The sequence below is a fragment of the Monodelphis domestica genome, chromosome 5, assembly GCF_027887165.1.
Source record: "Monodelphis domestica isolate mMonDom1 chromosome 5, mMonDom1.pri, whole genome shotgun sequence".
In the NCBI taxonomy this organism is placed as follows: Eukaryota; Metazoa; Chordata; class Mammalia; order Didelphimorphia; family Didelphidae; genus Monodelphis; species Monodelphis domestica.
The window spans coordinates 117585501-117694939 of NC_077231.1; the positions used below are offsets into that span (position 1 = coordinate 117585501).

At 38.4% G+C, this 109439-nt stretch overlaps 1 protein-coding gene across 3 annotated transcripts; it reads left to right on the forward strand.

The window, feature by feature from the left end:
- Positions 1–9304: 9304 nt before the first annotated feature.
- Positions 9305–100660, forward strand: BORCS5 (BLOC-1 related complex subunit 5). Of its 3 annotated transcripts, none has more exons than XM_007503712.3 (4): positions 9305–9795; positions 20430–20570; positions 58726–58883; positions 99937–100660. In XM_007503712.3, the coding sequence occupies exons 1-4, from the start codon at positions 9738–9740 to the stop codon at positions 100165–100167; spliced, it is 588 nt and encodes a 195-aa protein (XP_007503774.1). In that variant the 5' UTR covers positions 9305–9737; the 3' UTR covers positions 100168–100660. The 3 variants fall into 3 exon arrangements, with proteins under 3 accessions (XP_007503774.1, XP_007503775.1, XP_007503776.1); XM_007503713.3 differs by lacking the exon at positions 9305–9795 and adding an exon at positions 10430–10497; XM_007503714.3 differs by lacking the exon at positions 9305–9795 and adding an exon at positions 14286–14597.
- Positions 100661–109439: the final 8779 nt, after the last annotated feature.

A 109439-nucleotide genomic window follows, 5' to 3' on the forward strand; every position in this document is an offset into this window, starting at 1 on the left:
AGGGTAAGTTAGTTTTGTTTATTACTCTATGCCTTGTGCCTTTCAGAATTTTGTATCCCAAGATCTATAGTTAAAGTTGCTAGGTCTTGGGCAATTCAGACTGAAATTCCTTAGAACTTGACCTCTTTCTTTCTGCCTGACTATATTTTTACATATTCTTTGACCTGGAAGATCTGGGTTTTTTTGGTTATCATATCTTGAGACTTTTCTTTTGAAGAATTCTTTCAGGAAATAATCAGTGGATTTTTCTTGTTTTCTTTTCTCTTCTATTAAAAAAAAATTATTGATGTTTTTTGTTTACATACCAGATTTTTAACCTGTATACCTATTCTACTCACACAAAAAAAGAAAAAGAGGAACAAAATAAAAAAAATTCTAGAAATCTTACCAATACATAAAAAATTGATGTTAAATGCAACATTCCATGTTATCCCTTCTTTTAGAAAAGAGAAGAAAAGTCTTCTGATTTTGTCATTTCAAAACATTCATTTCTAAGCACTTTTGTGTTGTTCTTTCCATTTAAATTGCTATAGGCTTTGGATATATTGTGTTCCTTGCTTGGCCTACTCTACTTTGCATGAATTAATGTAATCATTCCAGGCTTCACTGTATTCATTATGTTTATTGTAGTAATATTCCATTAAATAAATATATAATAAAAATCATAGTAACAATCATGATATCTAAAATTTATATAGCCTTTACTATGAGCCAGGCACTATGTTAAATGTTTTACAATGATCATTTCAGTGGATCCTTCCAACAACCCTGGGAGATAGGTGCTATTATTACCTACATTTTACCAATGAAGAAACTGAAGCAAACAGAGGTTAAACAACTTTCCCAGGATCACACAGCTAGTAAATGAAGTTGGATTTGAATTCAGGTCTTCTTGACTACATGCTCAGCACTCTATGTATTGTGCCACCTAGCTGCCCAACATCACACATAAAGTTCAATCAATCACCATCTACTTGTTCTTTGCCACCACAAAAAGTGCTGTAACAATTATTTGAGTATATATGGAGTCTCCTTGGATATTTGCCTAGCAATGGAATCTCTGGGCCAAAAAATATGGCTGTTTTAACCACTCTATTTGTGTAATTCCAATTTACTTTCCAGAATACTTATATTATGCCAATTTCCCCATTACCCCTCCATTGTCAACTTTTCCCATCTTTTGTCACCTTAGTCAATTTGCTGGGATAAAACCTCAGAATTTTTTAAAAATGTGTTTCTCTCATTGTTAGTGACAGATGATTTTTAGGATTCCTATTTTGAGAATTGTTTGTTTTTTATCTTCTGAGCATTTATGTACTAGCAAATGAAATTTAGTATTTTATGTTAGTTATCTATGTATCTTGGATATTAGACCCTGGTTAGAGATATTTGATAGAAAAAATATTTTTTTCTGTGATTTTTAATATTCAGATCATATAACCACTTTGAATTTATTGTGAAATATGTACAAAATGTTGGTCTAAACCCAATTTCTTCCACACTATTTTCCAGTTTTCCCCTAATAGTTCTTATCAAATGGAGAGTTCTTTCATAAGAAACTCATGCTTTGATGTTTACCTAGTACTCAATCACTGAGATCCTTTATCTCCAAGTCTCCCTTCTCTAGTCTTTTACATTGATTTATTTTTTCTTCTTTTAAATAGGATGAAATGATTTAGACAATTTCCCCTTTATTTGATTATAGAGTATGGAAAGTTCCCCCTCCATTCCTAATTTTTTTTATTACTTCCACTGATATGCTAGGTTTTAAAAATCATATTAAAGAACCAAAGAAAGCATCATTTGGGATAGAAATATGGTAGAACAGGGGTTCTTTACTTTTTGTGTGTCATGGAAGCCTTTGAAAGCCTACAGAAGTCTCTGAACCCCTTCTCAGAATAATATTTGTTGTCTATATTCAGACTTGAAGGAAATGTTGTATTGCAGTTAGAGATTAGTAAATGTAAAGATGCAATTTTGTTTTCCCATCCAAGTTCCCAGAGTATTCCTGAAATGTATATACCTTAAGTTAACAAGCTCAGCATTAGAATCTTTTCCAAGTTTACCCACTTTCTTTGTTATTATTTGATTTAGATGCAGAAATAATAGCAATCACAATAAGACAAGAGAGTATTTAAAATCAAAAACATTGGTAAAGTGGAGATAAAACTCTCCCCATTTGCTGATGACACTATGGTTGACTTAGAAAATCTTAGGGAATCAGAAAAGATTCTAAATGAGACAATTGCATCCCCCAAATTGCAAGCTACAAAACAAAGCCACAAAAATCAATATCCATGCCCATTCAAAAGAATCCTTTGGGAAAAAAAAGGAGAAGAGAGTCTTTGTTTACCCTTTCCTGCCCTCCCATCTTTGACCAGGGGATGACCTTTCTTTAAAAATTTGGAAGATTTTGAACTCTCCGTGGAGAACCTAGTGGAGTCCCCAGAACCACACAAGTTGAAAACAGTGCCTATTTCAGGAGCTGAGGACAAATTAGAAACAGTGAAGGAATTTGGCTTCAGGATCATATAATGAACCTAGCAGAACCTCATGAGCACTCTATTAAGGAGAGAAGAAGTCTTCTGGCAAAGGGACTTCTACTCTTGTCAGCTCCAGATAGAGACTTATAGGTTACAGGTGTCTGTGGCCTGCCCTTGGACATGTGGGGAGATTTTTTTCATCTTGTTCACCTATCCTGGCATTGGCTTTTCTTTCTGATCCCCTTTGTTATTATCTATGGGCTTCTGGTTGACTGTTTCTGAAGTTGTAGGATGATAAAGTCACTCATTGTAGTTTCTCTTTGGATTTCTTGATTATCATTAGGTCTGGTGCTATTTTTTGTTTGTGGCTGGAATAGGTGTATGGGAATGTAGGTACTGCCTCTGGTTAATCAGCCACCTTGGTTAAACATTTAACACAAACATTCTCCCAGGGCTGCTCTATGCCTCTGTACCGTGTATCATTAGGATGTCAGAAGAATTAAAATTAATCCAAAAGGTAATAGGAAAAATATGACAGTGAGTTTAAATATGTTGTAATATGTCACCAATAATAACGTGCATGGGAAATGGGCTGAAAGACATCATTAAGAACACATATGACTGGAGAAAAAGAAGGACTGGCCATATAGTAAGAATGAGAGACAAAAGATGAGTAGGGTGGAGTGATACACTCACACAATGAAAGAAAAGGAGGAGGGCACACTGCTCTGAATGGAAAATGTGGAGAAAAATACATAGGATAAGGCATTGAAGGATTGTGATTTATACTGGTAGAGAGAATAAAATCACAGATTCATCAAAATAATTAGAAATATCCTCCTGAGTAAAGTAAAGAGTTTGGAAGTTAAATATTGATTGCTTTAGCAAAACCTCAAATAAAATTCTATAGGAATTACTTACTGAAAGGAATAATTATGGTTTTTGTATTGACTAAGGACAGATAGACTGGGTTCACCTTCAGAGCCATTAATAATATTTATGCCAGATAGCTCATATTTTACCAGATAAATTTGGTAACATCTAGATCTGGATCATTTCTAGAGTATTCACACCAACTCACCTGTAAGCAACCAAAGCTCCTATTCAGCATTTAAACAGGCAATATTTATGCATATAACTCAAGCGCATTTGCTTGCCCATTTATCTCATTGAATTACTATTTTCCTTTGGGTCCAAGGAAATGATTCAAAGAGAGGGAGAGCCTGGAAGAGCAATTTTTGATATCCAAATCTGTAAAAAGGATTTCCCATATTCCCATATGAAATTATGATAATCATGCTCTCTCTCTCTCATAGGTAGCACAATAGGAAAATAAGGTCTTTACTTTGAATTCTATTTATCTCCTCTCTTTCTTCCTTTCTCTTTCTCTCTTTCTCTCTTTCTCTCTCTCTCTCTCTCTCTCTCTCTCTTTCTTTCTTTCTTTTTCTTTCTTTCTTTCTTTCTTTCTTTCTTTCTTTCTTTATTTCTTTCTTTCTTTCTTTCTTTCTTTCTTTCTTTCTTTCTTTCTTTCTTTCTTTCTTTCTTTCTTTCTTTCTTTCTTTCTTTCTTTCTTTCTTTCTTTCTTTCTTTCTCCCTTCTCATGAGATGGCTGTGCTGTTATACCTGGCTAGCATAAGCAGGATTTTGGAATGGGCTGAAATGGGCATTGAGATCCAGAGCCATGACTAGCAGCCTCCCAGATTGGGGGTAACCAAGGAGATTCAGTAATTCCCATTCCTTTTGTTTACCTTCAGTCTGGTGAATTTAGGGAAATATCACCTTCTGTCTGTCTCTTTGGGTGCACTATCTGCCTGATCATTTCCTTTATCCTTAACCAGATCTAGCCCCTTTGCCTTGAGAAATTCTTCAAACATGTTCTTAACAAGTCTCTAAGTTTGTATCCACTACCATTATCTGTGCTGTCTTTCTAGGAATCACAAATCTGTAAATGTTCTTAAGATAGGTCAGTGTCTGTATTGCAGCCATGGAAATGATGTAGATCTGTGTCAAAATTTGCCAGAGAATGGTTTCTTTTTGAAATGGCATCTGTAGAATGAACACAGTAGTATTGCTAATGTATTCCACTGAATCTACTATCATATTAGTCATGTTGCTATATAAGATAGTATAAACCTAATAGCCTGTAATGGCTGCCAAAATACCCCACAGATCACTAGCTTGAACCTCTTTGCTGTTGTTTTAGAGATTGGGAAGTTCAGTCAGTCTGGGTGCCGAATTGTAGTAAATAATAATGAGACTATATTTGATTGGTAATTGATAATTAACAGATCAAGCAGTTATCTTCTTTCTTTTGTCTTCCCTCTCTTCTTCCCTGTTTCCTCCCTCTCTTCAGCCTCCCTTTTCCTCCCTTCCCCCCTTCCTTCTTCTTCTTCTAAATCACTCAGGGTGAGTTTATGATGTTTCATATGAAATACTCTTTCTCTTCTTTATCTTAAGTAAGGGGTTTATTTGGGGAAGACAGGAAAGGATAGAGAATGGAAGTAAGAAGGTTGAGGATTTCCCTAATATTACAGCAAGCCTTAGGTTGGAGGATATTGGGATAGAGTTCAAATTGAGAGGAATGGTTGATAGGTCTGGAAGTTCAGTCACTGTCATCAACAGAGCAAGTCTGAGAGCTATCTGGACTATTGTCCTTCTTTCTTCTGCCTTCAAAGTCACCAGGCCACCTCCAGCTTGAGTCTCCGAAGTCCAAGAGAGAAAACTCCTTCCTTCCCTGATACAAGGCAACAGGGTAACCAGGATCCAGCCAGCAGCTGGCTTTGCCTCCAGCTTTCTCCCGGTAACATTCCAAATGGCACCTCTTGTTTGCCTGACCAACCATTCAGTCACTGCTTCTGCCTCTTTGCATGCTTCCCAATTCCTCTCTTCCACACTTCTCAGAGGAGTTTTGGGTGAATTTGATTAGGAGTGTTCCCATTTCTACTGAAGACTGGGAGGATATAGAGGAGAACGTATGTATATTTCTTTTGCATTTTATTTTATTATTAAAAACGATTTGTTGGCAATTTGCTAATTTCTGAGTATCATTGAAAGTGCCCGGTGAGAATGGGCTACCCCTAGGGCTGAGGGCTCTGAGGAATAAGCAGGAGAGTTCATATTTAAGCATTTCCTTAGTATTTCTTTTCATGTCCTTTAAATTGGTAGCCGGTAGGCAAGGGCTGTGCCCAAGCCAAACAAGACGAAATATTGTTTGACAAGTTGGGGGCAGGGACCAATCAGGCTTGTTCGGGGTCGGGGCATTCCAAAGTCAGGGCACGTTAGGGGCGGGACTAAAAGAAAAGCTCCTGCAGCTTGCCACCTGGTGGCTAAGCCAGACATTGCACCCAAAGCTCATTTAAACTCCCTAGGGTAGGACGATTAACCCAGGGTCAGTGGAGAGTCGTCTCCCTATGGACACAGGGCATCAAAATATCGCATTCAGAACAGTCCTGCCCACGAAAAGGGCTCATCTCTCCCTAAGTCAATGCAGCTGGGAAATGGGGATCGGGGTTCTTCCTGTAGCCCTTTCCCTCCAGCACCAGCAGAATGGCCTATCCATCTCTTTTCCAGTAGGATTCTGACTCAGTTGCTACAGAAGTTTCGACACCAATTAGGAAAGACTGAGCAAGAAGCCTCAAAGTTTGTGGATGTGGCTTCTCTGGTTCTAGGACAAGCGGAGGTCTGGATCCATCCGTTCCCTATTATTCGGGCTTTTTGTCAGCTTGATTAAGGGGTTTCTGCTCTATTATGTTCTAAATTGTATTACATTGTAGTGTAATGCAAAGAATTAGAAGGTCTAGGGTTAGGTCCTAGCTCTGACACTTAATCTTTCTGAGTCTCAGTTTCTTCATCTGTACAATGGGTATAAGAATAGTCTCACTATAGAACAGTAAGGAAAGCACTTGAAAGGATTATCCAAAAACAAAACAAAACAAAACCTACTGATTTAACCAATGACTCATGTACAGGGTGTCCCAAAAGTTTTATGGGAGCTTTAAGCATTAATAGCTTGGAGACTTTTGAAACACCCTGTATCTTTAGTTCTTGTCTCTCTAAGTAGGAGGTTAGGTAAAGGCAAACATTTTTACTTCTTTTATAGATGTAGGGTGCTACTGGACACAGAGAGTTCCAAGATAGTAGCATTAAGAGATGGATAGGACCTGAGAGAACATCTAAGCCAACTTCCTCTTTTTACAGAGAAAGAAATGAAGCTCAGAGCTTGTGACTTACCCAAAGCCATAATTGTAGAGTGACAGGCATTCAAATTCTCAAGATCCAATACTCTCTCCATTATAGTGGACCAACAGTCTTGTATTAGACTAAATATAGCATTGTGCCTCTGGATAAAAGTTACAAGTAATCTGGTTTCATTGATATATGACTTTGGGTGAATACCTTCATATCTCTGTTCTTTTAGTGTCCTCTAGGATTCTTTAGATGGATGGAGTGTTCAGGAAAGACCTCTGGGTTTGCCAAATCCTTCTCGGGGCGTCTTTTGTCCTTTGGTGTCCACCTGTCACCCAGCTCTCACAAATGGCTCTAAGATGCTGTATTATGTGCCACTAGTGACTGATCACACCCTGGAAAACAATCTTGACAGGTGGGCTAAATCAGGTTGAGAGTAACTGAAAACTTTTTAGGGAGGATGTCTACCCCAAGCATGTAAATATTTTTTCCAGCAGAATAAGCAGATGAGAAAAATTTGTTCTCATATCCATGAAGGTGGTGAAAGCAAGCCCTGTGGATGACTTAGAGCTTGGTCAGACGTCAAATACACCAAGGTCGTCTATTGCATTCCAGGACATTGACAGTTGTCTTGACTTTTGTCTTGCCACTGGACTTTGATAATCTGGGAGAAAGAGTGAGATTGATGATTTTGTTTAGTTCTGCCTCACTTAAATCCAACTCATAGACAAGTCAAAACATGATGTCCCTGATCCTCTTTGAAAACACAGGTCAAACCACAAGTGTTCCCTTTTGTAAAAATGAGAGGTTTAGATTGAATGGGCTCTGATGCAGATGTGTTTTGGTTAATGTTTAACAACTGACTCTCTGGGGGAAATAATGAATATAGGGCACATTTTTAAGTTTAATCTGCATTTCCTCCTTCACTCCCTTAAGGTGAGACAATCAACAAAACAATAAATCAAGCCCTCCTCTGTAGTGTTTCCCAGTTTCTGAGGTATAAATGCTCACCCTAAAAATTTAAGTCTCCTCTCTCATGTCTGTTCTGGGTGGCTCTAGCATGTCCCTGATCTAAGGGTGGTTTCCAGCTCTAAAATTCTGTGAATCTGTGAAATGAAATAGTTTGGAAGGGAATTGCTAAAAGAAGGGAAATGAAGTGAGTTATGGATGAGATGGTACCAAAATTATATTCTGCTTCTTAACTTTACCTAGGTTGTAACTGATTAGGGTTATATGTATAGGGTACAGACAGACATAAAGGATAAGTATATATCCTATATTTACCATGGAGTAACATTTAAAGGTATGTGAAAAAATGTTTTAGAAATTATGAAGTGTTATATGAATACAAGTTGGTTTTATTACTACTATTAATCTTTTTCTGAGCTCTGTATTGTGCTATTTTTTTTAAATGGCATGTTACAGGAGAGTTGTGAAAAGATATGTGAGACTGTACACAGTAATAGAAATATTGTTCGATGATCAATTGTGAAGCACTAAACTTATTAGCAAAGCAAGGTCCCAAGATAATCCCAAGGGACTCATGAAGAAAAATGCTGTCCACAGCCAGAGTCTGAATGTCAAAGCATGCCACTTTCCGCTTTATTTCAGGAGTAGTTTTACTGTGTGTGATATGTGTTTTCTTTCACAGCCTGAGGAATATGGAAATACGAATCCATGACAGCACCAGTATCACCTGTATCAGACTATTCAACGCCTCTAGGATGGAGGGAGAGAATCTGAATCGAAAAATGTCAGATGACAATTGTTAAAAATTGTTTCTACATGTAATTTTTTTAAAAAGCAAGAAAAAAGATATGTGAGTTGAAATATAAAACCAAAATTGTGCCTGAAGATCTAATGTGGATTAAATAACCAGCAGATATAAATCAGATGTAGATTGAGCTGTTTTACTCTCTCCCATTTCCATCCCCTTCCTTCCATAATATACCCAACTGGATCTATATTATCCCCTATTATATTGTCCTTTTAAAAAACTAACAAATGAAAATCTGGTGCATGTATCAAAATAATACATCGTTAAACTAAAAGCCATCCAAAGACCTTAAAAGCCCAACAATGATACTTTTGGATTTTTATAGCAAATATGTAGAAAGTGAAAAGAGGCAAAATGAGGCAAGAAGGGAATAGGCTGCCTCAGGACCTAATGAGTTTCCTCTAAATAGCGGCTTTCTAGCAATGGCTGGACCACCGCAGTCCAGGAACTTTGCAGAGAGGATACTTTTTTCATATTGGAGTTGTAAAACGTGGTTCCCAAGATGCTTCTAACCCAAAGTTCCATGATTTCTTCTCTCGGATACCCACTTTCAACTTCCTACACTTTTTACTCATTCGGCTTTTCCCGAGAGAGTTTTCCTTTGAGCCCTCCTGCTCAATCTCGAATGCTTTCTTGCTCCTGCAGTCAGCAGACTGAGAATTCACAGAAGCCTCCAGCATTTAAGATGGCTTTCAATAGTTGGATCCTTTAATGTGGCCCTTGCCCTTGGAGGCGGCGCTGAGCTTTTAAAGCAGTTCAGGTTCTTTAAGGCAGTCCTTGTCCTTCTAAGAGGCTCTGGTCCTTTAAGACCTCTCGGGTCCTTAAAGGCGGTGCTGGTCTTTTAAGGTGGCTTCGGCCTTGCCGGGCTTTTTACTTCCAGTCGGCCGCAGTTCTTCCTTAAACCGCCGGAACTGACCCGTTCCTAAAGCCGGTGCTGCTGCCTCTCAACCCGGAAGGAGCGAGAGAGAGCTGGAGCGAAATCGGGCGCATGCCCCTGCCTAGCCTGCCTTGTGGGGGTGTTCCCGCGCCCGCCTCCGCCCCCTCTGTTAGCTTCGGCTGCTGCTGCACTTTACAGAGGGTTTGGGGGACGCGCTGTTGCCGTATCTGATCCTAACTTCTGAGTGGCGCGGGGGCTCCGGTTGGAGCCTCGGTTTTGGAAGCCGTGGCCTTTCTTTCCCGCCGCCCCCGCCCAGTTTGAGGGCGGGCCCGGCTCCCGGTCCAACCCCGGGGAGCTAGGGCCCGGCCGCCCCCGCACGTGCCGATTGCCTATTCTCCCGGCGTCCGAGGCCGCCATGGGAAATGAACAGAGCACGGAAGCCGAGAGCCGACCCCATGACCTGAGCGCCTCAGGTCGGTGTCCTCGCGCTTGTCAACGCTTTCTCCCCATTCCCATCTCCTCGGGCGGGGGCGGAGAGGGGGTTGCTAGGTAACCCTATGGTGCATCCCTTCATCTGCCTTAGTAGGGTTTTAGGAGGTTCGCGAACCAGTTTTGTTCCAGGGACTTGTCAGGTGCAATCGAGCGCCCCTGGCAGAAGGGCCAATAAATCCTAGGAGGAGTACTGGGAATGGACTGATTATCCAGCCCAATCCTTTTTTTTATACAGAAGCTCCTGCAGAGAGAGGACTAGCGAATTGCTTTCTTGGGGAGACAGTGGCAGAGCTTGAGACTTGAATCAATGCTCTTTGACTTCAAATCCTGTAGTTTTCCCACGACACCACGGATTCCTGGTGCTGTGGCTCCTAGCTAAACTTTCCCCCCCCTTTCCCCTAATATCTTGATTTCTTTTCCATGGCCAAATCTATCCTTTATACTACCAGTTTCATGGCTGATGGGTATCAATCAGATCAACCAGATTTGGCAATCTGGTGAAGCCTGTATATCCTTCTCAGAATCCCCCTTTTAAGTTCATATTTATAGAAAATGGTAAATTTAAGTTAGAGATTAATGAAAACAAAGATTTTTATTTTTGTTCACCTTAAGGGATCTCTTGAATTTATTCCTGGGACCAGGTTAAGAACCCCAGTTCTAGATGTTTCAGAGGAGAGATCAGTGTAAGTATTGGTTAGAGAAGTGGCTTTGGAGGAACCTACCAGTTCAGAAAGAGCACTGGAGATTCCAGCGATCACTTGATGATTGCCAATTTTTTGCTTTTCTCTTTCATAGAAATGCAGTGTGTCCCTTACAGCCAAATTTTCATAGGTACTTGTAGTAATAATAGTGATTTACATTGATGGAGAATTTTTTTGGGGGGAATTTTCTTTGATGCAGTGAGGAAATACCCTATTCCAGTGTCATTGGGTAATTTTACACTTAGAATCAAAATCTTGGAGAGTTGCCTGGGTTTCTGACTGGCAGAGGTAACAAATCAGTATTTGCCAGAAGTGAGACTTGAACTAAAGTCTTTTCTTAGAAAAATTAGCTATCTACTACACCAGACATTTCAAATATTTGACCTATGACATGGCCAGAACCAGGTTAAAATGTAATTGGTAATTTTTTAACAATAAAAATACACAAGAATATATGTAATATTACATTTAAAAACTAAGTCAAATATATAACCTGAAGGAATTCTAATGGCTCCCATTTCTATTTGTTTGACATCACTGTTCTGTACCATAGTGCTTCTCAGTAGTTTTCAATTTACAAAATACTTTGCTCATAACAACTCTGTGAAGTAAGTAATGTGGTTTATCCTACTTAATAACTGAGCCTCATCCAGATTATGTAACTAGGGTCACCTAGCTCAGACTTGAACTTGGGCCTCTTGAATGCTAGTCCAATTCTTTTGGCATTATATCTTGCTTTTTCATTCTGTAGGTTCCTAATGAATAGCCTAACCATGGTACTCTCTTATGTTCCTTATGTCTGGATTATTTTCTCTGGGTGCTTGTGATGGAGAAGGGGAGGTATTATTTATTCTTGGGGTCTAGAAGGTGTTACCTATAATTGATGCTGAATGAGGGCTAATCATTTGTCATTTTTTATCCTGTGGAGACTGAGGCATTCTTGCTAAGCCTGAAGGTTTGGGATATACTTTGGAATAGGGCTAGGGGCATAAAAAATATCCAGTCCTGAAATTGTCCTATTCTGCTAAGTCTGTTATGACCAAGGGTGGCTTATAAATCTTTTTTTAAAATTACATTTGTAAGGCATTTTGAAGTTTGCAAAAGTGCTTTCATTACAACCCAGTACAACAGGAAGTCTATTAAGGTGCCTATTTTAAAGATGAAACTGAGGCTTTGAGAGATTGATTGAGCTTACCCATAGGATCACGGCTAGTAAGTTGTTATAATTTGTAACCCAAACTTAGGTCTTATATAACCAGTCTACAACTTTCCACCATATCAAACAAATTCTGTCGCCAAGATCAATCTGGAGCTTCTCTGGACTAAAGTGGGTCACTGTACCTTGATTGCTGTCCTGGAATCTGATTGAATGACTAAGATATGGGCAAACCTTATTACATTTTCTTAGGAATAGCTACTGCCAAAGATTAGGGCCTTCTACTACAGATGCAAAAATAATTCCTTAGGATTATTTCCTGTCTGATCCAGTTATAACACATGTAATAGCTATTTTCCATTTACAATGAGGTAGGAACAAAAGAGAAACAGACTTGAACAGCAATATAAAAATTTAGCTAAGATATGAAATATTTGCTGGTATAGTGTGTTGAACTTTGAATGAATTATCTCTCCCATTTATTCAATTAATATTTATTGTGTTACTGTGTTCAAGGCTCTATGCCTTTATTTAAGTTTTTCAGATTAACTAGTCATGTTCTTCACAATAACTTACCCAGGCAGTACAGACTAATAAGTCTGTGTGACTCATAGCTCTGAGCCCTGTACATTTTTATTACCTCCCACTATCTTTCCATGCTTCCTGTTGAAAAGCTTAAAAAAAACCTGTTATCTTGACCTGAAATGGAGAATGATCCCAAGGGACCATGTACTTTGACCTTGGTCAATCCTTTGGCCTCTGCAATTCCTTTGGATTATGGTTCAAAATAAGGATACGCTTGGGAGACCCTCTGTAGTCTGGAATTCTCCTTAAATCCCTGGTTAGAAGATTTGGGAGTAGTTGACTACTGATTACAGTTTTTTAAGCATGTATTAAATCCCCTGTACTATTCTTTGTGCCCAAGGGATGCAAAGACAAAAAAAGAGTGTAAGGAATTAAATTTTAAGGGTTGAATCAAATATAAGAGAATGTGGTCACCGATTTTAAAAATTAATACAGCTTAAGTCAAAATGACTTTTTATTAGCTTTATTTACAAAACAAGGGAAAGAATGAAAGTGGAGAAATGTAAAAGGAGGGTAAAGAAGATATCTAACCTAAAACACTATTTGCTCCTATGCCTGGCTCCACTCTGGCAGGGCTAGTTAACCCCTCTGCTGGAAGACTCTGCAGGTAATTAAGCAAGGGTTTCACCCATGAGACTCCTCTGAGAGGGAGACCTCTCTGGTGCTAATCTTTCCAGAAGCCAGGAAAGGAGGGTCAGCTTTTTTCACTCACCCAATCCATAGCTCAAAGCTGCAGTCTGTAATGGTAAAAGGATAGAGATAGGACAAGATTTAAGAGAAATGGAAGGCTGTCTTTAAGGCACATACTAGGAATTTAAGGGAAAGGATTTTAGCAGGCAGAAGGCAGACGAGGAACAGTTTGGAAGTGACAACTGCTAAAGTAGTGACTTCCTATAAGAGGTTGGGCTCTTAGGGTGGAGGAAAGGGGAGCTTGTTAGAGCTCATCTACCTCAGCCTGACTGTGGAGAAGGAGTAAACCCCTAAAACATCTTTGGGGGTATTCTGTTTGACTGGGAAATATTTAGAAAAGGATCTGACTATACCTGCTGTGCTTTCCAGAAGGTTTTTATCTAAAAATCCTGTCAGGTCAGCTTTGAGATTTTACTTCAAGAGTCAGACCCTCTGGAGTGAACTTAACTGTTTGAGATCAATCATAATGGATTTTGGAGACAGCTTTTGAAATAAATCTTACCAACTACTGAGGACCATAGATAGGTAGCTTAGTCAGCTTTTGGGGAACACCTAGATTAAAACAGGGAACTCGTAAATTAGCCTGAAGACCAGAAGGCTCCCTCTTGGGAGGGACATAAAGGATTGTGGGGGACTAGCTAGATCCCTTAGAGTTAAAGACCCCTGGTTCTGATCCTAAGTTTATATCCCCTCTTATAATAAAAGAGATACTGTTTTTTATGTATCAATTGTCTCCAAGGCATTTGCACAACTGGCCCACTGAGAGAAAGTGATTCAGTTTTACTCTCACTAACAGGAGGTTAGAATACCCAGAGATCATAGCTGGGTATTCAGGGGAATCCCTAAGTGGAAAAGTATTTTATCCACTCTGGGTCTGGGTCTCCTCTTTATATCTTTTTTTTTTTTTTAAGTCCCAGTCCAAAGGGGAAGATCCAAAATCACTGTCTTACCAGAAAAGTGTAAGTCACCAGCCCCAGGTCCTTCAAGCTAAAGATTTCGGCTGAAGACCAAAGACCCTCAAAAGACTTCCTGACAGGAAGTTTAGGACCTTTAATGGATTTTTCTTTATGTCCCTTCCTATCCCTTCCTCTACTTTACAGGGAACAGTTGCAGTCTTTAAATTTGCTCAGCATTACCCAGAGAGCAATGAGGTGTTACTTTAGTAAGTGGTTTGGTAAACCTCCCCTACTTGTTGTTAAGTAGGGGTGTCTTCCCTTTTGGTTGATTAAGTTTAAAGAGAGGAATATGCTAGGGGAAGAAGACAAACAGATCCATCATACTGGGGACCAATTTGAGTGGGGGAAGGGCAGGAAGGAGAGAGAGTTCTAAAGGAAGAACAGAGGAAGTGGGAGAATCTGGACAGTTGGAGAGGTCTTCTCTGTGGGAAGCTCACCAGAAAGGTTGACCTGAGTAGATCTCTGAGCCGGCACCATCCACCTGTGACTTCTGGCCCAGAATTCAATGAAGCAAGCAGAGTGAATAGGACTTTGCTAAAAGCCATTCACCATAAGATCTCCTCTCAATTCCCTGAAAGTCCTTGAACTTGTTATAATAGCTAGGGCAGCTAGAAAGTCAGGACATCTTCACAACTGATCTCAGAGGGTCAGGCAGGCAAAGCCTGACCCTGCCAGACTTGGGGAGAAGGGTTCAGGTATTTCTAGGGACCTCCCACTCCCTCTTTCCCAATACCTCATTCCTCAATTCAATTGCCCTACCCTTCATTTGTTCCCTTAGAATAAATAGCAGCAGTTCATAAGATCAAGTGCCTGCTTCTTAGTATCCAAGTAGGGAGACTTGAAGTTTGGGGGGAGGGAAGTTGCATTTCTCTCCTCAGAGAGGGAGAAGCTGTATTATACTTTGTTTCAGCAAGTCTCTGAGGGAATAGAAGAGTGGGGTTTGCCAGGGAGAGGAGAGAGGGAAAACCAATCTATCCCCTTTCTCTCTACCCTTGACTTCATTTTCATCTTCATCTCACTCTGGTCCTGACTCAGTAGGGAAGATTCCATTCTCTCTCCTCCCTCTATATTACAGTAGGTAAGGGGAGAGTCAATTCCATCTTCACAAGAGAAAAGAAATAACTTGTCTGCCAGGAGTTTACATTCTTTTGGAGGGAGGTTGGCTTGCATACAGATAAATATATTTTGTAAACATATTACAAAAAATGCATTGCAAATAAATACAAAATGTTGAGATAGAGACTAGACCTACATTTTCACTGGTGTGGGGAACTCCTAGGTCAGGACCTACTGAAGCAGATTGGCATGTTTCTTACAACTTACCATCTTGGAGAGCTTTCTACAATATGGAGCTGCTCAGAGTCACAAAGCCAGGAGGTGCCAGAGGTGCTACTTGATCAAAAGGTTTTCTGAAACATATGATGGATCATGTGGTTTGATGGAAATACGATTGGGGTTTTGGCATTAAAAGATCACTCTATTGCTAATATGAATAATATGGAAATAGGTTTTGAACAATGATACATGTATGGTGGAATTACTTGTCAGCTCCAGAAGGGGGGAGGGGAAAATAATCATGTAACCATGGAAAAATATTCTAAATAAATAAATTAATTTTTTAAAAAGTTTTTCTGGCTATAGGGCCATCTCTTTTTACTAGGCCATGCTATATTTTAAATACAAAGCATAGACATGGTAAATCAAAGTAATTTTGGGATAAAGATGTACTAAAAACTTGGAAGATCATTAAAGGCCTCATGTAGGAGGTGGCTCTTATGCTGTTCTTTGAGTAGACATAAGAATCCTAAAAGGTAGAATGAGGAGGGGTGAATTCCAGGCACAGGGAACAGCTGCATAAAACTATAGAGATGAGAATCATGGGGTCATGGATAGGGAGTGGCAAGTGCACCACAGTTTGATTAGAGTATATTGTGTGAGGGAAATAATGTGAAATACACAATTAATTCTGGTGCCTTCCCTTTGCCAATTAGTTCTAATTTATCCTGTATATAGCTTGTTTTTACATAATTGGAAGCAGTTAAGTGGCACAGGAGAAAGTAGAACTCTGCACCTGGAGTTTAGAAGGCCTGAGTTAAAATCTGCCTCAGATACTACCTATTGTAATAGATGATATTGGAGGGTATATTTGATGGATATTAGATAACTAATGGATCAGGTAGCTATCTTTCTTTTGCCTACCCTCTTCCTTTTTATACCTCCTTTCCTCCCCTCTTCCAATCTCTCTTCCTTCCCTCTTCTTCCCTTCAGTTTCCCCTTCCCCCTTCTTCTTCAGCCTCCTTCTAAGTCATTCAGGTGAGCTATGATGTTTCAGAGGAAATACTCTTTTCTTTATCTCAAGTAAGGGTTTATTGAGAGAAAACAGGAAAGATAGAGGATAAGGTAAGAGGGTTGGAGGTTTCCCTATTATCTACAGTGAGGCTTAGGTTGGAGGAGATTGAGAGAAATGGCATGAAACAGAGCAAGTCAGAGAGAGATATATGGATTATTGTCCTTCTCCCTTCAAATCAGCCAGGCCACTTCCAGCTTGATTATTCCAAGTCCCAGAGATAAACTCAGCTTCTTTCTTCAAAGTTACCACCATCAGCCCAAAGTCCAGAAATCCAGTCAGCCAAGTCCAGAAAAACAGTCACCTTATTGGCTCTTGCCTTCAACTGTTTCCTAGTCATTTGCCTCAGTTTCTACATCTGTCAGATGAGCTGGAGAAAGAAATGACAAATGACAAATGACTCCAGTATCTTTGCTAGGAAAACCCCAAATGTAAGTCACAAAAAGTTGGATGTGACTGAATAACAAAAATTTATGTTTCTTGAAATTAAGTTGATTTTCCCTTATGAACTTTTAGATTATGGTATTTGGAGTATATCAGCTTAATACTGATATTGGTTTGTTGTCTATGGATCTTTTCAGCATGATGCAGTTTTCTTCTTTATCTTTGTTTATATTGTGACTTTGAGTTTATCTTTGATAAATAGCATGATTGCAACTCCTGATTTTGGATTCCCTGATACATAGTAAATTTTTTCCTTCTCATATTTACTTTCTGTATGCTTTTGCTTTTAATATGTGTTTTTGTAAGCAAAAGATTATATAATTTTGTTTTTTATTCAAGCTTTCACTCTTATTTTGTCAGGTTATTTAATCTGCTTACATTTCAGGTTATAAATTAGATTTATATTTTCCATAATTGGTGACTCCTTACCCAGAGCTGCTGTATCTTAAGGAGCTCTACCCATAGGGCTCACTTCATTTCCAGCTCATTCTCATCTGTTCAACTTCCTCCCATCAGCTTTCTTGTTCCTTTTTTAAAGAGAATATGTTGTCCCTATGATTAATTTCCTTAATCCACTTTTAACAAATTCCATTCCCACAGGCCCTCTTGCCTTCACAACCCCTCTCACCACCCCTCTGTGCCAACTCTCCCTAGTTTTGCCCCAGTCAACTTATCAATTCCTTTCTTAAAAAAAATTTTGTTTATCTAATTCTTCCACATTGTTTTTTTGCCTGGTTATTAAAATGATTCATTCAAACTACCCACATCTTCCCTTCAGTTTCTTTTTCTGTACTCTTATCTAAAAGATTCCTTTACCTTGGCATGTTTATTAATTTCCTTCCCTTTTTGTATATTCTTTCATTTATTGTATTTCTTCTTTAATCTTTGTGTTCCATGTGGATTTTGAGCTTCTACAGTACCAAGTCTGAAGCCTCTCTTCTAATCATTTTCCATGTTATTGCCTTATAGATCTTAACCCTTTACACACACACACCTCCCTCTGCGCCCCCCCCCCCCCCATTTTTATCCATTGTGGCTCATTCTTAGAAGTATCAATTCCTGAAGGAGGAAATAAGCATTGGCCCATTCGAGAAACTTCCCTATGCCCAAATCATTGGATCTAATTCTATTCCTTGCCCTTTCCATAATCATTTTGTTTTCTATTTGCCATGCAGTCTCCTCTCTGGGTCCATGACACTCCCTTCTCCCCCCCCCCCCCCCAATCATTCTGGAAGCTAGTTACTCCCTGGAACATGAATCTCTTTTCCTCTAAGGTAGGATGTTATCCATGGAGATAGAACATTCTGTCAGAGGAAGTGATTTCCCCATGCACCAAATCCCTACAGATTAGATCCATTGTAAAGTCCCCATATCTGGTTAGAGAATATGCATCTCTCCTCATGCAAATGTTCTTCAGTGGGACTTCTCCCCCACAGAGTCAAGATCTCCCTCTTTTTTCCCATTTCTTTTGTTCCCTTTGTTACCTCACTTATTCTTCTGGACCCCCTTTTCTTGCTGAGAGTTATCTTCTCCTATGATGATCATGGATTAGATCAAGTATATCACAAATAGTCTTCTTATTCTTTACCTTTCTTCTCTTTTTATGCACCCTCTTCTTCAGTTTAGCCCCACAAAATACATTCATTGGGTCTGTAGTGAGGATTGTAGGGTTTGGGCCATGGTACTTCTCCGCCATCACATTTCTTTCTTTAAATTCTGTTCCTATTTTTACCACTTTGTGAACTGTTTGAAAGAAACCTGTATATTTTTCCTCTGTTATTATTTTTAACCCCGTGGGTGTTTTTCCCTTTCTAGTCTTTTCTTTTAATAAACTATAGAGATGAGATACTGTATTTACTCATTTGTACTTTCCATGAGAATGGTTTCCTTACCATATTTGTATTTCTATTGTTTGGGGTGTTTTCAAGTCAGATAAACTGATCATATCTTTTTTTTTCCTTCAAAAATGCTTAAAACCACTCACTTTTACTCAATGTGCCTCTTTTTTTTCATTGATGATTAGGCACCAGCCCATAGAGAATGTCATTTTGGGTTCTATCTTGAGTTCCTTTGCTTTTTTGGAATATATTATTCCATCCCTTCTGTGGCTTATGGTGGATGCAGATGGCTTATGCTATTCGAATTTCCTTCTCTTTTATATATGGTCTTTCTTTTGGTTACTTACAGAATTTGTTGTCAAAATTATTAATTTTAACTACTACATGTCTTGGAATTTGAAGCATATGAGATTTTATTCTTAATTGGAAAAAATTTTCAATTACAAGTAAAAACAATTTTTGACAGTTATTTTCTGACATTTCACAATTCAGATTTTCTCCCTCCCTCCCCGTTGTTAGGTAAATCAGTTGGTATAGTTTATACTAGTGCTTTCATGCAATATATATTTCCATGTTGCTCATGTTGTGACAGAAGACACATATCACACATGCAATAAAAAAACTCATGACAAAAATAAAGTGGAAGATGACATGCTTTGATCTTCAGTCAGTCTCCTATAGTTCCTTTTTTGGCTGTGAATAGCATTTTTCATCATGAGTCCCATATGGATATCTTAGAAACTTGCTTTGCTGATAATAGTTTAATTCTTTACAGTTGATCATTGTACAATATCTCTGTTACTATATATACTATTCTCCTGATTCTGCTCACTTCACTTAAATCATTCTAGGTTTTTTTTGAGCTCATCCTATTTATCATTTCTTATGGCACTATAGTATTCCATTATAACCATATGCCACAATTTGTTCAGCCTTTCTCCAGTTGATGAGCATCCTCTCAGATTCCAGTTTTGCTGCTACAAAAAAAGCGGATAAAAATATTTTGATACAGATAGGTCTTTTCCCCTTATTTCTGATCTCTGGGATATATTGCTAGGTCAAAGGGTATATATAGTTTTGTGGCCTATTGAGCCTGGTTCCATATTGTTCTCCAGAATGGTTGTATCAGTTCACAGTTCTGCCAACAGTGTATTGGTGTTTCAATTTTCCCATATCCTCTCCCACATTTACCATTTTCCTTTTTGGTCAGATTAGACAATTTGATAGGTATGAGGTTTTATCTCAGACTTGTTTTAATTTGAATTTCTCTAATCAGTAGTGATTTGGAGCATTTCACATGATTATAGATAGTTTTAACCATTTATCAATTGAGGAATGCTTTGTATTCTTGTAAGTTTGACTCAGTTCTCTATTATACTTGAAAAATGAGGCCTTTATAAATATATAAATAAACAAATCTACTTGCCATAAGAACATAAAGAGAAAATAAAGAACAGAACATGTTGCTTTGAGCTGTAAATAAGATTTTCACTATTACTAAGCTGAGGGTGGTAGTGAGTAATATGAAAGTGTCTAATCTTGGAAGTCAGGAGACTTGGATGTGAGTCCTATCTACCATCATCTTGGCCTTGAGCTTATGGATCCCTTAGTCCCTTTGGACCTTAATATACTCTACTCATAACAATGCAGGGAGGAAGAATGCTTTGTGGATTAAAAAAAGACTCAAAAATTAAGCAACTTGATGACTTTCATCCATGAAAGTAGGGTGTTAGAATTAGGACTCAACCTCAAATCTTCTAACTTCAAAACCTGTTCTTTTTCTGTAAACCCATCTGTTTCTAGCATCCTTCCCATGTCTAGAAGTCTGCAAATATATCTTTAGTACCACAGAGGTGACTTGTCTGCAGCAACTTAGCAATTTATCTTTGTTTTTTCAGTGACTCCTCCCACCAAGCAGAAAGCCAAGATGGATGATATTGTTGTGGTTGCCCAAGGAACTCAGGCTTCAAGGAGTATCAGCAGTGATCCAGATGTCATCAAATTACAAGAGATTCCAACCTTTCAGCCCCTTTTGAAAGGTAAGAATTTTTGTTTCCTCTTGTGTTCCTGAAGGAGAAGTGTAGTGTAAGGGATAGAATTCAGCCTTGGAGTCAGGAGGACCTGAGTTTGAATCTTACCAGCTCTGTGATTTTGTTCAAGGCACTTAGTCTCTCTTTGACTCATTCTGGTTATAGATCTATAATCCCAGATTTCTCCTGGGAGAACCTAAGAATTCCAAGGTGGGAAGGGCTCTCAGAGGCCATCTCATCCAATTTGTATCTGAGAATTCCCTCTATAATACATGTGCATGTAAGTTTATTGGCATTTGAATAACTCTAATGGAAGGAAACTCACTACCTGTTTGAGGCAGCTTATTCCACTTTTGGACCAGTCTAATTGTTAGGAAGTTCAACTTTAAATCAAGTTGAAATTTGGTTCTTTGCAACTTCCAGTTATTGCTCCCAGTTCTGCCTTATGGGTCTATATAGACCAACATAATATGGGAGAAAGAGAAATAATCTAACCCTAATCCCAACTCTGGTATCCTATGACCTGACCTTGAATCTTGCCTTTGACACTATGTAACTTTGGACACATTACTTATAATAATAATAACAATAATAATCTTTTGTTGTTGCTGAGTTATTTCAGTTGTACTTGACTCTTTCTGAGTCTTATTTTGAGGTTTTATTAGTACAGATACTGGAGTAGTTTGTCATTCCTTCTCCAGCTTATTTTTACAGATGAAGAACTGAGGCAAAGGGTTAAGTGTCTTACCCAGGGTCACACAGCTAATAAGTGTCTGAGATTGGATTTGAACTCATGAAAATGAGTTGTCTTTATCTACTGTGCAACGTGGCTACCTCTAATTAGCATTTATATAGTGTTTTAAGTTTATATAGTGTTTTAAGTTTACAAGTTGTTTTATTATGATATCTCATTTGATCCTCTCAGCAACCCTGGGAGGTAGGTGTTATTATTATACTTGTTTTACAAATGAGGAAACTGAGGCAGTGATTTGCCCAGGGCCACACAACTAGTGAGTATCTGAAATAAGAGTTTAATCAAATCTTAGAGAATACAAATCCTATGCTCTATTCACTGCATCCTGTAGCTACCTCTTAAACTCTGTTGGGCCATAGTTTCTTTAAAATGTGGGGTGAGATTAGAAGCCTTCTTAGATTCCTTCCAAATCTAGATCTATGATCCTATTATCTTCTTCTGTAAGCTAGCACTTCACATGTCCTGGAAGTCAGTTATCATTTTCCTTGTCTTCCCTCCTACCATCATCCTCCCTTCCCCCTTTTCTCTAAGGTAACCTCCTTAGTTTCTCAACATGACCTTTGTATGGTATGATCAGAGGCTCCTGACTGTCTTCTGATTCATTCTAAATTTATCTAATAATGAAATAAAAGAATTGATTGAGTGCCTTGACTCGAAAAATAATCATTAATGTCTCAACATTTCTTTGAAATGAAGTCTCTAGTAAAGTGTCTGCAGGGATCTTTCCTTGGCCCGGTACTGTTCAACTTTTTTTTTTTCTCAATGACTAGGATAAAGGCAAAGATGGTATGTTTATCAAATCTTCATACAGCACAAAGCTGGGAAGGACTTTGACTCCCTGGGTGCAGGAGTCAGAATACTGTGCTACCTAGCTGCCCATGGGACTTCTTTTTCTTGCCACATTGGCCTCTTGTGAAGGTTTTGGTACCCTCTGCTGACAGATTAGACTAGACTAGATGGCAGCTGGCAGGAAATTGATGTGACTCTTTAAGGCAGGATTGTGATGTAGATGTGACCTTGGCTTCTGAAAGTCTAGTGCTCTGATGGATCTCAGTAAACTGGAAAGTGCAGGCCTCATTATCTGAGCATTATCTCTATTATCCAAGGACTAGCTTAGAGAAGTTTATTATTCAGCTGGCCTCAGGGCTATACTTTTTTTTTTTTCCATTCACCTCGGTTTACCAGCCTTGTCTTTTATAGTAGGGAGGGAGATGACCTTGGAATTTTGGTTTTTGAAGTATGAAGGTAAATAACTTCTGGCTAGTTGAGTTCCCATATTTGCCTCTACCCCTTTTTGTGAGTAAATCCATTTATCCAAGTAGAATAATAAATATAATTCAGAGAAGTTATACCCTGAAATTCTGTGCCTCTTCCAAGAAATAACTGAGGTCATATATAGGTCTAGAACTAGACGGGACTTTGTAGGCCATCTCTTCTAACTCCCTCATTTCACAGATAAGGAATCTGAGTTAAAGAGAGGTTAAGTGCCGTGCCCCCCAAAATACAGCTAGTAAGTCTTAAAGGTGGTATCTGAACTCAAGTCCTCCTAATTCCAAATCAGCATTCTATCCCCTATACCTTGTTTCCTTTCCAAAAAGACCAAAAAAAACCCCCCAATGGATATGAATGTACTATAATATTATACAATAAGAAAGTAGGAGTATAAGGAATTCAGAGAAAAAGATTTATATGAACTAATATAGATTGTAATAAGCCAAATCGATATATACAATGATTGTAACAATGTAAATGAAAGTTGAAAAGAAAGTTGAAAGCTCTGAAGAAAGTTGAGCTCTGAATAACTTCATGGAGAACAATGAAAATGCCTCCACTTAAAAGCTCCCCCCCATCCCCCCAAGTAGGAAATGACTTTTGTATTCAACCACTTAGGAGATGTTTTGGCTTTATAGTTTTTCTTTGTCATTCGGGAGGATTCACTGTAGAGAGAAGGGTGGGGAATGTAAAGATGGCACTATAAAGATAAAAAATATCAATAAAGTGTTTAAAAAAAAATTCATGTCATTTTACTTTAATTGCATCCCTTTTCCCCTTGAAAACTGTTACTTCTTTCTCATTCTCCTCAGCTGCTCTTCCAAATCTCAAATCCTCAATGTTTTTTCTTCTCCCTTCTCTCTTAGAGCATGTGATCTAGCCTTGTTTCTGAGAAAACTGAAGGTGCCTGTTGTATGCTTAATCTTCTTCACCATTCCATACCCTAAAATTCCTCTGTATCTTTACCTGTCCTTTCCTTCTTCATCATCTTTTCTTGGCACTTACTCCATTCTTTCTCCCTCCCCATCGCAATCAGTTGACTCTTTTCTCACAGCCCACTAACATGATCATCTTTAAAAAAAAATCCTCACCAGATCCTGCTCCCAGGCTCTCCTTCCTCCAGTCTGTCTTTCAAAAATCACCACAATCATTGTTCTAAATTAAAATCTAACTTTGTTTTTGCCTTTCTCAAAAACCCTTAGTAACTCTATATGATAAAATATAGTTTCCTTTAGCCTGACCTTTTAAGTCCTCCCTAATTTGGCTCTTATTTCACATCATTCACACCATGGCTAAATTGGAGTGTTTCCTGAGCCCAATAAGATAATTCCTTGTGCATGCATTTGTACAAGCTATTCCCCATCCTAATATAAAGTACTTTTAAAGTACTACTCTTTCCTATGGAGCAGTTATGTGGTAGGAAAAGTACTTCTTGTACAGAAAGAATTTGGTAAAGAATTGTTTGTATAAGGCATTGTCTTTTCCATAAAGGACTGGTTTGGTGTTCACTTTACCCAACATACTGAGTGCATCAGTGGGAGATTGACATGTTTATAAATGGATTGTGTTGTATTTTTCTTGCCTTTAATACTTAAGTAGCTATGATACTATTATTCTTTGTTCTTTCATGGTTTTGGTAAAGATGTGAGTGTCTGTATTATGGTTAGCTGATTTCTCTAAATGGAAGTGTACCAGTGAAGACTCAAGAGACAATCTGAGGTGGAGTTTCTTCTATGAAAACTGTGAGAGCAAGTTGAAATGATGGAGCCAACACAGAGAGTTGGTAGATGTGAGGCCTACTCACGAACGTGTTACACTCTGAATGCATGCCTGCATTCTCATGGAATATTTAACTTCCTTTGAGATTCAGCTTTAGGCACCATATTCTCTGTAAAGATTTTCATGATCTTCAGGTTGTCAGTCCTCTTTTCTGCCTCAGTTTTCTTTGTATTTTCTTTGTGCACATTTATTTTTACCTACTAAAATGTAAACTCCTAAAAGAAGGGAGTATTTCGTATTTATCTTTGTTTTCCCAAGCCCTGCCACAGGCCTTGCATAGATGAATTGAATCAATTGATACAGATGATCTTGGTGCAAAACTTCTGATATCAGTTGACAAAAGAGATGCATAAATTCAGTGTTTCAAAAAGGCATATTTTTTAAAACATTCAAATAATATCTCTTAATGCCATTAAGACATCCACTGTGAGAATTAAAATCAATATACAATAACTCAAGTATTATATTTATAAGATTTATTAATAATAATAAAAAAAACTAGAGTGAAAACTGCCTAACCTGAATGCAAAGAAGAAGAGAAAGAGGGAGGAGTCACAGCAACCTTAACTACAATCACACAAATGTGAGGACACAGGAAAAGGGAAAAGGATTCTAGGTAATACAGAAAGGAATTTGGGGTAATATAGTTTTTAGGAGTTCAAGAACTTCTAAATATACATCCTCTCATGATCCAATTGGGAGACCAGTCTCCCCAAAAGGATCATGGAAACATAACTAACTTATAAATTGCAATAATTTGTGGATAAAAGGAAAAGAGAACAAAACCAATGATTACTGGGTTGACAAAAAGCTAATTTGGGGTCAGTTCCCTTTGGCATAAGAGTATACATTCAAAACAAAAGCATTTCAACCCTCCAAAGTTCAATTCACATCCCAAAGTTCACTCTGGATCTTCTGTTGCCATGTGATATCTGCAGGCATCTTCATAGAGCTTTCTGGATTCTGGGAGGCAGCAAGTTTCTTATCCTAAAATTGCTCAAATTTAAATCAAAGTTCACAACAATAACATAGTCCCCTCTGAGGTGGATAATAACAAACAAAGGGATCATTCAGGGATGCGTGGCTGAGTTATGAGGTATATGAATCAATTGGGAAAAGAAAATTAAAAACATCAAAAAATCCAAACAAAAAAGAAAAAATAACTTGTGCATAAAATATAAAAGTCTTATGTCTAGAAAATTCTAAGTAAAGGAAAAATAAACCTATAACAGGTCCTTGAATCAGGGCCCAATTAAAATGATTTAAGCAATTATGCACTTACCCAATCAGTAGTGAGGACTACAGGAAATTTGCCACACTCTGAAAGACAGGAAAGGGACTAGACTATAGGGAGCCAGGTAGGAGCCAAAGTGAGATACTTGGTATAAGTCTTGCCTCTGACATATGTCAAAACAGCTTCAATCTTGAATCCCAAATAAGTTCAAGTCCTCTTATCTTGGGTCAAAATTACATCAATCCTATTGGGATTTGGTCTCTTTGACCTTGTGCTCGATAGGTCTTATGGAGGTAGTTTTGTGCTTCTTTGGCACTGTGCAGTGGCTCTTTTTGTATTCCTTCTCTTCTGGGATCAGATAGAATCATTAAGCAAAGTCCCATAAATTTTTTTTAAACAATCAATGGCATCAGTTTATAGTTGAAAGCTTTTCGGGTATGCATTGACATTAGGGTAAATGTATTTTAAACTTGTATTACTGCAAAATCAAAAAAGTTAAAATCTCAATACTGGTGACATGTGCTTCAAATACAAAAAGGAGAGAAAAAATAAAACTCAAATATTATATTGCATATGCAAGGAAAAACAATAATAAAAAATAAAAAAAACATATATATAGCTTACAATCAATGACACACTGTGTCAGCCAAGGAGAGGTAGAATATAAAGGTTTCTCATCCCCAAAATGAGATCCAGTTCCTTTTAAACTTGGCCATGAACCACTGTGTGAATACTAATGATTTTCAGACTAAAACAGTAATCCAGTAGTATAGTAGATAATATAGATTCAAAGAAGTACCAAAAATCCTCCAAATTCACAATAGCCCAGTTAATGATAATAGCAAACAAACCCACTGTTATAGTTCACATGAGTTTATATATAGCCACTTGCTGTGTGATATTTTTAAAAAATTATGAACTGATGAATATTCATCACAATTTTTGCAGATATAGCCATTCTTTTAACCTTGGCAAAGGTATTTTTAACTGTTGATGAAATCCTTTTTGGGGTCTGAAACATCACCAAGAAATCTAGATTGTTCTGGTGGAAATAAATTAAACTGATGAGTATACATACAGGAACTCCCTTTGGCTTCCTGTTTTATATAAAGTAATTTTTTCCCTCTGGCAAGAACTTCTATTTGGTTTAATACAACAATTAATATTTAGTTATATATATATATACATATATATATACATATATATGTATAAATATATATCCATCCATTCAGAAACCATTAGTTATCTAAAATTATTTCTGAAGACCCCTTAAAATTGCAATTTAAATTTAAATTCTTAGCTCATTAAATTCTCCAAAAGTTGTATACATTTTTAACCAGTTTTGATGAAACCCATTCATCATCATCTATGTGACAATTAACAAAGGCAAAAAGGCAGAAAAGACTTTTAAGGCAACATGTGATCTTCGATGGATCTAGTGACAAGGGTTTGGGCAAGATGTTCATGGGCTTATACAATTATATTTTGTTCTTCAGCAAAGGTACACAATAAAGAATCATGTAATAAAATAGTAATGATTAGATTAATAATATATGAACTTAAAAAGACTAAATCTTAAAACAATCAGTAAATACAATAATATAAGCAAATGACAAGGTACAGGCAGTCAGTGCAATCAAAATCCTTTTCACCAATTCAATAGACTTGTGTACTATTAAGGAAGGGAATAGACTGAAGATGGTGAGCAAAAAAACAATGGAAAAGGTTTAAAATTCACCTCCAAATCTCAGTAAGGTTCTTCACCTCCCCCATATTTATTATCCATTTAGATTTCTTTTGTTGTCCCTCTTAAGTTTCTCATATATACATTGGGCAGAATGTGAAGAAATCCCATATGGGATGTGGTGCAGAAAACTGGCAGGCCAAAATAACAATGGGATATAGGGAGATGCATCTCCCCCTTGAATCTTAAGATTAGTCAAGCTCTCAACTTCAAGGTATCCAATGAGCACAAAAACCTCCAGGAGCAGAAGTAAGAAAACACACCCTAAATCCATAAACTACATGAGCTCTATAAGGCTCTGTGGAAATGGAAGCTGTTGGAGGTGGGCAAGAAACTGAGCTATGCTTTTTAACAGTATTGTTCCTCAAAAAAAAAAAGACACTGAATGGGATCTGTCTACAGAGTAAACAAGTTAGGAGGCAAAACTTTGAGGGAAAACAATAGCACATTTGCATATGAAGGAATGGCATTTTGGTTTGGTGTTTTGAGTGGAGAGAGAAGGAAAAAGCAGGTTTATTCCCCCAAACTGACCTTAAATCTACTGATTTGGACTAATTTGTCCTCCCAGTGAAAAACCTTTAGTAACAGCCTTCTAAACTAGGAGTACAGAGTTAGCTTAAAAAATTAAAGTAACGGGGTTTCACTTCTCCACGCTGAAAAATGGCCAGGGCAGGCTGGAAAATCCACGTGGATTGGGATTGGGATGGAAAGATTTTTATATGTCACCCTCTGCACAGAGACTTGACTCAGAGATAGCAGTGGGAGGCAGCAGCAGAGCAGCACACTGGAGGGGTGTGTATGGCGGGGGGTAGGGGGTAGGGGGTAGGTGGCAGGAGTAGCAGGGCTGGGAGGCAGGAAGCAGGAAAACAGTGGCAGCTGTGGTAACAGCAGGCAGAGGGTAGAGCAGCAGTGGCTGTGATGGAGAGAAGGCAGGTGGGTGGGCAGGAGCACAGGCTTGAAAAAATGTATCTATTCTATCTTTAAAAATATTTGAGAATTCTTCATGGTAAGCCATAATGTGAGAATTAAAATTAATATACAATAACTCAAGTTTTATATTAATAAGATTTATTAATAATAAAAAAAAACTAGAGTGAAACCTGCCTTACTTGACCATGAGGAAGGAGAGAGAGGGAGGAGTCATCCCAAGCTTAAACACAATCACGCAGCCCTGAGGACTCAGGAAAAGGGAAAAGGATTCTAGGTAATACAGAAAGGAATTTGGGGTAATGAAGTTTTTAGACATTCAAGAACTTCCAACTATACTCCACCCTTGAATAGATTCTATTGCCTCTGCTGGGACTAATGTCACCAAATAGACAATAAATCTCATAGAAGGTTGTAGCATTCCAAGCATATTCACATCTAAGAAATATAATTGATGTATGGATATTGTGTCTTCAGACACAAGGTTTGAACTCTGATATTTGTGGGCGGACTCTTGACCTAGTCAAGCTGCCTTTGTTCAAGGCAAACTCATTAACATTTGGTGCGGAATCAAATTCCTTTGTAAAAGCCTGGGTTGAAGTCAACACACCCAAAAGGTGTCAGCATTACCATCCCATCCAATCTGAATTAACTATGCTTTGTTACTTGGTCATTGATCCTGGCAATCCTCAATAAAGCCTGGGGTGAAGGTGTGACTCCTCCTCTTGTTCCTGCAACCTTGAAGTTCTCACTACTGTCTTTCTCTTTATCTTTCCTAAGGCCTCTCTTGGCCACCTGCTTTCTATCTCGGAATCCTTACTTCCACGTGTCTGCAAACTTCTCACATTTTCCTTTAACTCTTCTTCCAAGGAAAATGTCATAGGGATTCACACCTTCCCTATCAAAATTACTGACTTGTCTGTGTCTCTCATTCTTCACCCATTTTCTCAGACTCCTTGCTTCTTCTTGAGCCCCGACCCACAAAGGAAAATTCTTTTTATAATAGCCGCTGGCCAGCAGGTTATAAAGGTCCATAACCTATTATGCATTAAAGGTATTTTTCGTTTTTACTTAAACGGTATTCCTTTCCTCTTAGCCCATTTTAAAATTTAGTTTAAAAAGTATTTAGCTATTCAAGAAGCTTTAATGGTTTCTTATTTCCTCTAGGTTAGAATAAGTTTTCCTGACCATGTTACCTCTCCATCCTCCCAATTCAATCAATTCCAACTCCCTATTACCTCCAGAATCAAATATACAATCCTCTGTTTTTTTTTTAAAGCCCTTTATGACCTGGTCCCTACCTTTCCTGTCTTTTTTTCACCTTATTCCCCTCCATGTACTCTTTGATCCAGTGACACTGGTTATGACTGTAAAGGTAATTTTAGGGTGGTGACTTAATCTAAGTTAATTTGGTTGCCAGAGAAAATCCCCAATAAAATCCCAAGTCAGTTGGAAATTTATGGTTATTTTAATTAATATAGAGGGAAGGAATTAAGGAGAAGAGAAAGAGAGAGAGGGTATAGGATTTCTCCCACCTGGCCTTTGCCAGGGGGAGTTCAAAGACCTCCACCACGAGGTCTTTGAAGAAGATTAGAGGCTTTCCCAAGAGAATAGTGTTTGGAATGTAAAGCAGAAAAGAATCAGGCTAAATTCCAAGAGAGCTCAGTGAAGATGCCTCACCTGAACTAGGCTACTAAGCTTATCCCAGTATAGTATCAAGGAAAACTGACTGCCAAAACCGGACAATAGCTGCCACCACACCAAGATGCTGAAACACTCATTAAGCTGCTGCCAGAGCCACCTCTCCATGGAAAGAGGCTGGAGAAAGGAAGTGACGTGAAATATATAGATGGTTTTTACATCACTTTCCTGCGTCTCACATGTACCAATGGTAACTTAAGCTTGACTTAGGACAACCCAGGGGTCTGTCAGTTGTTTCTGATTAGTCATTTGCTAGCACATGTCTGTCATAGGCCCTCCTCCTAAATTCTTAATCCTGTTTTTGTTAGGCTAAGTAGGGTGAAGTAATCTAAAATTCACATTCCTCATTCATGACTCCATCTCCCAACCACTGGACATTTTCACTGGCTGACCTCTATGCCTAGAACAGTCTCCCTTCTCATCTCTGCCTCCTGACTTCTGTGGTTTTTTCAGGTTCTGGCTCAACTTCTGTCTTCTATAAGAAGCCTTGTCCAATCCTCCTTAATTTTAGTGACTTCCCTCTGAGATGATCTCTAATTTTTCTTTGCATAGAACATCTTTGAACATAGTTTGCATGATAGTGTTTCCCCCCAGTTAGACTGTGAGCTTCTTCAGAACAGGAACTATTTTTTCCCACTTTTCTTTGTGTCTCCAGCTCTTAGCATAGTTCCAGGAATACAGGAGAATTAATACTTGCTGACTTGCCTTGACTCTATTTAAAACCTTTCATAATCTCTCCAGTCTTTCTTTCCTTACTGATGTCATTATTTTAGTACGCTAGATTGTACAGCCTAATTGCAATTCCCCATAAATGAATTTTCATCACCCACCTCAGTGCCCATGCACAGGCTTGTTCCCCATGGCTGGAACATTCTTCATTTTCACCAGTCTTGGAATCTATAGCTTGTTATTGTTATAGCTTATTTCAAGGCTCAATTAAAATGCCACTTCTTTCTAGAGACCTTTCTTGATTCTTTCAGTGGTTAGTGCTGCTTGCCCCAAATGATTTGTGTTTATTTTATATGTGTTTTATGTCTTTGCGTGTTATACCTTACCCCTTAACTCCTGGCTCCCCCAAAGAACATGAGCTCCTTTGAGGTGGGAGCTGTTTTAATTTCTATCTTTTTATTCTCAGTGCCTAGCCCTTAGTAGGCATTTTGTAATTGCTTTTTAATTGGATTGAACTGATTTTGAATTGTAATGTGATTCTATGTCCATATTAATATTCTGATAGCAATTTTCTAGATTCCAGTGTATCCTGAAGTAGCATAATAAAGGGCCTTCCAACAACAGGTCCCCCCAAACCCCTATCCCGCTTAGGTAGTTCTTTTTTCCTTCTTCAGTTAGTCTTACATATGTCTCATTTCCCATCCAGCCTCTTCTTATATAAACAAATTTACAAAGTTCAAAGTCTTAGCTGTCCATTTCAGCATTTTCTCTTTGTTTCTTCTTTCTAGCAGCTTTTCTTGATGCTTTTCCTCTGGGCTGCTTTAAAATCTTTTCCTCTGGGATGCTTTTCCTCTGTGCTGGAAAGTTGTCTTCTCCCTGTGGCATGCTTGACTGATGGGATCTTGTTGTCTCGAACATTATGTGTCACTATTATTTCTTTGTGGTGTACTTTTTTGATGTTAATCAGTTTTTGTTTTCATTTCTGAGCACTATCTTTTGTCTAATTATCTTCTATGTCTGTTACAGTGATGTTGAATTTTTCTGGTTTTACGTGGGAACAGTGGAACCATGACTCTTTCCCTGCAATTTTTATAGCTGTTGGAGTAGTAAGCAGTACCTCATGTGGTCCAGTCCTTTTTATGTCTGTAGCCAATTTTCTATTGAAATTTTTTAAGTATATGATGTTTCCTGGTTTGATGTTGTGCAAATTGTAATCTAGGGGTACTATTTGTTGTATCAAGCCCATTTCATGCAACTCTGCTATTTGTGTTTGTAAAGCTTGTTTATATTTTGTTAATTGACAATCTAGTTTGTGAGAAGTTCTAAGTCAGAGAAAGGAAGGTGTGATAGGATCATTATATTGTTTGCTGCTTCTTCTGTTTTTTTTTTTAAATCAGGTATATAATTTTGTTCTACTTCTAATTCAGTGTCTTCTTCCTCATACTCATACTTTCCATAGAGTTCTTGATAATTCTTGACTCCCAATGCTGCCAGCTTTTCTCTAATGAGTTTGTGTATTCTATGTCCTGAACTAACTCTTCAGACAGTATCGTTTGTTTTTTATTTGAGTTGTTAATGTAATCATCTGTCTCCCACTCTTGTAAAGCTTTATGATCTTGATTGTACTGTTTGATATATTCATAAGGTTCTTGGTCTTCCTCACTTTCTGAGTCAAATATCATTGTATATAGTGCTTCTGTGTGATTTGTATCTTGCACTGACTCTTGCTTGGTGATTTCTATATTCCCCAAGTCTTTTGCAAGCTCTTGCCTCATAGTATGCTGTAACTCTGGGTTATGTGTTGATAAATTTGGTTCTTGTGTGTTTGTTCCTTCCTATGGATCTGCTATCTTATCCCAGTTTTGTTCTTCAGCTGCAGACATCTCTTATTGCTTTGAACATTCATTTTACAATTCATCATTAGTTTTCAATGGAATTGCATTATCATGGAGACTTAAGGATAGTGTAATAATATTTGTGTTTGCTTTTTCTTGTGCAGTTACTATTGGTTGGAATTCTTTGGCATAAGAATTTAAGTTTGACTTTTCTATTATGTCATTGGTATGTTCTTTTGTAATCTCATCCCTGCTTTCAGTGTCATTGTCTCCAGGAGGTCTGCTAATTTGAATGTTCTCTGTTATTGCATTTTCCTTCCCATTGGACCATTCTGTTGTTTGCTCGTGTGCTTTAGTTAATTCATTTGCAGTTTGTTTAGAATCTTTAGACCCATCTACTATTTGTATCTCATATGGTTCTGTTTTTGGTTTTGCTATTCCATACTTTCTGTTTCTAAAGTATATTCTTTTATTTCTGTAAAGTTACTTTTGTCTTGTGCCGAGATATGTTGCAATTCACTATTGCTTGGATCTAATCTTTCATGTTCTTTGCTTTAAAAGTTATAATGTAATAAGTTTAAGGTTTGTGTATTACAGACTTGCCAGTTCTGTTCCTTTCCCATTCTTTGTAGCTTGTTCCACTGTTTCAAATATTTCTCTTTAATCTCTATTACACATTATCTAATTGGATTTTTTCTTCTATCTGCTCTTTAGTTTTATTTTGTGCTTTTGGACCCCCAAGTTCTTTTTGCATTCAGTCTCCTTCCTTTTCATTTTTCCCCTTTTCTTTTCCCATTTTTCCTTTTTGATGTTACCCCATGCACCTGGCTTCATATCTGGCTTTGTTTGGCAGCACTTGACATTTCTTGCGAATAACGTGGTTTCACTCCTTGTTGGATGTATCTCTCCATGGTTTCCAAATTTGGTGCTTGCAATGAATTCTTGCAATTACAATTACAACATTATGTATTTGTGTATTGTTGCTGCTATATTTTATGTTGCTTTTCCAGGACCTCTTTTTGTTGTTAGCTTGGACTAATTGTGCCTTTAAATAACAGTCTTGAAACATGTGACCCATTTTTCCACATAGGAAACATTTGGGTACATTTCTCCTTTGATTGTACTTTCTTGTGGGTTTGTATGATTGCAGAGTGGCTAGATTTTTTATTTCTTCAGTTTCTTTACATTTAATTGTGCTATTTGCCTCCTTGAGCTTGGTTTTAAGTTCTTTTATTATTTCATTCTTTTCCTCTAGGATTTCTTTATGACCTGTGAATATGTAAGTTGCAGTTTTTCTTAAATCTTCCAGACTTAGTGTTTCCCAGTCTGGGCATTGAAGTTTAAAATATGATCTTATAGGTATGTAACTGCCTTTCACAAATTGTCTGGAGATTTTTGTTCAGTTAAAATTTTAAATCCAAGCACATCCTCTGCTACTTCAATCAGTCTATCGAGGAACTTTGATGGATGTTCCCCACTTTCCTACCTCAATTTCTCAAATTGTTCTCAAGTATCTGGTCTTTTTGAAAAACTTTTCATTGTCTCTAATAGATCTTCTCTGGCATTTTTTAGATAATGTAGATTTTCATTATTAGATAACTCTAAGTCTGTTCCTTCCTCTGGCCATGATGTTAAATTTGGATTGTTTCTAGTTTCATCAATGAATTGTTGTTTTTCCATTTTTGAAAGTAATTCTGAGAGAAGAATTTCAGTGTCCTGGAAATTTGGATCATAAAGCCTAATTGCTCTTTTAAATTCTTTCAAACATCTCGTAGGCTCTGAAAACCAGGAAGGCATCCATTTTTTTTCAGACTTTCAAGGTCTGCTGCTGTAAATGACTTATGCGTTTTAATATGAATTATGCTGTCTGGTTGTAGGCTTGTTTGATTTCTTAGTGGCAATATTGGTATTCCACCTTCAGCCCCATCTGTTTTTCCTTGCTTAGTTATATTGTCATTTTTAGGTATGTCTTGTTGTATGTTAATATATTTGCCACTTTGTTTCTCTTCAGTCAGTTGCTTAATCATTTGCTTTAGTTGTGTCATCTCCTCCCTCATGGCTAAAATCATCACAGCCATTTCATTGTCTTTTGCTTTTTTCCCCCATAAATTATATGCACACCTTTTTTTAGGGCATAGTATAATTGGATTAAGAAGAATAATGCTCCAGCATATGTGGGAATGAATGAAATCAAGTGATTTACGCTTATATTCAGCCATTGAAAACTTTCATGGATGGTAAGCAGAAAATAAATATAATCTGGAATCTTGACAAAAAATAAGCTGTAAAACATATAAAAGAAATGTCCAGTCAAGGCTAGATAACCCGTGGCAAGTAATAGTTTCTTTTCCATCTTGTATTTTGAAAAGCCTTTTGCAATGGAAAAAATGTTTTTTAAATCTGCCCCTTTAAGAGTTGCCTCCTCCCTTCAGAAGGATGAATTTCTTTTGGCTGTGGTGTTACTAGGCAGATTAGTTGCACTCAACACTGCTCTCAAAATAGCTGCTTTCCACAGTCACACAGGCTTTTTTTTTTTTTTAATAATAACCCTTACTTTCCATCTTGGAGTCAATACAAGACAGAAGAGTGATAAGGGCTAGGCCATGGGGGTTAAGTGACTTGCCCAGGGTCACACAGCTGGGAAGTGTTTGAGGCCAAATTTGAACCTAGGACCTCCTGTCTCTAGGCCTGACTCTTAATCCATTGAGCCACCCCGCTCCCCCCTCACACAGGCTTTTGAAATGTATGTAGGCCCAATCTCTCTGAAACTTCTCTGACATCTCCAACTGCCTTCTTTTCCCCAAATTCTTGGTAAAATAGGCTGGAAAACCTAGCTGGCTCTGCCAAAGGAGACTTTAGCATTCATAAATATTCTAATCATTCAGTTCATTAGCCTTCTTACCTCCCATGATCTACCCTTCCAGCCTACCACAGTAACACAAAAATGGGTATGGTGAGGTTAGGGGGTGGGAATGAACCCACACATACAAATAAACTCCAACTGTGTGAGTTTTCCAGTTAATGTATTGACTAGCAGTTAGGAAAACAACAACAGGACTAAAACAGTCTGACTTTTAGAACATAAATTTTTTTTTTAATTTCCTTTTTCCCCCACCTAATAAATTAGCAAGTATTCTTTTGTTCTCCCTCTCTCTGCCCCTTCCACTCACTTTTAAGAAAATAAAAGGAAACAAAATTTATAACCAAATATTCAAAACAAATTCCTACTTTTGCTTATTTCCAAAAATAACATTTTAGTCTACATATTGAGTACATTTATAGTAGGTCTTTGGGCAAGTCTTAATCTTTTAAAACTTCCTTTGTTGTATTATGAAGAATTGGATTGGTTGGTCCCCAGATCTTTTTTTAAATACATTTTGGTGATCACATTATAATTTGAAGAGATGATATTTGAAAAACAACATGTTAAGATTGTTTTATTAATGTGTTAAAATTGCTTTCAATTGGGATTGAGAATTCTAACATCTCTTAATGAAAATTTTGTATTTCTGAGGAATGAATCTCAAAGTTATGGCATGAAGGCAAATGCTATTTTTCCCCTTCAAGAATACTTTATTTTTCCCCCAATTACATGTAAAAACAGTTTTTGGCATTCTTTTTTTAACATTTGAGTTTTACATTCTCTCCCTTCTTCCCTCCCCTCCCTCTTCCCTGAGATAGTAAGTGATTTGCTATTGGTTACCCACATGCTATCATACAAACTAGCTCTATGATATTTAGGAAAAATAAGTTGGCTTTAAAAAACCTGCCTGTAAACTAATATAGTGACACCTCACTGTGGGGTGGGGGTGGCCTTTGGGTCTCACAGCTTTGCAGCACAAAAATAGAAAATTCTGTGAAGTTGGAAAGACTTTGAATACAAATATAATAATATATTGTGCTTTCCATCCAAGGACCAGACTAGCAAAGTGACCCATTTATTTAAATTTGTATTGCTATTGTGTTTATAAAGTTGTACCACTAGATGTCATTAGACTAAAAAAGTTAGTAGGCTGGCTGGTCTCTTAAATATAAATTTTATTTTCACTTTGTTGATAAATGAATATTCAGATTTGGTAAAAAGTATTAGAAAATAAAAACAGAAAAAGTATCAATCAATAAGCATTTAGTAAATACTCTGTATGCTAGCCACTGTGCTAAATAGTAGGAATATAAAAGAAGAAAAGATATAAGTATTACTAAACCCTACTATGTGCCAAGCATTGTGCGTAATGCTTTAGGAATAATATCTCATTGGATCCTTATAACTGCCCTGTGTGTAGACAGAATCCACTCCCCTCCCCCCAATGCATTCCCACCTTGCTGCATGGCTGGATGTCACGTGAATGCTCCAAACAGAGGTCACATGTGAAAAACCCTAAGAATGTAACCCAGAACTGAAGGTTATGGGTCCAGGTTCAAGAGAAAGGATAAAGGTATGGGGCGAAACAGATCTGCTCTCTATTCCCTTGGAGGCGGTTGGGTGGGACCATGGCTGAGAGCCAGGTGGTGGGCAGTTAGGTTAGATTAGGCTTTATACTTCTATCCTTTTTTATTTTCTTCCACTTCAAGTGATTATTAGTAAACTTTATTAAAACAAATAATACTTGGAGTTATTGTTATTAGATTTAAATTTTACACCTGTGAGAAAAGAGTTATTATCTCTATCTAATAGTTGATAAAACTGAGGCCGACAGAGATTAAGTGACTTGCCCAGGGTCACTAGCTGGTAAATGTCTGAAATTGGATTTGAACTCTGTCTTCTTGACTTCAGACTCAAGGTTCACTCTACCATGCCATTTACTTGCCTTTAAAATGAAAGACAAAAAACAGTACCTGCTCTCTATGAGCTCCTCTTCTAATGGAGGAGACAATATGTAAATGTCTATGCACATATACAACATACACACAAGGCATAAATTGGAAGTAATCTCAGAAGGAAAGCCCCAGCAATAGGATAGATAAAGAAAAGCCTCTGGTAGAAGGTGAGGCTATAGCCATATATTGAAAGATTTTAGCCAAGACATCATATGCAAGGAACAGCAAGGGGATCAGTGTCATTTGTCAGTTGGGTTTTAGAAAGGGTTCTTGTTCAGATATTTGTTGAAATAGATGATCTTTGAGAAGACAGCATTGAGATTCTGTGATGACTAATTTTTAAGTCCCTTTTTCTCTATTAGAAACATTTCGATGCTTCCCCTTAGTCCCTCAAGGATTTAATATATACTCATCTCTGAGATAGGTTGAGAATTTATCCCACAATGGCCTTAAAATTACTTTATCTCCAGAAGTGATGACTGATCTCTGTGTACTGGGATTAGTCTAGTTGGCTCTTTTCATTTTTGTTTAGTGCTGTTTATACTTTTTCATATAGCACATCAGGGCCTATGATGATACTGGAGGCTAGATATAGTGGCTGCACAATAACTGATGGAGAAAAGTTTATTTCAAACAGAAATCTTTATAGACCTTTCAAATTTTTTGGATTTTTTTTTGTCCTTCCTCTTAGTACTTATATGTTCTTAAGGTGATATTGGCTAGTGGTATCTCACACCAAACATTCTGTGAATTCTTTTTTCCCTCTGCTGCTTCTTTCTATGTATGGGGTGTTCACAAGGGGTAGCACCTTGTTATGGAGGGCTTGTCGTGCCCTCCTAGGGCAGCTGTCCAGCCTCTGTCCCTCACCTGACACCCAGCTCTCACTTGTGGCTCCCAGGAGCTGCTAGCATGCGGCAGCGGCCACACCCCAGGCAACGGCTTCGACAGACCGGCTAAACCTTGTGAGGGTCGCCATCGGGCCGTCGTGGACCCCTGGTGAACCAGGGCTTTGCTCACCCAGCATGTGAAGACTGCTTTGGCCGAACAGACGGAAGAAACCAATAAGAAGGTTCAATGGCTGAGAGGGCGACGCAGCAAAGCACTGTGGAGTGCTTAGGGTGTGTTGGAGCACAAAAGACAACATGGCCATCCAATGCAGCTGAGGAAGTCTCCAGGTGTAACGACTTTTCGTGCCACTGGACCCAGGCTTCCAACGCCGAGAGAGTGGGACTGTCTCTGTGCCTCGACTTTTCCACTTAAATCTACTTCACGCATAAGTGTCTTTGTGCACACTCATCTACATCACAGATGAAAGCGCACAAAGACAATTTAATCCTTGGATACCGAGAGACTACTACTACTAAAGGATCATTATCTCCCTTCATCCTTTGTGGAGAGCTGTCATACCCTTACTGTCTGACAGAGTCAGTCTGGGAAATGAAGGCTACGGAGTAGTCTTCAGAAAAGATAAGGCACCTTCTCCACTAACTTCCCTTACTAATGGAATTCTTGTGATTATTGTTCTCTCCCCAATATAGGAGAAATAATATAAGAGCAAATACTTATAGGGTTAACACACATATGTCCCACTTTAATCCTCCCAGATTATTACCCCAAAATCATATTCACAGAATTAAAACCTAAAGATCATTACCCACTACCCCTCCCTTTTCTCTCTTAGCAGAGGTACATTCAGAGATCCTGTTAGCCAAACATCCAAACACCACATCAATCACTCCTCTAAAGCACAAGCTACTGACACACTCCACTGAATCTGTGGACAATAACCAGGCAACATTGTCAAGGTGCTTTGATACAACACAAGAAAAACGTAACTTGGAAATTGAGGAAAATTCCCAATTCTGGTCTGCCTTAAGTTACCCTTTAACCCTGTACCTAGCTATGGAATGTTTTGTTACCCATCTCCTAAGTAATTGTGATTGGTTGTGATTCTCCTAGTTGGTCATCCCACAGGTTAGGGGGAACTAACCTCCAGATCACCCTATGTTATTCATCTCTATCATGAATATCTCTGTTGTAGCAACATGGTAAATGATCACAGAATGTTGATTAAGCAATTTGTTAATGTGTGACACATCCAATTACCTGCTAGAAATCATGTATGTTGAAAAGTGATTGTGTGCCAAGAAACATGTAACCACTGAAGCTATTTAATAAACATCAACGCTGTGCAAGGTGGAACAACTCAGTGATGCTTAAGCACACCGCATTATTCATCCATCCCATCTAGACAGAAAAGAACCCTCAGCTTTGAGAGACTGCTGGTCAGGCTTTTGAAAACCCTTTACTGTGTGATTTTTGCAAACAAATTATGTTCTTTTGCCAAGGTTTCCTTTGGCTATTACATTTCTCTTCTTGGGAAGAAGGTGAGGTGTTTGGCTAACCCAGCTTCTAGGCTCTTTTGGCTTTGTTGTGGTGGTGATTGATTATGTTAGTGGAACCTTTCTCAGAAGTGGTGATGATTACTGTTTATTTTCTTAATCCATTTCCCACTTTTTGACATTAATTGTTGAAATAGATCACTTTGGAGCTGATTTAACTACATTCAATTATTTATCCCCCCCAACACCCCCAAACTTGGTATTGATTTTGTTGGAACTGCCTGCAGTTCCTAGTTAATTTCCTCATGGATGGTGGACACCTGAGAAGGAAAATGGAGACTGAGGGAAAATAGATGAAGAGGTAATAGAGATAGAGAGAGAGACAAAGGAATAAAGACTCAGACAAAAAGTTAAAACACGAGGGATGTAGCAAGCTCCCGTGATGCTTCTCAAGAGAAAGAGAGCGGCTTGCACGTGTCCCCGAACTTTTATTGGAGAGTTTAGGAATGTGGAGTGGGAGGTAACTAATGAACATATGACATGACATAGGTTTTAACATTGGTTGAATTGACAATCATGTAATCAAAGAGGAGGAGGCTAATCAAACATGTGACTTGGAAAGGAATGTGGTCTATCAAGGTGTGAGCTAGGACCCTGTGGCAAATAATGTTCTGCTCAGGAATTCTTTTGTCCCTTGGACTGAAGATTTGGAAATGCAATAATCAGTAAGTAACATGACCGTGAGTCTGGCATATGAACACATAAGATACAATATCAGTACATCAATAATACTTCCAAGATGCTAATATACCTGGTATGCTACAGATTTTCATTGTTCTAACTAGTTGAAGGTATGTATATAGGTGATTTATAAATAATTACCACATTGGTAACTAGAGTTATTTTTTTCATGATTAATAGATTAAAAAAATTTTTAATAACAAATTTCCACATAAGTTCTCTGAAGTTATATAATCTATATTGTCTCCCTCCCTTTTTCCCTTCCCATTCCTGGAGCTGAAAAACAATTCAATCTGGGTTAGATGTATATCATCATGAAATACATATTTTCATATTATTCATTTCTTTATAAAACCAAAACTCCAAAACATATATCTAAACAAGTGATAGATCATGTTTTCATCTGTATTTCTACTCCAACAATTCTTTCTCTGGAAGTGGATAACATTCTTTTTCATAAGTCCCTCAGAATTGTCATGTATTGCTATTAGTAGCAAAGTCTATTACATAATGATCATTACACAATATTGCCATTACTGTGTACAATGTTCTCCTGGTTCTGCTTATTTCACTCGGCATCAGTATGTGCAGGTCTTTTAAGCTCTTTCTGAAATCATCCTATTCATCTTTCTTTATAGCACAATAGTATTGCATCACCATCATATGCCACAATTTGTTTAGCCATTTCCCATGGAGGGACATCTCTTTAGTTTCCAATTCTTTGCCACCACAAAAAGTGCAGCTATAAATATTTTTGTACAAACAGGTCATTTCCTATTTCTAAAAATCTCTTTCTGATACAGACCTAGTGCTAGTACCAGTAATTTATTCTTCATTAGGAGAGAATTCATTTTATTTTTCAGTGATGCTATATGGTGTTCAATATGTTCAGTGCTTCCTGATCTTCTTCATGGCATACCTATGATACATCTTTTCAAGGCTACATACTTTTTAGATTTTTATTCTGAAGCCCTATTTTCCACCATTTTGTTGGCCTAGGCAGCATACTTTTGCACTGAAGCCACTGAATTTCAAAGCCTATGCTAATTTAATTTAGAGGGCTCTGTCAGAAGCTCCTCATAGAATTCCCCCCTTACCTCATTCTCTGGAGTGCCTGTAGGTGAACATATGTGAATTATCTTCATGGTGATTTTTCTTTTGTTTGTTAGGTGAGATGACTGAGTGGCTTCAGAAATGGAGATTCAGGTTTCCTTTGGCTCCATAATAAACTCCTCCCCCACTTTTTATTTTCCTTTCCTAGAACTTGTGAGCTATTCTGTTTTGCTGCAACTTCTTTTTGACAGTTTTTGAACCAGGTCTGAATTTTTAAAAAATTGTGGACTGCTACTCTTTTCTCTTTCACTGCAGGAGCCAAAGAGGGATGAAAAAAATTGAGAGTGATTTTGTATTTTTCTTTGTTTCATAGCTAAAGAATGCCTTACCTACTCATCAGCCTTTTGGTGGTGAGCCTTTTTATAGTTAGACAAGCTGTCTTTGGAAAGCAGCACAAACTATCATTGGGATTGTACTCAAAACCTTTGGAACATGGTACATCCCATTAGAGATTTAGGCTTCACTCACTTTCCTGAGCATTAAGAGAGTCCCTTCCACATCCTGGCAATGGAGTTGGACTTTGTGTTGGCAGCATGGAAATAAGAACTCTCAGTGCCACTGTTATTTAAATGTTAATGATAAAAAAAATCAGATTATCCTTTCAGAACTAAAGATTTCTTTAAATGAGAAGAAACCTTTCCAATACGAATATTTAGCATGCATAAAATACTAACCTCATTTAAAAATTCATTCTTTTCTATGCTATAGACCAATAACAAACAACAAAAAAATGGGATTGTCTTTCTTAAGGAAACAGAGACTGTGCTGAACAGTTGCAGTTTATTCCTGAATACCTAACCAGAAGGGCACTTATCACATACTCTAGGAAATTACAGGCATGTGGGTGGGATGAAGTCACCTGAATAATTTACTGTAATTACATGTTTCCGGAGTTTTCCCTTTCCTTATTCACTGCTAATTTTGTACTTTTCAAATTCCCTTTGGTACAAGCCTGTGATGCTTCTATTCAGAACTGCTCCTTCCTGAAGTGTGGAGATAATTATAAGTACCTTTTTGCTCTCTTCTTGTGATGGTATGTTAAATTAGTAATGAATCATGGTAAATATCACAAAATACTTCCATGGTATTTTGAAACAGGCCATACTCTTTGTGTTTATTTTTCTCCCTTCATTTTTATTCTTTCTAAGGACTTCTTAGAACTCTTAAAAATACAAAATCTTATCACCACAAATGTACTTCTTGAGATAAGAGAAGAATCTATAAAATATATTAAGCAAATAGTTCTCTCTAGAGTGAGTGGTTAAAAGCCTGTTCTCCCTTTCACTTCTCCACCAAGTCCCTTCAAATCCTATAGGTATTGGAGAAGAAAAAATACAATGTATCGAATCACATTGGTGGCACAATAATTTTCTACTGTTGAAAGGAAAACTGAATCAAGCTCTGGATTTTCTGCCACTGAGGTGGAGCAGATAGCAGTTGGAATGTTAGAGTGAAGATTGATAGATAACGATGACAGTTGATGTGGGGGAGAGGCAACTAGGAGAGTGACAGTTGCTCTTGAGGACACTCTTTCCTGGCCCTCAGACAGGAAGGAGCTCTTTTTCTCTGTCTCTGAATAGAAGTACCTCTATTCTTGGACTTTTCCCAACTGTGTGCTCTACCTGAATTTCTGTGATCGTGTCATCAAACAAAAGGATTTTAGGGGAGCAGTTTGAACAGTAAGGCCGGTCTTTAAGGCGCTAGTCCAAAGAGACAGGCCTAACCAGCTCTGAAGGTCAGAACCTTTTCTTCCTCTTGCTGTCTACTGCTAAAGATTTTGAACTTAAGAAAGCTAGCATAGATTGGCATAGACAGGAATAAAAGAAATCCTCTGCCAGCCTGCGAGGCCTGGCCTCAGCTCAAAAGCTGAGAGAGACTCAAACCCAATCTGTGGCAAAGTATAGGGAACCCCTTTTCCCTCTACCCTGATACCTTCCTGATCCAAACTTGTTATTAAATTCATCTTGAGTTAAATAACCCACAATCAGATAAGAGGACTATTATTTCAGGGGGCCATAGAGGGAGCAGAACCTAAGGTAAGCCATTCAACCATAAACAGTCCTTATAGGACCCCTGCCAGGTGACCGGGGGACGGGGGGAATGGGACTTTTCCCTCAGGGGGGTCCTGCTTACCTGCCCCAGCATATCTTTAACATCAGTCAATAGAGAAGACCTCCCCTCAGGCTGTCAGAGTTGGTCCATTTCTTGGGAACCCCATTTTTCAAAGACAGCCTCTCAGCAGGTCTCTCTCCCTTTACCTCACCAACATTCATATTCCTTCTCTCCCTTCAACTCTTCCCTTCCCTATTATAAAACCTTCCTTATCCCCTGTACCTCTGCAATCCTCTACAATTCCTTTAATTATTACACTACTCATACAGAGATGCCATTGTCTTGAACAAAGTAAAGCCAACATGGGCTTGGGGCCTGCTCATGTAATACCCAGAATTCTTGAGCCTTCCCTAGAGTTACAGTTTTGAACAAAGTCAGACTCAGAGGATTGGTCTTTGCCTGTGCCTGCTCCTAAAGATTATTGTTAGTTCCAGTCTACACACAGTCTTAGGGAATCCATGGGAAGGTAGGTCAATTTTTGGCCCTTCTCATAGTTCACTCTATCACACTGCCATTTGGTACCTCTAGAGTAGAGCTGCTTCAGGCTTCTCTGAGCCTAGTGTGAGCTTCTTAGTCTGTTTCTGCACTAGAATAATCTCTGAGCTCTTGATCTGGATCTGAATCATGCTCTTAGAGTGATTCTGGAGACCCTACAACTACCCTGGAAGCCTAGATTACCAGCTCATGCTGAGTACAGTGCCTGGCACATAGTAGGTATTAATACTGATTAACTGCTTGTGGACTGATCAATAGATATGTCTGTTTTGAGTAATCATATATATAAATACAAAAAAGGATGCACGTTAATGTGTATGTACATATACATTATATGGATAAAAGGCCTAGATCAATGATTTCCTTGGAATATGTAATTTCTGAGGGAGGAAACTCCCCCTATTAATGCAGGTTGGCACTTTCTCTGCAATTTTAGCCTTAGAGAGTCACCTAGAGCATTAAGAAGTCAGAAGACTTTTCCTGGGTACATAGCCTATAGAGACCAGATTTGAACCCATCTATCCTCCTGTGTCTTTTTGTCTCTGTCTCCTTTCCTTTATCCCTCCTTCCTTCTTTGTGTGTATGTACATACACATGCATATATGCAAACATATATATACACCCATATACACATGTGTATGTACATACACATATCTGTACATAGTATGTGACTTTATGTTTCTGACAGTTAAATCAGACTTATTGCTAATATACTTCCTCAAAGAAAACAAGGGAGTTTGGTTATGTCACTTTGTACCCTTTTGTTGACAGAAAATGAAATTAAAGAGTTTCTGAAGAGTCTTGCTAATCAAGAGTTGTACCTGACATAATCCTCCCTTTGAAAACTATTTTTCATATTCTTTGTCCATTCATAATTGGGTTATCAATAGCCATATTAAAAATGCTCCAAATGACTAATAATTAGAGATATGCAAATTAAAGCAACTCTGAGGTTCCACTTTACACTCATCAGTTTGGCAAAGTTGAAAAAAAAGAAAGTGACTAATGTTAGAAGGATGTAAGAAAATCAGCTTATTAATATACATTGGTAGAACTATGAATTGGGATAACTATTCTGGAAGTCAATTTAAAGGTATATCCCAGAAGTTATTAAACTGTGTATAGTCTTTAATCCAGCAATACCACTACTAGGCCTATGCCCCAGAGATGAGAGGATGGCAAGAACTCATATGATACAAAAATATTTATAGCAGCTCTTTTTATAGTGGCAAAAAACTGGGAACTTGGAGTGGTCATGCCCATTGTAAGGGGGAAAAGGCATTAATTGAACTGGATTAGTTGAGTGTGGTTGCCAGTAATTAATTTTATTCCAAAGAGATTTGTTTATAATTTATTTACAAAATATAGAAAGAGTGAAGGAAGAAAATAAGAGAGAGGATAAGGTAAAATATCGAGCCTAAGCACTAAGTAATTTACTCCCAACCCCTGGTTTAACCTGAGCAGGGAGAATTAGTCCAAAGAATGAAGAACTGTCCCTCACAGGAAATGACAGTTCCTTTTAAAGACACTTATTTTGTATCACTTCCTGTGTCTTCCCCTACTTTTATGTCTACCAATCACAGTTAAAGCTTTGCTTTAGGACTGCCATGGGGCAGTTAGTTTAATTCTGACTTATCACCCACTATTGCACATGTGGGTCACAGACCTCCCACTTAATTATTAAGTTGGATGTTTACATTTTTGGTGATTACATCTAAAAATGGGCAGACTCCATACTCAACTTTTAAGTAGGGTGTTTATACTTTTTGGTGATTAAATCTAAAAATAGGCAGGGGTTACAGTTTAATCTTCACAATCAGGGGAGAGTTAAATTTAATCTTCACACCATTAACTGTAGAATTATTGAATAAATTATGGAATATACATTTAATAGAATATTATTATCTCTCAAGAAATGATGAAAGAGACAGTTTCAGAGTTATTGTGTGGAAGAGAATATATGTACAGATTTAGAGTGAAGTAAGCAGATCCAGGAGAACAGTTTATATAGTAGCAACAAACATGTAAATATAAACAGCATTGAAAGACTTGAGAACTTAGAACAACACAATGATCAACCATAATTCCAGAGGATCCATTGGTCTGAGAGTGCAAATCTGACCTTAGATACTTCTAGATGTTATGACCCTGGGCAAGTCATTTGACCCCAATTTCCTAGCCCTGCTCTTGGAATTGATACCCAGTATTGATTCTAAGACAGAAGGTAAAGTTTTAAAAACACATCAGAAAACTAGAACTCTACTTAGACTTTGGGTGTGGGCAATCAGCCTACAGGAGATAATGGTCTGGAAATATCCTTGTATGTGTAACTTTACACATAGGGAGTAGCTGAAGTGGCACAAATCAAGTCTCCTTATTGTTGTTGTTGTTGATTCATATCAGTCATATCTAATTCTTTATGATCCCATTTGGGGAATGGTTATCCATTTCCTAGTTCTAGCTCATTTTACAGATGAAGAAACTGAGGAAAACAGGATTATGTGACTTGTCCAGGATCACACTGCTAGTAGTAAGTACCTGAGCCCAGATTTGAATTTAGGAAGATGAGTCTGTTGTGCTATAAGAAATTATGATTTCAGAAGGAGCTAGAAAGACCTGCATGAACTGATGCAGAGTGAAATGAACAGAACCAAGAGAACATCAACACAGTAACAGCAATACTGTGGAATGATCAAATGTGATACACTTTGCTGCTTTTGGCAATGCAATGATCCAGAACAATTCTAAGGTACTAATGAAAAAGAATGCTATCTACCTCCAGAGAAAGAACTGCTGGAGTAGAAATGCAGATGAAAACATATAATTTATCACTTGTTTATTTATGTATATATTTTGGGGTTTTGGTTTTTTAAGATTATTCACTTAACTAAAATGAATAACATGGAAATATGTTTTGTGTGATAATACATGTATAACCCAGATTGAATTGCTTGTCAGCTCTAGGAGTGGGGAGGGAAGAAGGAGACAACATGAATCATATAACTTCAGAAAACTTATGTGAAAATCTGTTATTAAAATAAAATAAAGATAAAACATAAAAAGATTCATTTGTCCTTATAGAGAAATTGTTTATTACTATCTATAAAAGCAGCTAGTGGGTTGAAATCCAGGCCAGTGACACCCAACTGCTTACATGGTCAGTGAGAAAATTTGTTTTGCTTAACTACGCGTGTTTGTCACAAGGGTTTTGTATAAAGGGAGAGAAAAAAAATACTGTTCTTAAGTGGAAAAAAAATTAGATAAAACTAAACCAAAAGAGGTTTTTTTTTTATCCAGAAAAAAACCTTTGGGTGTTAAATTTTTTTCCACCTTGTTGCCATTTCTTGTTTTCGAACCTGGAACAATCTTTTTGAGAGGTTAGAAATTTTTTTAAGTGTCCTCTTGCCACATCTTTCTTCCATTGTTACTAATCATTTTTTAATTGTAGAAATAAGTAGAAATAAGCAGAAAGACACCTCTATAACATTTTATGGTGCCTGGAGACCCAGAAATGAGATCTTGTGTAGTATTCCATATTTCAAAAGAAAACCTAATATGCCAGAAAAGATGGAATAGAAAAACCAAAATGCAGCTTGTAACATTGTTGCTTCAAAACTGAGCAAACATTTCTGAGAGCAAGATCCTGCTGGATATCACTTAATAAGAATGAGTTGATGTCATACTTGGCAAGACGAAACTTACATTTTTCTCCATATAAACAGTATAACATCTCTGGGGACCGGGCTGAGTGTTGGCGTGGTGGTGAAAGGCAAAGGGCAGAAAATCAAGGGGAGAAAAATGGGCAGAGAAAGGAATGTGAACAAAAGTCACTCTCTATAAATAGATTTAGTCAAAATACAAAAGCCACATTTGTTAGAAGATGCTTTAATTTTAGGACAGAAAGTGATGAAGAACAGAGATGTTTATAACATTACACCAGCCCTGCCTTGAAGGGCTGTTTATGCTTGTCCTAGTGGGGGGCTGCATAAATTTGGATTCAATCTCAGGGAACAAGCAGGACAAAGAACAAGAACAGGGTTGATTTAGCCACTTTGTTTTACTGAAGGATAGAGGGACAAACTCTAAAGAGGTCTTAGCTATAGAGAATCAGAATTCAGAAGACTTGCCTCTTACCTGTCTGCCTGTTCCTTTTCAGTCTTCTTTGCTGGATCATTATCCATATCGCATCCTCTTACTATGGTGAACCCCAAAGCTCTGGCCTAGGCCCTCTTCTCTCTCTCCATACTGCCTTTCTTGACCACTTATTTCATCAGCACCTATTGAGTTCAATGCACTTTCCTATGCATATGGCTTCTAGATTTATATCTGGCCCTAATATCTCTCTAGTCCTACATCACCCTCCAGTTGCCTGTTGGACATTTTCAACTGGATGGGCCCTGTGGCATTTCAAACTGGGCATATCCAAAATGAAATTCATTTATCTTTTTAGACTCTTACCTGTTTCTGTGAAAGGCATCCCTATTTTTCCAGTCACTCAGGGTTCACAATCTGAGTGTTTTCGCCAGTTCCTCACTCTCCATCATTCCCCATATCCATTCAGTTGCCAAAATTTGTAGATTCTACTGCGAGGGCATATCTTACCTCCATCTTCTCTCTGATATGGCTTCCATGTTGGCTAGCGCAGGCCCCCCTCACCTTTCTTTTGCACTATTGCACTAAATAGGCTCCTAATTGGGTTTTATCTCAAGCCATCTTCTGTATAGCTGCTGAAGTCATATTCCTAAAGCACAAATCTGATTGTGTTCCCCACTCTTGCTTCTTCTGCTCAGGAAACTCTAGAGGTCCCCTATTGCCTTGAGGATCACATTCAAATTATATTGTTTGACATATGAAGATATTCCTTCATAACCCAGCTCTAGCCTCCTTTTCCTGATTGACTACATCTGACTTCCGATTCTGTGTTCTGAAGTCTAGCCAGATTTGCCTTGTTGTTACTCTCATATGACATTCCTTCTTTGGTCTCTGGGCCTCCACATAGGCTATCAGTATCCCTGGAATACCTATTCCCTCCTCACCTCCATCTCTTAGAATCCTTAACTTCCTTCAGTGTTCAACTTAGATGTTTTCCCCTCCATGAGACTTTTCCTTTTTTCCCCTGTCTCAACTAGTGTCTCATCACCTCTGAAATTATCTTGCATTTACTTTATATATACTTTATATTGACTTAGATATGAATATGTTATTTGTCTTGCTTAGAGTATAATCTTAAGTAGGTTCTTAATAAATGCTTATCAGTTGATTGATTTAAAAAGAAAAAAAATACCCTCCAGTGGCTCTATATTGCCTCTAGGGTAAAATACAAATTCCTCTGCCATTTAAAAATTTCACAGTCAGGGTTCAGTCTATTTTTCTGAACATATTACATATTAATTATGTATTATCTTAAATATGTACTTTAGAGTCTAATCTCCATCTTTTCAGTTTTACAACAGGCTCCTTAGAATTCCTGTTGTTGTTATTGTTGTTGACTCCTTATGTCCCCGAGATTTTCTTAGCAAAGATACTGGAGTGGTTTGCCATTTCCTTCTCTAATGAATTAAGGCAGACAGAGTATCAGTTATCAGAGGTTAAGAGACTTGCCCAGGGTTATACAGCTAATGAGTGACTGATGCCACATTTGAACTCTAGTCTTCCTGTGCTTTATCCACTTAGCTACCTAGCTGCTTGAGATCGCTAGCTTCCTTCAAAATTTAGCTCAAGACTAACATCAATATTAAGGCTTATCTTGATCCCACCCCCAAAATTATCTTATTAAATTAATAATCTTTAGACATATGTATCATTTCTGTAATTGAACATGAGCTTGAGGGTAGGGAGTGTTGACATTTTTGTCTTTTTGTTCCCAAGTGGTCTGCTTTCCTTTCTATCTTTTCCCCATTTTTTATATCTAGTTTTCTCTTCAGCATTGGGCATGGGCAAATTGAAGAATATACATTGTGGCTGACACTTTAGCTTATGTCAAGAACATTTGGTGAATGTTGAAGTTATCCAGAGGGATCTGGCTAATTTTAACAAATTAGATGAACTATAGTTAGAACATCTTTGTTCTGAAGACCTTGAAGCTTTGGGAAAAGGTGGTAATGAACATTCTGGTGTCATGATGACCTGCTGAGACATTTGGGAAGACAGAGATGACTGGAGGGTGGAGAAAGTTGAGGGGAAGAATGTCTTTATATTCAATTTTGGGTGTCATCCTGACATCTTTTAGTACCCTCAGCTCCACAGATTATCTTTTTAGTCAGACAGCATATATCTCAGGGAATAAGGTTAGGAGTAAAGAATGGAATATGAGAGAAGGGAGAGGAATATGGTGAAGACAGAGACATGGGAATGGGAACAGTAAAAAAAACAAAGAAAAAAATGAAAAGTTAGCTTTGAAGATGAAATTACGATAGAGAGGAGAGGGGAGAAAACAGAGGAATTGAATGGAACACAGAAGGTTTAGTGAGACATCACAATTCACTGGTAGCTCACAGATCCAAAGTTTCCATGTAAACTGCCTTTGAAGGAAGAACTGTGGTGACCACAATGCTGACAATGTGGTGATAACATTTGGAACTCTACTCAATTAGTGATGATTAACCATGATTTGAGAGGACTGGGTTTAAAGAATGCTTCCTGCCACAAAGAGGTGACAGATTGTGATGGACTTTGATAGTCATGGTGGATGTTAATAGTGGACATTGTTAGATATGGCCAGTGTGCTGATTTTCTTTGTTTAATTATACTTCTTTTCTATAGGGGGATGTAGTCATTTGGAAGTGACATCAATGTAAAAGAAAAAAAGACTATCAATAAAACTTTTTAAGAAGCTCTGTCCTTGAATGTAAATCAGTTGAAGAGTTACAGTTAAAATCAGTTTGTTGCTGTTCTTCAATCATTTTGAGTCTTTGTGACCACATTTGGGGTTTTCTTGGCAAAGATAGAAGAATCTGAGGCAAACAGGGTTATGTAACTTGCCCAGGGTCACAGAGCCAGGACTTGTCTGAAGTCAGATTTGAACTCTGGAAGAGGAGTCTTCCTGACTCCAAGCCTGACAATGCCCTAAAATTAGTTACAGAACTTAAATTCAATTTTACATCATAATATTTACCTATAAAACCAGATCTCAGGACTCAGAGGCAAATTTGTTCTTATAACTTGATGCCACCAGAATCAGGTATGGTGAGACTTCTGACTGGGATATGATTCTGGAAAGATATACCTTATACACAAGGAATAGATGGGTAAAAGGTGGGGGGGGGGAAGGGGCAGAACAGAGTAGCTTTAGTTAAGAATCAATAGGTCAGCATTTAGCATTTACTACTTGTCAGGCATTCTGGTGGGCATAGGGGATACAAGTAAAATGAAGGAAAGAATTGCAGTCTCAGCTTGTAAGGAATTTACATGTTAATAGAGATGACACCAAATAAATATAAAAGTGTAGAAATTACAAATATAAAGTTAAATACAGATACATATAAAATATTTAAATACCAGATAGTTCATAGGGAAGATAACTTGAAGTTGAGGAAATCAGGAAAGGCTTTATGTAGAAAGTGGTGCTTGAGTACATGTTAAAGGAAGGGAAAGATTCTAGGCATTATATGGTAGCCATGGGGAGCTTCAGTTATCCAGGCATTTACTGGTACCTTTTTTCTTCCAGAAGTGGAACAGCTAGTAATCTCTTGGTTTCTGTTGATCATTTTATCCATAAAATGTGGAGGAATCAGTGACTTTGTTTTCCTATTTTGCCTCTTCTCACCAACAAATGAACTGGTCTGGGATAGAAATGATGGAATGGGAATCGGGAGAAATTACCTATTCCATTTTAGAATTGGTTATAGAGATGGGGAAGAAAGTTTGGGACAGTAGAAAATGTACCATAAATTTATGGAGAGCAGATTTCAAAGGGATTAGAAAAAGAATACATAGGAGCCCAACGACAAGTTCTACTGCATAACTTAAACTAGTAGAGACAGGAAGTCTTTTAAGAATTAAATTCTGAAATAAAGTGAAAGAATTCTGATGAGGAAAAAAGGCAGCATTCTGATATCCATGTGTGAGTACAGGGAAGACAGTGACAAGTGATATGTATAGAAAATGGAGAATGAATACAAAAACATGACCTGGTGCTCTAAGAATAGTATCAGGATGACTTAAGGTCAGAAGGAGCTAAAGATGGAAATGAAAACTAAGAATAGCAAAAACCACATTTTAAAAAAAGCTTTGTTGGAGGAAAGAGGAATATGAACAAGAATGGTTAGAGATTTGATATCTAAGAACTGTGTAATCGAGCACTTTTCACTTGATGCACTAGCATTCAAAGAGAACTGGTGGCTGTGTTGCTGAGCAACTGTTAAGTGGTCTTTAAAAGAGCATGAAGAAGGGCACAAACACCATGAATCCTGACATAATCTTAGAATATATTAATGGGGAGCTAGTGAATATGTTAAAATAAGATACAGCCCTACTTCAGAAACCTTCAGTATCACTTTCTTTTAGAAATGATTGCAGTATTTTGCCCATAAAGGTCTAGACTATGTTCATCAGATTTGCAGATGACATGAAGTTGTGAGGGACAGTTGATGACAGAATAGGAATTCAAAAAGTTTTAAAAATCAATCAAATAGAATAAAGTGAATCCTAATAGGAAAAAATGTAAAATGTTACACTTGAGTTAGAAAAAAATTAATATTTCAAGCACAGTACGGTAGAGTTGTGGCTAAATAGTAGTTAATCTTTTAAAAAGCCAAGGATTTTAATGAATTAAAAAGCTAATATGAGTCAATAGTGTGATGTGACATCCAAAGAAGCTAATTTAATCTTAGACCACAAATATTAAACTGGAGTTTTAAATTTAGTTCTTGGTATTATATTTAGAAAGACATTATTAAGCTGGAGGTCTTGTAGTTAGGTTGGTAAAAGACCTTAAGGTCATATGCTATGAGCATTGTTTGGAAGGGATTGGGGACTTTTAGCCTAAAGAAGAAAAGCTTTTTTCTTGGTCATGATAGCTTCTCATACTTTCAAGACTATCTTATGGAGAGGAATTAAACTTATTCTCTTTGGACTTGGGGAACAGATGACATCTTCTTTGCTTCTAGTTCTTTCTTACCTCTTTGTAATACTTCTCTGTACGATATATGATTGTGGTATTTCTAACTCTTGAAGTTTTAGGATTTTGTTTTTGCTGTGTCTGATAGAACAAAGTAAATTTTATTCCATTCTTTCATTTACATTCTTCATGAGTTTTTACTTTTTTATATGCTTGTTATATGCAGCAATTTGTTGAGTTACATTTTATCTTTTAATAAGTTTTGTCACTCTCATTTGGTTGACTTACTTAATATCACATTTAAGATTATGATTCTTTAGGCTTTTTCTTTCCTCCATTTATTTCTTTTGAATTGATTTTTGTTACTTTCTTTTAAGCATGTGCTTTGTCCTTATGATTAGTCTTGTTTGCAATATTTATAATCATATGTTCATAAGACTCTTCTCAAATCTTGTTTACTTGTTCTTACTTAAGTTCCCTGAATTTCCATATCCAGAGAAAGAACTGCGGAACCAGAAATGCATTAGAAAAATATGTGCTCAATCACTTAGTGCAATAGGGATGTGATTAGGGTTTTGATGTTAAAGGACCACTGTGCTGCAAATACAAAAAACATAGAAATATGTTTTGAACAATGATACATGTATAACCCAATGGAAGTTCTTGTTGAATTTGGGAGGGGAAGGAGAGAGTGGAGGAGGGGGGATTATGAATCATGGAATCATGGAAAAATATTGTAAATAAAAAAAAGTTCCCTAAATTGATTTGAATTGTATCATCATAGATAATATTTCCAGATGAACTGTTTTTCCAGGTCTACTAGCTCAAAATGGTTAACTGCAAGTCAGAGTTTCAGGGGATTGTTAATATGTCAATATGAGCTTTATGACTTTATGAATCCTGGTGAAAAGAAAAGAATGGGGTATGAAGGATGGCCATAGCATTTTATACTTGGAGAGGAAACAATAATTTTAGGCATTTTGCTGTATTATGGGGGTTCCTTATATCTGATAAAGTTTGGGGGCAAGAAGTGTTATTGGTGTTGGAATCGTGTGTTTCACAGTTCTGATGTATTATATGCACTGTGGAAGTCATGGACAGAGAAGGAGGGTTCTCCAAGGATCTTTTTAGACATTTATGTATACTGTTGGGAAGGAAAAGAGAGAACATGAAAACCATCTAAGCCCACAATAATTAAATGCTATTAGAGTGACAAATTGATGTTTGCCATATTGAGGATTGTTTGGCATAGATTTTTAATAACATAGTAATGTTTTTTCTTAATGTACTAATGCAGTCCATTTCCAATGCAGTAGTATTCACTGAAGATGCTCAGACATCCCACTGAAAATACTTGATCAACTCTGTAAGAGAAAGATTTATATTCTGCTGACTTTTTCCCATCATATTATTTTCAGATTAGCTCAGCTACTCTTAAAGTAAGATGGTAGTAGTGGTACAGGAGCCTTCCATATCTTGGGAGTAAAGTATTTCATTAGCTAACTTAAGCTTTTTAGCCCCAACTTTCTCTCCCAGGTCCTCTTGAGGGAGCCCATCTATTTTTTGATTCAATCATTGGTGGTTACTAATTGGTGGTTACTAGAACAGATGAGTAATCTACAAATAAAGGTTACTTCTTAGCTGATATTCCCATAGCTGTTTTAGTGACTTCATTATCATGAGGCCAGGAAGTGGTATTTTACCCAAGTTGAAGACTGGGAGTTAGTTGTTATCTTTCTGTTGGGGTATGAATTCTGTCTGTCTAGACTCAGTGTCCCATAAAGTTTCAAGAGCAATTAAAATTGATAAGATGTAGCTCGAATGACATGATATCTCTGAAGTCTTTCCTGATGTCATGGCTGATAGTAATGACTTATGGGACTTAAGACTGTAGGATAGGCACAGGCTCTTAGACTTTCATTCTTCTGGTTTAAAAAACAATAAGTAGGAGAGGCAATATGATGTAGAGAATGAAGACCACCTATGGAGTAACTGGGTACAAGCCCTGCCTCTGACTTATATTGCCTCTGATCAATCTATGGCTCCAAGGTCCAGAACAGTTGTTATCTGCCTTGGTAGAGGGAGTTTTCTTACACAGAGGAAAGCACAGTTCCAAAATCCTCTCCTCCTTTTCCCCCAAGGCATGAGCATGCAGAATGTATGCGTGTGTATGTTTCTCTTTTTAAGTAAAATTGACTGTGGAGTGGCAGATTGCATTTAGTGAGTGCTTAGTAAGTGTTAGTCAAATGAAGGCAATCACTTAATTGCTGTCCAGGGGATGTCAAGCCAGAGTATGTTTGTACAAATTCTTTTGTCTGTATCTTTATAATAGCTTTTTTCCAAAATAAGATTGATTATATTTTATTTTTTTATTAAATTTATTTATTTAGAATATTTTTCTGTGGTTACATGATTCATATTCTTTCCCTCCCCTTTCCCTTCCCCCTCCAGGAGCAGATGAGCAATTCCACTGTGTTATACATGTATTGTTGTTCAAAACCCATTTCCATATTATTAATATTTGTAATAGAGCGATCATTTAAAGCCAAAACCTTCAATCATATACCCAAGGGTTGATTGTATTTTAGAAAGAAGTGACTGCAAAATGTAAGTCTTACTAGTTTTAAAATATAGTCCCAGCCCAGAAATTGGATAGGCCTCCTAGAGTTAAGAAACTACTCAGTAAGAGCCAGGCTTAGCACTCATATAACTCTGTACTTTGTATTGGGACAATTGTAGGGTTTTTTTCCACCTGACATTTCAGAGGGGAAGACTTGGTCAGCAAAAGTTAGTCAGACATTTTCCAATATCTGACTAACTCTGATGATTTTTCCATCCAACCCTTTACATAAAGAGGTAGGTACAAATTGTAGCTTATTGACTATAAAATATTTATCTTTAGTTCTGTGCCCTATCTCTGGCCCCCACCTCCCTGTTCCTCTACAGCCATGATGGTTTTCTGCAGGTTTTTATTAGGAAATGTTTCCAATATATAGAATAGAAAATTCTAATCCTAAACATTCAGGATCTAATAGATCAGACTTTGAATCCAAAACTATACAAATATTTGAATGCCTACATTTTCCATAGTCTTTATTATTCTAAGAGGACAAAAAGGATAGAAGTTGAAGACATTTTCCCCCTTCTCTAGGAGTTTACAATATAGTTAAGAGGAGATAACGTTTTTTGCAGAAATAGCGGCAAATCATTACAAAAGTAACACATGTTTTACAATTAATGAGACTTTTTAGCATATATTATTTCATTTCATTCTAAACTATAACCCTGTCCCTGGTATTCATAGTGTAGTTTTACTTTTCAGATAGTCAAGCTAGGTCTCAAAAATTAATGACTTACTCAGGGTCTTGCAAAATAGTGAGTGGCAGAGCCCAAATGAGAACACAGGAATTCTTACCCCAACCCAGTCCAGTAATTCACTGCCTTCTCATATAGTACTCTGTTAAATGTTGAAGGGCCTTGGTAGTACTAAAGGTAATATTTCATATGTGGACAGAGCATGGCAGAGTGGAAGCTGTGTCTCTTAATGGAGTCAAGATCATGTTAGGATTTTTTTTTTTTTGGCAGCCATCCTACTCTGCTGATACATTGAGCTTGCAGGCTACTAAAACTCCCAGATCTTTTTCTAACAAACTGTTGCCTATCAATGCCTCCTCTGTCATATACACTTGAAGTTAACTTTCCTATTCTATGAAATCTTATCAGGCACAGTCCTATACTCTAGGCTATCAAGATCTATTTGTTTCCTGATGTTGTCCTCCAATGTATTAACTATTCCTCTCATTCTGATACATATATGTCTTTCCTTGTACCTCCCTCTATTCTTCTTTTGGTGTGGTCTGAAAGCCAAAAAATAGTACCAGCATTGATGTGGAGAGAACTGTCCCTTTATTATATGGTCATTTTATTTGCTGACAGAGGCAGGAAAAAAAGAATTATTTGTGTAAAACTCAAGGAAAAAAATGCAACTTGAGACAATTCTGTGGGCAAAGTTCTGAGAAGCCCAGAGCTAAATAAAGCATGGCCCTCAGAGGCAAAAATACTGATTGTAAAATTGGCTATAGTTTGAGTGTTTCCCAGGAGCTAATTTATTTGATTGTTTTTAGGTCTTTGAAAATTATTATATGGAAACTCAAAGAAACGTTTTAAGACTTTGGACCTATTTATAGTAATTATTTGTGTCATGTGATAGAAACGTAGATTATGGGTTTCTCACTTTAAGATAGAAGTGGATCCCTACACATAAAGAGACTATGATTCAGGGCTTTAAAAGTAAGATAAAAAAAATCAGCCAGTCTCAGAGAGACTGACAAGAGTAGCTGATTATAGAAAACAGAACCCAGAAGTCAGTAGCTGAGCAGGTGAGAAAAGGTGACAGAAAACTTGAGATAAGCAGGAGTCTTTAGTGGATCTGAGAAGGAGCAGAGGATAGCTGGCATTAAACAACTAGAGATGAGGCTCTGCAGTTGATGTGGAGGGCTGATCTGATTGGAGGAAAGCTTTAATGCTGGAAGCTAACAGGAGAAAGCCTGTGCTCTGTGAAGAGAAGGCTAGAGAAGGAGTGACTTGCTCAATAGCATCATTTACAGTTTGAGAGAAGCCCCTCACATTCTGACCTGGGTTATGCTTTACTGACTTGTGTGGCTAGAAGAGAGGAAAACCTCTCAAAACCCATAAGAACATCAGACCTGAAGAGCTTTGCAGATCCAAGGTTTAAATAGACTGCTTTTCACAGAAGTAGTGTTCTGCCACCCTTTGGTGGTGTTTCAGTCATGTTTGACTTTTCATGATTTCTTTTGAGGTTTTCTTGACGAAGGTACTGGAGCATCTTGCCATTTCCTTCTCTAGCTCATTTTCTTGATGAGGAAAACTGAGGCAAACAGTGTTAAGTGACTTTCTCAGGTTCACACAGGTAGTAAGTGTCTGAGGCTGGACATAAACTTAGGTCTTCCTGATTCCGTGTCTTATCCTCTATCCACTGTGCCACCTACCTGTGCCCCTGGGCCCACATGCCTTATGCTGCCTTAGCACCTAGCCACAGGAATAGACCTGGGAAGCTCTGAAGATCCTAGGCCTAACACAGAGGTAAAGATCATGATCTTAGACAAAGAGATAATAAAAATAAGACTTGATTAAAAGATCTAAAAAGGAAACTCCTAATACTTCAAGCAGATTGGACCAACCCTTGGTGAATATATTATAGTGAGGATGTTGAGGTCCCTTCCCACTCCCAGAAATTTTATTATGGAACTCTGATATGTTTTTTGTTCCTTTGCTAATTTGTTTTTAGCATCACCTTCCTACTTCTTGTATAACATATTCCACTTTATTAGCTAAGATAACCATTTTATTATTAAAATTAAATCAAAAGCAAGAAAACCAATAAATCTGTGATTGCCAAAACTTTTGGTGTTGAATCCAGAAGTCACTGAATTGTCTAAATCTAGATGCAATGATAAATGATACTTTTTCTTCCTTTACAGATTATTTAACAACTATCTGCTCCATAAACCTATCACTGGTATAATTCATTCTTTCCTCTGTTCTTTTAGGGCTTTTGAGTGGCCAGACATCTCCCACAAACACCAAATTGGAGAAGCTAGACTCTCAACAAGTTCTCCAACTCTGTCTTCGATATCAAGATCACCTTCATCAATGTGCAGAAGCTGTTTCTTTTGATCAGAATGCTTTGGTCAAGAGAATCAAAGAGGTAATTACACTGCTTTTCTTTTCTCTCTTAAAGTGAACTTACTGGCTCATTTTGGTCATGGTTCACTATGAATTCTTTGGTTGTTTTCTATACTTTGCCTGTGATCTTGGGATTCCAGGACTGGGATTTGTTTTTTCTTCATAAGAATTCCTATGCCCCTATTGAATTTCATTAGGTTTTGGATAGACCATTTCCCTCTTATTTATTATGCAGTATCTGTGTACAGTCTGTGGATAGATAGCACAATGAGACAGTGGACAGAACACTGAACTGGGAGTCAGGCCTCTCATCTACTTTTTCCATGATTACTGAACAGAGGAAGCCAATTAATTGTTATGATTGTATCTGTCAGCATGAATATGTATCTAAATTTATTTGAGTCCTTTATAATTTTGCTCCCATTCTTGGTAAAAGATGTCTTCTACTAAGAAAAAACAAACAAACAAAGAAAAACAGTGGCTCCATCTGGTTACTATGTGACCAGGGGCAAGTTACTTCACTCCTCTGTGTATTGATTCCTCATTTGTGAAATGAAGTAGTTGGGCTAGGTGATTGTTCATATTGTATCTGTTTCTGCATTCAGTCTGTTACAATCTGTCGTTTTGTTTGAAGAGAATCTGGCCTTATGTAGACATGATGTTGGAAAAGAAGTATTTTAATAAACAAATTACATCTAAGTATTATTAGGAAAATTGTTTTGACCTCCCAGATTCTCTGAAAGGGTCTCAGGGACCCCTTATGGGTAGTCAGACCATACTTTGAGAATTGTTGGTCCAGCAGTTCTTAGCAATTTTGTCTATGTCCAACTAGGTGGAAGCCCTTTTAAAGAAGATACTACCCTTTATCCTTCTCTTATTTTCTCTATTACAGCTAATGTACTTTTTTGCTCACTGAAAGTACTCCATTTATGCTTGTTGATATGTTGATTTGTAGGAGTTATCATTGCCATAGCTCAGAGTAAAGTTTTAGAAGCCACTCCTAATAGAAGATCCATAGGAAATCCACACAAAATATCTTTGTGGTTTTAAACATTTTAATTAACAGGATTTTACAAAATTAGGTTTATCCTTGATTTATTGCTTCCTCCTACCTTAATTTGTTTAGTTTTTCTTCAGTTGTATAAAATCCTTTATAAGCAAGGAGGCAGTATGCTATCCTCTAGGGATAAAAACCAAAATCCAAAAATAAGACACTATTTGGTGGGATCCATTTAGTATGATCTCAGTTTTATAAGACTGATATTGGTAATTATTATTTGAGTGTGGCAGTTCAAACATTAGGCATTCACTTAGAATAGACAAGAAAAGGAGTTTTTAACCTACTATCCATAAACTGGTTTGTTTTTTAAAAATAATTATATTCCACTATCATTGGTTCCTTATGTAAGCTTATATCTTTTTCCTACAAAGAACCACATTTAAATCCTTAGAGTCTGAAGAATCTTGAATTAGGCAAATCTTTCCTAACTGTATTCTAGGAAACCTGATGTGTTCTGCAGGTTTTGACTAAGTATGCAAGGAAATGTATATTATAAATCTGTTGATGCATGCACATTTGATATTTTATTTATTTAGTTTAAATTAATTTATTTAGTCAATTTAGAACATTATTCCTTGGTTACAAGAATTATATTTTTCCCTCCCCTCCCCCACCCTTCCTGCAGCCAACACGCAATTTCATTGGGTACTACATGTGTCTTTGATCAAAACCTATTTCCATGTTGTTGGTGTTTGCATTAGGATGTTCATTTAGAGACTATATCCCCAACCATATCCCCTCGTCCCATGTATTGAAGTAGTTATTTTTTCTTCTGTGTTTCTATTCCCACAGTTCTTCCTTTGAATGTGGATAGTGTTCTTTCTCATAAGTCCCTCTGAATTTTCCTGGATCACTGCATTGCTGCTAGTAGAGAAGTCCATTACATTTGATCGTACCACAGTGTGTCAGTCTCAGTGTACAATGTTCTCCTGGTTCTTCTCCTCTCGCTCTGCATCACTTCCTGGAGGTTGTTCCAGTCTCCATGGAATTCCTCCACTTTATTATTCCTTTTAGCACAATAGTATTCCATCACCAACATATACCACAATTTGTTCAGCCATCCCCCAATTGAAGGGCATCCCCTCATTTTCTAATTTTTGCCTCCACAAAGAGAGCAGCTGTGAATATTTTTGTACATGTATTTTTCCTTATCACTTTGGGGTACAAACCCAGCAGTGCTATGGCTGGATCAAAAGGCAGACAGTCTTTTAGTGCCCTTTGGGCATAGTTCCAAATTGTCCTCTAGAGTGGTTGGATTAATGCACAACTTCACCAGCACATATTTGATATTTTAGAAGAAAACATAGAATTTGCGTTGAAATTTTCTCTCTGTTCCCCAGCATAGTATTAGTAGTCAATACTATTGCTCCTCATTATCAACAAGCTAATTAACATTATCAACTTTGACAAAGAAATATTTACTAAGAAAGTATACAAAGGACTAAAGGACAGTATTCCCATAAAATTCTGGGACATGCTTTCCCTTAAATTCAAGGGAGTGTTTTTTCTTACAAAAAGGGGAAATTGGTATGAGATGCTACATATATACCTTAAACTTACTATCATGTGAACATATTATTATCCCCTTAGAAGTTCCCTGAGGGCAGAAACTGTCTAATATTTTGTGTTTGGTTTTTAGTAGCACAGTGCCTTGCTTATTATAATAGGCTTAAAAAAATTCTTATTATCTGTCTTAGAATTCATGCTAAATATTGGTTCCAAGGCAGATTAGTAAGGGCTAGACAATTGGGGTTAAATGACTTGCTCAGGGTCACCCAGCTAGAAAGTATAGGCCTGATTGCAATCCAGGACCTCCTATCGCTAGGCCCAACTCTCTATCCTCTGAGCCATCTAATGGACTCTTAATGGTCATGGATTGATTGATTTTTCCTATAAAGAGCCACCTTTAGGTACTTAGGGAGCTTAAAGAGCCCTGGGCTAGGTATTCCTTACCATATTCTAGGAAGCCTGATATGTGCTGCATGTTTTAACTAAATGTTCAGGAAGAAAATTTCAATACTAACTCTTTGTTTTCTTCTAAAATATGAAGTAAAGGGGGCAGCTGGTATCAAATTTAATATATATCCTTTTTTTTTGGTTTGAAAATTGGCTAACCTTCCTTTGTTTTCTCTAAAATCTATCCTATAAGGTCATTGCTTTAATTACTTTATTTCAACAAAACTTTATTAAATGACTACTGTGTGTTGGGCATCTAGTGTAGCAGTTAAAATTAGTTTCTCTGCTAGAAGTATTATAATTTTATGAGGTTTATTAAAGATTAAGAATTTAGGAAAATACAAGTAAGAAAGCACATGCCTAGGAGGGCCGAAAGGCCCATTCAATTTCACTTACATCATGAGAGACGTGTCTGCTTGGAAGCAGAAGTAGGAAGAGAGCTCAGTAGGCTTTTACTTTGATCTCACCCAGGTGGGAATCTCAGTGATATTAGAGGGCATCTTGGGAACTAGAGCAAGGACTTCTGGGAATTGAAGTCCGGGGTTCAAATCTCCATTTTTATACTAGGTAGCACAGCACTGGACCTATAGTCAGGAAGACCTAAATTCAAATCCAGCCTCACACACACTCTCTGTATGACCTTAGGCAAGTCTGCTTCAGTTTCTTCATCTGTAAAATGAGGATAATAATAATACTTATCTTTTAGAATTGTTGTGAGAATAAAGTAACATTTCTAAGGTGCCTTTACAAACCTTAAAGTATTATGTAAATTTATAAATGCTGACTCCTATTATTGTTATTATTATTATCATAATGTAATTATCATCACTATGTAATTATACATTTATCATGTTACATATATTACATAATAATGGTTATTGCCATAATGTATACCAAAATGCCTTCATGGAACTCAAGAATTGGTAAGCTCTATAATACAGCTACAAGTAAGTAAAATATAAAATAGAACATACTATATGAAGGAGGTACAAGCAAAGTTCAGAGTAAAAATCGAGGACAGTTCTTGCCTGATATGTAAAGATATTTAAAGAGTTTCTTGCTGGATGTACCTAAGATGTATATTCACTTTACTATTTGTACCTATGGCGTGCATCCCTCCTTGGACAGTAGTGCATTTGTTACAGGGCATGAACAGAGCCACTCTGTCTATTTCTAGCCATCTATGTGTGCTAACTCAGGGCCTGGGCACTTTGGGAATGATTGAGCTCCTGGCTGCTCCTGGCCAACCATGTGTGATTCAGTACTGAAAGACTAAGGCAATTTGGGGATGATAAAAGCCATACTCTGATTAGCTGCCAAGCAGGAAGAGCCATTAACTTAGTGGACCTTTAAAAAGAGTGACCCTGCTTGTCAGCCTCATCTCTTCCAGACTGAGGATTGATTGTGTAAGGGCTACCAGACAAGGTAGGGAAGGAAGCTTAGATTTTCCCAATCATAATCAAACAGACACTGTTCCCATGTGGCAGCTAGAGCAGTGGGCCTCTGGCTACCTCTTCTGTTTTGGCTTTCTTTGCTTGATCATAGATGATTGGACAGTGGTTCAGAGATGGATATGTCTAGTCTTGGAAACAACTTTGAGTTGTAGGGGATGGAGAACTTGGGACCTTTCCTGTATCAGACAAGCTCATTCCCTGGTCTAGCTTACCAGAAGACATCTACCTTTAAAAAAAAAATAATTTATTTAGTTAATTTAGAACATTATTCCTTGGTTACAAGAATCACATTATTTCCCTCCCTCCCTTTCCCACCCTTCCCGTAGCCAACACATAATTTCATTGGGTATTACATGTGTCCTTGATCAGAACCTATTTCCATGTTGTTGGTGTTTGCATTAGGATGTTCATTTAGAGTCTACATCCCCAGCCATATCCCCTCGACCCATGTAATCAAGCAATTGTTTTTCTTCTGTGTTTCTACTACCACAGTTTTCCCTCTGAATATGGATAATTGTTTTTCTTGTAGATTTCTCCAAGTGGTTCAGGATCACTGCATTGCCACTAATGGAAAAGTCCATTACATTCGATTGTACCACAGTGTATCAGTCTCTGTGTACATTGTTCTCCTGGTTCTGGTCCTTTCACTCTGCATCAATTCCTGGAGGTTGTTCCAGTTCACATGGAATTCTTCCAGTTTATTCTTCCTTTGAGCACAATAGTATTCCATCACCAACATATACCACAATTTGTTCAGCCATTCCCCAATTGAAGGGCATCCCCTCATTTTCCAATTTTTGGCCACCACAAAGAGTGCAACTATGAATATTCTTGTACAAGTCTTTTTCCTTATTATCTCTTTGGGGTACAAACCCAGCAGTGCTATGGCTGGATCAAAGGGCAGACAGTCTTTTAGTGCATAGTTCCAAGTTGCCCTCCAGAATGGTTGGATCAGTTCACAACTCTACCAGCAATACATTAATATCCCCACTTTGCCACATCCACTCCAGCATTCATTACTTTCCTTTGCTGCCATGTTAGCCAATCTACTAGGTGTGAGGTGACACCTCAGAGTTTTTTTGATTTGCATCTCTGATTATAAGAGATTTAGAATACTTTTTCATGTACTTAAAATAGTTTTGATTTCTTTAACTGAAAATTGCCTATTCATATCTCTTGCCCATTTATCAATTGGAGAATGGCTTGATTTTTTGTACAATTGGTTTGGCTCTTTTTAAATTTGTGTAATTAATTAGATATTTGTCAGAGGTTTTTGTTATGTTGTTTCCCAATTGGTTGCTTCCCTTCTAATTTTGGTTGCATTGGTTTTGTTTGTACAAAACCTTTTTAATTTGATGTAATCAAAATTATTGATTTTACATTTTGTGATTTTTTTCTAGCTCTTGCTTGGTTTTAAAGTCTTTCCTTTCCCAAAGATCTGACATGTATACTATTCTGTGTTCTCCTAATTTGCTTATAGTTTCCTTCTTTATATTCAAGTCATTCAGCCATTCTGAGTTTGAGAAGACAAATACCTTGACAGTGTAGTGTAAAATGCATGTTAGTCTCACAAACTCTCTTTTTGTGTCCTTTGATACTTTTTTAGTATCCAGAACTTCATACTTACAGCCAACTCCAAAGATTATTAATTCCCTACTGCCATCATTAACCAGCAAACCATAGTATATATTTCACACGCAACATTCATCTTTTCATAATGTCGATTGATAATGACAGTATTTAACTGATCAAAGCATGTAATTGAACTGGCTATGAAGTCTTTTGCCACAGTGAGAATTTAAAACCATATTCTAAGTAATTGATGTTTAGTTAGAAACAGCAAAGCATATGCAAATTAGGAACAAGTGCATTCCATTTGCACATCCCCATGTAGGAGAATCAGAGTGTTACAGTTAGCACCATCAAATGATAGGCATTCATATGCAAAAAACCACAAAGGTTCAATAGAACAGGTGCAATGAGACACAGAGCATATACCAAGGAAGAAGATAAAAGGCAGAAGTAAAACAAATGGAATACTAAATTAGAAACAGTATTGAAAATAACACCAAACCAGCAAACTTGAGTGAGAGAAAAAAAGAAAATAGGATAAGAAGGAAAGGAAAATGTAGTTCAAAAAGAACAAGTCTATATGTCAAAACTATAAAATTCAACAGAATAAATATCCAAATAATATCAAACTGATGAGTTAAGTTCAGCTTTAAACTCAAAAGAATTAAAGGGAAAATGGAGTAAAACAAAGAGAATAAATAAGGAAATTTAAGAAATGGGCAAAATAAGAATTTCAGAATATACTTATCTCTGATTCTGTAGCACTAATTAAGTAAAGGAAAATTCTGCTTTAAAAAAATCAGAAAAAAGGAAACTAAGCAGAATTTAAACTCTCAAGTAGAGGAAATGGGACAATAACTGGGAGGAAATATACCTGAGGTTCTGAAAGCCACTGCTTCAGAAGGAAACCACTGTAGCTCCTTACTTACCAATATTGCATGTTCCTGGGGCTCCTCGCCACTCTTAGAACCTACTTGTCTTTTTCTCTTTGAAGTGATCCCCTCACAACCCTATCCTTCAGTGCTGAGTCATATGTGGCTAGCCTACAAGTGCCTAGAGATTTCATCATCCTCAAAGTACCCAAGCTCTGAGCTAACACAGTAAGTTGGCTAGAAAAGCTGCCAGAGCAGCTCTGCATATGCCCTGCTAATATTCATTACAGAAATTTAACTGAGTCTAAAATTAGCTTCATTTTGAGAGTTTTGTGGCACTCCTTGAAATAAGTCAGTTTACCCTGGGTTGTTGCAAAACCAAAGTTTGAAGTCATTTCTGGAATAGCTCTGGGAGGGCAAAGAAAGTATACATTGTTTTAGGGGTTTTTTCCCTCATGGTGATTTATTTTTCCTGTTTCCTTATGTATAAGCAAACTCCTGAAATGTATACATAAAAGCATGTGCCTGTTTCTTCTCATTCCAAAACCAAGTGTTGAAATTAGTCACTTCCAAAATGAACAGAGCAGAAGGCATAACTTTGATCAAACATGAGCTCACTCCACTTTTCCAGATGTTTCCTGGCAATTTGGTTAAAGAGGTGCAAGGAAGTAACTTAATGCTACATGTGTTGAAAAGGGGAGGAAATGAATTACCAAAGAGAATATGTATTCAAGAAGTTCAATATGTGGACAAATAAAAGCACATAAAGTTATAGTGCCTACATGCAGATCTAAAGGAAACAGGACTGGTATATTTATTGATAAAAATAAAGATTCAGGGTATTAGGTGAGCTTTTTTAGTCTCATGCTTCTGAGGAACAATTTAGGAGAATTCCTTCCACATTAGTATTTTCCAATTTGTGAGTTTTTGTATTTATTTCCTTCAGAGTCAATTGACAATGATAATTAGTTTTCATGGGTCCTCGAGGATGGCCAGTCATTATTGAACACCTGCCCATCCTAGGCATTGTAGAGGAGAAAGGAGAAATAAGACAAAAGTCTCTCTCCTTAGGAAATTAATAGTTGAATTGGGGAGATAAGATTAATATATAAAGAGGGCAGCTGGGTGACTCAGTGATTGAAGGCCAGGCCCACCCAGTAATGGGAGGTCCTAAATTCAAATCTGGCCTCAAACCCTTCCTAGCTGTGTGACTCTGGGCGAGCCACTTAACCCCCAATTCCTAACCCTTACTGTTCTTCTGCCTTGGAACCAATGCACAGTAAGTGTTAAAAAACATTAATATATGAAGCAAATAAAAAAGATTTTGGGAAGTATTTATCTTGTATGTAACTTATTTATACATAGTTCCCTGGATATTGACTTCCTCTTTGAGGGCAGCCACTATCCTTTGCCTTTCATTGTATTCCTAGCAATTATTAGCATAGTACCTGGTTCATAGTAGGCACTGAATAAGTGTTTACTGACTGACTGGCTGATTTGTGTGGTTCATGGTACTATAGGCATTAGACATCTGAAGAAGGTATGGCAATTAAATCAGGCCTGTGAAGAGTAGGCAGGAAAGGGGTAGAAGATGAATAGAAAGGAGGGCCTTCTAGTAAAGACAGAGAAAGAAATAAAGGTCTGGAGATAGGAATTAGCCTGGGATATTCTGGAGACTGAAGAAATTAGTCTGATTATTTTGACAGTCTTGGAGATTTAAATTCAAATAACTCTTCTCATCCATATTAATTTTACTCACATCCTTCCATCCAAGTGGTCGCATTCTCTCCCTCCCTCCACCCCTCCCCTATATTGTTTATGCCTTTCTGTCTTAGAGTTGTTACTAGAATAGAAAGTAAAGACTTTTTAAAAGAAAAAGTACATATATAGAGCCTCCTAATATATATGGAGACTAGTTGAACAATGTTCTGATTAATTGGATATTATATCTATCAGGGGGTTATAATATTCATGAAAATTCTCAACAACCATATTGAAAAAGGCTCAAATCAGTACTAATATGAGGAATACAAGGAAAATAATTTTGGAGGGCAGCTGGGTGACTCAGTGGATTGAGAGCCAGGCCCAGAGATGGGAGGTCGAGCATTCAAATCTTGCCTCAGACACTTCGTAACTGTTTGACCCTGGACAAGTCACTTAACCCCCATTGCCTAGCCCTTACCACTCTTCTGCCTTAGAACCAATACACAGTATTGATTCCAAGATGGAAAGTAAGGGTTTAAAAAAAAAAAGTAACTTTGAAGTTCCACTTTATACCTGTCAGATAGCAAAGACAGACAAAAAAAAGGAAATGACATGTTAGAGAAACTCTTAGATACATTAATGCACTGGTGAAGCTGTGAATTATTCCAACCATTTTGGAGAGCAATTTTGAGAATCTAACAACTTTTTAAAATTAAATTTTATTTTTGAATTTTTTTCCATGGTTACATGATTCTTCCCCTTCTTCCCTCCCCTCTCCCAGAGTTGACAAGCAGTTTCACTTGGTTATATACATATATTATCACTCAAATCCTATGTCCACATTATTCATTTTTGTAATACAGTAATCTTTTAAAACCAAAACCCCTAAATCATATACCCATTTAACAAGTGACAAATAATTTTTTTTCTGGATTTCTATTCCCACAGTTCTTTCTCTCGATGTGGATAGCATTCTTTCTCATAAATCTCTCAGAGTTGTCCTGGATCATTGCATTGCTTTTAGTAGTTAAGTCAATCACATTTGAGCCTCCCACAATGTTTCAGGTACTATGGACTCTGTTTAGATACAGTGTTCTCCTGGTTCTGCATGTTTCACTCCTCATCAATTCATGGAAGCAGAGAACAATTTTGAACAGATATACTCAAAATGTTACTAAGTGGTGAATTGATCCAGTAATAGCACTATTAAGCCTGTACTCAAAGAAAAAAGAAAAAGACCCTTCTGGGCAATAATATAGCAGCTCTTTTTGTGATCATAAAAGAAATGGAAACTAAGAAGGTGCTCATCAATTAAAGAATGGGTGATAAATTGTGGTACTGAATATTATGGAATATTCTATTCTTGTACTATAAGAAATTATAAAAGATTCAATGAGATGCATTTTTGTGTATGAAATGATGTGAGTATGAGTGCTTGAAGTAGGCAGTACTAGGAGAACAATTCAATTAGCAACAATGACATTGCAAAAATAAACAACTTTGGATAACTGTTAAGATTAAAATTAGTTTCTTTGCTAAAAGTATTATATTTTTATGAGGTTTATTAAAGATTATTAGGATTAAGAAAAAAAGAAAATACAAAATAAGAAAAAGCACATGCAAACTACATCTTGCCTGCCTGCCTGATAGAGAGCCACATGTGCCCAGAAGTGGAAGGGGGTGGAAGGGGGAGGAGGAGAGAGAGAGAGAGAGAGAGGGGGGGGGGGGGGAGGGGGAGGGGGAGGGGGAGGGAGGAGGGGGAGGGCCCAGGTGAGATTCTGGGGAATTCTGGGAAGTTCCAAGGACTTCTGGGAATTGAAGTCCCGGGTTCAAATTTCCATTTTTACATAACTGAACAATAATGATTTTGGAGGGCCAATAAGGAAGTATTCTATAGCTTCCTGATACATAGGTGATAGATTAGAGACAAAAGTTTTGCTTGACAATGAAGATTTATTGTGAGTTTTTTTCCTTTTTTTTTCCAGTGTGCACTGGGATTGAGAGGGAATTGAGGAGAGTAATGGGGTTTCCCTCTTCCCCAAGAAAGAAAGGAAAAGAGGATCATTAAATCATTTTTTAAAAATTCACAAGAAAAAACAGATGGAAAGTCAGAAAAAATGCACACAAGTAGTATAGTTTTTGTTCTATCTATTTATTCATTCATTCACTGGTTTATTTTTAACATTAAAAAAATTTTTTTTGGTTTCCAAATTCTCTCCCTCCTTTCCACTCCATAGCCCATTGAGCAGACAAGCAATATATCAGTTTTACATGTGAAATCATGCAAAATATATTTCCTATTAGCCATGTTGCACAAACAAACAAACATAAAAACGAAAAAAATTATGCTTCAATCTGCACTCAGAATTTGTCAGTTTTCCCTCTGGAGGTGGATAGCATTTTTCATCAAAGGTCTTTTTGAATTGTCTTGGATTATTGTATTGATCAAAGTAGCTAAGTCTTTTACATTTGATCATCATATGATATTGCAATTACAGTGTTCTTCAGGTTCTGTGCACTTTACTTTTCATTAGTTCATATAAGTCTTCCCAGGTTTTTCTGAAAGTCCAGGATAACTTTTCAATGACCTTATTGAATTTATTAAATAATTAAAAGTACATTATGCTTAATATTTTTAGTTTCATGTATAATCCCACTTTTTGTTCTTTGTATCTCAAAACATCTATTTAGTGTTTGTTAAGTTCAGAATTATTTTTAAATGAGAATTTTAAAAACTAACTTTGGAAAACAGGTTGAGAGGAGATAATCTAAAAGTCATTGGACTCCCTGGTGACTATAACTAAGAGAAATCTAGATACCATATTTCAAGAAGCCATAAAAGAAAACTGCTGAGATCTTTTAGAACCATGGAGCAAAGTAAAAACAAAAGTAAAAAAGTTACCATTTACATCCTGAAAGAAATCCCAAATTAAAAACACTCAGGAATGTCATAGTTGAATTTCAGAGCTTCCAAGTTAAAGAAGGGATATAGCCAGAAAGAAACAATTCAATTACCAAGGAAAATAAAAAGGTATCTAGGTTATAAAAAGCTCTAAATGTCAAATAGGAATTTGTATTTTATTTATTCCAAAAGTAATAGGGAGCCATTGGAAGATTATTGAGGTTAAAGAAGATATGGTTAGACCTATGCTTTAGAAAAATTATCTTGGTAGCTGAAGGAGGATGGAGTGGAGTGGAGAAAGACATGAGGCTAGGGCACCAAAAACCAAAGTTATTGCAGTAGTCTAGGTAAAAAGCAATGAAGGTTATCAGTTTGTGAATGGAGACATATAGGGGTGCATATGAAAAATGTAAAAATGTAAATCACAGGATTTGGCAACAGAATTGATATAACGAGTGAAGAGTTGAGGATCACACTAAGACTTCAGGTGTGGGCACAGTAATTGAGAAGTTTAGAAGAGGAGAGAGTTTTGGGTGAGGGCAGAACAGAGATTAAGTTCTAGAATACAGTGAGTTTGAGATATTCTTAGATCATCCAGTTAACATTTCCAAAGGCAATTGATGTTTTTGACTAGAGCTCCAGAGAGAGAGGTTAGGGCTAGATATTTGGTTCTGAAAATCATTTGCACAGACATGATAATTGAACTCATGGGAGCAAGTGAGACAGAGTGAAAAGAGAAGAGCACCCAGGAGACAGCTTTGGGAAATACCTGTAGTTAGTGAGCATGGAAAAAGAATCATTCAAAGAGACTGAAGAATGATCAGACTAATAGGAAGAAAATCATGGGAGAACAGTATCATGAAAACCTAGAGAGGGGAGCCTTGTTAGGAAGAGAGTAGTGACATATGCTGCAGAAATGTTGAGACAGATGAAATTTGAGAAAAAGCTGTAAGGAGAGATTATCGGCATCATATTGATGTCAAACAGTTGGGAGAATCCTACTGCAGCTCAGAACTCCTGAGCTCCAGTGATCCACTGATCTCAGCCTCCCTGGGAATAGGGATTGCATGTGTGTGTCACCACACCCAACAACTCTTACTTAAGTCTGATGAACTTTCATGCCTACAGCGGGTAAACTTCAGCATGTGGGCAAGGGATAGGACTGCATGTTTGGTTATTATTAAATTATTGGCAATTCATTCTTGACTTTCTTGAAATACTTTAAAATATGAAAAGAGTTGCTTATTTAATATCTACCAAAAAAGTGCTGGACTCATTTTCAGTGATGCGCTTTATTGGCATTTTATTTGTCTAGTAGATTTTACTTTATGTTACCAATTACTGATGTATATGTGTTTCCTTGGTAGAAGTTTTGGATTGGCTCATTACTGCATGTAATGTATCTTTTCCTCTTTGCTTTTTGCCTTTGTTTGGTAAAGTATGGTTAATGAGCAACCCAACCGGTGCCTCCTCCATTAGCATGCACAAGTAGAGTTAGGCTCAGTTAAATCTGCCTGGCTGTGAGACTTATTGTATGCCTTCTGAATTCTGACCTCATACTTCCTCTACAGTAGCTCTGTTTTGCCAGAAAGACTGAAATCCTAGAAGAGGGTCAGTCTAGTTTATTACCTGTTTGTTGCGAATTTATGTTTGTGATTATTGGCTGAGTGTGAGCATGCCCCCCACCTCCTTCCCTGTTAGACTGCTGTGGGATTTTTGTTCCCTCTAGGTTCTGGGCACATACATCTCAGCAGTTATAAATAACAGACCGTTTCCCCTTCTAATTCTGCTCTGGCATACCCCTTGCCAGTTTCCCTGCTTCCCAAGCTCTACCTTACTCAGCTTATAGTCAGTGCCTGACTCTGTAACCACTGTCCCCTCAGAATTTGTTTCCAAAGGGTTTTTCCCTGCCTTAGCTTTGTTCCTCTGTTCCTGCCAAAGTAGGGCTGCTGCAGAGTCTGTGCCACTGGCCTGCTCTGGTAAGCAACCACAGATGGTCAAGCAGGCGAGAGTGAGGTCATGCCAAGATGATGTCTGCTGCCTTGTTCTTCACTGTGAAGGAGCCAATGATTAGAGTCAATTTAAGCATAGCTTTAAAATACTTTATTTTAGAAACACAAACATATTTGTGTTGTTTTTTTCAGTATTATCACCAGCTAACTCAATATATTTATTTCATTATCCAACAACATTGTTTTGGAAGAACACTGCACCGCATTTTGAAAATTTGTATCATCCTTTAATATGTGTCCCTGTAAAACTTTTAAAAGTAGCCGTACAACCCACTTTTTTTTTTTTTTCGCTAAATCCAGATGTAACTCTGTAAACCTCTTACTGATTGAGGGGGATGGGGTTGGAGTGCTCTTCCTCTCACATTGATGCCCTGGACCCAAACACATGGCCTGGGCCCAGTCTTGGTGGAGCCTGGAAGAGAGGAGTCAGTTTCATTTCCTTATCTCCTCTCTGTCTCTTTACAACCCTATCTATCCCACAGCCTCCAGGAGAATAACTTAAAACTTGGGTTTGGCTCCTCTCCAGGATCTCCCCAGGAGATAATAGAGAAACACTCAGTGTCTAATGTAGATTAGATACAGGACTGCTATTTATTTCATCCAGACAAAAGAAATGTTTAACAAGGAAACAAGAATATGTTGACAAATGTAAATACAAAAAGGCCCTTAAAATTACTATTAGACTCTCCTTTGAGGTTGATATTTAAAATATTAAGACATGAAACATTTAGAAGAATTGTAAAATAGGCACTTTGCCTTCTCCTTAGGTCTGTACTCAGAACAACTGTCTCAGAGCCTCTGTCTTCTGGTAGGTCAGGCCAGAGTGCTTGTGCATCCCCTTGTTAATGGTCATCTTCTTTAGTGGCCAAGTGCTTTGTGAACTTCTTGAGAGCAAAGACCTTTTTTTTTTTTGCCTTTCCTTGTATCCCCATCATTTATTGTGGTGACTAACATGTAGTGTTTCAGAAATGCCTGTTGACGGCAATTAATGCCTGTGTTAAAGATGGTGTACCTTTCTTACCCCTTATAGGAAATCTCAGAGAAAGGAAATTCTAAGCTACACATTCAGGGGAGTGGAAGAAGAAATGGAAAGCAAGAGTAGATGCTGTCTTTCTTTTCACACTGGCCCAGGGTCCCACAGATCAGGGAGTCTTTCTTGGTTACCTTCCATTATACTTAGAGAGTTCCAAAAACCTAAAAGCTTATTAAACTAGTAAAGCTTAAAACTCCATTAAGGCTTTTGGGATACCAAAAGAATCATTGAACTGAATGCTGATAAACATAGCAATTCAAAAGGGGAGAGAATTGCTCTTGAATAGTGACATTGCCCTCCAAGGATGCCAGTTCTGTTAGAATAGATGTTAGTGAGAAAGAGTATAGATGTAATATTCCAGTTGTCTCTCGTGCTATATAGGTAGACTGGTAGCTTAGACATGTAGCAGGATTCTGATTCTAATCAGAGACCCAAAGCCACTTGGCCTGAACATGTATAGAAGTTTTAGACAAAGATGATGTTGCACTAACAGGAATCTACCCTCTCCACAGTGAGGCAAGGCTGTGGGGTAACCTGAACCATCTAATAAGGAATGAGGGGCCAGGAGCCAGGAAATTTAACACTTTTGTGTTCCATGGCATAAAAATGGACAGAGGAGCCATCAGATCAGGCTATTGAAGGCTTGCAGAGTGGAGGTTGGGACCAAACCAATAAAACTGGATTTCACCAGCTCCCAATAACATTCACATCCTATTGGATATTTTGCTTGATTTAATTCTCACATACAAAACAAATTAACGTACATTTGGCTATTTAGTCACATAGCCATTGGAAAGCAAGGTAGACATTTTAAAAGCTTTATAAGTGATGACAATGTTGTATCTCAAGAACTTTTTAAGTACTGTATAAATAGATATAGTGGCTAGTTTATGTAGTTGTGGTTATATAATAGATAAGTAATACCTCTAAAAATGAAAATTTATCTTTCATATTTATAACTTTTTATTTAATCTATTCCCTTCAAACTCTTTGTAAAATTAACTGAACTGACTCATACTCTTGATAATCCCCATTTCCTCAGGGCATATATACTCAAACTCCCATCTTTCAACTGATTCAGCCACCCATTGATCCCTGTGTTTTCTCCCTCCTTAAGTTGAGTCCTGCCTCCTTTATTCCTGTTCTACTAAAAATCATCTTTATTCCTGTTCTACTGAAAATTTTTTTGTAGACCTTTCACTCTCTCTAGGTCCCAACTTAACAACTATACTTCCTATTAAAAAAAAACCACCTTTGTGCCATCTCCCTATTTCTCACTTGTCACATCTTCTAGATTTTCCTATATTTTGCCTTTGAGCTCTGTTTTCTTCCTGGAATCCAATATTCTCTCCTTTCTTTTGCTTCTCTTAAAAAAATATCCCTCATGTTTACCTCATACACAATGAACCACAGCTGTGCTATCTAAAGCAAAAGTGTTGCTGGCTATAAAAAAACATCCATTCAAAAGTCCTATCTTAATTAGATACATATCTTCAAAGGTTCTCTTTTTCCCCAAAATTGGCTTTTAGAGTGATGTTTTTTAGGCTTCTAGCTTCTGTGGGAAGTTGTGGGAAGAGCAGGAGAAAAAAGGGCTTGAAACAAATAAGAAGGAAATCATTTGTGTAGATTTCTTGGAATGTTTGGCCTACTAAAGTGGGTCAGAAGTTAATTCTGGGGAGAAATTGGGTAAAATTTTGGGGAAATTTCAAGCACAGTCTATAGACCCTGCTACTGGGTCAGATTCTACTTTCAAATTGAAAAAGAAGCAGAAGCCTAGGCAAAAGAGGAATAAAAGGATCAAGAATGATCCAGGAAGATTAGAGGGTAGGACCTGAGGAGGAAGACCAAAGAAAGGAAAGAAGGAGGTAGTCCTCATGATAAATAAAGGAAAGTAGAACAATTCACCCTAGGTTAAGTGATTGGGAGATGAAGCACATTGCCCAAACAGATGGAGTGTCCTGTTAGGGGAACAGCAAAAACCCCATTTAGCTGCTCTGGAGAATATGTGGTTTTAGGAAAATTGCTTTGGCATCTATGTGGAAGATAGATCCAAGCAGCAGGAGAGCAGAAGCATCTGCCTATTGGTCCTTCTTTTAGAGAGAATCTAGCCTGTGCTTTGATTCTTGGCTGTGGCAGAGAAACACAAACCTCACACTGTGCAAATCATTTGAAAATGTGTGCTTTCCCTATCTGCTGGAAGCAATATCTTCAGTTAGTACCTCATCTGGCGAACTTTCAGGATGAATTTCTGTGCCAAACTTTCTATTATGAACAGGCCTGTTCATCCACCTTGCTGATCTTCATGTCTGGAATTGTTCTCTGTCCTCATCCCACAGCCAACTTCCTATATTTTGTTTGCTGAACTTTGAATTGATCCTCCTTTTCTTCCTTCTCTTCCAATAGTCCCTCTGTAGGTGGGCTGGGAGACCATAGGCATGCTTTCTGCAACTTTGGCTATAACCAGAGTTGTAATTCGATATACATATGCTACTAGATGAGCTTGGGTAGTTTGGTAGCCAGGTCCACCCAGGCCTATTCATTTATTGCAGATGAACACAGCCCATCCTTCCAAAATCTTCTCCATCAAAACAGGGATATTCCATGCCAAAATTCTGATTTAGTGTTCCAGAATTGGTGGTATATTCTATCAATTAATCTTGCACCTGGAGAGAATCTGTTGAATCTTTTGGTTGCCAATGTAAGATGTTAACAGGAATTATCCCTTCCTACAGGAAGCCCCTCACTTATTAATTAGGAAACTCTTTTCTATCATAACCAGTGGGCAGCTAACCCTTCCAAGTAAGGACACGATGAAGACCCTTTTGGCCCAGGAGAGCCTCTGTAATTGGAAGTTATTAGGCCAGGAGCTATAGAAATTGATTATTTCGTCTCCTGAAAGAAAGGAAAAAGGGGATGGCTTCTAGTGCTGTCAATAAGCAGGGGACTGGGTAGAGCCAAGGATTTGCTTCTCACCTAGTTGCAAATTCCCCTTGAAGTATAGTTTCCTAAGATTTGCTCCAGTTGTTGCCACAAATAAAGGTCTCTAGAGCCACCTACTGGGGGGCCATCAGGGCAATCAATCAATCAATCAATTTCAAAAGCATTTATTTCAGTACCTGCTATGTGCCAGGAACTGCACCAGGCACTGGCGACGAAAAGACAAAAATGAAACATTACCTGGCCTTGATGAGCTTAAAGCGTATTAGCAGAAGCAGTTATACCATTGACTGAACTGAGTTATAGGGGAAGAAGTTTAATTCCCATTAGAGGATATTGTTGCATCTTGGGGAGGAAAGCCAATCTCTGCTTAGGGATTAGTACAATTATAGGGGTGTGTAGGGAAAACTTTCCTTCTGGGAAAAAAAAAAGATTTGGTTTAAATAATAATCTACATCAGTATAATCCAGAGACTAGATTGATTCAAAAGCCGTATTTAGTATTCTAATAATCCAGGCAGCTGAGATGAAGATAGAAAAGTCAGTAAGCCAAGGAGATTTTCATGGGATCAACAGGCTTTCTTCTAGGAGTACTGATGAAATGGCTGTCTGAAATCTGCTTGCCAAATGTTTTGTTCTTTTGTGGTAGTTACTCCCTGGTTACTTTGGCTTATAAGTGTTGGCACAGGCTATCTGCTCATGGGGGCATATGGATATTGGACAAGCCCCCATGCCTCCACCTGATTCAGACAACAGGTCAAGACAGTGGCCTTGAATTCTCTTTTCTCTCTTTCCTTTTCCACACACAGAATCCTCATGCCCTAGGCTCTTTAATTCTTCTACTTTTGTTTGTTGGGACTGTCCATCTAGTGAAGTAAGATTTTAAAATTGGAACTTTGCAGATAAAATGGACCATCTACTGCAACAAAAAATACAACTTAGAAAAAAACAAAAGTAAAAAATAAAACAAAAACAAAATACAACTTTGCTACTTAAATGACTTATTTCATTAATTATGATTTTATTTACATTACTTTACTTACATTAATTACTATTACTTAATTTCATTAAGTTAAAAGTTTAATTGATTCCAAGTGATAGGAATGATGTTTGTTTCCAGAGGTAACTAATCTTCATATATGTTGAAAAAAAGAAGTCAAGAGGAAATAAGAAGGGCATGTATAGAAACGATGATCTCAGATATATGTGTAGAAGAGCCCAACCGGGGAATTTTGGAATGAGTAATGTAACCCTTCTTTAAATTTTTAGTAGTCAGAGTTAAGCACAAAAATGAAATATGGTCAGCAAAAAACATTAAGATAAATGTTACTTGAGCGATTGTGCAATCCTGGAAATTTTTTGGTTAGATAAGCTCATCTAACATGACATAACCCTAAACTTCCTGTCTTTTTTTAAAAACTAAAGATGTATTGTCATTATTTGTTATACTTTATATGTTTAGTTTCCCCTCTCCCCTGTACCATACTTCTTTCTATTATTGCTGCCTTCATTCAGTTCAATGTAATAAGCATTCCTGTCTATCTTCTATCTATTACTGTGATAAGCATTGAAGATACAAAGACAACAAGATAAACAGTCTCTGTCTTCAAGGAAATTACTTACTGGGGGGGGGGAATTAATGCATAAATAAATAGAAAATATATACAAAATAATTTTAGGGGAAGGGAGCACTGGCAATTGGGGAGCTCTGGAAACTCTTCTTTTGGGGAGTATTTCTTCAGCTAAACCTTGGAAAAAGCTAGGGATTCTTAGAGGCAAAGTTTAGAAGGGAGAACATTCTAATCTCTCCCCATTTGTTCAGGTCATTCCCTCCTGCTCTGACTTCCCTTCTTCCCAATTTAACTCTACACTGTCTGCTCATCTCAAATCCTTACCTCTATTGCTGTTCATCCCTTGCCAAAATTTAGTCCTGGATATCTTCCAATATCTGTCTTCTCAGCTCTTATTTATGTACTGCTAAATGAAGTTGGGGGAAGTCCGTTATAACTTCATGCTATACAGCTTTCTGCGGCGGCAAAGAATGGGGAATGGCTAAACCAACTGTGGTACATGATTGTGATGGAATATGATTATGCTATAAGAAATAACAAGCAGGAAAGTTTCTGAAAATTTTGAGAAATTTTACATGAACTGATGTTAAGTGAAGTGAACAGAACTAAGAGAACATTTTACACAGTAACAGCAATATTGCAATGATATTCAAGTGTGAAGGACTTAGTGATTCTGATCAAGACAGTTCTAAAGAACCCATGAAAATATCCCCCTCCAGAAAGAGAAATGATAAACTGAATGCAGATTGAAGCATACATTTTTCATTTTGTTTATTTTTCGTGCATGTGTGTGCTTTCTTTTGCAACAATGACTAATATGGTAATATGTTTTCCATGACTTCACATGTCTGATATTGTATTGCTTTCCCAAGGGATGGGGGAAGGCAGGGAAAGAAGAGGAGAATTTGGAACTCAAATTGTTAAAAAATAAAGTTAAAAAAATTTAAATGTAATTGGAAAGTTTTTAATAACATAAATGAAAATATATTTAATTTTTAAAAAAAGAATGCTAAACATAAATAAGAAATAAACAAAACTACAAAACTTCACACTGTACAACTTTAGTTGAGCCTAACTACAGCAAAGCAGTCCTTTTATTCTTCCCTAATTCCCTATCTCATTACCCACAAAAACTTTTCTAAGCCTTTAGGTCTCCCACATTTCTACTCTACCTTCACTACTCTATAAGTTGAGAAATTCCCTTCATTGAGAAAATGGAGACTACTTGATATTAGCTACTTTTTCTCTTGTCTCTTCCTGTCAAAACTCCTTGACATCACATACCTCCTCCCTCCTTTTATTTTCCTCTAATCTTTGGCAGTGTTGGGTAACCCTTCTTGCTACTGCCAACTCCTTACATATGTCTTTGATCCCATCTTCTCTCATCTTTTCTAGCATATTGCAACCTCAGTAATCCTTTATCTCTGTTTTCCCCTTATTTTCTTCAAACTTTCCTTTCTCTACATCCTTAAAAATTATCATCCCCTCAAGATATCATCCTGTAGCTCCTTTTCTTTTCAGTCAGACTTTTAGAAAGAGTTGTCTTTACTTACACTTTTCTTACTTGTTTTTCAAGCCTTTGTAATCTGGCTTCTTATCTCAACACTTGCCTGAAACTTGTCTCTCTCAATTATAAATGATCTCTGATTTCTAATGTGATAGTCTTTTTTCAGTTCTCATCCCTCTCAACACTATTGATAACTTTCTTCTCCTTCGATATTACTTTTTCTTGTATTTTTTTTGTGATTCTTTTCCTATCCGTCTTGCCATTCCTACTTAAACTCCATTGTCTATATCCTACTTCCTTAATTGAATGGTTCCTAAGAACCTATCACAGGCTCCCTATTTTCCTCTCACTACTCTTTTCTCTTGGTTACCTCATTAATTCTAATGAGTTTAAGTATCATTTCCATGCTGATGACTTCCACATCTGTATATCTAACCCTGGCCTCTTCCTTGGGAGAGCTAGGTGGTATAGTGGATAGAGTGCTGGACCTGGAGCCTCAGACTTTATTTTATTGATTCCATTTCTTCTGAATAAGATATACTTTTCCAGAGTCAAATTCCAGTCATGGGTCTCATCCCATTAAATCCTAGTGATACTTATTAAGGGCAAATTTGTCTCCTAGTCATAGTACCTTCACCATATTTGGGGCACATTTCAAATGATAAATATGAAGCCATTGTGTTTTATTATTGGTTCCTCTTGGTTTCTGCCTCTGGACTCCTGGATGTGTTTACTGCTATTCTTCCTACATTATGTTTCTTCTCTATGGTGTACAGCATGTTGTATTTGACCATCAATCTGGAATAATGTAGAGAATGTTCTTATTCTGGTACACATTGGACTATTAGATGCCTTTGGAGGTCTCTACCAAGCTTCTATGATTCTGTAATTTGGGAGTAAAAAGGGTCTGGTAAGCTGAATAGAGGACATAGTGACCAGAGTGTCATCCACTTGAGAGATCAGTTGAGAGAGAGATATCCCCTTAGTCTAGAAAAAACATGGAGGAGCAAAAACTCCAGCCATTGGATAAATAGTCTTGCTACAAAAAGTCCATTGGAATATTCTAGATAAACGACCAAAGTCTGTCCCACAACAATTAATTGTGTAGGTATTCTACAGAATAGCTCCAGACAATGGCCGGGACCCATTGAAGATGATCCTTGTAGTTTGTAGAGGAACTAGTAGGACTATCATGTGATAAGGAAATTTGAGGATTTAGGCTACACTATGATGCACCAACATTTGTGCATGTACAACTTTTCTCTGCTCTGATTTTATTCTGAACATCATAACGAGCAAGTAAAATGGGCATTTCCACATATGTGGTAGAACACAAAAAGGTCAATTGTTCATGAAACCCCAAACCTATTGTGTATAGCTTGCTTTTCTTTTTAAATGTAAAAGCAGTAAGTAATCCTTACAACAACCCTGTTATAATAAATTCAACATGTTACTATCAAAGCTATCCTACTTGTCTGTGATTCTTTCTGGGCATCTTTTTTGGCTTTCTTTCCTGTGCATTACACAGGCTACAGGATACTGCCCCCAAAGAAAGGTTCATATGGAGTTGATTCAAGCCAAGACCTTGAGTAAGAGGAAACTTGAATTTGGAACACTGTGGAAGATTGTCAAAGTTGTATTAACCTCTGCATAAGCACTGGTTGGACAGAGGAGACAAGCTAATACGTCTAGAGGCAACTTCTTTACTAGCTCTTTATGGCAAGTCACAACTTCTCTCTGCCTCAGTTCCCTTATTTGTAAAATGGGGGTAAAAATAGCATCTACCTCAGGACTGTAAGAAGCAAATGAGATGAGTGTAAAAAGTTTTTCAAATCTTAAAGTATTATATAACTCTTAGCTATTATTATTGTTGTTGTTGTTGTTGTTGTTGTTGTTGTTGTTGTTGTTGTTGTTATGACAATTTATAGTGTCTAATCACCTAGGGGCAGAAGTCAGCCCCATCCTCCCTTGTCCATAGACCCAGAACTTGTGCCATAAGCCAGTCTGCCCAAAGATCCTGTGTTAGCAAGCACATGGCACATGTGCCGTGGCGTGCCAGGAGGGGGCTGCTCCCCTCCATCTCTCCATTGTGTCCGAGGACATTTGTCACATGCCTCACCCCTCTGCTCAGCAGTGCAATTCAAGCACTTCCTCCCTCCCCTGTCTAAGGTAATGCAGGGGGCTCACAGGCAGCTTAACTGCAGTTTGGGCACAGGATCTCTTAAAAGGTTTGCCATCATTGTATACCCTACCCAATCTATATCAACATATTTGAATATTTGATGGATATTTGATATAATTTGAAGACACTGAAGATTTTTGATACCTATAGGTACATTCTTCCTCCCCAGAGGATAGATTACCAGAGCAGTCCATGGTGACAATTCACAGCAGAGGTTCCTGGATTCTCCAGCCAGTGGTTAAGTTCCTTGGAGATAAGGAGCAAAGATATTACATATAGGACTACATAATATATTCTAGAGAGCATGCTTATAAGGTCAGATTCATGTATGTCTGTTATGCATTGACCATTTCTTGGTTTGTATCATATGATTGTTATAATCTGTGACAGTGTATGTAAATATCTATTTAGTGTCATTTCAAAAGACAGAACATTTTTTTGACTCTAGGGGACACTCAACAATGCCTATTTCCCCTAATCTTCCCTCCATATTTTGGGAAGCAGCATTACATGATTTAGACAGTCCCACATAGCTTCCCCAAAGGGAATTGTGGAAAGTATAAGAGACAATTTGGGACAGAGAGGGGTGTTCTTCTGATCAGCTAAATCTGTGGGAGGTGCTGATGCAAGTGGGAGGGGGTGAATTCAGCATGCTATTCATGGCACAGACCCAGAAGAGGAGGTGTAAGGGGTTTTGCTACCTGACCAGAGGGCACATTTTTGAGCAGATCAAAGTGGATAGAATGTAGAGTAGAAGAAAGCTTCAGAAATGGTGGCCATAGAAGAGAATACCAGTGTAGATGAGCAAGTGTTAGCACCCTCTGCTGGAACAAAACATTATAGAACCAATATCCATAAAACACACCTGGTCTTGGTGATGGACTGATATTACAGGGGTTTTTTATTGGCTGTAAGATGAACCCTATTTGTGTTTTCTATTCATCCTTTGAGTATTGCGAATATGAGCCATGTGTTTGCCAGGGGAATTGGAGAGCACTCCACTGTGTGGTAGAAGTTTTCAGATTATCCAGTGATCCAAAGAAATGAGAGAGCCACCAGAGTATCTTATGGTCTGGGAGTGTAGCTGACACAAGACTTATCAAAGATGCTCTAAAGCCTACTAAAAGTTGTCCCACTTGAATGTGATCCATACTTAGAAACAGCTGTTCTTCCTATACCCTACATGCACACATCTGCAGCTGGAGCTCCTGCTATGGCTGCCAAGGATGGAATCCTTTGTGGAAAAGCTTGTAAGTCTTTAGAGAATCTTTTTAGTTCAAAAGTAGAGTAAGAAAAGCATCTCTGAGGGGAATCTGACCTTGGAACAGACTCTCAGGTGGGACCAACTTTCTCTCATACTGCTTGTAATTTTCATTTTATTTTGTTATTATGTTTGAATTTCCACTTATAAGACAATCACTTGGATTAATAGGCATCCTGTTTTTTAAAAATTGCCTCTCTGAATATTAAGGAGTTTGTCTTTCCTACATTAGTGTGATTTAGTATAATTAGCATGCTCCTTCCTCTTTTATGAGAGAAGAGGCTTGTTATAAAGACGAATGTGCCTCTCATATGGGTATAATGTGGAAATGGATAAAGGGAATCAGGCCTCTGGTTAGTAATGAAATGGCCCAGTCCATAAATGTGCCACTTACCATTTAGGGTATGGCCTTTTTTCCCACCTAGATACAAAGATACTGGACAGTTTCATGGAAAGGGGCAAAGCTATACTCCCTTGGAGGGAAACAAGACAGCCTTGCTATAGTAGAGTGGTGTCAAACTCAAATAGAAATGGGAGCCACTAAATAGTACACGAGGATTCCTACAGGCTGTATGTCAATTTAGAAAATTACATACATTTCTTTTCTTATTAACATATAAACACATTTAAATCACATGGGAAGTATATCTTAATATTGTTCAGGTCATACTCTGGAGTTTGTGTGCCTTATGTTTGATACCTCTGGAATAGTGGAAAGAATATTGCATTTTCTTTCCTTTGCCTTTCTTTCATTTGCCTTCAGGAAACTTGGGATCAAAATCTGGTCCTCTCCCTTATTCGAGTCAATGATCTTTCTGGGTCTCAAGTTTCCGCATGTTAAAATAGTGTTTGGACTAGATGATCTCAGAGCTTTAAATTCTCTTTTCGTAGTTACCCAATGTTCCATTTGGGTATCATCCTTTACTCTTCACTCTCATCCTACTTGCCCAATCATTTGCCAATTTTTGTCATTTCTTTCTTCACATCTTTCATGTATACATGCCCTCCTTTCCACTCACACAGCTACTGTCCTGGTATACACTTTTATCACCTCTTGCCTGGGCTGTGAAGCCTCCTAACTGGTCTCCCCACCTCAAGTCCATTGTCTGAACAGCTGTTCTGGTGACTTTCTTTTCTTTTCTTGGGCTGAATTTACATGTATTTCGTTACATATGCAAAACTATTTTATATACAATAACTGGTTCTATCAAATTCATACCACAGCAATCTATAATAGTAATTCTTTCTCTCCAGTTAATACAGGTGTAATTTGGTGTCTGCTGAATGTAATTCACTCCTTCAGATGAAGGGTATTATTTTTTAATTTCCATTTTGCAATTGGACAGGGTAACTATCACAAGCCACAAATCACAAAATTCAAAATATGGCACATCAAACAAAGGTAGTAGTAACTCATGCAGAAATAAACTAAAAGATCAAGAAAACATTGATAAACATGCATTTTACTTGTATAAGACCCAATATAAGAACATCCAAATAATATTTATATTATGTGGCTCCTTTATTGTTATATAGAAGCATCTTAGCATTAAAGGTGATTGGACTAGAAGGGGAGGCCAGTTGGCTTGGCCCACTTGAGGTCACTACAATGAGTCCCTTCTTCTTGGGTTCTCAGGGTCCATCCCTACTTCCTGTCACATGCATACACACCCCTCTCTCTCTCTCCATCCTCCATCTTTGGCAGCCTCTCCATGTTTTCCTTTTTCACTTTGACCTCTGTGGAGTTCCTGGTTTCCTTCAAGACTCTGATCAAGCAGAATTTCTGCTGAAGGATTTTCCTGGTTTCTTTAGCCTTTTCTGTCTCTTTATAACATTAAACTGCTTCCCCATAAGGGAGGACTCTGCAATGCTAGTAAAAAGGGCCACATCCTCCAGTCTGCACTCCAGATCATTTCTCTCTAAATTCCTATCTGAAAGCTCAGTTGCATCATATCCATGTTTTAGCAGTGCATATTAATTCAGAGTTCTTTTTCTGCTCATGTAATGTATAAAAACAAACATAGTAGTAGCAAATATCTTACATCCTTTGGAAATAAATATGAATCTCTTTCCTTTTCACAAAAATACTTCTCAGCCCCAGCTTTTTTCGCTATCCACTTCCTTTGTGTGAAAAGGGCCTTAAACAGGCAGTGTACCTTCCATGCAGACATAATGGCCAGATAACCAAGGATGAACGTAAAAGTGTGGCATGCTTGTCAGAAGCACTAAAAGTCCCAGTGAGCCAGGGCAAACCAGAATAACAAAAAAGGGGGTAGTCTTATTTGGTTGTTTCAGCCGTATCAGGAACAAAAGGAAGATCAGAGAAAGGATACAGACTTTTCTTGGGGAGATGGGACAGTAGTGACTGCCAGGAACAGAAGGGAGAACTACTTAATTCTTTTATTTTCCTCCTTCAAGAAGAACAAATTCTGAACTAGAAATGACTGTCAGGAGGTTGACACATGAGATAAACAAGGAGATAAGAGAGGCTGTGGTTATGTTTAGTGAATTCAAGTCACCCAGTCCAGATGAACTATATGCTTGGGTCCTGAAGATTGGTAGATGTGATTGCTGAGTCACTGTACTATAAGACTGGAGAAGGGCAGGTGCCCAGATTTTCAAAAGAGGAAAGAGAACATGATGAATATCTAGAAAGGAAAGTGGTGATTATAGAGAGCCAATGTAGCTTCCATCAAGAATAGGTCATGGGGAGCAGGAGGGAGGAGACAAAAAAAGAACAAGATCATGTCAGTTTAATTTCATTTTGTTTTATGATAGAATAATTAGAATAGTAGTTGAGTAACTATAGCTTACTTAGATTATAGCAAAGTTTTTAATAAAAGTTAGCTCATACTCATGTAGAAGATGAAAAGATATTGGCTAGATAATATTATTTGACATATTCAGAACTAGTTGGATGGCCAGACCCAGAGAGTATTTGTTAATGATTCACGTTCAGTGTGGCAAAGGCTCTCTAGAGGAGTACCCTAGAGATCAGTGTTTGGTCTTGTGCTTTTTAACATTTTTTATCAATATTTTGCATAAAGGCCAAGATGGCATGCTCATTAAATGAGTAGAGGATGCAAAGCTAGGATATCAAACACAATGGACAATAAAATTAAGATTTAAAACAATCTTCACAGATTGGAGCATTAGACTGAATCTAATAAGATGAAATTCCAAAAGGATAGTGTAATGTGCATTCAAGTACAAGAAATGAACTGCACAAGAACAAGATGGAGAAGGCAAGATTAGACAGAGCTCTGGAAAACATCTGGGATTTTAGAAGACAGCAGATTCAATATGAGTCAAGGGTATGATATGGCAGGTAAAAAATCTAAAGCAATTTCAGACTGCCTTAAGATAAATATAACTTCAGGGAATAGAGAGGAGATAGTTCCACTGTATTCTATCTTCCTTAGATCTTAGCAGGAGCATTGTGATCCATTCTGAGATGACAGTTTAAGAAGGACAGTTTAAGAAATTGTAGTGTCCAGAGAACAGCTAGAACAGAGAAAGATCTTGAGTTCATCTCCTATAAGAATTGGTTGTGCTGCAAAGGATTAGCTTTGCCTAAAAAACAAGAAGCAAGGAGATCCCACAGGGCAAGGATTGGTCAACATTCTGAGAGGACTGAGGAGAGATGCAGCTGGGACCGACTATTGTCTCTCTGGAATAGCGGTTCTCAACCTGTGGGTCGTGACCCCGGTAGGGGTCGAATGACCAAAACACAAGGGTCGCCTAAAGCCATCGGAAAATACATTATTTCCGATGGCTTTAGCCGCTGAGAAATCACTCTATTTTACAGCAAGATCTCAGAAATAATGGGGACCCTGCTGCCCGCACATTGTACTAATATTAGTTACCTATCAGCAGCCCTCCCCTTATGAGGGGTGATGGATTTACCCTGTTGCCTGGAGACCGGACTCAAACAGAGACCCAGAAAGAGCACCTGGGCGCTGGCTCAGGAGGGGTTAAGAATGAGTCCTGGAGCGGATAACTCCTGGAGCTGATAACAGAGCTGGTAACCCCAGCAAAGTGAAGCCTCAGCTCGAGCTGGAGGAAGACAACAGGAAGAAGGAGGCAGTGTCTGCGGACCCCCTCCCCAGGCAGGACTTACCTCTCACCCCAGCGCTCAGGCTGCCTCCTGCTGGATTAATATTTCTCAACATATAATTAAATATTGTTTTTGTGATTAATCACTATGTTTAAATTATGTTTGATTTGTAGCAATGAGAATACATAATACATATCAGGTATTTACATTCTGAATCATAACTGTAGCAAAATTACAGTTTTGAAGTAGCCACCAAAATAATTTTTTGGTTTGGGGTTACCGCAACATGAGGAACTGTATTGCCAGGTCACGGCCTTAGAAAGGTTGAGAACCACTGCTCTGGAAGAAGACAGAGGGAGTGGAGTTGGCTCTCTCTGAAGTAAAAGACTTTGAAGCTTCCAGGAAATTGGACCATCTTGAAGGAGTGGTTGAGTGAGTGATTATCTCATACTGGTGGACAGTGTGTGGGTTAATCATCATTTCCCTTCTAATCCTATGTGGACCTATAGAGCTGTCACTGGGATTTCTGCTTGATCAAAGAAAGGACTCCTGTGCTGTGAGATTTCTTTGGGTCCTTTGTCCTTGCCTCTAACAATCTTTCCTTAACTTAAATTTATTAGTTAGTTTAGTATAATTATAGAAAGTTTAGGATTTTAATATCTGGTATGGGTTAGAAGTAAGTTAGTCCCTGTTTCTCTTCCCTTCCTTTCTCCCTTTAAATAAACCTTTTATTATATATATATATATAGTTTGAACACTTCTTTTAACCCACCCTATAACATTTGAAAGAACTGGACATTTAAGGCTTGGATGAGATTGGTTGGGGGTCAGGGGGTGGCTATGAAAACTGTCTAAATATTTGAAGGGCTGACATGTGGAGGATTCAGACTTGAGTTTGGTTCCAAAGAGAAAGACCAAGAGTAGTGAGTAGAAGTTGCAAAAACACAAATTTTAGCTAAATATCAGGAAATACTTTCTAGCAATTAGAACAGCCAGAAGAAGGTTAGGGCTGTGTAAAGGGGTAGTGGGATTCCCAAGAGATATAAATCTTCAGGAAGAAGCGAGATGGTCATTTCTTGGTGTGTGGGTCAAACTTGATAGTTGCTAAGGTCCCTTCCAACTTTTAAATTCTGTGTCAAGAGATCAATTAATCAAATATAACTTTTTTTTTCCTTTCTGTTCCATTATGAAATAAGAGGAGCTACCCCCCTCCCCTCATCATCTCTTACCTGGACTATTGAATCTGCCTTCTGGTTGGCTTCAATGCCTCATGTGTCTCTCCCCACCATCCCCCCACCCCCATCCACCCTCCACTCAGTTATCAAAGTAAGCTTTCTTAAAAACAGAGTCTGGTCCTATGTGGTGAATCCCAACCTGTGTGACTCTCCATCACCTACAAAAAGCTTTTGAAGCTCTTTCTGACCTGCCTCTTGCTACCTGACTAGTGTTCTTATACTTTCCTCTACATACAATTCAGGGAGAACCAGGAGAGACAATCCACTTCCTGACTGTTCCATCAGCTTAGAATTCTCTCCCCTTATCTTTGGTTCCCAGCTTCCTTCAAATTTCAATGAAAATCTCACCTTCAGAAAGAAGTCTTCAGATATTTCTTTTTTTTTTTAAATATATTTTATTTGATCATTTCCAAGCATTATTCGTTAAAGATCATTTTCTTTTCCTCCCCCCCACCCCCCATAGCCGACGCGTAAGTCCACTGGGCATTAGATGTTTTCTTGATTTGAACCCATTGCTTTGTTGATAGTATTTGCACTAGAGTGTTCATTTAGAGTCTGTCCTCTGTCATGTCCCCTCAACCTCTGTATTCAGGCAGTTGCTTTTCCTCGGTGTTTCCACTCCCATAGTTTATCCTTTGCTTATGAATGGTGTTTTTTTCTCCTGGATCCCTGCAAGTTGTTCAGGGACATTACACCGCCACTAATGGAGAAGTCCATTACGTTCGATTATACCACAGTGTATTAGTCTCTGTGTACAATGTTCTCCTGGTTCTGCTCCTCTCGCTCTGCATCACTTCCTGGAGGTTGTTCCAGTCTCCATGGAACTTCTCCACTTTATTATTCCTTTTAGCACAATAGTACTCCATCACCAACATATACCACAGTTTGTTCAGCCATTCCCCAATTGATGGGCATCCCCTCGTTTTCCAGTTTTGGGCCACCACAAAGAGCGCAGCTATGAATATTTTTGTACAAGTCTTTGTGTCCATTATCTCTTTGGGGTACAGACCCAGCAGTGCTATGGCTGGGTCAAAGGGTAGATATTCTTTTGTCGCCCTTTGGGCATAGTTCCAAATTGCCCTCCAGAATGGTTGGATCAATTCACAACTCCACCAGCAATGAATTAGTGTCCCCACTTTGCCACATCCCCTCCAGCATTCATTACTTTCCTTTGCTGTTATGTTAGCCAATCTGCTAGGTGTGAGGTGATACCTCAGAGTTGTTTTGATTTGCATCTCTCTGATTATAAGAGATGTAGAGCACTTCTTCATGTGCTTGTTAATAGTTTTGATTTCTTTATCTGAGAACTGCCTATCCATGTCCCTTGCCCATTTATCAAATGGAGAATGGCTTGATTTTTTGTACAATTGATTTAGCTCATTATAAATATGAGTAATTAAACCTTTGTCAGAGGTTTCTATGAAGATTTTTTCCCAATTTGTTGTTTCCCTTCTGATTTTAGTTATATTGGTTTTGTTTGTACAAAAGCTTTTTAGTATGATGTAGTCAAAATTATTTATTTTACATTTTGTGATTCTTTCTATATCTTGCTTGGTTTTAAAGCCTTTCCCCTCCCAAAGGTCTGACATGTATACTATTCTGTGTTTACCCAATTTACTTATGGTTTCCTTCTTTATGTTTAAGTCACTCACCCATTTTGAATTTATCTTGGTGTAGGGTGTGAGGTATTGATCTATTCCTAATCTCTCCCACAATGACTTCCAATTTTCCCAGCAGTTTTTATCGAATAGTGGATTTTTGTCCCAAAAGCTGGGATCTTTGGGTTTATCGTATACTGTCTTGCTGAGGTCGCTTTCCCCCAGTCTATTCCACTGATCTTCCTTTCTGTTTCTTAGCCAGTACCAAATTGTTTTGATGACTGCTGCTTTGTAATATAGTTTTAGGTCAGGGACTGCAAGGCCCCCATCGTATGTGTTTTTTTTCATTATTTCCCTGGATATCCTTGATCTTTTGTTCTTCCAAATGAACTTTGTTATGGTTTTTTCTAAATCAGTGAAGAAGTATTTTGGTAGTTCAATGGGTATGGCACTAAATAGATAAATAAGTTTGGGTAGGATGGTCATTTTTATTATATTGGCTCGTCCTATCCATGAGCAGTTAATGTTTTTCCATTTGTTCAGGTCTAGTTTTAGTTGTGTGGCGAGTGTTTTGTAGTTGTGTTCATATAGTTCCTGTGTTTGTCTTGGGAGATAGATTCCTAGGTATTTTATTTTGCCTAAGGTGATTTTGAATGGGATTTCTCTTTCTAGTTCTTGCTGCTGAGCTGTGTTGGAGATATATAGAAAAGCTGATGATTTATGTGGGTTTATTTTGTATCCTGCAACTTTGCTAAAGTTGTTGATTATTTCAATTAGCTTTTTGGTTGAATCTCTAGGATTCTTTAAGTAGACCATCATGTCATCCGCAAAGAGTGATAACTTGGTCTCCTCCTTGCCTATTTTGATGCCTTCAATTTCTTTATCTTCTCTAATTGCTACTGCTAGTGTTTCTAGTACAATGTCAAATAGTAGGGGTGATAATGGGCATCCTTGTTTCACTCCTGATCTTATTGGGAATGCATCTAGTTTATCCCCATTGCAGGTGATATTAGCTGTTGGTTTTAGATATATACTGTTTATTATTTTTAGAAATGACCCTTCTATTCCTATGCTTTCTAATGTTTTTAATAGGAATGGGTGTTGTATTTTATCAAAGGCTTTTTCTGCATCTATTGAGATAATCATGTGGTTCTTGCTAGTTTGCTTGTTGATGTGGTCAATTATGTGGATGGTTTTCCTAATGTTGAACCAGCCCTGCATCCCTGGTATGAATCCTACTTGATCATGGTGAATGATCCTTCTGATCACTTGCTGGAGTCTTTTTGCTAGTATCCTATTTAAGATTTTTGCATCTATATTCATTAGGGAGATTGGCCTATAGTTTTCTTTCTCTGTTTTTGACCTGCCTGGTTTTGGAATCAGTACCATGTTTGTGTCGTAAAAGGAGTTTGGTAGAACTCCCTCTTTGCTTATTATGTCAAATAGTTTGTATAGTATTGGGGTTAACTGTTCTCTGAATGTTTGATAGAATTCACAGGTGAATCCATCAGGCCCTGGGGATTTTTTCTTAGGAAGTTCTTTGATGGCTTGATGGATTTCAATTTCTGATATGGGATTATTTAAGAATTCTATTTCCTCTTCTGTTAGTCTAGGCAGTTTGTATTTTTGTATATATTCATCCATTTCTCCTAAATTGGTGTATTTGTTGCCATATAATTGGGCAAAGTAATTTCTAATGACTGCCTTAATTTCCTCCTCATTGGAGGTGCTGTCCCCCTTTTTATCTTTAATGCTGTGAATTTGCTTTTCTTCCTTCCTTTTTTAAATTAGATTGACCAGTACTTTGTCTATTTTGTTTGTTTTTTCAAAGTACCAGCTTCTTGTCTTATTTATTAAATCAATAGTTCTATCACTTTCGATTTTATTAATTTCTCCCTTAATTTTTAGGATTTCTAATTTGGTTTTCTGCTGGGGGTTTTTAATTTGATCGCTTTCGAGTTTTTTCAATTGCATTTCCAATTGATTGATCTCTGCTCTCCCTTGTTTGTTAATATAAGCTTTCAGGGATATGAATTTGCCTCTGATTACCGCTTTGGCTGCATCCCAAAAGGTTTGAAAGGATGTTTCGCCATTGTCATTTTCCTTGATGAAATTATTAATTGTTTCTATGATTTCTTCTTTAACTAAACGGTTTTGGAGTATCATATTGTTTAATTTCCAATTGGTTTTAGATTTGGTTTTCCATGTACCATTACTAATCATTATTTTTATTGCCTTGTGATCTGAGAAGGCTGCATTCATTATTTCTGCTTTTTTGCATTTGTGTGCTATGTTTCTGTGACCTAATGTATGGTCAATTTTTGTGAATGTGCCATGTGGTGCTGAGAAGAAGGTGTATTCCTTTTTATCCCTATTTATTTTTCTCCATATGTCTATTAATTCTAATTTTTCTAAGATTTCATTCACTTCTTTTACCTCTTTCTTATTTATTTTTTGATTTGATTTATCTAAATTTGATAATGGTTGGTTTAAGTCTCCCACTAGTATGGTTTTATTGTCTATTTCTTCCTTCAATTCGCCTAGTTTCTCCATTAGAAATTTGGGTGCTATATTATTTGGTGCATACATGTTGATTAATGATATTTCCTCGTTGTCTAGAGTCCCTTTTAACAAAATATAATTACCTTCCCTATCCCTTTTGATCAGGTCTATTTTTGCATTGGCTTTATCAGATATCATGATTACCACTCCTGCCTTCTTTCTATCAGTTGAGGCCCAGAAGGTCTTACTCCATCCTTTAATTCTGACCTTGTGGGTGTCAACCCGCCTCATGTGTGTTTCTTGAAGACAACATATGGTAGGGTTTTGGATTCTAATCCATTCTGCTATTCGTCTACATTTTATGGGTGAGTTCATCCCATTCACGTTCAAAGTTATGATTGTCATTTGTGGACTCCCTGGCATTTTGATTGCCTTCCCTAATTCTAACCTTTTCTTCTTCGGCTCTACCTTTTAGTCCAGTGATTTACTTTGAATCAGTGCCCCTTGTCCCCTCCCTTGATGTTTCCCTTTTTAGTCCCTCCCTTTTTCTTCCCTCCCCCTCCCCCCTCTCTTTCCCTCCCTTTTTGTTCTCCCTCTCCCCTTCCCCCCCTTGGTTTTCCCTTCTCCTTACCCTTGTTGGGTAAGATAGAATTCAAGATCCCAATGGATCTGGATGTTTTTCCCTCTCAGAGTTGATTTCCCTGAGATTGAGGTTTAAGTAACCCCCCCCCCCTTCCTCTCCTTCTTATAGGAGTTTTCTTCCCCTCCCCTTCCCATGTGAATCTTTGTGTGAGAACCATTATTCTATTTGGTCTTTCTTTACCCCCTATTTATACATTACATTTTCCCCATATGTTAGTATACATAGATTGATATAAATGTAGTCCTTATAGAAGAGAGTTTGAGTAAAAGAAGAAGATAACATTTTCCCCTTTCCTTAATATTTACCTTTTCAGGTATTCCTTGCTCTTTGATTTTCGGTATCAAACTTTCCACAGAGCTCTGGTCTTTTCTTTGCAAAAAGTTGGAAGTCTTCTATTTTGTTGAATGCCCATACTTTCCCTTGGAAGTATATAGTCAGTTTTGCTGGTTAGCTGATTCTTGGTTGGAGACCCAGCTCTCTTGCCTTTCTGAAGATCATGTTCCATGCCTTACGATCATTCAGAGTAGAACTTGCAAGGTCTTGGGTGACCCTGATTGGCATTCCTTTATATCTAAATTGTCTTTTTCTGGCTTCCTGTAGGATTTTTTCTTTTGTTTGATAGCTTTGGAATTTGGCAATTACATTCCTGGGAGTTGTCTTTTGGGGGTTCAGTGTAGAAGGTGTTCTGTGAGCTCTGTCAGTGGCTGTATTGCCCCCTTGTTCTAGAATCTCTGGGCAATTTTCTTTGATTATATCTTGTATCACCATGTCCAGTTTGGTGTTTATTTCTGGCTTTTCTGGGAGTCCAATTATTCTTAAATTTTCTCTTCTCCCTCTATTTTCCAGATCTATCACCTTGTCGGTGAGATATTTTATGTTCTCTTCTAATTTCTTGGTGTTTTGGCTTTGCTTTATTAGTTCTTGCTTTAAAGCCTGGTTTTCTTTTACAGTTTGGTCAAACTGGTTTTGTAGATGCATGAATTTCTTTTGCATTATTTCCCACTTTTCCTCCCAGAGGGCTTCCATCTTTTTGGTCATTTCTGATTCAAATTCTTCATGGGTTTGTGGAGAGTTTCTATTTCCTTTGGAAGATTTTGGAGAATTTTCTTGTATATCTTCCATCTGCTCTGTATTTTGTATTTTGGCTCCATAGAATGTGTCCAAAGTCGCCCCTTTCTTCTTATTTTTCTTGGTATTTTGGGGCTTCTGTGCTTCTGTGGAGTTTGTCATCTCTGAATGTGGAGGATTAGCTTTTCTTATCTCTGTCTGGTGATCAGAGGCTTTAGTCCTGGGCAGATGGTTCTATGAGCTTTCCCTGGGTTAAACTGAATATGCCTCACTGGAACTGGAATGGAAGGGTCGGACCACGAGGCCACACTCTCCCCCGGCTCGCTTTCCGGAAGTTGCCTTCAGAATCGCTGGCCGTGAGGCTGTTTCGTCGGCCTGCGGGGGGGATGGGCTGCAGCTTTCCCAAGCTCCGAGGGCAAGGACTTTCACTGAGACTTGGATAGCAGGATCCAGCCCGTGAGGCTGTCTTGCCCGCCCTGAGGGTTGCTGTTGTTTAGACCAGCTCTCTGCAGCGGAAGCCCCAGGCAGTAACTTTCACTGGGACTCGGGTAGAAGGCCCTGAGGGTTCTGCTCTCTGAGCCGGGCCGGGCTGCGGCTTCCCGGAGCCTTGGACTCTGCGCTCCTACCCCTGAGGTCCGAGTGATCTCGGGTTCTGGCTTTTGAGGGGAGCCGTACCTTTTGAACCGGGTCCAGGTCCAGGAGGAGGGTTCCCAGGGTCTGTGCTGTTGATCGTTTTGAATTTCGGCGCCTTAGGAGCTTATAGTTTGAGATCGGTCGGGAAGGGTCTTCCGGAGATCTGAGCTTTAGCTTTCTCTAAGCCGCCATCTTAACCGCTCTTCAGATATTTCTAATGCAAGTGCCTTCCCTCTCTGATCTCCAATTTATTCAAAATATATTTTGTTTGTACACAATTGTCTGCATGTTGTCACTCCCCATTAGACTGGGAGCTCCTTGAGGGCAGGGATTGCCTTTGCCTTTCTTTGTAACCCCCAGCCCTTAACAGAGTTCTTAAAACACAGTAGACCATTAACAAATGCTTGTTGAATTGCTTTAATTTGAACTTCTAGGTGACCAGGACTTCTTGGAAGGCCAGTCTTCTCATGAACTCTGCCAGCCTAAGTTGAATGAGTAGACTATCATTAGGGGTAATGAAATTCTAGAATTCCATTGAGCTTGGTCACTGCTCCCATTATCAGAGGGATTAGGGAATGGACACCAACCTAGGGAATGGAAAATTCATGTTTTCCATTGTGCCAGGGTCAACTTTCACTGCTTTAATGCTTTCCATCTTGTCTCTTAACTGTAATTATTTTTCTTATGTCTATTGTGATATAGTTTATTCTTTGAATCTTATAATGGCAAATTCAAGCCTTTCTCATTGAGGGATAGAATTAACATTCCTTGCTATAGAATATGAATATATATGTGTATACATATATATCTGTGTGTGTGTATAAACACATACATATATCTGTCATCATCTTCATAGTCTTAATGACAATAAAGCTTTGTTAAGATCTGGTAATGGAAATTGATCCTCTGTGGAATTTGAGTTATGATTTCACATGAGGAATCCCAGTGTTGAGAAGACGAGGCAATATAAACACCTCTTTAAGACCTTTGACTCCTCACCCTAGAAAATAACTCAAGACCAGCATCATCACTTGCCAGATAACTGGCACGTATCCTGTATGTTGTCCCCTGTTTTTTAATGTTACCCCTAAAATTGGTTAAGAAGGTAAAGTGTCTCCCTCTTTTGACATCATAAAATATCCCTTTTTAGGGCAATTCTGTAGCACCTGACATCATAGAAAAGACCATGCATATTTTTTTTTTTGTTTTCTAAACTTGAGTAAATCAGGAAACATTCTATTCCGTGGCCTCATCTCCCTTAACCAGTTGCTAAGTCATCTCTCAATGCATAAATCTTGAGTCAGAGGTGGTGGATAACATCTTGCTTCCCAGTAATCATGATCCTATAACTTGGAGGAGCATGTCCAACACATCAATGGCAGGGCTTTTCCTATACAAAAAGGAAAACTGGGAGCCCCTCTTTGGGGCTAGGACCACCATCCCAATCTGCTGCATCAGAGGTGTCAAACTTGTGGCCCCCAAAACTTCGAAGTGTAGCCCAAACCAGATTAAAGTAGTTTGGGGAAATGTTTAATAAAATGAATAATAATATGGCATCATGTAGATCATGTTCATTTGTTTTTCAAAGTCATTATGTAGCCTGCAGAGAGCAATTTCTCCTTGACTCTGACACCATGTTCTGTACCATTGCCCCTATCTCAGTGCATTTTCAGAGGCCCTCAGCATCTACTTCCACTCCACCTCCCTGTAAAGAATATTCTTTAACAGACCCTATGTCTTGTTCATAGGTTTTCTCTACCCCTTCCTAGTTTGGTCATTGGGAAAGGTATTTAGTATCAAATGAAAGAACTGAAATGAGAGGAGAAACTGATCCTAAGGAGGAGATTCTTTTATTAAACTCCTTGAATTCAAATTGCTGCACAAGTAGCTCTAATTTACACATCTCCTATTTACTTAAGCAAATGCATGGAATAAAATGACAGCCAGAATCATCCCCCCCCCCCAAAAAAAAAACCCCTTACCTTCTTTGTTAGAATCAATACTGTGTGCTGGTTCCAAGGCCGAAGGCTGGGCAGTGAGGGTTAAGTGACTTGTCTAAGGTCACACAGCTAGGCATTTGAACCCAGGACCCTCACATCCCTAAGCCTGGCTCTTAATCCACTGAGCCACCTTGCTGCTCTGATTTTAAAAAAAATAATTATTTTATATTATCTCCTTTTTGAAAAAAAGCTCTTATTTTCTGTCCTAGTAACAATTCTAAGACAGAAGGACAAGGGCTAGGCAAACAGGGTTAAGTGCTAGGGTATGTCTGAATCCAGATTTATAGCCAGATCCTCCCTACTTTAGGTCTCGGTTTCTCTCCATGGAGACACCTAGCTGCCCCTAAAACCTTTACTTTCTGTCTTAGAATCAGTACTAAGTATCTGTTCCAAGGCATAAGAGCAGTAAGGGCCAAGCAATGGGGGCTAAGTGACTTGTCGTTGGTCGCACAGCTAGGAAGTGTCTGAGGCCAGATTTAAGCCCAGCACCTCCTGATTTTCTTCTCCCTCTCTCATATCATCATATCCTTGAATTTGAATAAGCTAACCACACATGTGACTTCTGAATGTTCTCTTTATTAAGCATGCTCTGAGGATTCCAAACCAGCTCCCGCACTGTCACTGACTCATTAAACTGTCTCTAGTTGCTGTTTAAAATCCTTTTTATCCTCTCCAGACTTGGGGGCAGCCTATTTCATGAATACTGCGGTTTACCTCAGAAGTGCTGAATTATTAAGCTAGAATTAAGAAACTTCCTTAGGCCTTAAAAGGTCTTTTTTTTTTTTTTTTGGTGCTCCTCCTGTATCGCATAACATTTTGTATTATCATCATGGCGTTAAATGTCATTCCCCAGCTGGACCATCTGCTCCATAAGGTCATGAGTCATGTTTGATTTAATCATTTTCTCTCTCCTAGCACCAGAATGCTGTGGTTTGGGTTCAATTCAGCAAATACTTGTTAAGCACCTGCCAATTACAGAGCATCTTCCTAAGTGCCAGGGGAAAAGACCCGAGTTTTTGGAATAAGAACTCACTCTTTAGCAAAAAATGCTGGGAAAGTTGGAAAACAGCATGGCAGAAGCTAGCTATAGACCAATAAGGTCAAAATGGATATTTGATTTAGATAAAAAGAATGGTACCATAACTAAATTAGGGGAACCCAGAATAGTGTATCTGACAGATCTTTGAAGAAGGGAGGAATTTATGACCAAACAAGAGATAGAGAGCATTCTAAGATATAAAATGAATAATTTTGATTATATTAAATTAAAAAGCTTTTGTGCAAACAAAACTAATGGAGCCAAGATTAGAAGGGAAACAACAAACTGGGAACATTTTTTATATAATGTTTTTGGTAAAGATCTAATTTTTCAAATTTATAAAGAATTAAGTCAAACTTAAGTGCCAGGGGACAAAAGTGTTATTTCTAGGGCTAAATTAAATATAATAAGTTTCAGGGCCATTCCAAGGAGTATGAGGTAGATCCATTCTCTGTGAGGTTCCTATATATTTTTATGTTATTGGAAATTAACCTCAAGGGCAGGCTTGAAAGAGAAATGGTCAGTGTGGAGTTGAGTTCAGATACCACCTTGGATATGGTCTAGGCAACCTTTAACTTCTCAGTCTTTTAGGCAATTCTCTAAGAGCCTTAGTTGTAGAAAAGGTACCTCCTGGGACTATCAAGAGCTCTGTCACTTGGGAATTCCTTCTACTAGTGAAGTCCCAGGTCCAGGGTCTTCTTTCCAGCATGTAGCCTAAAGGATGTGTGGACAAAAAGGAAGGGACAATTCCATCCATTTTGCTTTATTGATGATAGACCAATTGTGTGGCTATGAAATGCAGGTCTTTTCTGTTGTTTCTTAAACTATGAGGACAAAAAGGTTCATTGCCTATCTTCCTGACTTACTATTGTGTACAAGGAAATGACCAGAAACAAGGACATTTGAAAATTTGAAAAAATGCATCAGAAGAAGAGCAGATGGAACCTCCACAAGACCTGGGAAGATGGGATGGAATTCCAGCCAGGCTCAAAAGCAGTTGGAGGAGAAAAACTAAGTTTCTTCTGATCTTGGACTCTTTGGAGCTGGGAGGGAGAACTACTTGGCTGGAAATATCCAAAATCTCTCAATCCTTTGCTTGAACAGATCTCAATTCTCAACTGGATCCAATCTTTGACATAAAGACTCTCTTTTTCCCTTAGGGGAACCCAGAGCTTATTTCTGAAGATTACTTAGGTCAAAACCCTCAAAAGCTATATAGGGAAGATATTTTAGGGATCTCCTCTTTCCACTGTCCTTTTCCATTACCCTTTCAACAACTTATACACAAATAAATTAGATATCTTGATTTATAAAAGAACTTGAATCAGAGTCTATGTGTTAGGAGGGGAGCTTCATTACAAGAAGGAGGCCAAGGGAAAATCTGACTTACCCTACAGTCTAGCCTGATTAAATCCATTGGTAACAGCTCAGCTTGGGGATAGGGGGAGGAAATGTCACGTAGTATTCAAGCTCCAAACAGCTGAACATTGGTTTCTTCCTTTTCAAAGTTCCCCTCACTAATACATTATCCATGTGTAGTATTGTGGTACTTGAAGCTTAGTAGAACCCCCAAAGGGGACTTTAGAGATCTTCTGGTTTAATCCTCTCATTTTACAGTTGAGGAAGATGTCCAGAGAACGTGTCTTACCTAGGGTAACAGAGTCTGATCATAGGTATAGGTATGTAACAGTTAAAATTTAGGGGAGACTGGGGAGACTGAGGCATCTGAGGCAGGTAGAAATTAGTTTCTCTCTGCAAGGAGTATTATATTTTTTTAGAGGTTTATTGAAGATTAAGGATTAAAGAAAATACAGGATAAGAAACACGTGTCCAGGCCATAGAGTGGCCTAGACACAACCTCACCTACATTATGAAAAAAAGCCACATCTGCCCCAAACGGAAGTCCAAGACCCAAGAACCCCTTAAAAGCCTTTGAATCAGCTTAAATACCTTCTCGATCTCGGGCCAGGTGAGATTACAAGGCATTCTGGAGAAGTGGAGCAAAGGCTCATGGGGATTGTAGTCCTGTATTCGAGTCTATTTTTTACAGGTAGCAAGTGGCAGAACCTGGATTAAAATCCAGGTCTTTTGTTTCCAAATCAGTACTCTTTCTACTAAACTGTACTGCCTAGAAGGTTTTCTTCCCCCAGTTCCTTGCTCTAGAATTGATTTTTTCTACAACTGTGCAGAAGATTGGTTTCTCCATCCTACATTCAATGACTTTTTAAGATGATGAGTTAAGATGTCTAATGAGTTTGTTGTTTTTCCCTTCCATTAGATGGACCTTACTGTGGAGACACTCTTTGGCTTCATGCAGGAGCGACAGAAAAGGTACTCAAAGTATGCTGAACAGATCCAAAAGGTCAATGAAATATCCTCTATTCTGCGCCGCATACAGATGGGCATTGACCAGACTGTACCTCTAATGGAGAGACTGAACAACCTGCTTCCTGAGAGCGAGAGGTTGGAGCCCTTTAGCATGAAACCAGATCGTGAGCTCAAGTCCTAGCTGTTTCCAGACCCTTTCCCAGGCCTGGCCAAATTTCTCCATGGAGGGACAGAGACCAGTAATTCTCAGAGAATATTTGGAGCAATCATACCACTATTGGGCAAGGCTTGGCTTTTTGTTTGGTTTTCAGCTGCCTGTGATGGGATGAGAACCAATCCAGCTAGGGAAAGGACTCCCAATTTGACTTTGTGTGAACCAGATTATTTCATCTCACCAGTCTGAAATCTTTTGAAGGCCAGCATCAACAATGTTGCTAAAACATAAACCATTTATTCTTTGTCCACTCTTCAAAGAACTCTGCTCTAGAAATTCTTTGTTGCTGTTATTGTCATCATTTGAGTTAAGTGTGTACAGCTTATTTCCAGAGAAACTGATTCAGGTAAAACAGGAAGAGAACTGGAGAGATTATTTTCATGACTCCTGGTATTTGTCAGTAAATAATTGTTAAAAGACCTTTGGATTTATAGGGTTATAAATTAAAAACTTGAATCCACATGTGTCTGTGTTCTTACAATTCCTATACTAACCATATCAAGTCCTTTGTTTGGGAGGCCTTTTTCCTACTTTGGCTGAATCTGGATACGTTTTGATTGGGGTACGTTATATCCATTCATTTGTGGGGATCAATATGCAAAGAACTCTCCCATTGGGCACTATCATCTAGCAGGATGGTATCTGACCTCTCTATGGTATAGGTCCTATTATTGAGATCATAGATTTATTTCTGGGGATTACAGATACAGTTAGAAGGTACCTCATTTAGTCCAACCAGCTAATTCTACAGATGAGGAAATAGAGGTCCAAAGAGGTTGGGATTTGCTCCAGGTCATATAGGCAGTAAATGTTGGAGGCAAGATTTGAGTCTGGGTCCTCTCACTCCAAATTCATCAGTCTTTTCGCTGTATCATAAAGTCCAGTCCCTTCATTAAGACCCAGAGAGGAAAAGGAACCTACTCACACAAGTAGTAACAGAGTTAGGAGTCAAACTTTCTTATTTGTTTTGATACCATACTAGACCCAGAAATGAATATAACAACCCCTTTGATGAATAAAAAAAAATTGTGTGTGTGTGTGTGTGTGTGTGTGTGTGTGTGTTACACCCATTCCTTCCAACTTGGAATCAATACTGTGCATTGGTTCCAAGGCAGAAGAGCAGTAAGACTAGGAAATGGGAATTAAGTGACTTATTATCCAGGGTAACACAGCTAGGAAGTATCTGAGGCCAGACACCATGTTGTGAAATTCATGGAACTCAAGATTTCAGTTAAGCTCCTGAAATAACCAAATAAAGGAGAGAACACAGATGTTTTAGTCCCAAATTTTAAATAGGTTTCAAAAATTAAGTCTCCAGGATATCAACTGCCTAGCTAGGCTTGCTGAGACCAGTGAGAAGCTGAGATACTGATTCTTTCACTCCCAGTGTAGAAAGCTACCTAAAGAGCTAGTGCCAGCTGAAGGGAACTGAGTTAACATTCATTTAGGCAGCTCCTCCTATTAGAGTTGGGACAACCCCAGCTAATTCAACCAGTTCAGTAGAGAAGCAGGTGCCCAGCCAAAGTGGAGGTGGGTGATAAAAAGCAAGCTGGCTGGAATGAGGGGCTCTGAGAGGCCCCTCAGCCCCATAAACCTAGTTTTTAGAAGCTACTCTTAAGGGAAGGAGCTATTTTTGAGGGGACATGAAAGGTTTTTCACAAGAACTTTTATAATTTCTTGAGAAAAGCACAGAGAGGGAACCTCAGAATCAAAGATTATAGAGGTGGAAGAAACCACCTCTAAATGGATTAAAGGGTTTCTAGTTCAACCTCTTTATCCCTTTTGTAAAGGTCTAGAGAGATGAAGTATCTGCTCATAGCTAGTGTGGGGCAGAGCTGAAATCTGTACTGGTGTTTCCTTCTCTTCCAAGCTTATTATAAGCATATCCCTTCTTTTTTCTTTTTCTTTTTTTAAACCCTTACCTTCCATCTTAGAATCAATATTGCGTATTAGTTCTAAGGCAGAAGAGCAGTAAGGGCTAGGCAATAGGGGTTGAATGATTTGCCAAGTGTCTCACAGCTAAGAAGTGTCTGAGACCAGATTTGAACCCAGAACCTCCTGTCTCTAGGTCTGGCTCTCAAGCCACTGAGCCATCCAGCTGCCCTCAGCATATTCCTTCTTAAAGCAAGCTCTCTGATTCAGTAGCCTGACTCCAAGGATAGGATGGATGAATTAATTAGAACTTTTGAACCTCGTTCATCATTTCCTTTTTGTTTCCTTATGAAATCAAACCCCTGTATTTTTCCCTCTACCAACTAAGAATCACAGAAGGTTGAAAATGGTTATGTGGGTCAAATGTTATTATCTTCGCTTTACCATATGTATTTTGCAAATATGGTGACTGGTTTCGTTGATCTAACTATGGTGTGGGTTTGATTCTTTTCTGGGGGGATAGGGGGAGTAGGTTTTCCTGTCTTGCTCAGGCTGGAAGTGCAGTAGCCACTCATGGAACTGACCCCACTGCTGATTGGCAGGTAGTGAAGCTTCAGCCTGCTCTCTTCCTCTCCCAGAGGAGTACCATATTGGTGTTAACTTAGGGTGGATGCCCAAAGGATTTTAACCTTTCTACAGCTACTGCAACTCCTAACTCTCAAACTCAAGAGATCTCCCAGCCTCAGCTTCCTTAGCAGCATGGATCCATGCCTGGGATTCTGACATAGGTGTAGATGATTATAAAGGAGGAGCTAGAAGGGACCCCAGAAGTCATCGAATCAAATCACCTCATTATACAAATGAGGAAACTAAGGCCAAGAGAGAGGTCCTACAAATATAGAAAGTAGGATGTCTGTTACACCAAAGCCTGATGCCAGCAGAGCAACAAGAACTGAGTTTTCTCGTTTAATTTCAATAGCTTAATGGTTGGGGGCATGGGGAAGGTTAGAGCTACCTAACATAGCTCTGTGTGGCCAAGTATTTAAAAAAAATTTTCTTTAACTGTGCTTATTCCCAGAAGTGTCTATAAAGTAAACTGAACTAAAGTTACTGGAAACTCTTTAAGGTGCCTTCTAGCTCAGCATCTATGATCTGATGAACAAATAGCCTGTTCTAGTCCTAGATTCAGGCATGTTCAAATAGCCAAAAGACTGGACAAATTCTACTTGTTGCCTTTTGCGGGGAGTTTTAATTTGACCCTTTCATTTCCTAGAGAATTCATAGAGTTTTATGTTGAAAGGGACCTTGGAGCCCATGTAGTTTAATTCTTTCATTTTATAGCACTAATTAAAAAAAAAAAAGAGGTTTAGAAAAGTTATGACCCAAGGCCACACAGTTAGAAATAATTTCATCTTGCCAAAGGCCAGTGCAGTGTTAATCTTCACGGAAACTGCAAACCTTAAACCTTGCCTCTCTCTCCTCTCCAACTCTACAGATAATCTAGGTTTTTTCTGCTGTATCTATAGAAACTAGATGATCCTGGTATGCCAAGCATTAATCTTGGTAGGTCTCCTTATCCCTGGTTGTCACACGTTTAGTTATTTTAAGAAATATCAAGTCTGCTTTGTTGCCCAGTAACAAGAAATCTTTCCCAAATTGTGTTTAGGAAAAAAGCCTATAGACAGAAAGTCTGACAATCATGTACCTGTTTATTTAATTTAAATTCTGAGACCTCAAGGGAAAAAAAATATTTGCAAAGAACCTTCTTTTATTAGTTTTGAAATAAGTGAATTCCCCATAAAGAAAGGCTGCTGCTTTTTTTTTTAAACCCTTACCTTCTGTCTTGGAATCAATACTATGTATTGGTTCCAAGGCAGTAGAGTAGTAAAGGCTAGGCAATGGGGGATAAGTGACTTGTCCAAGGTCACACAGCTAGGAAGTGCCTAAAGCCATATTTGAACCCAGGACCTCCTGTCTCTAGGCCTGGCTTGTGGAGGGCTTCTTAAGGATGTAAGGGAGCACACCATTTTCTGTCTGTAGTCTGAGTAGTTTTACTGGTGAGAAATCTGGGGTTTTTGAATTGTTTTTTTCCATCAAAATCTAAGAAAAGAAATTCAAAATTAAAAAATAATCTTAATTTTGAAAAGATGTTTCAGACAAGCCATAAGCATCTTCTACCTTATTAAAAATAAACATTATTGAACTATCACTTCATGTTTTAGCTTAAAAGTAGTCCCATAGAGGCACCATGATGATGCTTTGGAAAATGCTGGATTTGCTGTCTGAGACCTTAGATTCTAATTCTGGCTGCCATTTATGAGCTCTGGGATCTTGGGAAAGTGAAGAGATCTTACCCTCTCTGGGTCTGCTTTCTTCATCTGTAAAATGGGGAGGTTTAACACCTTCAACTTCTCAATGGATGACCCTGTGACTGAGCACAGAATGCCAAACTGAGAAAGGGATTTAGAGATAGAGATGATCTAGTCCAATCACCTCATTTTGCATCTGAGGGAACATGGGAGGTGGGCTGTCTTATTAGAAAGAACTCCAGAATTGGGTTCAGAAGACCAGTGTTCAGTGGTGAACTCTGTTCCTTACCAGGTGATTATGGACAGGTCACTTCCCTCCCTGGGCTGCGGTGTCTTCATCTATAAAATGGAGTTCCCCATCTCATTCTAGAGCTAGGATCCAATAATTTAGAAATCATTCCCCCCAAAATGAAGAGGGCTCCAGCATGAGGCGACTTATCTACAGGTACACAGCTAGTCCTTGGCAGAGCCAGGAGCATCCTACATCTTAATTGTCCCTCTGTGCTTGGGAGGACAACCGAAAAGAGGTGGTGCATTTTTACAGAAAGATGTTACCTCTTCAGCTGACATTAAAAAAATAAAATAAAATTGTGGCTGATAAGGGTCTACCCCTGGGACTAACTAACTCTTGTCTAGAGGGGACCTGATGAAGGCTGCTGACAGACTGTTTCTATTTTTTGGTTTTATTTTGGGTCTGAACCTGGGATCTCACCTGTGTAAAGATCCCCCAACAGTGCTGGTTGGCACCTGCTTTACAGTTTTAGGGAGTGGTGCTGGGAGACAGAGATAGGGTTCTTTGTCCATTATGCCCTGTTGCCTCTAATTCTGGTGGGAGAAGCCAGGGTGGCTCCCGCATAACGGATCTGACAGTAGCTCAGGTAAGTAGTGTTGTTAGGGGGCGGACCGGAAAATACTGACCCCATTTCTTCAGTCACCCTTGTCCCTCCCATCTAGTACTCATGGTATAGAGCAAAAACAGGAAACAGGGAGGAGAAAGAGCAGATTCGGAATGTGTGTTGTGGTATCCTGGGCTTCAGCTGCTTTTTTTTTTAAAACCCTTATCATCCATCTTAGAATCAATACTAAGTATCAGTTCTAAAGCAGAAGAGCAGAAAAGGCTAGGCAATGGGGGTTAAGTGACTTGTCCAAGGTCAACCAGCTAGGAAGCGCCTGAGGCCACACTGGAACCCAGGTCTTCCATCTCTAGGCCTGGCTCTCCATCCACTGAACCATCTAGTAGCCCTACTTCAGACACTCTTTCTACTCTTTTCATTCAAAATTTAGATGGAGGATTCCTTGAATTAAGTGAAATGAAAAGTCGGGGAAGATAGGAATTCAAATTCAGCCTCAGATATCTATGTGCAATATGGCCCTAGGCAAGTCATTTAACCCCTGTGGCTCTAATTCCTCCTCTGCAAAATGGGGAGAACCACTTTCTGGGGTTGTTGTGAGGATCATATAAGATATTTGTAAAGCAGCTGGTTGCTGAAGTGCCCATATAATATAATAATACTATACTATTTTAATAAATGTTTCCTTGCTTCCGCCCTTCATGGTGGAAGTTATACCACTTGTACCATTCTAAAAGCAGAAAGAATCTCATCATCATCATAATGATAGTACTAAACATTTATATAGCATTATATATGCACACACAGTGCATATATAGCACCCATTTACCGTGTGCTCAGCACTGGTGTCAATAAGCACTTTACAAATATCTTATTTGGTCCTCCTAATAACCCTGCAATGCAGGTTCTATTACTACCCTCATTTTTACAGATGAGAAAACTGGGGCAGAAGGTAACTTACTCAGCTTGGGAGTGTCCAAGACTGGATTTGAACTTGTCTTCCTGACTTGGCACTGCCCACTGCACTATCTCAGTGTCCCTCACAAAAACCCAGGAAAGAGCAATTATCATCCTTATTTTGCAGATGAGGAAACTGAGGCAAAGAGCAGTTAGATGATTCACCGAGGATCCTATAGTCCGTGTGGAGGCAGGATTTGAACCTAGGTCCCTGGACGTCCAGGTCTCAGGGCTGGCCCTCTATCCACATCATCTTTAAATCCACGTGGAGGCTGCACCGCGGGTTGGCAATAAGGCTGGCTGCTTGTAGCGGAGCAAAGGCCTGCCGGAGCCTCTCGGCCTCATCTGCTCCCTGCTTGGTGGGGACCCCTCCCCCAAGTCCTGATTTCTCGTGCCTGCGGGCCTAGTGACCCGTCGTCAGACCGAGGTCTCCCAGCAGGGACGTTCTTCCTCCGCAGTGGTGCTGAGGGAGACGGGCCAGTGGCTGCAGGACCAGCTTCCTCCTCGCAGAAAAGGCTTGGGGTCGAATGGCTCAGAGCTGCTGACCTGTCTCTAGGGTACCTCTCCTTCCCATCGCCAGGTGAGCCCAGCCCCCACCTCTCCCAGAGCCACGTGCCGGAAATGCAGATTTTCGGCATCTCTTTCACCTAGGGTCAGCCAGTCCTCCCGGTTCTCCCAGGCCAGAGAGAAACTTGAGGGAAAACTTGTCTCCGGATATTTTTCTCCCTATTCGGGCTTTGTAGGGTATCGCGAGTCAGTGAACGAGATGTGATCTCTACAAAGTCTTCGTGGTTCCCCGGACTGCCCCCCCTTGTTTTCCATCCTCTCACCAGAGAATCTAAACCAGCGCTTCCCAGGCAGCGAGGGATCCTGGAGAAGATCCTGCTCTTAGATCTGGAAGACCCGGGTTCCACTCCCTGCTGGAAATCCGAATGGGTACCCGCGGTGCCCCAGGAACACGTGAGTCCCATAATGCCTCCTACTCCTGCCTGCCCTCCCCACTTCCGGGGCTGCTGCGAGGGAGAGCCTTTTGACATCTTACGTTTATTGAACACAACGCCGGCATGGGTTCAAATCCCACCTCCAAGGTCTAGCCACCAGCTGGGGATGACTCCTTGGACTCCAAGGGGAATTTGGGCTTCTAAATCTCTGATCCTAGGGGACTTCTACTCTTCTCTCTGCAAGGTCCCATTGCCTATGGAACCCACAGGGTAAATAAGGCATTCTCTTAACCAAATGGCACGTCTTTTTGCTAGAAGACCCTCTTTTTAGAATTGGGGGGCGGGGGGGGGGGGGCTTTTTCTTTATATCCAACCAACTAGGTGGTAGAGTGGAGAGTATGGAGGACAGGACAGGAAGATCTGATGGAACATCTTTTTGTTAGAGGACCCTCTTTTTAGAATTGGGGGGCGGGGGGGGGGGGGGAGAGGCATTTTCTTTATATCCAACCAACTAGGTGGTAGCGTGGAGAGTATGGAGGACAGGACAGGAAGATCTGATGGCTTCAGTAGCTCACTAGCTGTGTGAGCCAGGGCAAGGCACTTAACTCCTATTTGCCTCAGTTCTTTATCTGTAAAATGGGGACACAGTGGAGAAGGAAATGGCAAACCACCCCATATCCTTGCCATTAAAACCCCCTGGACACTGACCATGGAGTCATGTGGAGGCAGACACAATAGAAGGACAAAAAACCCAACCAGGTGTGTGTGCCGGTACACACAATGTATAATTATCCCCATTACAAAACTGTAATAGTCTAATTGACTTGATATCTTATTCTTTGAGATCTGCTCTATCATTTTTGTCTTTTTGTGGCACTTTAAATATTTAAACACATGGAATTATTCTACATGCACATTTTAAATAAAGGTAGGCAGATGGATGAGATTCAGAGAATTCTTTAAATTTTAGAACTAGCCATGAGCTTTAACCTTCAGAGAAAAGTCCCTGGAAAACATTTTTCTTCTACTAATGAATGAGTAAAAAAGCATTTTCCTTGGACTAGGTGGCACTAAATTCTGGGGATTATAAATGCACAAATGAAAGTCTGCTCTCCAAGAGCTTAAATTCTTAGAAGATAAATGTGGGAAGGACAGCTAGGTGGCTCCATGGATGGAGAGCCAGGCCTAGAGATGGGAGGTCCTGGGTTCAAATTTGACCTCAGACCCTTCCTAGCTGTGTGACTCTGGGCAAGTCCCTTAACCCCCATTGCCCAGCCCTTACCACTCTTCTGCCTTGGAACCAATATTTGGTATTGACAGAAAGCAGGGATTAAAAAAAAAAACCAAATGCTGTATAGGGAGTAGTATTGAGGGAAAGTCAGGGGATGATGGGAGTCCCAAGGCAGGCCAAAAGCAGTCTGAAGGGCTGGGAGGAAATAATGGCAAGATGGCTAGCACCAACAACCTGCTGAAACCGGTTTGGGGTTGTCAAGGCACAGCAGGGTTCCAGTTTCCCACTCCCAATACAGAGTTGAACCCCAGGCAGCTGTGCACTGGATGAACTCAGGCCACTCAGTCCTGGGACTGAAAACAGGGCCACCCTCGGGGCTGGGACTGAGGCTACCCCAGAACAGTCTAAAGGAGTGGAAGGTCCAGTGTGAGCGTGGGAGGTGAAGGTTTAAAATACTGACCACTGTGCCATCTTCAGTTTCCTAGCTCTGACCATCACTGTCCTCACCTCCAGCAGGCTTCCTTCCTAGCCCTACCCAAGAAGCAGTTTAGTCTGCAGGGGTGAGCCCCAGAGATCTCTTGGCAAGGCCAGGATATAGAAATATTCGAACAGAATAGATGACTGGGACAAGTTAAAAGGGTTTTGTTTTTTTTAAGATAAAGTACATTTTTTAAAAAATTAAAAATGAGTTAAAATGTTAAATTAATTTTGAAAAATTAAACAAGTTACAAGTTAAAAATAAATTTAAAAAAATTTTTTTAATTAGACCTGTGATTTCACTGGTGTAGGGGAGGAGCTTTCTCAACTGCTACAGGTTAGGGCTTCTTAATCCACAATTTTAAAATCTGCATGGGTCCATGAGCTAGTGACTTGCCCAGGGTCACACAGCCCATTTATGTCTGAGGAAAGGCTTCCATCCTAGCCTTTCCAACATCAAGCTCAGCTCTCTACCTAACACAGGTAGGAAATATGAGGCCTGAGTTGAACCTAGGCCCTCCCTTCTTTTTTATTTTTATTTATTTTTAAAACTTATTTAATTGATTAAGAAACATATTCCATGATTACATGATTTGTGTTC

What these genes read in the sequence shown, in the direction of transcription:
- BORCS5 (XM_007503712.3), top strand. Translation starts at nt 9,738, where the DNA reads ATGGGAAATGAACAGAGCACGGAAGCCGAGAGCCGACCCCATGACCTG. An exon ending in CTTTCAGCCCCTTTTGAAAG is followed by an intron (nt 20,571 to 58,725) that starts GTAAGAATTTTT and finishes CTGTTCTTTTAG; the next exon opens with GGCTTTTGAGTGGCCAGACA. An exon ending in TGGTCAAGAGAATCAAAGAG is followed by an intron (nt 58,884 to 99,936) that starts GTAATTACACTG and finishes CCCTTCCATTAG; the next exon opens with ATGGACCTTACTGTGGAGAC.